General features: G+C 45.5%; 2 protein-coding genes across 3 annotated transcripts; one reads left to right on the top strand and one right to left on the bottom strand.

Moving 5' to 3' along the window:
* Positions 1 to 1,007: 1,007 nt before the first annotated feature.
* On the top strand, positions 1,008 to 60,687 carry LOC8034009 (extended synaptotagmin-2). The gene is made up of 22 exons (XM_029990673.4): positions 1,008 to 1,689; positions 2,681 to 2,722; positions 2,799 to 2,936; positions 3,757 to 3,833; positions 3,930 to 3,996; positions 4,674 to 4,763; positions 5,180 to 5,235; positions 11,400 to 11,520; positions 13,284 to 13,383; positions 14,464 to 14,534; positions 16,337 to 16,422; positions 19,813 to 19,861; positions 19,936 to 20,025; positions 23,257 to 23,346; positions 28,825 to 28,986; positions 36,434 to 36,606; positions 38,447 to 38,591; positions 45,659 to 45,771; positions 51,035 to 51,130; positions 51,985 to 52,119; positions 54,470 to 54,628; positions 59,386 to 60,687. Exons 1-22 carry the CDS (start codon positions 1,333 to 1,335, stop codon positions 59,408 to 59,410), a joined length of 2,442 nt encoding a protein of 813 aa, XP_029846533.2. The 5' UTR covers positions 1,008 to 1,332; the 3' UTR covers positions 59,411 to 60,687.
* A 5,583-nt stretch (positions 60,688 to 66,270) lies between these two features.
* On the bottom strand, positions 66,271 to 88,823 carry LOC8034011 (mitochondrial import receptor subunit TOM70). Of its 2 annotated transcripts, none has more exons than XM_029990675.4 (11): positions 88,369 to 88,823; positions 87,951 to 88,124; positions 87,752 to 87,878; positions 87,300 to 87,409; positions 85,154 to 85,293; positions 82,489 to 82,693; positions 81,493 to 81,627; positions 79,184 to 79,408; positions 77,612 to 77,709; positions 74,744 to 74,866; positions 66,271 to 67,280 (listed from the first exon to the last, which is right to left on the bottom strand). In XM_029990675.4, exons 1-11 carry the CDS (start codon positions 88,600 to 88,602, stop codon positions 67,121 to 67,123), a joined length of 1,731 nt encoding a protein of 576 aa, XP_029846535.2. In that variant the 5' UTR covers positions 88,603 to 88,823; the 3' UTR covers positions 66,271 to 67,120. The 2 variants fall into 2 exon arrangements, with proteins under 2 accessions (XP_029846535.2, XP_029846534.2); XM_029990674.4 differs by having other exon boundaries at positions 87,951 to 88,127; positions 88,369 to 88,615.
* Between the last annotated feature and the right edge of the window lie 33,073 nt (positions 88,824 to 121,896).

The raw sequence follows: 121,896 nt of genomic DNA, 5'->3' as shown, positions 1-121,896 counted from the left end.
GCCAGCCGGCGACATATTCTCACAAACGAGAATAAACAAGACGCCGAAGTGCCTGATTCTTCTAATGGACGCACTCTTCACCAGCGAAGGCTATGTTTACCTCTCCAGAAAAAAATAAAATAAAAAAGTGTGTTCCTTTTTATGGTATTTGTATGTTGTTTTCGACTCCTTTCTCTCTCCCCCTCACCCTCTAATATACCCCCCCCCCCCCCCCCCCCCCCTCTTCCGCGCCACGCCGCCGCCGATCCGTTGATTCCCGCGCCGTCAACACGCCGCCGCCGGAGGTACAAACACCGGCGCGCCGCCGCCGGCGATTTTTGACCGGCGCACAGGTCTAATGGAGCCTTATCTCCTCCCGACTTGGCTACGTCCCCGCGCGTGGATGTAGCCTCGGCCTTATTTTAGGTGGGTTTACTCGGACCCATTCTCTCGACGGCAAGGCAATCTTGCAGTTATCCGGCAAAACCGATCTCGCCCGCGCTTGAACGTTGCTCAAGCTGTACAAATGTGCGCTCTTCATTTCAGAAATGCTCCGCGCTTCGACACGCTCGGTCACGTTGCACGCGAACAATAAAAGTGAAATAAAAATAAGAATTTCAAAACAGCCGAAAGGGAGTTTTTATAGTCTTAATAAATAGTAATGCACTGTGTTTTTTTTTTTGTTTTTTTTTTTAATGAAGTTAAAGGTATGGGAACTCTCTGGGTACATGCAGCCGTGCGCTCACGCAGGCTAGAGGCAGAGCGCTAAAGCTAGAGATCCTTGATTTACGTTAGCAGCTGAAACTGCGCTGCATGGTAGAATAGAACTATTGGGATCTAGAGATTAGGTCAACTTCGTTCAAGTTTTAAATACTCGGGATATCCTCGATTTTCTTTTGTTTAAAATTAACTTTTAAAAAATCAAAACCAGACCAGAGTTAGGTGTCGCAAGCTGCCACCCAATTCAGAAGGCCTATTCACGATGGATTTCTGTTTTATCCACCCATTGTGTGTGATTCTTTAAATCTATCCGATTATGAATCGGCTTGCCGATATGTCGTCTGCGGTGTTGGTGTTGTTACTCATGATCGCGCACTGAGCGAGGTCTCGACGGGTATACACCTTCATTAACCGTGCCAAAGATTGTGAAATCCGATCCGCCCGAACGGAGAAAGCGGGCTGCGTACCATCTCCTATTTGCGCGCCGGCAGTTGCGCGTCCATTCGCTCTTCCGGGTAAAGCACGATTTTCGACTGTTTGCAGCTGGCCGCCCTAGGCGTGGCTTGGTGATTCTAGGCGATTCCGTGTTGTATTCTGCTTGACCGTCGAACCAACCATCGGCAACCCGTCACGATGGATGCAAACCGGCCGTCGACGACGGAGACGCCAGCGGACGCAGAGCCTTTGCTGCCTGCCGAGAAACTTCCGGCGGAGAAGCCAGCGTCCACGGAACCCGTGAAGCAGGCCCGTGCCATCCTGCGCACGACGCTGGGGTCTCTCGTGTACAAGTTCGCGAAGGGCATGCTGATCGCTGGCAGTCTCTACATCATGGGCTGGCTCAACTTGAGCCCGGCCTGGCTGCTTATGGGAGTCGCCTCGTACGTGGCCCAAAAGAACTACATCGAGCAGAAACGAATTCGCACCGGCATCACGAGTACGGAGCACGAGAAGGCGAGCGTGCTGGCTACTCTGGAAGACCTTCCCGCCTGGGTAGGTGGCCAATTCCGCATTCTTCAACTATGAGTTGGTCTCGTGGTAGTCAATGTGACGGACGTGTTTTCAATCGTGCATGTGAAGTGCACGCTTGGACCGTGCACCGAGTTGTTACAATCCCATTAGAGGGATTGTTTACACGGCTGGTTACTTCTTCATCAATCTATAGTATGCTAGTATGCTTGCTGTTTCGGTTGGAACCCTTCTTTTAAAAAAGTTGTAGCGGAGGGTCGGTTATAAAATTTATTGATTGAATGTCAACGTTACGTCACAATGTCTGTATCTGTAATAGACTCAGTGAGCCTAGTCGCATTAAAGATATAAATACTTTTGCACGCAACGGTATGTGCGACTAATGAAGGACGAATTTGGTAGGGAATCAAACAAAATACTGCGCAGATTGCACAAAAAAAGCCTCATGAGAAAATACATAGCATAATGCACTTTAAAACTAGAGCTTAGTGATGGCTTGTACTGACAGTTGACGTCTTTCTCAGAGGTAGAGCTCCTCGACACCTTTGTTGGAAGGGCTATGAAGGAACGTTGACATACCCATCTTGGCTATAGGAATTGTCTCGGTGTTTTTCAAACCCTCTATTTTCAACGAACCTTCGACACCAAGCATCTACTATGGCAAACTAAAAAGTGTTTTCGATGGCTTCCAAAGAAATTTAATCAGCAATCATGCCTGTTGTTACTGCAGCCAACAGCACGGGGTCAACCACGTTTGAACTAGTGGCCGGCTCCTTTGGCTTTTCGCTGTCACTGGCCGCTGATAATTGTATGATTCGACCACTAAAGATGACAAGCTCCCGTCTCCTCCACCATTCCAGAATGTTCAATTCTCTTGTCAGAATTCTTCCATTCATTATGAGCCTCTCCTGCGGCCCCTTCTCGGGCTTCTTCGTTGGTTGCCCCATCTCCGTACCTTATTTAGGAGTTGCGTCATTTTTAATATATCCCATTTGTTTCGTTTTTTGGTGGACAGGTGTTCTTCCCAGACACAGAGAGAGCAGAGTGGGTGAACAAGGTGGGTTAGCTGTGGCTCCTGTGCATTCCGCAAAGACCTGTATATTGACGACAGCATTGGATGCCCTCCTCCCCAGATCCTGGGTCAGTTCTGGCCCTTTGTGGGCAACTATGTCAAGGACCTGATCCTTGAGTCCATCGAGCCGAGCGTCCGTTCCTCCCTGCCCGCCTACCTGCACAGCTTCAAGTTCGAGAAGATCGACCTGGGAGATGTGGTATGTGCCCTGACAGCACGGTCAAGACTTCAATCTTTTTTGGGTTGCACCTGCACATGCAAGTGTCAGATGTCGTAGGAAATTAAGGCTGAAACTATAATTATCTTTTTATTTAAACGTACCACAGGTCAAATGGTCCAAGCAGGGCAAACAGATATGTGAAAGCCTATCCAGTAGAAAAATGCAAAAAACTATAAATGAACAAAACAAAGAGGCACTAACACCAATGTTTGTGACATGTAATCAACAATCCTATAGTGCTGGCAATATGAACTTGACACTTTGCAAAATAAACCCACAAAGTTCTTAAGTTGAGACTGAAGTTTTTATTTCTCATATAATAATAAAACTGGCATTAACAGAGAAGTATATTGAAAACACCCACATTATGTTTCTAGGCGGACTGAACATGCTTTCAAAATCCGAGAGTACCACGCCAGGACGAACATGTATGCAAATTCTTTTTTTGTTAAAACCATTGCAAAGTGGAATAGGCTGTCTGAAGACCAGGTGTGCTCTACAAATGAAGATATATTTTTTTCAAAACTGTAACCCCCCTGTAATAACGCCTCCGGGCAATGCGGGGTAATCTTTGAGTAAAGAATAAAGAAAGTTGCCGCAGAAAAGAGAGATTGATCCAAGCCGTTTTTTGTCTTGTTTAGTTTTACAATGTATAATTATTGTTGAAGACCCTCATGGTACCGCAGAGCATATATGAAATAAGTGCCACGCTCACTCTGCACCTGAGTAGGTTTGTGTATTTGTCTGCTTATATGCGGGAATATGTTTACTAGAATCTCATTAAACCACTCTCTTCCAGCCTCCTCGCATTGGAGGGGTCAAGGTGTACAAGGAGAATGTTTCCAGAAATGAGGTCATTATGGACCTGGAGTTGTTGTAAGTTCACTTTTACATACACCTCTAACCTTCTCTGTTTGTGCTTGTGGTCACCGAGATTTGATGTTATTTCTTTCGTCTTTCTTCCTTCTGCAGTTATTCAGGAGACTGCAAGTTTAGCATCAAGGTCAAGGGCTTCAAGGCCGGCATCAGGGACTTACAGGTGACACAGCAGGCTCTGTGAGATACCGAGGGAGTCAAATTGATCATTGGCCCTTTGATTGGACCGCATTAATTGGTTTCTTAATGTTTCAGCTGCTAAAATTTTGTACAGAGGTGACCAAAGAATGTGCATTAGGTGTATAAAAATTTCAAAGAATGAGCTTACCCAAGAAAAAAATAAAGAGTGTAAATTTGCTACGTACGGCGGCCGCCTACAAATGAAAGAGCCAATAAATTGCCGCATATGTTGGCGTATAGCGAAATAGCCCAACAAAAAATCCTTTTGGTTTTGTGTCCATTGGGTATGTTTTATTGCTAAAAATGAGAAAATCGTACACCACACCGAAAAAGCCTGCGCCACATTTACCTCGAAAACATTGTCTGCTATCGGAGATCGCTGTCTGCGACCTTGCTCTTACCTGCCTCCATCTGTCGGCTCTTGCACCAATCAAACGTCTTTTGCTACGAGACAGATGTCATGGATAGTGAAATCGGGCTCTTCCTGTTTTACCTATTCTTCACTTGGGTAAGATCACCCTTCAAAATCTTGATGGTTGTCTCTTGGACAGTGCGAGCCTTGACCCATAGTTTGTCCCGTTCACGCCATTAAAATCTTAATCTAACTGTCCCGTTCGCCTACCTTTCACACAAACCCTTTGTTTCGGGGGTGCGTCGCAGGTGCACGGTCACCTGCGTGTGGTGATGCGGCCGCTCACCAAGGAGATGCCTATCGTCGGGGGAGTCACTGTTTTCTTCCTCCGTCCTCCGGTGAGCTTTCCAAGTTTGATTTGCACTTGGGAGCCAACAAGAAGGTCGTAGTTGTACTTAAAGTAACGCTCTAGTTGCCAGTTTGACCAAGACAGGAGGGAGGTCTTTTCGTTGTCCGTCCCGCCTCCAGTGTGAGAAAACACATTTGTAACGTTTAATGATCGTACAACTGCTTGTACAGTCAAGCTATGCTTACTTAGCTCTTGCAGGTTTCTTTGAAAACTAGGGCTTTCGGTTAGGCTAGAAATGTAACTTTATCCAGTTACATTTTTGTGTTGGGAATGCTCACATTCTAGACGTGCAAGTTTAGCAAAGGTACTGTATGGTTTTTTTTTTTTTTACGAGCGCAGTCTAATAAAATTATTTGAATGTCCTCGCGAGTGGCGTCTCAATTACGACGACGTCCCATTGCGCAGGCCATTGACTTTCAACTGACCAATTTGGGACAAGTCCTGGAGGTTCCGGGCCTTAAGTGAGTTTGTTAGTTTGATTCGTATAGTTTTGATTTTATGTCGCATAGCGGGAGCTCGTTTAGAGACGGCCCGCATCGCCTACCCACCGGGTGCCACCTGCGAGGCTTACGGTTCTGGATAACCTCGATGGCGACTCATACAACAAGAGTGGGAAGCAGCTTTATTATAAGAAACACTTTTTATTGGTTCTGGAACTTACTTCGGAATTATAGCTTCAGACATTTCGTAAACGAAAACCAAACTTGTCGCACAAATGTTTGTAAAGTAAGAAGACAGGGCTGCCTCGAAATGCCACCTTATGTCTCCACCATGGCTTCTCAATTCAGGTTCCTAGGAACCCAGAGACTGCTTCTCAGAGGAGCCTCAGGGGTTCCCTAAGCTCTCAGATTTCCTCAACCGTCCCTAATTTAGCAGATCTTAGCCACCTGCAGATGCGTAACTACAAGTCAAATTCTTCCTACCATGTACATTATTATATTTACAAGGTCTGTAGGCGTCCACACTGCTCTATTTCAATGATATGACATCTGGGAGGGGTCTCTTGGGTGTCAGTCAAAGCGGATAAAAGTTCCTCGAGATCAAAAGGTTTGGGAACATCTGGTTTACAATGTTAAAGGATAATTTGGGTGGCGCACTACGGCTGATAACTTTGGGTTTTCAATGTTTGTCTCTCAAATAAACTTATACTCGGCTTTTTTCTCTTTTGTTTTTATTGCTTCTGAAATGTGCGATGTTGGAATTTTTGTGATCTCTTCGAAGACGGGTGCTTCGCCGCAAAATTGACGTCCGGTTGTAAACCTCCGAGAACAGAGTTCAAGTGCACAATGGTACGCCAGCTTTCTGTCCCAAACCGAGGTCAAGCAAAGTGTGCCGGGAAATGGGCAGAGAGGGGTCCATGAGGCTGTGCTCTTTGAGGCAAAACAAAAAAAGCCAGATTTTATAAAATTGACGGGCGTTTATCATCGTGTCCTCAAGTAAGTTTGTGAGATAACCCTCTTTTGTCTTGAAGTATTGACTTAAAAACATAGTACAACGGGTCTGTGCATGTTTTTTGCTATTATATATCAGACTGAACTATTTACACACTTTGCTATTTTATGGAAGCGAAATCTCTGCTTGCACACATCCAATTTTTTTTATTTTAAGCTTTTTATTCTTTTTTTTTTTCTGGTAGGCGCATGTGCAAAATATCCAATAAGAGGTATAAAATATATTGTAGTGAGTGCGCAGGCGAGCTGGTGGAAATTAACCATTCTGAAGTGTATATAAGAGGGTGACCGAATAAACTTGTCTTTAGCTGTGTTAGAGACATATCCTCGACTGTCCCTTTTTCTTCTACTTTGAAACTTCCTCTTTTCCTGCCTCAGTCTCAGGCTAACATCAGAATGGTATAAAATATGTTAAATATGACATCAGGTGTTTTAGATGCCTTCTATACTTCCTGCTAAAATAATTTTAAGACAAAAAATTCAAAACTGTAAAAGAAAAACTTGCAAATCATTCTAGACATAACCCCGAGGCAGTAAGGGGGGGGGGGGGGGGGAAGGGAAGGGAGGGGGAGGGGAGGGGAGGGGAAGGAAGGGCAACACAACACAAAGACTGTGTTGTGTTGTCCTTCCTTTTCCCCCTGTCTCGGGGTTTTGTCTAAAATGTTAAACCTTCACCAGCTTGTTTGTGCCCCAACTTTTTATTTATAAAACATCCTACTAAGGCTTTCATTTGTACCTTATTGGATTCCACAGACCTTTCAGTTTACTAAGATATATTTATTTTATGATTTCAGTATTTCAGTTTGTCTTAATCCTTCTCATAATCCTGACAAATTAAACATTCTGCATCAACAAACGTAATTAGGCTACATCAATACGAAGTAAATATGTGTAGCCATATTGTAAAGGCAGGTAAGCTATGTAAATTTCATTTTAATTGAATCGTAGGCTATATAAAAAAGCTCTAGAATAGTGTTGCCCCTTAAAGGGGCTGTGCAACAATTTCAGTGCTTTGCTTAAATAAATTGCGGGTTGGTGTCTCAACCTTTCTCAAGTAAAGAACAAAAACCCGCTTTTGACTGTGTGTCCTAGTTTTTATTTTAAAAATTGACAAAGATTGAGGTTTTCGGCACCTCTTAACTCCTTCACCATCTTCCGAGTCACGTGTGCTGTGACGTGAATGGGGGATGTGCGGTGTTTTGGTGAAGCTCTCCCTAGAGCCATCAGTGAGCATCAAGAACTCACCCGCTCACTACCATGTGACCACGTGCTTGCACAGCACGATCAACAAGGCGAGAGGAGGAAACTCTCGTCCGGGTCCGGCCCCCCCTGTCCGGCTCTGCCCCTGTCCTCCTCTGGCTTCTAGCGGCTGTTCGCGGTAGCAGATAGAGCTGACAGTTTTGTGGACCTCTGATAAACGCCGCCACTAAACTGCGTATAATAAAAGTTATCAATGATACCAGGCTTTTGACGCATTTATATTTATGTTGGAACGACAAGATTTATAGAAAAATTACCTTTTATCGAGGTGGTATTTGCACAACTTTCTATCCTTTTACAAGTCCCCGATTGATGTCACGCCGCATGGTTCTCATGGCCGCTGCTCGCGGCTGCAGGTCGAGAAATATTGTTGTTTTTGCCTCGCGATTAAGCGTCGGAATTGCAACATTTCGATAAAAGGAGGTGTGCTTTCTGTTGTTTGTGACAAGGTGAACAATGCCAAAAGTAAGAGATGCAAATTCTTTCAACATTAAAATCGTTGCACAGCTCCTTTAAGCTCCCCCCTCCCCCTAATCTGGCTCTGGTCGAGGGTTTCCGGCTTTGCATTCTCTTTCATTCAGGTCGCAATGCACTAGTAGGCACGTACTGTCAGGTGGTGCAGGTAGAGAGAAACAGTTTTTCTTTTTTTAGTTCTCAGTTAGAAATTGAGTAATTGAGTAGGCACGTTAACCTTTTAATTGTGAAAGATTTGAAAATTAAAAAAAATATTATAAATCATTTTTTAAATTTATTTTTTAACTTGTGGGAATACAGAATCCACCTTTTTCCGCACAAGTGGCACCCCGTGTGGGAGGATTATTTTGGCATGTAACGAAAAGACTAGGAAGGAGAGGAGACAAGCTTCTTTGTGCTACCTTGGGGGTGACTGACAAGCCACCATGGACACAAAAGCAATGTCTCCGGAGCTGAGTCTAGGTCACCATCGCTTAGTGGACCTAACAGGACCTAGAGTCTTTATTCGAAGGATTATTCGCTCGCGCTCCTGCCATGCCCACACATCTTCCACGCGTCAAGCAAAATGGCAACCTTGTTTTCCACCTAGCCTCTAATCCGGCCTAGCAACACGTGCATTTTGTACTCTCGAACCGGAAAGCTGGAAAGGGGTCTGTTGCCTCAAAGTTCAGACAAAAGGCAACGCTAGATGTCGCCTGCTTATGCTTCTAGTGCCGGACTGCACTTGCGACACAGGCAACTGATCGACGGAAAAAGTAAAATAAGGGCGTGCACATAAATGACATCACAAAAACTGCAATACAGTTGTATGCGTGCACCAAAAACTATAAAACAACAATTTAAAACACAACAATGATTGCAACGGACATATTCAATACATTTTTATTGCCTCCTAAAGGTGAGCAGGGAAGAAGCATGTCCTATGGTAAATATTCAGGAGGTTTGGAATTTGTCAATTCAATAGTTGTGTGCCATAGTTATTGTTCTAGTTTTATAAAAAAAAAAAAAATTGCGGTGGCTTAGCTCGCCTGTGTTGGTATATACGTAGCGTGAGCTTATGCGCACAAAATGAGAGGCGCTATCAAGCGGCCCCGGTGCAGCGTCAGACTTGGCTACTGTGCAATGGAGGCGCACAGCTGGGCACGCGGCGGTGCCAGTGCATCTGCCGTGGCTATGACGTCACTCCTCTGGAATGCGCAGACTGGCAAGGCGGACAGTGGCGGAGGGCGCGGCAACGGCAGCAGAGCGCGCAGTGGCGGCAGCAGAGCGCGCGGCAGCGGCTTCCCGTGGCTCTCATAATGAGCCGTGCTTATTATGCGAGTCATGCTGATTATGCGGAGCACGCGGCACCGTGCTCATTATGCAGAGCTCCGCCGCCACCTCCTCGCGCTCCACATAATGAGCATTACTCATTATGAGGGCCACACGAAACTGCTTAACCTCGGCCAGTGTAGCTAACGCTACAAAACTAAAACCAGGACAGAGTTGAAGACCCTGATTGAATATTACTACTACTTCAATTTTAATACTTTTCAGTAGTCACGTGCAAATACAGTAGTGGATTTTAAGTTCAGAGTGATAGTGGTTTTGACCAAATATTTTCTAACCAAATGTCTAATAGTTTTTCCAAGCCTTTCACTATTGCGCACCATGCTTAAACAAAAATTCAGCTGAACTCGTTGTTCCTAACCTTCCACTTGGCCACTTCTAAGCTCAGATAATTTTAGTATATTTACGAGCTTTGACATGTAAACAACAAAATTGTTGCAGCTGCCCTAATCGAGGGGGTTTATAAAGATGCTTGCTATGTGCAAATATTACTTCATCAATTTCACAATTTGACAAACAAAACAAAAACAACATTCAAATGATTAGCGCGAGTTGTCAAGACATCGCTACATACCTAGCTGATACTCTTGCATAACTGCGGCGGGATAGCCCCATTGAGTGCGCTTCTCACCATGCACCTGTGCACTGCGGGGAAGCAATACCCGCGAGCTGCGCAGGTATTGCTTCCCCGCATGCACAGGTGCTCGGTATGAAGCACACAGAACGGGGCGGGCTAACTCGCTGCAATCAACACTTCAAAGAGTGGGAATATCCCAGTTCACCACGAAGCGAATATCAAATAGTGTATTATTCGAAACTACTATCTGAAAATTATAATATTTTCGCAACACTATATTTTTGTATCCCATTGAACCTTTTCTGCCTAGTATTTGAACTGCTTTGTGCACATGTTGTACACAGTTTTTAGCAGTTTGGGGATCCTGGGAATGCAGTCACTGGCCTGCCACTGTTGCAGCACTTCTTGTTTACTTCTTTGACCAAAAAAAAACAAACTAATTTGACGTTCATGTTTAGGCAGCATAAGGTCGGTCTCCCTTTGACTGCCAGCCCAAGGTCTTTAACATGCACCACGCAATAGTGATACACAACTGCATGCCAGTACGATGCTTATCCAAATCAAAATCGAACCCAGGATCCCTCTGCTCTGCAGTGCGAGCTTTTGCTGCGCGCATTCCGAGCTGCGGTGCGCTAACGTGCTTGTCACTGTGTGTCTTAGTGGTTTTCGCACTATTTATTAATGCGAGAGCATGAACTAGTCTCATGGAGCAAGCTGACATCATGAGCTTGAAGCGCGAAAACGGCACCTAGTTTCCCTGATCCTTCGGTTTCATTGGCTGGCGCGCATCGACGGGGCTCCCATTGGCTGCTGTGCTCGTCAGTTTCCACGACCGCTCACCCCATGGCGCTGCGTGTCCATCAGCACGCCGTTGCTCCCCCGGGCACCGAGCGTCCAAGGTCACTGTGCCCAGGGATAGCACACGCACTGACCGGCGACGAAAAGTATGCAGCAGACGAAAAAAGGAGCGGACGAGCAGCTTGCATGCTTTCGCATTCACAACTCATAAGAAATGCTTAGCTGTACCTCTGTCTTTTAATTTTGTTCATTTAACTGTAGCACTATCTCATCGTCTGTAAGTGTTGCGCCTTTGTTGTCTGCGCAGTATGTTTTTCTACAGAGTGCAGTGTGATATAATGAGGACACTGCCAAAAATCAAATTTGAGGTAAAATTGCTTTGGATAGCAGGTTTGAGAATTTAAGGAATAAAAGCCACGAAATATAAAACTTTTAAAACCAATTTTTGTAATAGTCCTTGCTCTATAAAAACATATTAGCTGTCTGAGTGAAGGCAACAGTTTGTAAACTTTAACGCATTGGACCATGTGGTACTTCTGATTTTTTTCTATCAAACTGCTTCTAACTTTTTTTAAAGGGCAGTTTCGTTTATTGCAGGACTACCCATATGTTGAGTGTTTAGGCCCGATCAAGTCAGGTCAAGTTTATAAATTCCACATGTCGGAAGTTTCCCTGTAGATTTCTGCCATTGTCGTGGGTTGCATACCTCATCCCAGGTTTTACCGATTCCTCACAGTGACCTGCTCAAGAAGGCGGTGTCAGACCAAGTGGCAGCCATGATGGTGCTTCCTAACAAGTTCTCTATGAAGTTGCAGGAGCATGTGTCGACCCAGTCGCTGCGCTTCTCTCTGCCCTGTGTAAGTTTACAGGCTCGTTTTTAAAGGGGCACTCCGGCGTTTTCTTCATGGTCCGTGGTTTGTCTGAAAACTTGCTTAACACACCAGAAAACATACCTGGAACAGTATCCCAATGATTAAGCCAAAATATTGATTTTTGGCAAAGTTATTGAATTTACAATTTTCGTCTTCGTTGTGTTTTTCAAACTGAAAGTCTGTACTGGCAACAATGAAAAAGTGATGCCAACAGCAGGCAGGGGTTCACTCCATGGACTGTAGGCTTTGTTCTGAACTGATTACAAGCAGTTTTGTGGTGCCAAATGAATGCTTAGGAAACTCACTCCAGCACCCTGTGCAGGAGCACGAAACAAATGCTCAGCATATTTCATTTTTTTGCTTGTCTGCTCGACTGTCAAGCCTGCCTGCCACTGATGTCATTGCACTGAAAAGCGCGGGTATATTTGAATGTTGGTCTTGTAATCATTTTCATTTGCCGATTTTACAACTATTCTGAATCTCGCGATACTAGCTAGCACACCGGAAATGGTAAGAGCCGGGGATTCAGAAAATATAGTTAGTTGGGCTAGCTCACAGGAATTGCCAGAGTACCCCTTTAAGCGCTAGATTCGCCTCACAAAGATTAGGAACTCTCGTCACATACGGGCTGCAGTTACTGTAATTATCCAAGTATAGATTAATCTTTTGTTTTCCCTCCAATGTTTTTTTTTTTTAAATTGGGGATTGGGCTTCTGATCATAACGAAAGAATTTGGGAAACAATATTTTCGACCCCATAAAGCTAACTGAGATGCTCCCTTGCCTGAGTCGCTCCTCTGAGCATGCAAGTGCAAAGCGGGGAAACTGGAGGCATGCACCTCGATGCAAAGTGGCAAAGCTGTATGCGAAAATGCTTCGTCGTAGCCGTGAAGCTTCACGCAAGCTGCACAGCACAAGTGCTACTGCTTGAAGGCACGTAATTCTGGAAGTCGTGTCGACGATGTCACTCCCAAGTGAGCTGTAGCTAAGGTGACTAAGCGCACTGTGAAACAAATGTTTTTATGTGCTTTGTTCCCTTCCACTCCTTTAAAATATGAAAGTTTGCCTACATGCAAATATTTTTCTAATTTTCTCGCCGAGTTCTCAATTGCGGGGGTCAACCTATATTCGTAACCTACCTATGTTCGAGTAGGTATGGCACCCTCCTTTTTATTCAAAGGGAGCACCAGCCCTCGATCTTGCCTTGAGCACGTCTTTGCTATTACCTTCTACAAAGAGGCTTTGGGCGATGGAGTTTTCCGAGCGAAACAAGGACCCATAGCTCGGCAGCACGTGGAGCAGAAGCTTGTACGCTAGACTTGGAGGTTACGAGTTCAGTTCATTTATGTGCGGACGGTACTGGTGCACGTTAACTTCTGTACGACACATGTCGAAGTCCTCTAGTTCTCGGCACCCTGTACTGCACTGGCCAGATTCTGCCTTCATCGTCGAGACTTTTGCCTGGATGGTGAAGAGTGGGTCGTTTCGAGGAATAATACAGCAATTATTAATATTACTATCTTCACCACATGCACATTCCAACATTTTATCTGAAACATGTCTTCACTGTTGTCGCCGACAGCTTCAGAAGCATGTGGTTAGTTCGGAGCATTATATTCTTGGTCTGCAGCCAACATGATAGCGGCGTTAGTTGATAAGAACGCCCAAGAATGAGGTGTGCTCATGATGAGTCACTCCCTGCTTTGCTTAAAGCAGCCGGAGATTGTGACTACCTTCCTGCGTCTGCAGGGAGTCCTACGGCTTGAGGTGGTTGCAGCAAAGGATCTGGTCAAGGCAGACATCGGCATGCTCGGTCTGGGCAAGTCTGACCCCTACGCCATCATCACAGGTGAGGCAGCGATATCTAGACGGATGCATGCCCTGGAATGCGATCCAAGGGGTGTGCACAAACGGTTCCCGTCGGTCAACCGGCCCAGTGCCTGCAAGGCACCTGTGCATTCAGAGGCAGTAGGAGTTTGCTTAAGCTTTGTGAAGGTATTTTTTGAAAGATAAAGAGACGCCGAAGACGTTTGAGGTTTGTATGGACTGACGCACGCCTCCGATGTCGTGCCGCCGCAGTAGTGCTGCCATTGCAAAAGTGCACGCAGATGCTTTGCTTTTTCTGCAGCTGGTTTTTGAGCGTGTGCAATGTTGACACTTAGTGTGAGCAATTGCACGCTTGTATGTGTGAACAGACAGGTTATTTATTAAACTCCAGTTCATAGGACTAGTCCTCGTTCCAGCGAAAGTGCCTTCAAAGTAGATGATATATATTAGCAAGCGCAACAAGAGGAAGGTCAAAGGAGGAAAATAAAGGACAAGTACCTCTTCAGTTCTTGTGTGCCGAAAATCCACAAACCCAAGAGACAGATGCGGAAAACGTAAAAACTTGAAGGTATTTACGATTTAATGTGAGAAACACTTCCCTAGAAGATTATTAGTCATTGCCTGATTGTCATATGAATCAGAGACTCAGAATATAGGCAGGCACAAGCCTATATATACTATGATTATGTGGACAAGCACAGCCGGTACTCGCATTGCCATTCTTAGTCTTAAACGAGAATCATGCACTCACTACTCGTGCACCTCACTGTAGAATTCCATAATTTTGTTGTAATTTTGGGTCTCACTGTTATTTGGCATCACTGTTTTTGACATAACGGCGCAAGGACTCTTTTGCCATTAATTCTCTGGCTGGTTTTTTTGCTCTCTCTGTTTGGTACTACATAGTAAGACAGTTCCAATTGAACATGTCGGCTGTTTCGTACATTACCGGTGGTGGGTCCACTGTACCTTCCTCGTTGAAGTACATGCGCACTCTTCACCTCGTATCACCTCGTGCCCTACAGTGGTAGCACCAGAAGCAGCCGACGCAGTAAAACTCAAACACTACATTTTCTCAATACACTTTTCTCTGCCCTCCTAGTGGGAGCCCAAGAGTTCCGCACGCAGGTTATTCCCAGCACGGTCAACCCAAAATGGAACTTTTACTGTGAGGTAAGCCAGTTCAGCCACATTTGCCCAATCCTAAAATGCTTTCTTAAATTATTTATCTATTTATTTGTTTAGAACCTTAACATAAAGTTAGGCTAGTTGTTGCATAGTTTTAGAATGAAATGGCGCAAGAAAGCATTGTTTTTCTGTATACTCTCATGGTGATACACTTGATATAGCAAACAAAGCACTGCAGGCCACCCGGGCTCAGATTGCGCCGGCGGCGAGCACATAGCTTCCGTTGATTGCAGGGCAGATAGACCGCCACGCCAGCATATGCGCACAGGAATAAACAGCAAAAAAGCAGTTGTAAAAAAAAAAAAAAAAGCAACAGTAAAAAAAAAAGAAAAAAAAAAGTGGAGGATGGCAAAAGCAAGGGGTAGGGCATGTACGCGCGTAGGGAGGGCAGGTGCTTGGCTGTTGGAACTGAAGCTTGCGCTATTTCACCGAACACCGCTGTCTCTGTGCGACTTCTTAACTCCAAAATAAGATAGGCAACAAAAAAAAAAAGTCTTTGTCAAGTCGAGTGTGTTGACAACAACGGTTGAGCAATCACACTTTAAACGCAGGACCGTGTCCTCCAGCAAAAAAATTATGACACCGAATACTGGTGTCATAATTTGACACCAGTCAACCGGCTGGTTGCCGCCGTCGCTCATAGATGGCGGTAGCTGTCTAGAGTTTGGTGTCATCACCTATGAGCGATGGCGACGTGCACAACAGCGCGAATAATTCCGCCACCGCCGCTAAGCCACTTTCGCCTCAAGTTCCCCTTCGTCAAGCACTCCAGATTCCCTTGCGAAAGAAGAGCAGATCGCTCGCCTGGAAAACCACCGCCGAGAACAGAAGCTACAGCTCCGCTGCTCTTTCTTCTTCACCAGAGTGGAAAGGCTAAAAGTTTTTTTCTTTCTTGCCTTTCTTTTTTTGTTGCCTGAATTTAGTGAGGTTTCTTTTTATTTGCTTGCTTAACTTTATTCTACGGATTAAATTTTTTTTCTTATGCAACTCGCATTTTTATTTTTTTTTATTTTTTAAAATTATTTTCGTGTTTTGTTGCTGGCACCGTGTGGAGGTCGTGGCCCGGTGTAAATGTTCGCAAACACCGTCCCGTAAATGTGGCGGTGTTCGTGATCTTCATTAACTAAGCTCTACTGCATTTAGCGGCTCTTAGAGGCTCTATTTGGTAAGGTCCCGTTGGTGGCGGCCTTGGTATTAGCAGAGACGCGCGGAAATTTCAACTGGAGCTTAAGTTAGCATATTTTTGTATATCAAATTATTGATATATTGAACATTTTTACGATCCCCTTTGAATTCAATATATTTGGGTTCAACTGTATATCTATAATATTGAATACTTTGAAGTACTGTTGCGGCTTTTAAGACTCCATCTTAGTAAGCACTGTCCTCAAATGTTAAAATGAAATGTAAAAAAACTTTCTTTTTACAAATTGGGTTTGACAGTAATTTAGGCTTTTTTTTTTGGTAAATCTTAGTTAAGTATAACAAATAGCTAGAAGATATTTTACAGTGCTGAACTTAGTTTGTGTTCAAACCCTACTTAGAGGTTAGCCAGTGTGTTCAAATTAACCTTAACCTCCATGGAAAGATACTTTTTTTATCCTTTTTGGGTGCTGTTTTAGTTACACAAGGAATGATGGAAGATGAACCTCTGTAGGCTTCCAAGCAGTTGTACCTTCTGTCCAAGTTGTTGCAGTGGAGCCCAACTCTGAGCAGCTGCTCGTATGGAGCACCTGGCACTGGAGCAGTGGTGCTGACACTCTTTTGCACTGTTGATTTCCTGTTAGGCAGTGATCTACCAGATTCCTGGGTGCACTGTGGACATCGACGTGATGGACGAAGACCAAAGCAGCAAAGACGACTTCCTTGGAAGGTGAGCCAACCTTCTAATGTTTTGGGCGTTCCTGCAGCTTACATAACTTGCATATATGTTTCTTCTTCAGGAGGATATGTCAGATGCAAACCCCCATTTGCTGCAGTAGTTATTTAAGCTTATACAGGTGATTTCCATCTAAGAACATCCGCTGCACTTTTTTTGAGTGTCATGATCGAAAATGGATAGCCATTGAGTAACTAGGATTGAAATTTGCAGATGGCTCTATACGAGCTTGTCTCAATTTTGGGTTAACTAGAAGGCAGGCTTTACGGGGTTGTGCAGTCTGTCTCATAATGAGCACGCAATCAATCCCTTCGACTTTAAGTCGTCAAGAATGGAAACGAGTTTGACTTCAGTGGAGTTTTGAGATGAGCAGGGTAGAGACGTTTTCTACATACTAGCTTTGACTGCTGAAAGACTAAAATATGATTTATTCTCAGAGCCCAGCATGAGAGTAAATTACTGTCTTAGAGAAAAGGTGCCTATCGGGGGGGAAAATTATTCTTCATGCCAAGAAAGACTTTATTCTCACCAAAGATTGCTTCTGAACATACTAACTCGCCAAAAATGCAAAAATGCTGCCCTAGAAAAAGTAAAAAATCCAGGAGCATCAATCGTCCTGGGAAAGCATGTTATTGTTTGGTAGGGAAAGAGTGGAAAATGTTCTTTGGCAAAGAAAACACAAAACATACAGTTCACAAGAAAGTAAAAGAAGCCTCCTCGACAAGCGGAGCGTGGTGTGCGTGTGTGTGCGTTTTTGTTTTTTTCTTGACACTTGGTTAGTTGCTGATAAGTATGTAGTTTGGAGCACGCAGTTGGGGTCGTGTTTAAAACTGAAACCGATAGGAGGTGTTGCCATAAATATTACAATACAGTCTAAGCTCATTATAACAGACCTTGATTTTGACCAAGATTTCAGTCTGTTGGAAGAGGAGTATGTTGTTTGCAGATATGAAGTTGAGTCAATCCAACCAAATGTTACAAATCAGTATGGTATATCCAAATGTCTGTTGTAACCAGGTCTGTTGTAATGAGCTTAGACTGTATTTTTCCAGTGATGTACTCGCATCTTGCCATGTGAGTACTTCGCTGTGGTGAGGGACGACCTTTTCTCTCCCACATTTTTTATTGTTTGACCTAAATAAAATTAGACAATGTTATTTGCCTGTTTGTTCATTTTCATGTTTGTAAAATATGCATCTGCTTGAAACAAAACAAAAGAAAAAAAGAAATGTTTGAAAATGTTATTCCATTCGTGTGCATCTTCCGAGCAGAATGTCGCAGACTCCCTGGGCTGATCTCATAACTGCGATCATCTTTTCAGCGATGCTAAGTGTCTCTGGAAGGATGACCGCTTATAATACAAATATGATCAAACAAAATTTTTCTTGTACAAATACTAGCAGATGGCGTATAGGGTACCATCCAGACACCTTTTTCTTTTTTTTAATTTAGTCTTGATTTTATGATGTAACATCAGTGCGTGGATTGTGGGTTGGATGCGGTTCGGATACAAAGCCTGCTAATGCGGATCGGATGCGGACGATCAAACTGTTCTCTGCGCAGGGCTCTATTTATTCTGGAGTCATACTGCTGATTATGCAAAGGACAATCATCTGAGTTGTACGAAAAAGCTTCCTTTACTGGAACAGAATTTCCTAGGTCGAAGTCGAGGTCGATGTTCACGTTTGACCAAGTATTGAGACTAAGCAGTTGTGAAAACCTATTTGTGACCATACCGCTTAGAGTTTATAGTACCTGGATGCTGATATGGGGTGCTATAACACCCAAAGGTATCATTTGATTATCCTTAAACTTTTCATCTGCGGGTCTTAATAGGTTTCTTTACTCTACACTTCATTATCTCGTATGAAGAGACAATGATTCACGGATGTATCTATGTTCTCAAACTTTTGGCATCTGCAATTATGCCAGTCAAGAGTTGCATGCACAAAATATTGGAGAAAGAATTTCGTCAAATTAATTTTGCCACGAGAAAATAATGATTTTTAAAACCCCAACTCAAGCAGTTGTGAATGCTCAAGTAATCATGGACATTTTAACTGCGCTATTTGCTGTATCGGCGCACCCGACAGGCAAGTTCATAGTAAGTTCCCACAATTTTGTTTGTGATCTGTGCACGCGATATCAGCTCCCATAACACGCGAGTTGTTCCCTCGTGTTTGTTGTACTGTGAAATGCGAATTTGCTGCGTCCGCAATCTGCAGTATCCGTTCCCGTGATATAAAGTTTCTAGTGGATTTCTGCGTTTTTCTCCACGATCTGCATGCGTGCGATATCGTTTCCTGTGACAGGCAAATTTGTAGCAGGTTAGTTCGACGTGAGCGCGTTGGTGAAGTTAAATAAAACTGAAAGAATAAACTTTGGGACGGACAGAACAGCAGACTGTGCATGTTTGTTGCACCACAAAACTTGAATCTGCTGCGTCCTCGATATCTGTTTCCATAAGATGCGTGTTCTCAGTGGGTTGCCGCGGGTCCTTCGAATGGTGAAACGCAAATCTGCTGCATTCACAACCTGCACTATCCTTTCCCACGACATAAGAGTTCGTAGCGAATTCCTGCGTATTTATCGCATCGTGAAACGCGAATTCGCCGTGTTTTTGATCTGCGGTGTCAGTTTCCGCGTCATGAGGTTTGTAGCAGTTATCACAGTGTTTATGATTAATTTTTGATCAATTTTTCCTGTGGCATCCCCAAAGATTGCCTACCCTACGTCTTTCACCGTTTATCTCTTCATTTTGGGTGGGCGCTCTTACGGAACTTTACGGTATGCCTTTTTGTGAAATCGCAGTGTGGATCATACTGAATAATAGACCATTTTTCGAATTCCCAGTTTGATAGTTTTGCAGTACAGAGCTGAATGGGTGTGGCACGAGCGAGCACGAATATTTGTTTGAGCGATAATGCTAGATTTTGTTGCCTACTTTGAGCTACGGTTACCTAGATTGAGCTCCCAAAATGTTGTTTTTGTTCCCATTGTGGCGTATCGTTTGCCCCCAAGTTTTTACAGCTTCTCTCTCCTTCCCTTCGGCACCTTTTCTTTCTGAGAATTTCCCCCCAGAAGTCCTTGAACCAAGTGTCGACAGCGGGCACCGGTTCTTCCAAATGAAGTGGAATGATTCCCAAAGTTTCCAGGCATGTCTCTCCTTCACTGGTTCAGGACATGCAACGTAACTGAGGTTTTATATAAACCTTTCCCACGAAGCACCGATGTGATCCCCGCATAATAAATGTCATTTACCAACACGAGAACATTGAACTTAACAAACTGCAAGATGTTGCGAGTGCAGTGGCAGAAAGAGGGAGAAAATCTACTGAGAGGATGTTGTGACTCTTTTTGTGCCTCTGCCCCCCCCCCCTCCAGGGTCTCTGTGTCAGTGAGTGACCTCCAGGACCAGGGGCAAGGCGACATGGTGAGCAGTGGTGGCTCTTTGGGTGAGTGGGAACAAGAACAGCGTGTGAGTGGTCCCTGTGACGTTCCCAACAGTGGCTGACCTTGGACGACACCAAGTCGGGCAAGATCCGCCTGCGCACCTTCTGGCTCAGCCTGACCACCGACACCGACGATCTACCCCTGGTAACGAGCTCATTACAGAGACAACCATGAGAACTTGGTCACCTCTCGCAGCTTTTGGAAAATACCATATTTTCCGGTCTATAAGTTGTGCCATTCTTTAAGTTGCACAACTCTTCCTCCCACAAAGCCACAGACCTCTGCCACCTTTCTTTGGACCGTCTTCAGACCGCTGGAAGACTAGGCCACCCGCGGGTGCCCTGCCACCCCTCCTTTGTCGTAAATGTGGATATGGCTTGCATCTTGCACATTTAAGGTCCATACTTTTATAAAAATGCATGCATAAAAGCCGCAGCGTTGTATAACATGCATTGATGGAAACAGGAGAAAAGAAAGCCGCAACTTTTGTATACTCCGGAAAATATGGTAATTCCTCTTGAATGACAGTTACAGCATTTTAAATGTAACTGTTAAAGGAGAAACAGTATAGTCCCTCGTTACAACAAAATCGCTTTTTTCGGGTTGTCGCTTTTTTCTAATTATAGCTTTTATCAAAGTTCAACGTAGTCCTGACCAAAGAGCACGCATTGTGAACCCGATTATTTTAAGTGTATTGGCAGCCGAATGCATTTATTACGAAGGCCAAAGTGCTGAAAGCATGCAGGAATACACGAAAGCGCACGGATACCCTTGCATTCTCTCCCTCTTCTTCATTGAGGCAAATGGCAAACAAGAAAACAGTGCAAATGGGTGATGCAGGGCAAAATGCTACGACTTTGTGCAGCGTTGCCCACAGATAGTGCATTTTTTTTGTAAAATTTGCGAGGAGCGAACTTACCTGAGGAAAAAGTAAAGAAAGAAAAAGGCTTAGCTCCTATGGAAACGCAGCGACGCCACCGGTCTGCAAACAACACGGCGCCGTTTCGCACGGGAGACAAGAGATGGCGCAACAAACGCCGCCAACGAACGAGCATACGGCACCGAGAGCAGGCCTTTTTAGCAGACAATCTTTTCGACTCAAAAGCGGCGCGCGTTCCGCAGGCGGCCACAGTCACAAAAACAAAAAAGACAGGCGTGGTAACAGCAAGGAACTGCAGCTCCTTGTCTGCAAAAGGGCCGGCTCTCGGCGTCGTCTGCTCGTTCGTTGGCGGCAGTAGGCGTCGCGACATCTTGCGCCATCTCGTCTCCCGTGCGAAACGGCGCCGTGTTGTTTGCAGACCGGTGGCGTCGCTGCGTTTCCACAGGAGCTAAGCCTTTTTCTTTCTTTACTTTTTCCTCAGGTAAGTTCGCTCTTTGCAAATTTTACAAAAAAAAATGCAGCATCTGTAGGCAATGCTGCACAAAGCCGTAACGCGATAGGTTAAGAAACCGAATTTTCCAATCGATTTAAAGAGCCTGGCGTCTTCTTGTTTCACCCTGTATTTCTATATTTATCAATGGCCTCATCTGAATAAAAATACATAAAAGATGTGTGTTAGTTTCTTGAAACTGGAACTCGGAGTCACTTCTCGTATGTGGCACCGCTAAGTGTTGCTTTGAAAAAAGATCCTACTTTGGGGAGTTGTGTCTTCTTTCTCAATCAAATAATGCAACATGTTTTTAATAGAAATGAATGCCGAAATAGAGTATGACAGGGTACCCAAATTTAAAAAAAATCGAAGGTGATGTTGGTTTTTTTTTATTTGCATCCGAATTTTTTGTTGTTTGAAGTTTTTCCCATGTTTGCCTAAATATATACCGACTATCGTATCACTCGGATACCTTATTTATTTTTAAATGATATCCATATATAAGTAGAATACTATCTGAAAAGTATATGATAATGATTAAATTATTTCATGAGATACAGGTCCCAAATTTTGCCATTTTTCGTTCGAGCAGGCATGTTTGGCAATTTTTAGAAAACGAAATATAATATATATAAATATAATTACTATATATTACAAGCTAGCTATTTGTTTCTTAAAACTATTAAAATTCTCCTAATTTTATTGTTTTAGTTATTCACTTTCAAACATGCCCCCTCCATCAGTGCGCGTAAATACAACTGTCCACCTCTTCATGCCTTACGATTTTTCTCATCCCCAAATTTTTTTTTGGTCAAAACTAAGTTTGGATTTGTTCATGCCAGACACTAGAAAATATATAAAAACATCAGTTGATTTAAAAATGTCGACCAGCCACCGTTTGGTCGATCTTATCTGAAATCACACAGATGCATTTTATGGGAGTGTGGGAGGGTTTACCGAAAGTCGCTTCGATCTGCGAGGTTGTGAAAAGTGGGCGGCCCAAGTCCGAAATTGCCAAGAAATTTGACATCCTGTCATCGACTGTTTGACGCTGTCCGCCATTTCGCAGAATAAGCAAGACATACTGGATGGGTTTGAGAAGAGTTTTCTATGCAAAAGAAAGCACACCCGCGACTCGAATTGACAAAAGATCGCCAACTGCTTTGTGCACATCAGAATTTCTCTCGTGTGCATTCTTGCCGAGCCAGTGCATGATTCTTAGATCTGTAGCGATCTCTACAGGAGTGTGTGCAAATACAGTAGTGAAGCCACCGAGAATAACTTTGATTTTTCCATGCTTGTCGATGCGGATATTCCCGTTGTTGCTCTTGCCACGTATGCTGCGATCGTAGACCTTTTGTGCAGCCAAGGTAAACATGAAGCGACGTCAGAGAGGCACCTCGGAAAACACCAACCACTGCAGAGATGCCAAACATCGTACAGCTGCTTTGGAACAAATTGGAGTGCAGTGGCAGTGACAGTGCTCTTGCGATGCCTGAAGCAGTTTGAGAACTGAGCTGGATAAAATTATCGGCAAACTCCACCTAATTATTTCTTTACTCCTCAGTAAAGCTACTGCGAGTAGTTAAAAACCAAGGTTTGTTTGATTAAACATACAGTAGGAGTGTTCTGCAGTGTTCCTGGCCACTTACATGTACCCAGTCACTTCACAACTGCACCTGGCTCAAGCAGTCATGTTTCCTCAAAATTGTAACTGTCATTTTCATAAATTTGGTTGGGCATTTGTTGGTGTATCAAAGGCTGACGATGCAACTGGTGGACTAATGCATCCAGATAAAAAATTCCATATGTGCAGCAATTATTTGAGTCTTGTCACTGTACCAGGGATCACTGAAGGGCAAGCCTAGCCTTCCGGAAACTCATTGTGAAGTTTATTTAAGTTACTTTCTATCAGAGTATTGATTGTGTGCTCATCAAGGCACACAGTGCTCCTCATGTTTTGGCTGTTTTATATTTTATGGAGTCTTTCCGCTCTTCCCTCAAGCAACTGGAGCGTGTCAAATCCATCTCAACCAAGACGCCACTGTCAACGGCTGTGCTGATTGTGTTCCTGGATTCGGCAAAGCACCTTCCAGTGAGTGGCTTTTGGCAAGTTTTGCTGCACATTTTGCTACAGCATGTTTCTGTTACGTAGTGCTAATAAAATCAGTTCTACAAATTAGTATAGTTAGGTACCGAGTCATGTCCACTGGTGGCAATCAGTTTATCGTACAACATTTGATTGACAAATTGTTTCATAGACAACTCAGATTAGCTTTTTTTGTAAAAAGCTGCATCAGACTGTTACCGCGAAGCGGCTTTTATGGCTGCGTCAGGTGAGTTAACATTTTTGTAATAAGCCACTGCAGACTGTCACCGCAAAGCGGCGTAAACGGGGTGGCCGGATGGGTTAACACGCACCCAGTGATACACGTGCGACAAAATGTCTCTACAGCTTGCAGTTCGCATAACGAGTGTCGATAAAATGTTCATGTCGACGAAATTTGTGCCCATAAAACGTGTGTCCATGAAAAGTTGTCCACGAAACGAGTTTCAACGAAACGATAGGGACCCATGTCCACTTGTTGATTTGTAATTTCAAAATTTTCTAGAGTGATTAGTATATTATACTGAACTGAAATGTTAGAGTAAATAACCTTTTTGCCTCTGGAGGCGGAAGAGCTTCAGTTGAACCCGTTTTTAACAAACTCCTTCAGATGCGCGCATTGGTTAGATGTATCAAATAGTTTGTTATATCGTAACTTGCATCTAGCGAATTTCAATGCCGGGAGTTTGAAACACAACGTATTGACATTAAATGTGCAGTAAACACTTGTATGTGCTTCAGTGGATCGCGAAAGAAACATTCAATTCAAGAAACCGTAACTGAGAATGCACTAGGAGGGCTAATAGATAAAACAGGAAGCAATCCCAGTTCAGCTGTCTCTTCTGCTGGGAAGTTTGTTGGACGGGAGCGCTGTGCCTGTGTCTTCTTCTGTGTCCGTCTTCTTGTTGCGCTTTTTAATCATTTTGAGCATCTAGACTTCGTGAAGTTTCTAGTAGGAATCACCCTTTTCTCTGAGAAGCTGTGTGAAGTGCACTGATTACGGGTGAGCCACAAGCGCCTGTGCTTTAGATTTAGGGCTGGCAGTATGACAGGCATGTTCTTGAAGGAGATTTTCCTCCCTTGATTCCAAAATCTAAACGAAACCAGCAGACTGGAAACAACGCTGCTCTTTCATCTTGCACCCATGCACTTGCTTGCATAGCAGTAATCTCCAACACGAACAAGATTCATGCTGAAGCTGGTCGAGACTGCTGGTCTTAAAGAGGTCGGGTCGGCCATCCGCGCGTCGTAATCTCAAGCCAGGGCCTTGGGCTCTGGCAGAGAAGTAATTCCATTGGCTCGAAAATTGTCGCGCATCGGTGCAGCGGGCTGCGTTAGAGCCTTTTTCTTTTTCTTAAATGGGACAGTCGTTTTTGTATTTCCGATAGCCGTTTTCTGTTTCAAAGTTTGATATAGCCATTATGTTGTTCGTTAGAAAAGTGCATTTCACCTCCATTTTCATTTGAAATATTTGGGCGTTCAATATAGACAGTAATTCGCTGTATCCAGGCTCGTTATAAGTGGGTGCAACTGTAGATGCATGCCTTTCGAAGCCAAAAGATGAATCTCTGAAACCAGTGATTTAATGGGAGGGCTGTAGGCCCTTGTGAAGCTGAATTCAGGTCATCATACTGAAGTTTGAAAGGTGCATGTTGCCAAACCTGTAAGTTAAAAACATTTTTTTTTTAAATTTATTTTTGTTCAAAAAAATTGAAGAGCTAATTTGTCTCTTTAACTTTTATTTTTAGCAATAAAAGTTGGCAAAATTTAATTAAAAACCATGCCACCAAAGTATGAATTTGTGAGATCGAGCAAAACACAAAGGTAGTGGAAGCTCGTAGAAGCAGCCTGAGAAGAAACCACCTGGAAGCCTCAGGGTGATAGCAGACATTTCACTAAGACACTTAAAGGGGTACTCCGCCGATTTTTGAGCTACCTCAACTAACTATATTTTCTGACTCCCCGGCCTTTACCCTTTCTGGTATGCTATTTAGTATCGTGAAATTCATAATAGTTATTGCGAAGTCGGCAAATGAAAATGATGCAAAAACAAACATTCAAATATACCCGCCCTTTTCAGGGCCGTGACGTCAGTGGAAGGCAAGCTTGCCAGTCGGGCGAGCAGTCTAAAAGATAGAATATGCCAATCATTTGTTCCGTGCTGGAGCGCGGGGACTGGAGCGAGCTTCCAAAGCATTCATTTGACACCATGAAACTGCTTCGATTCAGTTGGGAACAAATTGTACTGTCCAAAGGGTGAACCCCCGCACTTCCACTGACGTCACTTTTTCATTGTTGCCAGTAGAGACTTTCAGTTTGAAAAACACGGTGAGGTCCACAGTTGTAAATTCAATAACTTCGTGAAAAAAAATTATTTTGACCTAATATTTGGGATACTATTTTGGCGATGTTGTTTGGTGAGTCTAGCAAAATTTCAAGCAAATCGGGGACCATGAAGAAATCGGCGGAGTACCCTTTTAACTTCTTCAGGTGTGATGTTATGTGCCCCTGCTGTCAGCTGCTAGTTCATGGCTCACTTGAGGCACCTGTCTGAGCATCTTTGATTGTTATGATACTTTTGCCCGAGCTGTGAAAAATTTGTCGAAAGCCTGAGTGTACTTCTTTGTGTTGTAGAGTCATGTTTTATACAATCATGTAAGGTATTTGTTCATTTTTTTTTTCTTTTTCTTTCTTTTCCTCTTTGCTTTTTTACCTATTTTCACATACTTTCTTTGCTTCGTTTCCTTTTGTGCACTACGCTAAAGGTGTCATGCTGTTTGTGGGCACGTATCAAATAAATAAAAATTAAAAAAAAAATTTTAAAAAATGAGGTTCATTTTACGCTTGCCTCCCCCCACGGACATCCTGCTGTACAACTAGGCCAGGGTTTACTGCACTTGGACTCAAAAGTAGATTTGAGAGCTTAATCTGTTAACATGCCTAAACATATATGAATGTATGGTTGAGTAGGGTATGATATTAGGTATTTCACTTAGTATAGAATCATGCACTATCTTGTAGGCCTCTCAGAAAGATGTGTGTAAAACTTCGAGGAATGTTCCAACAAAGCATGTTTACGGTTGTTTTGAGTCATCTTTACCTGAGATTATTACCTCAGAGCCATTGGCCTAAATTATGCCTGACAAAAATGGCCCCAGTTTATGCAGTTTGTCACTTTCTAATCGGCCCCTTTCAGAATGAAAGGGGCTGATTTCTGATACGATAGAAGCTGTGAAAGTGCTGGCTATGGCATTGCTTTTTGTCGATGGTATGTGAGCTGTGATCACATTGTTTTTCACCGTTATATTTTTGCCATCACTCCAGAAGGTGGGTCTGGTATCGTCAGCAGTCATAAAGTGCAGGGGCTCTAAGTTGTACACTTGGTGAGAAAGTCTTTGAGATCGCCGACCGCCACGATTGGCCAATGCCATTCTGTGATTGGTTAGTGCCAAGGTCAAGTGCAGCCCTGGCCAACCACGGCGGTCAAAGATCTCGCCGACTTTCTCACCACATGTCAAACTTAGAGACCCTGATTTGAGTGTCACACACCATGCGTGACACTTTGTTGATTCCGGATAGTGGCACAAATGAGGAAAGCAAGTTCAAATGTACACATTGATTCATTGTCATTGGTTGTAATGGCCTTTCAAGCTAACATTTTTATATGATTTTTCACATGACACACAAGCAGCACAGTACAGTAAACTGGCTCTTGAAACGATTACATGGCACTCATGTTGTAAAGTCGGGTCCTTCCTGCCTAAAGTCATTGCTGAACTTTGTTTTTGACTCACCCATCTTCCGGTCCTGCTGCTCTTACTGGGCAGCGACATGCACTCAACGGCGACAAGGAGTGTGATTGTAGTTTGAGGTTCTTCCCTTACGCTGTGCTGTCGATCCTCTGTGGCTGACACCTTCTTGACCAGCACACATTATAGCCAACTGTATGTGGAAAATACTATAGTGCTGAATGTAGAAATCCAAGCATGTCGGCCTGTGACTGCTTCAACCTCAGCTTTGCTCTTGTTCTTCAGAATGTGATTTCAAAGACTAACTGTCGTGCATGGTTTTCAAGGACTCGAGTGAGTGTTGCATTTCAGGAAGTAAGTAAGAAACACCAAAGTGTGCTGTGAGATCTGGGAATCAAACATGTCTTGTTTACCTTTTGGGTATCCTCTCTGAAACACTGTTATGAAGAACTGTTTGACTAGGGAAGTGCATAGAAACAGCATGCGTCTTGCATTAGCACAAAGTTTGTTGTGCCTTAGTTTTGTATTCGCGACTCTAGTGAACTTTAGGGGGTGCGCTGGTCAGGCAAAATGGTGGACGAAAGGAGGTTGTTTTCGTCGTTCAGCACGTGGACCATCATAAATTTCTTTAACTGCAGCGTAAAATCAGTGTTACACATGAAAGCAAAGTGATTTTTCGATGGTAGAAACCTTCTAGTCATTGCGTAGGAATGACACTGCGGAAGCATAGAAACAAGTACTGGAAACAATGTTTGTTTCTATGCTGCCTACGGGAACCAAGCACCAATAGCAGACAACAGAGTCGAAACGACCTCCTCTCCTGAGCTACGCGGCATCAATTTCGCTGGAGTAGCCAATAGTGGCCCTGGCCAAGCCACAGCTAGTGAAAAAAAGGCCAATGTGTTGCATTTAACGTAACAGTAATTAGGGGGATGTGAATATTATGAAAATAATGAAGTAATAAAATTCCAAGTCTTTCATCATATTAGTTTGTTTAAAATTAATAAACTTCCTTTTTTATTATTTAATAACATTAGTGGCGTGCCGATGCGCGAGTAGTAGCAGTAATAGTGGACAAATCATTTGTTTCACATCAATACTTTCCGTTCCTCTTTCATCAGATTGCTCTTCGTTTGCTGGCAGATGGGGTAGACTTACTGGGATTGGGACGATCGCAGCGCTTTTTGCCAGCGCATGGAGGGGATCCGTGTTCCCAACTTCTGGGTCTCGCTTTAAAAAATCAGCGCCGAGTAGGCCCCCACACGTTTTGTATGGTGCTCTGCTCAGGTAAGCTGTCATTAATTATAAACTAAAGTTGGCGCTACACTGGATGTCTATGCCAGTCCGGCCGTGGTCTATGCAAAATGCTTCGTCTAGGAACCGCAACGTGGCGCTGCTGTCCCATTGCATGCTTCTAATAGCTCCTGCTACTCTCGTACCTAATGTGAATTGGAGTAGAATCAAGAGTCCAGCCCTTGTGAAAAGTCGTTTCAGCTGGAGTTTGATTTTGCAACTAGTCCTAGTTGGATACATTTGGGACTATTTACAATGATCCAGCCCCAACTTAACGCGTTTTCACCTGGGAGTCCATGACAAAGCATTTTATTAGTTGCTCGCTTGCAGCTTTGCGTCTTCACAGCTTAGTTCCTCGCGTGTTCTTCGCGAGGGCCTCTGTCATTTGGTCGATGGTGATGCGGCCGTTCCTCGATGATTTCAGAATGCGAGCCGCGCTGCGGGCGAGCCAAGCCCCCAGGTGCAGCTAGTGCTGGGTCACGTGGAGCGCTGGAGCTCTATCAAGCATAGCACAAATGATCCTGTCTGGGAGGAGATCTTCTACCTACTGCTTGCTAACCCGGAGGTCCAGGAGATGGAGATCAAGGTACGGAGCTTCTGGGACGAGTGTGGGCGGAGCCTCGCTCTGCTTGGGCACTCGACGAGGGGGTCCGATGCACGTCAGTGTTGGGGTTGGGGGGACTGAATGGCAATCTGAGCAAAGTCTCGTTTGCTAATTTTGCTCGCGGAACACTCTGGAGTTTCACGAGGGGTGGAGAAGATTGCAGGCAGTCCTTAGTGTCCAAACCATATTAGGTGCGTTTGCTTATCCAAGCTTCCTGCCCTTGATTGAGAGACACGCGCTGCCTAAATTAGTGGATAGTCTGACCAAGCAACCCTGGGGCGTAGCACAATAACCGAGGGTGGTACGCTTAAGATACTACTACTGTGGGATGGTCACGGGTGGTGGTAACTGAAGGGTTCAGCGGCGGTCTCTAATCGGGAGACGCCAAGCTTACTCCCACACCCTGCAGCTTTTCACTCGAGAACACCGCTACGGACGGGTCCGAACGTCAGCCGCACAGCTGATCGCTTCTCTATAAAGGAGGAGCACGTACCACAATAGGACTGGGTCCAACGGTGTTTATTGGAACACCAAAAGTCACGCTGTCCAAAAATCCCCGCGCCGACAAGGTCAGATAAAAAGCTCACCCTGTCGACTCCGCCCGCGGAAGCGATAAAGATCGAATGTGTCACGAAGGTCTTTCATTGCTCCATTTTATGTGGGATTTGCTAGCTACCAACACAGGTACCGATAGAGTAACCAAAGGGTTATCTCAACAGAGGCAACGATCTCAAAGGAGACGTCACACCTAGTAGCGCAGTCCCCACATCTCCGCGGCAACGTAGGCGACGTTTAGGGCTACATTCCTGCGGGCCGGTTCGACAAATTACCTCCGTCGGTGCCAATGATCGTCGACCTTGTTTCACTCTCTCGAATATAGCGGAAGAGAAGACACACGTGCCAGAGTAAGGACAGGGTCCAAGAGTATTTATTAGAACACTCTTTTAAAAGGACTACAATGTCCCCATCCAAAATGGCCCCCGCGCCGGCAAGGTAAGAAAAGGTCCTTACCTGCCAGACGCGGGGTTCCGGAGTGCCAAGATGTCAAAGTCCCCATCTGTCAAAGATGGGGACTTTGACAGGCAGTGCAATTTATTGTCACGAATGATTTCTTAGAGAGGAATTAGTATAACGTACATGTACACAAATACACAGCACTGCGCTCAATAATATGTGCAATTATATGCCGTCTTTAGTGAAAAATAAAGACATTTCTGACTAACTTGCCGCGCACAGCAGATGGAGAACCAACTAGTCTGCTGTTTGGCATAAAAATATCTGTGAATGGAATAACATACGTACTAAAAGTGACTGAGGTTTTTTGTTGCTACTCTCAGAAAGCATTATGCTCGTGTAGACGGAGCGCAATTCCATATTTTTCTAAAGTCGCCAGCTCGGGGTTTTGGACGAGTAGATCACGTCTCTTCAAATCAAATCAACTTTATTTATGGCTTTGAGCCAACGGTGCCCCCAAACAAAAGCGACCGCATCTCCACGTGGTGAATGATGTTGATTGGGGCGAAGCTCTGGTGGTGCTTGTCTGCGTAGACGCTGAGCCGCAGCATGCCGAGCCTTTCGTTCGTTTTCATCCATGTCACGCTGCGGTCAAATGCTCAGATGCGTATATAACCATGTTCCATACCACACATTCTCTTTCTGACATGGATGAAAACGAACGAAAGGCTTGGCATGCTGCGGCTCAGCGTCTACACAGACAAGCACCACCAAAGCTTTGCCCCAATCAACATCATTTACCACGTGGAGATGTGGTTGCTTTTTTTGCCCTACTCGAGCACGTAAGCATGTGAGCGCGTGAGCTCACGAGCAGGAGCACGTGCACCCGACGGCGGACAGACATACGGACATGGCTAGCCCCTAAGGAGCTTTGCCCCTAAAAAGCTGCCAGAGGCAGCTTCACAAAGTCTGGTGCCCGTCTCCAGTTTGGCAGCACGACAGAAAACCACATGCACAGATTAGCTATGTACAAAGGGGAGAATACTTTATGTAATCAAATAATCGAAAGCACCTCTTTGAGATAAAACATTTCTTAATCTATGTTAAAGAAAATACAAAATTCACGTAACGTCTTGTGACAGAAAGAACATACTACAGATACAAAAATATAAAATTCACATAACCGCTTATGACAGCCATAAAAACAACATACTAGTACCAACACAAAAAAAAAAAAAAAGATAACATGCTGCCTCGCCACTCGCAGACCCCTTTCAAGAAATTGCAATTACTGGCTCCCCATGTGCAGCACTGAAAAATAACCGCACATACTTCATACATAAAATGCTCTTCGCAACTAAATCCACCAAACCAGTGGCATATTACGTCCGTTAAAAAGTATACAGTGCATATGTCACAATGTATTGAATATTATCCATATATACATACACGCGGAATAATATGCAATACACAAAACAATGCAGAAAAACAAAAAAAGGTAACATTTTATATGCTCACCTTTTTCTATTTGCGGAACTTGAACGTATATTTCGAATTCGACTTAGCTGCTCGGATGAGCTGCTTGTTTTCTCTCGCCATCTTTAGAAAGTCTTCACAGCTGTACACCAAATTATACCGCACACAGAGCTCCGCTTTATCCTTTGGGACGCTTAGCTGATTTCTCTCATCCGTGCACAAGTTCCCCATCACGCTAAAGACGCGTTCCACAAACGCATTGCTGCAGGGAATGGAGAAAACATGCTCCATTAGGTTCTGCAAATGGGGGCACCTGACCTCTTTCAAAAATTTGAGCCAGATCGAGCTCAATTTCTCGTCATGTCCTAGAAGTCCAGGAAGAGTATCCATCAAAAGACAAAGCTCTGAGTACAATTCATCGCCATGCTCTTCAAAGTTAAGGCCGAAAAGCTCCCCCGCATTTATTACGAGTGACATGCTGGGTGCACCTTTGCACAGATCCAATTCGGTGAGCCTCTTAAATGAGGAATTCTTGAAGTCAAACCACTTTCCAAAGTATGCAAGGGCCCTGTCATAAACATTAACGAAGTGCAGCATTGCAGCCTGTCTGCCCGGAAGGGTTTCAAGTCCCTCATTAGCCTTGACACCGAAGAACATATCGTGCTTCTGGTTAATCAGCTGCTTCCTGAGCTTAGTCATTACAGCGTAGAGTTCTGTCGGCTCAAGATGACTCTTTTCGAGGTTGAGGATCGTTGAATGAAACATTCAAGGAACGAGTGCATGAAGTGCAGATAGCACTCCGGAAGCGTGATACACTCTGAAGGTCCATCGGCTTGGTTGCCAATAAATATCCAGATTATTTTTTCGCACTCCTTCTCGCCCTGACTCAGAAAGTAGGACTTGATGGGAGGCCAGTTCTTAATCAGAAGGCCGTAAACAAGCTTAACCAACAGACAGAAATATGACCCAGCACTTTTGCTATATTCCTGATCACAGAAGTCGAAAAACGTTTTCAATTCCTCTACACATTTTGAACTACAGTGAAACCCATTTAGAACAAACCCACTTACAGCGAATTATTGTCGATATCGAACTCGCAGAAAATTCAAATAAAAGTGCATGTAAAAAGCAGTTTTTATAACGAAAAACATATTGGCCATATCGAACTTTTTCCCGTCGGGAAGGTTTCCAAAAAACGTGCAAACAATCGTCTTCTAGCCTGTCTCTTTCCACCCAAAAAAGTAGGAAAGAAAATTCCAAAAGCTCAAGTTGCAAGCATAATTGAGCGAAGAGAAGCGATTCGAAAGGGGGGAAGGCTAAAAATACACAATGCGTGCAAGCACAGAAAAAAACTTTTCATCCCAAAACGGTTGCCCACGAAGAGAAGCAGCTCAGAAAGATATAAGCTAAAAAAGAAAAAAAAAACAAAAAAACTCTGCACGCATGCAAAAAAAAAATTTTTTTCCAGCACATTGTTACAAGGCAGGAGCGAAGAGATGAGAAAGAGAAGCTCTTGCCTTACAACGAACGCATCGTGGAAGTTCGTTGTAAATGTTTTTTGCTATATCGAATTACTGGCTATATTGAACTGATCGTAGCGTTTCCTGCTGTTCGTTATAAACGGATTTGACTGTAGAAGAAAACTCTTTGAAGGCATTTAGTACAAGGGTTTCCACATCAAACTTTAAAGACTTCACTGCGTGCTTGGCAGTGTTGTGCACTACATGGCAATAACAATTGGCCTTCAAATATTGCGGCTCATCTTTCTGCATCTTCTAGAAAATGGAGTTGTGTTTCCCATGATTCACAGAAGCGTTATCTGCACTATACGCTACAGCTCGCTCTAGAGGAAGACCCACCTTCTCCAAACTTGTTGCCAAGAGTTCACAGATGCCGCCGGAAGTCTCGTCCGCCTGCTCACAGAAGTGATGAGAGCGTCCGTTATTCCGGTACCATTCACGTCGTAGAAGCGCACGGCGATGGGGAAAAGTTTTCTATTTCCCTTGTTGGAGGCGTCCGTGGAGAGAGCAAGCGGGAGGTTGCGGTTTGCTGGGCGAAGTTTCTCGACTATGCACTCCACTGTATAAGGTGCCAGCACATCTTTCACGAGGTGTTCTATCTTCATTCTTCTAAGCCACATTCTGCAAGCGACACTTGAATCCGGGAAGACTTTTGACTCTAACTTGCTGCCGCAATCCATTGACAGGTAACTGTAGTTGTGCTTGATGCCATGGAATATGTTGCCCAGTTCTGCAGCAGTCACCTTATCCTCCGCGCTAGAAGTCGCTGGAGCGAAGAACTTCGTGTGCGCAGCTTATTGTTTCGAGGCGAGGCTGTTCTGCTTATGTTTCTGCGTTGACGCGTGATGCTTGACAGCGCTCACGCCATCAAATTTCACCGTAAACGTGCTTGCGCATAAAGTACATCTTGCAGCGGTGGCATCGTCGTCCGCGGGCAGGAGCCAACTCTCGTACTCTGGTTGAGATCTCCAGTCTTTCTGGAACACGCACTGACGTAATTTTCGCTGTTTCGAAGGCGGAGAATTCGCATTCATGATGCAAGCAAAGGAAGCGCGTAATCACTGATGCAGATTTTCGCTCTCCCAATGATTAGTATACTTGAAGGGACCTTGTTTCCAGTATTTATTGGCACAACATAAAAAGTGGTTGACAAATAGCGTGGAAGTTTTGGTGATTGACGTCGGAAACGCCTCTGTACAAACCAGTCGCATCGCTGCGTACGGTACTGCCCTTTAATAAGACCCAATTTCCAATAGGATATAGTAGCAGAAAACGGATAGCTTTGCCCTCGTTTCCACCTCAAACCTCCTCTGTGTTTAGCATCCCTTTGGAAAAAACACAGACACGTCTCTCGGCACGTAATTAATTTATGGCAACCATTTGGAAATAGTTAGAAAGCAAGCCTGAACATAGCAGCACATATCGATGCTCTGAAAGAGTGCCGAAAAAACGGCAATGTCGGCGTCGTTTTCTGATCCTCTGAGATGGCTCCACTGGCAATGCACGCTAGCACAGGCAATGAATCAGCACCCCCTGTCACTTTGGAACGCACGCAGGCCACCAATTAACCCCAGCTGCGAGAGCCGCGCATCCCTTCCCAGACATCGTCGGCGCGTGTCTGTCTTGGCACTCAAGCCATTAAGTTTGAGTAACTCCTTATGCTCGCGCAAAGCTTTCCGAAGGGGAACGAATAGCGAGAACAAAAGAAAAACAACTATGGAGGTCTGAAGGGAAGGGAAAGTTACTTTTGGGATACAGGCAGCCAACAAAGTGACAACAGCTGTGAGAGACGCTCAGCTGTTCTTAGACATTGTCGGCGCGTTTCTCTGGTCTTGGCACTTAAACAATTAAATGGAGAACGAAGAGGGAGGGGAAAAAACGGCGAGGATCTAAAGTGACAACAACAATATTACGCCATGTGTAGTGGAAGGGGAAAGCTTGGGGAAAGCGCATACGCCGCCCGTCACAGTGTACGGATGAAGCGCCGTGCGTGTCCTTGTCAACCAGAAGGCTCGGCTATCGGGAGGGCCTGTCACCGAGTTGCCCTCCGGCGTCTTCTCGCTTTCCCTCGTTTTCCTGCTTTCCAGCTTTCCATCGCGCTCCCGGTAATCGTTTCGTTTTGTGTTGTGACTGTACCCCGCCCCCCCATCTCAGCGAGTTCTCCTGCTGCGCTCGCCCACATACATTCTCTAATCGCGTGTCCTCACGATGTTTGTGTAATTTAAAAAATTTTCTTTTTTCGTTGACAAATATTTTTTGTTATAGTAGTTGTTAAATTGTCGCTTAGAAAACGCCAAAAAAATAAGCTAAAAGCAATCGCGCTTCGATGGCTGTCAAAAAACCGGCCAATGATGGCCGGTCTTACCCACTGACCGGCAACCGGCCTGCTGTCTAAAAAACCGGCCGGGCTGGTCAAAAACCGGGCAAGTGGCAACCCTAGTGGCAAGTCACCCTGCTTGCAAATTGCTGGAAAGTGTACTCTAGCGAGCTTTGAAAAATCTTGAGGTTATAAATTTCTGCTAATTAAATCCAGTATACATAATTATCTGAGCGAATACATACACTGAGAATGTGAAATGTTTGTGTGTCTACTTCTCTAAGTCCTGAAAACTTTCCTCCGGTGTCCATTTGAGGTTGCTAAAAAAGCCAGACCTCTTTTTGATCACTCGACTTCATTCGGGACCAGGCTACTTCCTGACCTCGATTCAACTGGCCTAAGAGCAATCGATTATCCGAACACCTCGGGCAGGAGACGGAAAAGATTGATCAGATGAGCCACCACCGCATGCTGTGCACTTGACTGAAACTTGTGTGGCTCTGCTATTCGGGAGACTTTCATAATTTGCCAAGACCCAGCAGTTTTGTGCAAGTGTACAGTTGTTAGAGTGACTTCTTCTATGTGGTGCACAAGTGAAAGAGAAAAGGAGACGAGGCATGGTGAGAGGGAGTGATCACATGTGTGGCAAAGCTTCACCCCTACGGCTGCTGCTCTGTTTAGAGCAGACGACATTTCGGCTGTGATTTTTTGGTTCGTTGGAACGCGAAAATCACCATAGTTGCTTGTCGACAAAAACAAAATACCTACCATCCGAGTTGTTTCCTCTCCCTTTTATCCAAGGCCGATTCCTCATTCGTAAAGAACCAGTAGGTTTGAAAAAGCCAAGGAAAAGTTAAGACAGCCGTTGCTACGAGCAGCAGACGACACCGTCGTTCGGCACCCAAACGCCAGACCCTTACACGACCGCTCCCTCTGCGCAAGGAGTGCACGACGATCTTGCTCGCTTCGATTTAAGGGAGAGGGTGGTAGAAACAAAGGCAGGTAGCCTTTGCGTCTATTCCCTATTTTTCTGACAAGAGCTCGGTACTCCGACGTCTCCGCACCCTCTTCGTAAGAGGTGGGCCAAATTGCGTGCCGTGTTTCATCGCATCTGGATCTGTCTGTGAGCAGTCGAGAGATATGCCTTCCCCGACGGCCACAGGTGGTGGACAACAAGACCGGGCAGGTGCTGGGGCACTTGCCACTGCGTCTGTCGCGGCTGCTCAAGGAGGAGGGCCTGAAGATAGACGAGCCACTCATCCTCTTGGGAACGGGCCACCAGGCCAAGCTGAAGCTCACCCTGCAGCTGCGCCTCCTCCACAGCGCAGAGCGCAGGTACCGCATTTGCTCGGATGTAACACGAATATTTTCCGAAAATTGTGTGCTGTAACACACATTATGTTTTTCACGAAATTAATCTTTCAGTTGATTTCGCGGTCATTCTGAAGTAACTATGACCCTTTGGTTTCCCACGGTTTTGTAGCCTTATGCTGGCAACATATACCTCTTAATACTTGAAACTAGAAAAAATTAAATCCAGATCCAAATTCACAGAAACCGAGAATTTGTCCGATTTTCTCGGTATTAACCTCAATAGTGTTGTTAATTAACAAACAGCCATTTCTTATAGGTAGTATACGCACATTCGACCTTGCAAATACCGCCAAACCCTTGCGCTAGTGAAATGCAGTTTCAGGGTCACCGCACAGATGGCTCCAGCGTACCAGTGTGTTCTAAGAGATTGTAAAAGATTTTAAGGTACTGGGTCCCAAGGAGTTGCAAGGGCGTGAACAGACCTTGAGGCCACGTGCCCCATTCCCTTTGGTTTTAATTATGTTTGGAGGCAAACTTTGTGGCTGAGCTTTTTCAAAAAGCACTCTTTTTTTTTTTTTTTTTTTTGTAGAACTAATTATGCCACACAAGGGTAGCTAGGGCAGATATTGAGGCTAACCTCTCTGCCTTTCGTTCCCTAACTCTGACTGCATACCCTAAATAGTTAGGAATGCATTATAATGTTTCTTTTAATTAAGTTAGGTTTCTCATTAAGCTAAACGTGGAAGTTTTGCTAGCTATCTCAAAATGTGCCGCCGTTTGCATGACAACTATACCTGTTTTCACCTCAAGAAAAAAGCAAGTTTTGCACATTGATCATACAAGGCGCGAAGTAGTTCTTAAGAGATTGGGTTATCGAAGTAAAAAGTGATGCTTTTGGCATTTGGAACTTGTATGTCTTGATAAGATAACATGTATATAATCTAAAATTCACCTGCATACCTATCCTCATAAAGGGGGAAACTAGTAACGCTACGCGAGGAGCCAGACTTGTTTTACTACGGTTCTTGACGTGAAAACGGGTATAGAAGCAGTACCACATTATATATACATTTTATCTTATCACGAACGAAGTTCCTCCATACTAGTAATCACCTAGCATTTGCTTGCTGCACTTGCAAAACCAGAATGCCAGACAGAGTGCGTCACTTGCAGATGACCGGAGGGCACCCTGGGACATTGACATTCCCGTGCAGACATTCCCAGGAACGTTTACGATCCGTGGGATAGCAATCGAAACAATTGCAGTCTTGAACGTGGAATGTAGCCGAGATGAGTGTATAAACTTTGTGTTCTCAATATTGTCTCCTGATTTTTGGGTAGGAATTTGATTGGTATATTAGCAGCAGTGCAGATAATAATTTTCTGGATGTAATCGTTTTTCCGATTTTAGTTACTTCTAGCCTAGTAACTGTGACAGGAAAGTGCCACCATTGTCAGCATAAATTCTCCTGGAAACAATCCAAAAAGCTGGAGAAACACGAAGAACAGACTGGCTTTTTCGAAAATAGGGCCCCTTTGGTCAGCAGCTTGCCACCTTTGTTTTCATATTGAAAAATAGCTTCGCAACCTTTACCTCGTTCACTCCCAAGCCGGCGTGCGGTGGGAGCAACGCGTTCGCCAGACCCATCAACCACTTCCTTCTCATCACTTGACCCCCCGTCTCTGCACGTGGGTATGGACGGTGACGTAACCACGAGATGAAAGATAGACGCATGACTGGTTTGGCGAGCATGTAACTTCCACTGCGCCGTCAGCTTAGGGGTGAACGGAGTACAGCTGTGATGCAGTGTGCCAGCTGCGTTGGCCGCCTGCAATTCCAGTCTGCACCGTCTGACCACAGGTCCTCCACTTCGGGCACCCCGGTGCAGCGGCATCGTGCCAGCGTGCGCTCGGTGGACGAGACCGGCCCCACGGCCTCACCCTCTCATCAGCAGCCCTCTCCACCCCCTCCTCCTCCACGTGGGAGCCCTCCTCCCAGCCCCAGGGTAGGCCCTTTCTTTTTGGGACACGTTCGAGTATTTCTTTAATGAAGTCAGTTTTTACAGGAAAAACCTTCACTCCTCTGGTGTCTGTACTCTGTAGCAGTGTTAGGAGCATACAGTTCTGTTCAGTTTAATAATCCTCAAGGCCGCTTTAGTGAAATGCATTACATGAGGGGGTGACCAATTACAAGAAATTAACAGTGAAAGTTGCCGAATAACAGTTTGGTTACTTACGGATGAGGGACATATTTAGGGGTGCAGTCGAGCTTGGTTATGTCACACTTGGGTATTTCGAATTATTGTTTATATCAGACAATCCAAACATCCCCTTGAAAATCACATGTAATACCATAGGAGCATTGTCTTTTTGTATCACTCCCATGGCAGGGACACTCGATATAGCGAAAGAAGCCTGGCAGCTCGTTGCTTTCCTCGCAATACGATTGCGCCGGTGGCGAGCTCATCGCTTGCGTTGTGGGGCTGGCAGGCCACCATGCCAGCATACACACTGTAAGATATAAAACAAAAAAGCAGTTGTAAAAAAAAAAAAAAAAATGAACTGAAAAAAAAAAAAAAAAAGTGGAGGATGGCAAAAGCAAGCATAGGGAGAGTAGGGAGCCTTCGCCCTTTCCCCGAACTGCTGATGCTGCACGACTCCCTAGCCCCAAAATAGAATAAGCATGAAAAAAAAGTCTTCAGCAAGTTGAGTGTGTTGCCAACAACGGTTGTGCAATCACACTTTGAACGCCTTATCTTTGTTTACCTTTTTCCTTTGCTGTTAATGGTTTGCCCATTTTTCTTCTTTTTTTTTTCCTTTCTTTTTAGCTTCCTGAATTTAGTGAGCGTTCTGTTTTGTTGCTTGCTTAATTTTTTTATGGATTGAGAGTTATATTTTTATGCGTCTCGCTTTTCCTTTTTTTCTTTTTTTTATTATTTTCGTGTTTTGTCACTTATGCTGTGTGAAGGTCCCGGCCAGGTGCGCGTGTAAGCGCGGGGGTGTTTGCCGTCTTCGCCAACTATGCTCTACTGTAATTAGCGGCTCTTGGATGCTCTATTCGGTAAGCTCTCGTTTGTCGCGACCTTCGGTATTAGCAGATAATATGCCAGGAAATTTTAAATCGAGCTAATTTAACATATTTTTGTATATCAAATTATTCATATATTTAACTATTTTACAATCCCCTTTGAATTCGATATATCCGGGTTCGACTGTAGTGTAAAAGGCACAAGTAAAAAAAAAGTCGGCGATATTAAGTAAACATTTTTGACTGACAGAAAACACTTTTGAGGTGTGTCTTGCAAAGATCACTGAATTTAGCCTGATTTGTTTTGGGTGTGATTATTTCAGGAAGAGAATTTCAGTCAAGAATAGCTAGGGAAAGCAGAGAATTTTAAATTAATGCGGAGCACAAGTTCATTTGCTTCTTGCACAGGGGTTGTGATGATGTCAGAACGCCGAGCTCTTATTGGCAGGTTGAATAAAATAGTGGGTGAACCTCAAGACATCTAGCACTCAGGGTCTGCCCACTATCCTTTGAATCAAAGCCAACCAGGGCTCGGCGTCGTTCTGACGTCACCGCAACCCCTAGGCAAGAAGCAGACGACTTGCTCTCCGCATTAGTTCTCACAAATAGATTTACTCTCAAGTTGTGGTCACAATGCGAATTGATGCGAGATGGCAGTTGACAGTAATTGTTGCTAAAAGAAGAGGAATGGTCACGTTTGTGAAACATGTCAAGACGGGCAAGTTCATCTTTGCTTCACTATATCAGTCTCTGCTATGGAGAAGTTTTTGTGTACCTGTTCTTTGGGCTTCACGACACTCGGGACAAACAAGGAAGGGTAGTGTGGGCATGTGAAATGGACAGAAATTTTCATATTAAATTTTCAGGGTTTACTTTCCAAGACAAAGAAGGGCATCTGGTGTACCTCAACAAATGACCGTGCATTAATTTAGGCTACCTGGGAATCTGGACATGCAAGATATAGATTACGAGCATTCGACCGACCTGCTGGGGTTCTGTAGACAGTCATCATGGGTGCAGTTATCTGATGTTGAGTACATCTTTTGTTTTCTGCACAAGTTTCAGAAAATGAAAAGTATGCATCCTGCAACATACTGTACTTTCGTTTTTGCTAAATCTTCTTTGAATGGCCTGTTTTTACATCATGCTCAAGTAGTGTATGCAATGTGGTAAAACAGTAATTTACCAGAAGTTGCTGCTAAATAAGGCATGCATGTCTTGTTTTTCTTTGAAGTTTATGCTAAACTTTAACAGTGGTGGGGGAAAGGATAAAATTACTCCGTAAAAGTAGTATTTCTTAGAAAATTGAAAAAAATTTCACCAGAAACAGAGTCACTTACTTTGTCCTATGACAGTAGCTTGATTCTTTCCCTTGAAAGATGCATAAAATAATATCCTATAAAAATAACTGTTGTCATTAAAATTTTGTTATATTATTGATCCAAATATGACTTTGATACTGTTCACATTTGATTCCATTCACTTCACTATTAGAAAAATAGTCTTTTTCAATTTGCATTGAATTTCCAGCATTCAAACTCGATTCACAGTGCAAATTTGATGGTTTGCACGCCCCTAGAATCGAAACTTCTGGAAATTTCTAGGCTTGTTGCAATTGAAAATGGAAGTAGATTAATGGTAGACGTTCGTTACAAGGTGTCTGTTTTACATGCAGGCTGCAAAATTAGTCTGCCATGTTTGTGCTATTATGGTGGTGCCTCAAGTGGTTCAGAGCAGAAGATAGCCTTGGTACTCAGAGGATATACTGAGTGCTTCAAAGTATGACACGTGGAGTTCGTGCTCTAGGCAGAGCCCAACTTTAGAAACAGGCATAGCTTAGGCACTTCAGCATGCTTGTAGATAATTTTGGTACTATCTGGTCCGCACAAAAAATGCAGGTGTCATCCTCGGATGTTTAGAGGAACTGTCCGGAAGAGTTCTTCTTACTACGAATATGCCATAAAACATGGAGCATGTGCCCACGTCACAATAAGCGCCCTCCCGCTACTTGTGAAACATAAAAAAAAATAAGCAAAGGACATACCAAGCGCTCAACCCAGACTTTTGAGCACACCTCGCTAACCGAGATGCTGCTATGCGTCAACTGCTCCTTCGAGCACTTCGGTGCAAAGTGGTGAAGCCCACCCTATCCCATGCCCCTTTGCATTTTTGCTCTTGAACCTAGCAGGTGTCCATCCCCCAGTTTTGTTTAAAGATTATGTCCAATTTTAACGCAGAATCTGGTGTATGGCTGGCACCTAACTATTGTCAGTTTGCACGTCTGAAACGAAAAGGGAAACAGCGACTGCCTAATTAGACATGAGTGCCAGCTGAACGTCTTGCTCGAGTACATTTGAGTTACTCCCCGTGGGTCTCATTACATGATCAAAAAGAGTGACATTCTACTCCTAGCACAGGCCAAAGCAACAGGTAGTCCGTGTATATACTGCGACACGGTTGCAAGTTTTTGGTGGGTTGTCTACTTGCCGAGTCTAGTGAAAGGAAACGCATGTATCAAATATAACAGATCTATTTTGATGTAACAGAATTAGTGAAATGAAACACAAGTATGAAATGGAATACATTTATTCCTTGGCCACAAAATCAATTGAATGAGACAAATTTTTGAACACGAGGTAAACTTGTACTACTGAAAGTTAAACAATAACTAAGATCATATGACTTGCTAGTTGGTTATACATTACACAAATGAAAGTAGTGCAGAAGACGAGGACAAGTAGAAGACAGACACGGACGAGCGCTGAGTGATGACTGATATTTAGTGAAGAATCAAAAGAAGATAAAGCAGAAGTGCAAGGACATATACGAAATGAGAAAAAAAAGCAAAGATATTTTTTTACTTCAAAATTAAGAAAGAAGAAATGAAGTGCGGATTAATATGAATCAGTTACACTAATATAGACATGAAAAAGAAAAAAAAAGGAAAGAAAAGGCCTAAAAAAACAAAACATACAAATTAATCGTTAGTTGTTTATGCAGCAGGAGTCCACTCTGCCAGAGCATGGCAACATTGTTACCTATTGTAGCTGAATAATATAGCCAGTGCAGTACGACTGCTAGCCTGGGGCCTTTAAAGTGCACCGTGTTGTAGTGATACACGACTGCATGCCGGGATGATGCTCATCTAAATTTAAACGGGCAGGGGTGGGGATTGAACCCAGGATTCCTGGGTTCTGCAGCTCAAGCTTTCACTTCATGTGCTCCGAGCTGGTGCGCGCTCGCCCACTCAGCCACCGATCCCCCTTGGCAAAAAAACTTTCAGCCTTTCCACTCTGGTGGAGAAAAACGACCAGTGAAGCTGTTCACTCGTCCAGTGTGTTTCTTCTTCGCCCTCGTCTGTTTTGCACGCTGTTTCCTACGATGAATTCCCACCAACTCGCCCAACTATCTGTTCTTCTATGATAGCTGGAAAGGTTGCCGCCATCTATGAGCGACAGCGGCAACCAGGCTGGTTGTCCGGTTGTTGCTGTTGCTCATAGATGGTGGCAGCTGTCCAGAGTTTTGTGTAGTTTTGTGTCGACATTTGTTTGGTACCGGGCACGAAACTAGGGAAACTAGCCTTTAATCATACTCTGCTGTAAAAACCTAATTGGAATGAAAACCTACTCCAATAAAATGAAAGTAAGGAAAAGAAAGAGGAGGCTTCTGAAATTTATGCTAGTGAAACAAAGTTCTCAGACAAAACATTGTTAGTAGTGCACTTCCCTCGCCAAAAAGGCTACTGACAGTGCACTGATGCATGTATCCCCTTTAGCTGCTAAGATTTGCACCTCATATATTTCTTTTGCTCTTCGATCGCTGAATTGCCTTAGGATTTTTGTTAGACAAAATAAGAGGGTACACTTGCAATCTCGTACATGTAGAGCGGGATGCCCTGCCGGTGATGACTTCAGAGACGGTGCATGTTCTCTCGATCCCATGTTCACACACCGGCCAGTCTGGCCCACGTATATGACTTTTTTTCTCTTTTTTTCTCATTTTGGATATGTCCTTGCACTTCTGCTTTATCTTCCTTTGATTCTTCACTAAATGTTAGTTCTGAGTCAGCGCTTGTCTGTGTCTTCTACTTGTCTTCGTCTTTCGCGCTACCTTTATTTGTGTAAGATACTCAAGAAACTGAACAAAACAATTGCCAAGACACAACACAAGCATGTTCATTCAGAAGTCACACAGGTCATCGAAACAAGTGCAGATCGAAACTCGAGGTATATTCAATCTTCGGAGACGAAACACACGGATGGGAACACGCGATTGATCATAGGACAATGGTAGGAAAAATACTAAATATATTGTAGCGTTTCAGCAGTGATGTGTTCCTGGGCCTCACCACTTTCACAATGTCACTGTCCAAAAATGAACCCCAGACTATGGCATGCTCAATGACACGAATTTGTCCGACGGGACGAGACACCTCCGAGAGATCGATCCCAGTTTTGTCGACCATGTGTGCCGCTCGGTTACACTGTTGTTCGTTTCTGCGATTTTCCCATTTGCAGCCATAACTTGAATGCATGTGCTGCCATGCTAGACTTGGCTTGGCTTGACCTTGCTGCTCGGCGGCTTAACCAACTTGGCGGCTGCGTGGGAAAAAAAAAAATCAATGCGGATATAAATTTAGGGAGAGGAGGACGTGAAAGTGCATAGGGACTTTGGAACACCGAGTTCTGATTGATATGATTAGTGCAAAGCTAGATGCCTCTTTGTCTTTACTCACTGCTCAAAGTGTTAAAACCCGCTGGAAGATTGAGTAGAAACAAAGGCTACTAGCTTTGCGTTTATCCACCAATCGTTCCAACTCGGTGTTCCGACGTCCCCATGTCCTCTCGTCTCCTTCTCTCCCTCAGTGTCTACCCGTATACTAACAACCGTTGTGGGGGACGCATTCATTTTGCGAGTAAATGCGGTAAGCAAGTTTATTGAGGAAAAGAAAAATGTGGTCGATCATGCATCATCTGGTCTTCGTTACAAAGGTTTTTGAATGACCCTTTTGAGTTAGAACAAAAGAGCAACTCGTCTATCGTCGTCAGTTTCTACCTTCTTTCAACTCTGCACTCCTCGTCCACCCTCTCCTGCTTCGGCGCTTTACCCGTGCTAGTGTTGTGCAGTCCGCTTGTCACCTAGATAACGGCCACCCACGGCGACTGGACTCTTTGCGTGTGTTTCACACATTTTCAAACTTGCTTTAAGTGGGGGGACGGGCATTTGATATGTCCTTTGGTGATTTTTGAAATGTTTCGAAAGTAGGTGGTGGGCGCTTATTGAGACTTGGGCTCATGCTTGGTATTTTACGGTAGGTGCAGACCTTGCAGGTGATGCTTTGCTAAATTTTTATGAACAGTCTGAGAAAATATGAAAAAGGCCAAGTGAGCACGTGGTTCCAAAAGCACCCAGCGCTATCTAATGCTGTTCAATTTCCGCTTACTAATTCCACTGACGGCTACATCCCCTATCACTCGCACATGGAGGGCTCACAGGGTGACCCTATTTGATGAGCCACAATCGCTTCCGCTATTTGGCTGTTATTGAACGTGGTAATCTTAATCTAAAGTCAGCGCCGAGATAAGCACTGAGTCAGAAACAGCTGGCCGTCTGAGCCGGGAGTGGCAACAAAAAACGAACAGCCGCTCAAATGTCACACATACGCATCGTGCCTGCTGATAAGTCGGCTTTCCTTTGTTATAGATAGCGCTGGGTGCTTTCAAAATTGCGTGCTGTCTTGGCCTTTTTCATATTTTCCCTGAGCATATATTAAAGCGTCTAACAATATGGTGCGGTGCCGAGCATCTGTCTCGGCGCTGCACCACATTCTGTGCCACCAATGATTTCACCACAATTTTGGGGGAAAGGGGCAGCTTTTGGGTGAGTGCTGCTTGCTCAGTATACAACGATATGCATGTGCAGAGCACTGCGAGTTTGAGATAACGTTCGAGTCTCTCTCAATCCTTTGGATTCGGACATAGTTTTACGGTGCTTGAGCGTTGCCTTACCAAAATTTTGACGGCGTGTTCTTTGCGGCCCCTGCAGGTGGCGGCGGCCCCTTCCCTGGACGAGGTGGTTCAGTCGACGGTCTCGCCCATCCTGGACAGCATGGCCATGGGAGAGAGGGCACTGGACGCCAGCCACAGGGACCCCCAGAGGTACTGCTGGGAGATGGGGCTAAAGCTAGGACTCTTGTTCCTCATACCCCGTTAAAGGGCCCAGTTCTAAGGACGGGGCGCGTGAATTCCCAAAATCCAGATGGCAAGCAAAGTATGGGTATCTCGGAGTCGACGTAAATCTAATATAGAGAGTGAAAATATCTAAAACTGAATGTAAATAATCTATGGATGTATGAATGTAGTCAAACTAAATGTGAACCAAATAAGGACACAGTCAAAGAACACCTTTGTAAAATGAATGCCACTATTACAAAAATACAAATTTAATGGAGTAAAACTAAGTCTTGGCCAATCTCGCATGTGCTCAATATGTTATTATGACCACTACAATTGAATCACATTTTTCAAACGTTCTTGTTTAATAAATTGTTGCCAAAATCGCTGCACAGATTGTCATTGACATGCGACAGCATTTTGCACCATCTTGTACCGTGTAAATGTTTCTTTATTAAACTGCCTAGGAACTGCTATGGAAATTCTAAGAATATTTTTGTCGACAGGTCTTTTGTCACATTGAAAACCAGCTCACAAAAGTTTTTTACCTAACTACCAACCAACGACTTTTCTTGTAGCATTACTGCAATTTAAATGTCTTTCTTTTACTATATACAGTCGCCGACTGATTTTTCGGACTTCGCAGAGCCCGAAAAAAACGTCCAAATAACAGAGCAGTTTGATAAATCTTAAAAAAGCCGTCAATAATGTCTTGCTTCAGGCTACGCCTCCACTTGCATTCGGCCACTTTCTATTAGCTTTAGAATTCCTGCCTTCTTTTCTAGCATTATGGTCGAGCCGTTTCCGCACTTCTTAGCAACACTTCGATGCGGCGGAAGAACAGATGGGGCCATGACGTCCAAGCCAGCGTAGTCCAAAAACACGATTCATTGAAATGAGAGGCGCAAGTCCATGACCGCAGAATGGCGAATGAACAAAGCAAAATGGTAACAATGGTGACGATAATGATGCACAGCTGGAGAAAAAAAAAGGCATTGCATAGCGTCACCTAGCGGTAGGACTTAGCGGTAGTTGAATAGCGCTGCTATACCAAGCCAATTCATGCGCTGTCAATATAGAACCTAAAATGGTGGCTTCTCTGTGGTCTTTCCCGCTAATCACTCGCAATGATTTTGGCCAAAAAATTTTACATTCAGACTTTACTGCTGTTCGAAACATGGGTCGTGAATGCGCACTATTTCTATCGGGTAGGTGACGGTTCCTCCTTTAGGTCCGAAATCTCAAACAAGTCCGAATTATTGGCATTTGAAAAATCGTTTGGAAATCCTATACAGAGTAACTGATTTTAATTCAAAGAGATTTAAAAAAAAAATAGGGGGTGAGAGCTAGATGTGTTCTGTCTTTACCTCGTGTTTTATCCGGCTCGGTGGACATTAGATGAGGGGAGAATCGTCGTGGTAAGTTGTCTGACTAAATAAAATTTCTTCATTAACTTTTTAATTATTGGCTTTAGGGGTCATGTTGAAATTGCAGTATCGATGGCAATTACTAATAAATGAAGCACTAGAAAGTTATTTGTATGCGGTAGCGTGATGTGGTCCTTTGCTTGCCATGATGTCTGGATTGCGGAGTTGGCGAAGTGGTCGTGGCGCAAACGCTGTGATAGATTTGATGAAAGACTACGATTTACAACGGCACGTGCATTGTTGCAAGCACAAACGCGACAGACCACACTGATTACATTCCTTCCTACAGTCACTGCAGTAGCCAAGGTGCTATGGATTCGGATATGGATTTATGGCTGACTTCAGCTATTGGCGATATTTGGCTTGTGTTATTTTCCATTTGATATTTTTGTTCATCAGTTTGCCAGTATTCCTTTTGTTATTTATTTCTACCTGTTTCCACTGATAAAAGTGAGACTTGCTCCCTCCTCCAAAAAATAAAAAGGTATTCTTAATTTATTGCTTCTTTGTGGCATCCTCTATCGACAGAACTAGTGCACACGAAAAGAGATGGCGCAAAGTCAGTGCGACTGCGCGATCCCCAACTCTGCTGTAGCCTGCCGACCTGCGTCTGCATGTGTACTTTCGTTTGCGCTCACATGGTTGCGTTCGTCCGCAACGTGACCTCCAACTGCGTTGTGACTTGCCGACCCGCCTTCACTTGTGTACTTTCATTTACATTCTGTAACTTCACTCCTTGATTGGTGTTTTACTGACTGATATCTTATTTCATGTTTTTTTATCAGTCACATGTGTGACATTTTTCTTATTGGAATAAAAATAACCTTCTCATAAATGTTTCTTGAAAAAAAAAAAAAAATTACAGTTGTGCTTTGATTCAGCATTCTTGTTTGATTCACATCTCATAGAAAATATTTGTTTTCAAAAATGTTCTTATCCGAAACTACTATTCGTATTGAAAAATATTCAATTTGATTCGCTTTGAAAGATCTTGATATTCACACACCTCTACTAGTTATTTATTTAGTTAGCTTAGCTTGAGGAGGATTTTGACCATCTAGGTAATGTCCGCCGAAGCTGATAAACACATCGTAAAGATGGTTCATTCATCTGCATGTTTTCAATTAGTATTCCCTCTTTGGAGGCCATATACCAGGAGTGGCCAAGCTGCGGCTCGCGAGCCACATGCGGCTCTTCGCTTGCTAAAGTGCAGCTCGCGGCTTCCCCCCCCCCACAAAAAAAAATAAAATAAACATGCTTTAAATTGAAAGACAGGTTGTGGTTTGGTAGTCTTGGGCTACTGCTACCTTACGTCTAATTGGACTGCTTTTGACTCAGATAGACTGTACAAAAGTTGGCCCCCCCCCCTTGCGGCTCTTGGAAGTTTCGTGGTTTTGTTTACAGCTCTTAGGTCGGGTCAGCCTGGCCACCCCTGCCATATACGATGATAAAAGTGCCCATGATGTTATGATATATTCAAAACATGGCTCTTGATTTTTGTAGATGATGATACAGTCTAAGCCCATTATAGCATACCTTGATTTTGACCAAGATTTCAGTCTGTTGTGAAAGGAGTATGTTGTATGCAGATATGAACTTGAGTCAATGGTATGTAAGGGAAAATCATTAGAACTTCCCAAATTGGTATGTTATATCCAAATGTCTGTTGTAACCAGGTCTCTTCTAATGAGCTTAAACTGCACCATGTCTCAAAAATCTCGTAAGCAAGAAATAATATGTGTACATGTGATGAGACAAACAGTGAGAGGAATTCTGGAGCACAACGAGCACATACCACGTGTCACCAAAGCATCGTACTGTGTTCCACATGGCAGTGTGTGCTTCCGGAATAGTTCTGATTGGATATGTTTTGTTTCGGTGTATTAACAAGGTAGATAGGAAATGCCAGAAAGACAAGGCGGAGTGGTGTAGTGGTTAGCATACCCGATCGGATATTGGGAGACCCGGAGTTCAAATCTCAGCTCCGCCAAAGTTTTTGCCTTTTGGTGGCTTTGTAGCTTTTGTTCCATTCGATCAAGTATGATTCATTTATATGCATATTTTCTATATAAACACAATATATATCGACATAATAAGATCTTTGGTTATTGCATTTGCCATTCGGATGCTAATATATTACATCACATTCGTCGGGCGCATCACGCCCTGTATGCATAATTGAAGTACTGTAATATTCTGAGAGATAGCCCGCCTAAAATTAAGACCAAATCGGGTGAAAATGAGGAGTAACTTTTGGCATGCAATCAAGAAAAGTAAAAAAATGCTATTTTTATGGGTTCCTGCCAAACTTGTTATCACAGTGAGGGGCAGTAAAGCAAAGATGACTGTACTTCCCAGTCAGCAATGTTCGCTTATATCCTGGCGTAGCTAACTAGCCGCATTTACGCCGAGGTCATCATTGATCCAAACGCTGCGACTACTAAGAGTGAGCTATCTTTCGGTGTTTAAGTTAAAATAGTAAATCAGTGCAAAAATAAGGGTCGGGTTATCTTTCGGGGGTGGGGCATCTTTCGGGATGTTACGGTGAATATATGACTATATGACAGATGTGTGCTGTCTGCTTCGTTGGCTACAAACCTAGCCACGAGGGGAAAACTGTATAAGGTTCTCTCGGAAATACTGTCGCATTTAATAAACAACCCTTAAAGTTTCAAAGAATGCCCACCCAAAAGGAAGAGATAAATGGTGAAAAACATGTGGTGGGCTATCTTTGGGGATGCCACAGCAAAACATTATAAAAAATAACGATAAACACCTGGCACCCGCTATAAACCACGTGACGCGGGAACTTATACTCCAGATTGTGGACGTGGCAAATTCATGTTTCACAATCGGATAAACACACGGGAATTCGCTACAAACTCCTTTGTCGCAGGAAAGGATACCGCAGGTTGCGGATGCAGCAGATTCGGCTTTCACGGTGCAAAGGATCCGTGGGAACCCGCCAAGAACTCGCATTTCACAGGAACAAACATCACGGACTCAGCAAATTCAAGCTTTATGGTGCAATAAACACGTGGGAACCTGCTACAAACTTGCCTGTCACGGGAACCAATATCGCGCGTGCAGATCACAGAAAAAAAAAACGGGAATTCACTACAAACTGGCGTGTCAAGGGAACAAATACCGCAAATCACGGATGCAGCAGAATCATATTTCACGATGCAATACCGTATACATGCGGGACCAACTCGTGTGTTACAGGAATCAATGATGCGTACGCAGGTCGCGGATTAAAACGCTGGAATCCGCTACAAACTTCCATGTCAAAAGAATGGATACCGCAGATCGTGGATGTAGCAGATCCTATTTCACGATGCAATGTACACGCGGGAACAACCCTAGTGTTACGGGAGCCGATATCGTGCGTGCAGATCACGGACAAGAATGTGGGAAGCCGCCATGAACTTGCTTATCAGACGTACCGGTACAGCAGATCGCTCCTTGGCTGCGATTCTCGTCGGGCATTGCTTGAGGTTTGACGGGAATCGGGGGGTGGGCGATGTTTCGGAATCTTTATGGTACAGCTATTTACCCAGAAGAACGGGATGGGCGATCTCTCGGGGGCGGGCATTCTCTCGGAACTTTATGGTACATGGCCCCGCGAGGCATAAATAACCGCTGTTATGAATTTTCGCCAAAGTACCCAGACTACCTTTCACAAGCTAGAAGATGTAGTCTCATTTTCTGCGTTCATCTTGTTGCTGCAAGCATACCTAAGTTTTGCGGTAGGGCAGTGCATCCCAAGACGCGCATTGTTTCCCGACTGCCTCACACCGGATCTGTTTCCTTACCCCCAGGGAAGTGCTGGGGGATCCCGGTGCAGGAAAGCTCCAGCTGACGCTGCGCTACAGTGCGCAGAGGAGCCGCCTCGTGGTCGTGATTCACAGGGCAGTGTGAGTGCGTCGTTTCCTGTCTGGCTCGAAGGAATTAATTATTGTGTTGCGTGCACGTTTAGAGGGCGGGAAGTATGGTATCCCTCCATAGGCAGCTGGCAACTCCGCTTTGGACAAGAAGTTTTGCAAGTGCAGTACCTCTGCTAGTCGGAAATATTTAATGTGGATCCTGCAGTAATGATACATGACTGCACGCCGGTACAATGCTCGTCCAGATTGGAACGGGCAGGGGTGAGGATTGAGCCCTGGATACCTGGGTTCTGTGGTGTGAGCTTTCACTCCACATGGTTTGAGCTGTGGTGCATTACCACGCTAGGTCACCGTTCCCTCTTGAGGGTTTGGAATTATAGGGAATCTTTAGCCAGTCTTGAAATACTGGCAGATTTTACATGGAATTCAGGCCAAACCTGGCTGGTGTAGTGGAAACCTTTTTAGGTGCGGTAAACTGGCACATGGCCTTATCAAAGAATGCTTTGACCCGAAGGTCAAGCCCTCAGGTGGTCACCTGGCTGTTGCCAAGATGTGTTAGTCTAGGGATTCTCAAACTTGTAGACACCGAGGAACCCCTCCTGGTCCGTCATTGATGCAGCTCGGTGCGGAAGCCTTTGGGCCAAATAAACAATAATGTATGCATTAGGAAGCGTTTGGCTCATAGTTACACATCCTCGTGTGATTCGGATCCGCTAAAATGGTGTTTAAACGGGACAAACACTCTACTTCAAGTTGGGGATGGTTGAGGAGATTTGGGAGTGCGGAAAACCCCGAGGGGTACTCTGGGGAAGCGCCAGGTTCCTGAGAGCCCAGTTTGAGAACCTGTCCGGTGGTCGAAGCAACTGGTTCCATGTTCTTCGCAGGAACCTGGCCCACAAAGAGGGGGACGATCTCCCAGACCCCTACGTGAAGCTGCACCTGCTGCCTGACAAGCTCAAAGAGAACAAGCGCAAGACTCAGACCTGCAGGAACTCCTGCAACCCTGTGTTCGACGAAACGTCAGTGGCGCCCTCGTGTATTTTTCGTTTTGTTTAACAGCTGTAGGTGACTTAATTTATGCAAAGACGTAATTTTTGTGACTTGAAATAGATTGCCCAAGTATACACGAACTCAACTTTGTGACGTCACGGCGCGGTGGTGGCGCGTCGGTCGCACTTCCGGTCTGGGGTTGTGGGCGGAAGTCCCCATGCCAGACGTGTATTCCTGCGTTGTTTTGAAAGGAACCAGACGAAAACCTGCCTTGTCGTCGAAACACTGCGGCTGGGGCCATACCAAAAGAGTCGAGAAAGGTTTGAAAGCCAGTCTTCACGTGCTCGGTTCGTCCGAGAATCTGAATATTTGCCGTGAAAAGGAAAAAACAGACGCCGTCGGACAACGATTGCTTGGGCGGGAAGCACTTTGGGTTGAATTTACGGATACTTGTGGTCATCAGATTTATTTGTTTTGTTCCAACATGAACGCCAGAAAATCGTCGAGTTGTGTGGACCACCTGTTGACTACGTTCAGTGCGTCTTCAAGTTCAAACGGCCGCCTGATCGTTCGAACTGTCGTCTGCTCTTTCAAACTTTTCTGCTTGTCGTCTGCTCTCTTAGACGACGCCGGCCCGTAGACCAAATGTTGGCCAGGTACTTGCGATAAGAAGTAAGTGCAGGCCTCAAAATACTTAAATTTGAAGGTTGGTAAGCAGGTTCGATGTAAACAGTAGATACAAGGAAATGTTGATCATTGTTATCAGTGGCCGTCATTGACTTGTTATCCCTAATTCACTTGGTCCGATTCTGCTTGCGATTTTCAGTATCGACGTAGACCATCTTGCCTACGGTTCACGCTTTTGCAGCCCGAGCGGCGTCGCGACTGAAAATTGCGAGCGAAATCGCATCATGCGAATCAGGCTTTAGCGTACATACTGCGGCATCCACGTGGAATGAATCGCCACATGTCACATTGTTCACGCGAAGTTTTGTGTTGTAACGAGCCTCGGTAATTTCGCTGATGCCGCTCAAGCAGTCAGACATCGCCAGGGAGACGTAGAATCAACAATTCGAACGTGAAAAAGGGCAGGGGGACTCACACCGATGCTGACAACATCGCATTCCAATGGTTTGCTTATGGGCGACGGCGAGCTTCTTGTCCACACCCCCATCGCACATGCGCGGCGCCGGTGGCGTCCGCTAGGGGAGCTCAGGTTTATTTGTAAACATAAGTTGGTGTATATTACCATGTGGTAATGAATTCATACTATACCTGAATTTCTGAAAATTTCAATGCAAAAATGGCAGCCATTGAAACTCACAGATATATGGAGCTGAATGGCATTAGCTACCAAGAATGGGCCCCATTTTTCTATCGTAATTTTCAGAAAATCGCCTATAACTTTTGAATACGAAAATGGTTGCCGAGTTCTGAAACTCTCCCATCTGGTCCGGACCTCTAGAGTTACATTTTGGCAGAGGGTAAGTGTTTGACGAGGCATAGTTTATTTTTGCAGTGAAAGAAAATGCCCTAAATATATTTTTAAGGGACACAGTCTACGTACTTTGCGACCTGCTAAATTTAGCGGAAAACTTTCTGGGTATCATTTAGCAGGTAATGACAGTGTTGTGGCATGGTGAGGTCACGATTCTCCTGCAAGTTTAGCGGAGAAATTTTTCCACTAAATTTAGCATCACGTGACGCCACTGGGTCACGTGATGCCATGCCGTTTGCTAGATTTAGTGGAACTCAAGTCTGCCAATTTAAATGCTACAGTGCAAAGGCTGGTTCACAGAACTGCGTCTGGTTGCAATTGGGTGTGCCATGCAGTTTTGTGCTCCCTTGCGATCTCTAGCAACGGGAGAACACCAGAGAGCCTAGATCAAAGAGATGGTCCCTCTCAAACAATGAGTAGCCTTTGCAATTTAATGACAGACGCCTTCCGCGGATATTGGTCGGTGGTGCGCCTGCGTTGTGTTCTCGCGCGTGGCGAGGAGGAAGGCGGGCGGAAAGGCGGAGACGTTTGCAGACGATTGACGCTTTCGGCACTTCCTTGCGGCTCGTATCAGAAATGCGGCCCATAAACTGCATGATCCCAGTCAAGGAAACTCTCTGTAACACAGGCTCTCTAGAGAACACTCTGGCACGCCGGTGCTGTCTACGAGAAATGGTTGTTCATAACACTGTCAGAATTCCTTCGAGCCCAATACAAAATAATGATGCGCAAAGAAAAAAGAAAAAGGAAATGCACATGGAAATTTAAAGTGTTCCAGCGAACCAGCTTTAACTGCGTGCGGTAGTGCGCGGCATCCCGGCTGTCGCCGCGACTCGTATGCCGGACGTGACGAGGAACCGGAAACTTCTTCTCTCTTCCAGCATGGAGATTGAGGGGTCCCTCTCTGAACTGGAGGGCAGCACCCTGCAGGTGTCGGTCAACTCCAAGAGCGGCTCCTCCATGTTCTCCCGGGGCAAGGTGCTTGGGTCCACCCAAGTCAGCCTGGCCAACCTGGACCTCACCAAGGCACACACCGACTGGTCAGTGGCCCTTCGTTCCGTTCTCTCCCTCGGAGCCTCGTCGGGCGGTACCTAGAATGCATTTCTGATGGGTGCATTTACCCAACACCTCCTAGAAGACAAGGCCGTAGTGCCCCTCCGGTGATGTCGCAAAGGAAGGCCGTCGGGAGCGCACACCGAAGCGCCCAAGCGAAGGCAGTGTGCATGGATCGACTGTCGCGACAACTCGCTTTTAGTCACATAAGCGTATCTTATTAGCTGAAATGAAAGTTTCACATAGCAACGGGGCTACAAAACATTTTATTACACTGGCAAATTATTTTGCCGCTAAATATTCGCCATGAAATAGTATGAGGTATGCGTATGAGACGTCTTCGGAGATGTGATTGTTTTAAGTCTAAAACATTGAGCCACATTTGCTGTAAGAATGCATATTTTATTCAGAATTACTTCCACATAAGGGCGAGACACACCGTGATATTGGATACAGCAAAATGGATCACAGTAAAGATCAGGGAGACGTATTCAACGCGAACACGGCTAGACAAGTGTCACTTAAAATCATTTTAAAGGTTTTTGATGCATGCAGTCACTGAACTCTTGCATTATACCCCGGCCTCGTGGCAAAATTAATGTAAATTTGATTGAATGATGGTTTGGGGTTGGCAAATCAGCTCGCGACGCTTGTATAGTCCCTCACAATCACGAGCTGATTTAGTCCCATATAATTTAATGAGAAGTTATTAACTTTTCTATGTGGCAGGGGTACTAAACTTACTATTTACATTCACCTAATTTACTTGTCCCTATGGGCTCGAGCTGCCTTAGAACAAAATATTACCTTAATACAGCTAGGATTCTAGTATAAATGCAGTAAAGGCAATAAAGTGATATTACTAGTATAAATAAACACATACAAGCACAAAGAATGCACTTTCAATAATCACACATAAACTTTGCATTAATTTAACCTTCCAGTAAAAACTTGAATGTTACCATGCATACTTACAAATGTCGACGCAATTGCACACTTATACCGTGGAAGAACGAGATTCCATTCTATCACAAAATTAAAGTAACCGACTGCAGCACTCTACTCGTGTCCTACATGACCAACAAACTTTCAGCCTTTCCACTCTGGTAAAGAAGGAAGAGCAGCAGAGCTGTAGCTTCTGTTCTCGGTGGTGGCTTTCCAGGCGGGCAATCTGCTCTTCTTTTGCAAGAAAATCTGAAGCGCTCGACGCAGTGGAATTTTAGGCGATAGGGGCCTCGCGGCACCATTTGTGCTGCTGCACACATTGCCGCTTGTTCCGTTCTCGCTCTTCTTCTTCCAAAGAAATGTTGCCGCCATCTATGAGCGCGACGGCAGCTACCAGTTGTCTGGTTGCCGAGGCTTGAAAGGTTGCCGCGATCTATGAGCGACGGCAACAGGCAGTCAACTGGCACACACAACACTGTGGACAGCTACCGCCATCTATGAGCAGCGGCGGCAACCAGAGTGTTCTGTTGACATTTGTTGGGTGCCGGACACGATCCTGGGGACACTAGCCCTAAACAGCTCCGCTGTAAAAGCCTGTAAATAAGTTGTTTCTCACCTGTCGATCGTATCCATACGTCCCGCAATATCTTTCACGAAAAAATTTAAACACAAACTTCAAGAAGTTTTTCTCTCTGTCGAGGGAGAGAGGTCTATCGATATTTGACCAGTGTCATTGTTGACTAGTTGCCAGACGTTACTCACACCATAGCAAGACTTGTTCTGTGAATATACACGTAAATGCCATAGTATCAAGAGAACGCAAAAGAACCACGCACGAGAGCACAAGCAGAAGCATACTGGGACGAAATACTTAACGTCGTCGACCCATCTCTTGCTTCTGTGCGCTCCCTGAGGCAATGGCTGGATTGTTTTCAGTTTCCTCCTTTTCTGTAATGTCTCGTCATTCCTTTTCAGAATGTCAGCAGCTCATACACGACGTAACTTTACCAGAATCGGAGCCTGTATGAGGAAAGAAAATGTCGCACCAGAGCCGGTTCTAGTGTGGGGAGCTGCGGGACTGCACAGCGGTTCCACGGTTATGGGGATAATCATACATATATATTTTGGTATTTTCACCCTTGGTAACACATTGTATATTACATTTGTATTATACATATAATAAATAATTTGAGGCTGCACATTTAAAACATATATTAATGTTGGATAAATGCCCACGAATAAGCCATGTGACCTGAGTGAGCAGACAGTATGGCCGGGGTAAAGAGAACCAGAGAGGGTGCATTTTTCGGCGCAGCCTCCGTTGTCCGGCCATTGGGCCGTCACAACTTATGAGCGCCAGAGCTTAGGTTCTAGGAGGTGTTGGTTTATCGCACTCTAAAAAGTGGTCCCTCCATTTCTGCCCAGTGACGTAGGAGTGTCGCGCACCCTTCATGTGGCATTTCAGTTATTCCGAAATAATATCGCCTCTAAAGAAAAAAAAAAAACATCACAATTTTTTCTTTTGAAAGATAAAGTAAATTGGTTGTATTTCATTTAAATCATTATTATATTATTTAAATCGGATTAATTTGATTTAAATAACTGTAGCTAAAAAATGGTGATTCTTAACTGCTAAATATATATTTCTCAACATGGCCGATAGATTTATCGATTCGTTCGATCAGTGGTAACAATGCGAAACAAAGTTATTACTGTAAATCTAAAGTACATTTTAATTAACTTTTTGCTTGCATAATCCCCTGCCATACTAGAACAAAGATAGCTTGATTTTTTTTGTTAGTTGAAAGTCTTTATTTGATTTTTCTTTTGCATTCTGACTGTTGCAATAGGACATTGCTTTTCTGGTTTTCGTTTTTTTGTGTCCTGATTTCGTTGCAGAAGGATGTTACGCAGCTGACGAAGGGGAATGTAGAAATGAAGCTCAGTGCTCCGATTCCCTCAAAAAAGCACTTTTTTTTTCTGTTCAGCCTTAAATAAATCTTTGCTCGATGGTCCTTTGATTCAAATACAAAACGAAGCATATAGAAAGCACCAAATGATAGAAATATGGTAAATAGAAATTATTTTCTGGCTCCTTTGTGCGGGGAAGATCCAATATAAATCATCATAGTAAAACTGGTCCGATTTAAGTCCCGATTTACATCACGATATGAATTGCATGGATTTTTGTTCTCCATCCTGGCCCCTGGGTCTCAAGTATAGAAGGCATTTCCGATTGTTTCATCTTTTCTACGGGCTTGTGGCGTTTCACGAAAGAATAGACACATCTGGCGACCTTCTCCACGGTGGCTTCCTTGAACCCGCGTCCATCCGTTAGGTTCTCCGAGCGATCCGATCCGTTGACTCCTTATGTTGGCCTTTGGTACCTTAATCAGACCCTAGAGAAAGCTTTGCGTTAGCTTGACGAAAAGATTCCAGACCAGGTAAGCTAAGGACCGTGGTAGTATGTACTTAGGTAGACGCACGCGAAAAGGTGAAGCACACGAGGCGGCCTTGCGTAGAGAGCTGGTACGTTGCTTCCCATTTGGGAGGGAGAAACAAAATAATGTGAAAAGGTGAGCCAGATTCGAAGCTTACGAAGCAAAATGTCTACATTATCGTGAAACTTGGTTATTTTACTTCTACCTGGACCTTCCAGCTTTTCTTCTTTTTTTGTGGATATTCAAGAGCCTCCTGGGGATCACCCAGAGGTCTTATTTATAACTGAAGCAGATTTATCAGGCTCTCTCAAATGTATTAAATTTTGTGCACCAATCATGGAAGGCGACAATGGGATTTTGCATAGGGCCTATAGTCCCTGACAGAATGAGACTGGAAGGGCGTGTCTTTCGAACGTCCAACCTCCTGCATGCACTCCGTGCCTTCCACCACGCTCTGGCTGCACAAGCGTACTCCTGAGATGCACGAGACGCCGAAGCGTTGTCGAAGGCCGGAGGCGGGACACCTGAAGCTCCTCCCTTTTGTTCTCATCCTGTGAGTGCACTATTAGTTTGAAATACTATAGTATACAACAAACAGTGAAGTGATTTATGTTTATCATCATTCTGTGTTCTGTTTGCGCAGTATGGCATCGAAGCCTTTGATGGAACTTGAACCGTTTATATTTTCTGGACCATACATGTTTAAAATTCGAAATTTTTTTGTGGTAAAGATTATCTACAGGTGCGGACTAGCATATATATATGGATGTTATTTTCAAGATTGTTCTTATGACGAGATATGACGAATTTTGTGAATGAAAGGCTATGTTAACAATGAATTTTATGTATTACCAGCTTGCTTGTCCTCTAATAAAACAGGCATTCGCCGAGGTGCGATGTCTAATCAAATTTTTTTACGTGCGCAATATGTACCAGGTGTGGACTTTGCGCTTTCGGTGCGATCTGTCTAAGCAGAAACGTTTTTTTCTCAGTTGAAATTTGCCTATGTGGACAATACGCAGGGTGCAAACTATAGACCGACACGCTGTTTACAAACAAGCCCGCGTTTGCCCACACCAGGTGTGGGCACTGCGCATGCGCAGAAATCGAATTCGAGTGAACTGAAGCTTCTGCGCATGCGCAGTGCCGTCGACAGCGCCACCGCAGCTGCGTGACGTCAGGGACGCGTGTTGGTCTATAGTCCGGAAAATATGGTAATATTTGTACGTCGATGTCGAGACATAGGTACATAGCCACCTTTTTAGTCTGTCCTTTTATTCTGTGTGAAATATTGTATGTTTTTCATCCGGAGGCATATCTTTCTGAAGGCATTCGTCCGATTTCTGTTGTTTACGCAGGTATGACCTGGAAGTGGATGCCTGAACTGATCAGCTCCGTCACCCCATCGGGGTAGCACACCGTCCGTAACCGGGTTCAACCTCCTGTCGTGGCTGTTCTGGCCTCTGCATGCGACACTTCTTTGGGGGTAATGCTTGCGAGGTTTTTTAAAGTTCTTGGTTGTTTCAGTGGGACTGAAAAAAGAAATGGGAGCCTTGTTGATTTTGTTTTTTACTTTGTTCTTTTTTTACACGTTTTATTCTTTTGCAAACATGTTTTATTTTGTTTGGTTGTAACATCGATGGCGCTTTATTTTTATCTCTTGGTCTTGTCGTGCCTTTTGCCGTTATACCTGCAAGGAACAAATCTTTTTATTTTGTTGAAGTTCGTGAATTCCGTTCCTTTTACCTTTTGTGTTTTATCCACCCATTTGAAGATTTTGGGTGTCCCTATATTACCCGAAAGACAATGTGGAAGTGAGGTTATGTGCACTTATATAATTATGGTTAACTGCACACTGTGTCTTTAACTAAGAAGCATCCTTGGTCTTTGTGTCCCAGGCTGTTGCTCACATCTTACACTTTATTCTAGTCCAACAACTTTTATGAGTTGCAACTGACCATAAACTACCAAGCATGAGCCTCTGCTAAAATGGGTACCCATGTTTTTATTTTTGTGAATTTCAGAACCGAAAATCTGCATGTGTAAGGGTCACGCAAGTGCTGAAATTACATATATCATGATTTTGGTCTGTTTGCTTTGTATCTTACAGCAACCTATAACTTCAGTTGCCTGTGCAATGACCTCTAACCTTACCAACACTGAAAACAAAAATAATTCACTGCCATTCTGAGTTGCAAAAGTCGTGTTCTACTTCTACCTGCTGAAGTATCTTTCTTTTTTTTATATAATGGAACTTATGTGGAGCGGTAGAATGATGTATAAGTGTCATTGTAATGGGACTGGTCCACGCACTTCCTGGTCCTTTTAATTCCTTACACCTTCATCTGTTGCACTGACAATGTTTTTGACTGTTTGTGCCTTTCCAATTAGGGAGCATGTTAACGACACCGGCTGGGACATGCACAAACATTGCTTGTTCTGTTTTCAAGATCTTGTAAGGAAAGTCTGTTGATCCAGTCTGTTATTTTAATTTGCATAAATATATTCTTTTTTATTGCACTCCATTGCCGAGATTTTAAAGGGCAAATCTGTACTTCACGGTGAAACTGGGTACCACAAAGTTTCCTTTGCCCGACATCCTTCGTGCTTTGGTAAAAAGGTGCCACGGAGACACTGTTAGGTTTTCACAGTGAATTGTTAGAGCACCCAGTTGAAAATTCCCATTAAGTTCCAACTGGAATTTTCTTATTGGTACCAATTGGTGACTTATTGGTACCAATTGGGTTTTTGGACAACCAATTGGTCACTGCCAATGGGAACCAACGGGAACCAATGGGAACCATTGGGAACCCATTCAGGTTCCAACTGGAAAAATAATTCCAATTGGTGAGACCCATTGGCCAGTGCGGTTCCAGCTGGAACCCACTAAAACCAATTGGTTCCAGTTAAAACCAGTTGGAATTCCAATTGGATTTAATGGGAATTTTCAGCTGGGCAGTGATTCACTATTTTCTCGAGTTCTGTTTGTTGTGATTGCATGCTAAATGCTACTTTTAGGAGCAATGGTGTTAGGATTAACTGGAGTACAAGCTGTCATTACATTTATGGTAGCTGTTTTCCAAAATGCGCACAGTACAGCTAACACAGTTTTGTCATCCACGGCGTAGATTTCAAATAGCAAAAGCTTTTTGCTTTCTACCTCGCTCGTAAATGTTGATGTACTTCTGCTGGTATGTCTGCCAGCTTGTCGAGAATCGGCTGGTTCTGTTTTATGCTAACCAAAGTTTATTGATGCTTTTATTAATTGTTTTGTTTGTAAATCCTTTATTGATGTTGTCCAAGTCTCCAGTACGCAAGACTAAATGTTTTCAGGCTCCAGTGCCATATTCTTATCCTCTAATGAAATGCAGGGATGGAAACCTAAGCTGGCTCCATAATGGGCGTACCTATTTACCGCCTTTTCGAATACTTGCTGCTCCGATAATTAGGCAACATTGGAGGTAATACTCTTGGTCACCAAACGAGCTGCAGTGGCGATAGAAATTGCAGGCATGCTAATGTTGTTGCCTTCATAGCTATTGGCACAATCAGTAGAAGCTTACACTAGCCATGCTGCAGATGCTTTTGAGCACACTGTAGGCACTGGTGCTGGTGTACAAGTAGTAAACGTGACAAAGTGCATTAAAGCCAGCACGTGAAACCCGTCGCTGCGATTTTCACGCTTGCTAGGAGCTCTGCTGGCGTAGTACAAAGTTGTACGGTATTTCTAACGCAGCCAGCCCTTGTTATTATTCTCCTTGTGAAGTTTTCAATAAAGTTACTTGAAAAGAGCCAGACATGTTTTTCAGATTCTCAATTTAACTTACTTTGTGTCATTAATCTGCCACCATTCTTTTCACGTTTTTGCTAGTTCTTCCAGGACCAACATTGGATTCTTGCAATATGGACATATCCGTTCTCCCGAAAAGTCGTCTATAATGTGAATTTTCCATGATAATAAGATAAAAATGCATGTGCTTACCCAGTTTTTCCCTAAAAATGTTGTCTATATAGCGAGGTATATCCATAATAATAGGGTCCATGTTTAGTCATAAAAAAAAATATTTCATACAAACAAATTGAGCCTTAATTGCTGTTATGAATTGAAGCTAAGTGTCGATGTGCTATAAAGGAAGACTGAAGTAAATTTTTGTTTTATTTTATGGTTGAAACTATGAGTATGTGAACCATAAAAGTTAATCTCTATTGAAAGGATTCTCCAGCTCCTCAAAACAGGAAGTTTGAGACCTTGTGCTGAAGCATGCATGTGCGCCAAGGAAACATTGCTCGTTGCCGCGGTACAAGCAAAGGAATTTTTATCTCCTGAGCAATATAGGTACATCTGCAGAGATGTAGCAGTGTTTGTGCAATGATATCTGGCGGTATTAACATTTGTCATATATTTGCAGAGTTTCTTGTTCGATGGTCATTGCACGCATCGTTTTCAAACACACAAATTTGTACATAACTTTTAAGTTTAAAGGGATTTTCTTTTTTTTTTTTCTTTTTGCGCTTTCAGTCTTAGCTACTTCCCATAGAATACCGTGCATCTGCCCATTCTGCACTAAACACCCACCCCCAAAAATTTGAAACATTGAAAAAATATGCACAATACATATACGGGGTGTTTTTTTTTTAGCTGCACCAAATTTTCAAAAAAAAAAGGGAACGTGTTATAGAATAATTTGAGCCCTGGGGAAGCATTATTGGCCATGGCGGCCTCAAAAAAAAAGCTGAAATTAGGTAATTACGTTTGGTGACAAGTCGAGAACCAAGTGGAAGCTCCTCCCACCTCTTTCCACATTAGCAGAGCGAACGGTGGAGAGGAGCTCGCCTCCTCTTCGGCAATCGCTCTGCTAAAGTGGAAAGGGGTGGGAAGAGCTTCAACTTCGTTCTCGACCTGTCACCGACTATAGTTAGCTAATTAACTAAAAAATTTTAACTAACTTTTTAATTTTTCACTTGAGGGCACATAATTAGGGTTCCGCGTTTTCGGTTTTTACTTTTTCAAAATTCGGCATACTTTTTTTGGTGCTTATATTAAAATTCAGTTTTCGGTGTATATTTATTTCCAAGAAAGTTTACTGTTTTGTTTCGGTGAATATGGAAGAAACGCTTTCGGACACCAGATCAGATGATCCTTGTAGCTGCGATATTTTTGATCACTCGAAAAATAACAGCACATATACATACGTGGTCTTCGCTACAACTTCCGTCGGGACACACCTCAAAAATCGCGGAATTCGCGGGCATAATCTTTAGCGCACTTTTTTTTCCTTCCCATACTGAGGACGTGACCGTCTGAGGTGATGACCATACAGGAACCAGCGGAATGGCACAAAAAATCCATTGTATTTATGTTCTCAACTCGGCTAAGCAAGTGGAGCCGGCCGCGATAATGACGAATCGCATGTCCGGAAGGGCGGAGCAATACCTTTACCGGCGCTCTTTCCTGTTCAGTTTCAGTTTGACGCCATTTACCAAAGTGGCATTTATCTACCCCATAGCGCCTACTTGGAATTTTTTAACCAAATTTGATGACACGGCTAGACCATACTATGGTCGATCTTCAATCCTCTAAATACATTATGTGCCCTCAAGTGAAAAATTAAAAAGTTAGTTAAAACATTTTAGTTAATTAGCTAACTAATTACCTGATTTCACCTTTTTTTCTAGAGGCCGCTGTGGCCACTAACACCTCCCCAGGGCTCAAATTACACTATCTCTTGTTCCTTTTTTTTTAATTTGGTGCAGCTAAAAAACATTCTTTCACGAGAGGGGGACAAATTCCAGATTGCGAAAATTATGCATCGCACCAAAAAAAGGCTTGTGTCGTTTTGGTCGTAGGCTAGGGGCCTATTTAAGAAAATTATTAAAGTTTGGGATAATTAAGTAGTTAATTATTTTTTTAAATATTGAGTTTAAAGACATTGTTCCATATGGAAACTCGCTGAACATCATCGAAAAATACTAAATAAAAAAGTTGGAGTGCGATAGAAGGTACGCTCTGCATTTTACAGCTCTCTGAAAAACTGTGCAACTTCGATGGGTTTTTCAGTTTCGGTTTGCAATCGAAGCGCTTCTTGGCATCGACGGTACCGCGCCCCGTAAAGAAATAGTGCAACCGACATCTGCTTCGCTGTCCTTGCGCAATGCAGCAGAGGCAGGTTGCACTATTTGTCCACGGGGTGCGGTGCCGTCGGTGCGGAGAAGCTCCGATTGCTAACCGAAACTTTAAAAAAAACGTCAAAGTTGTGCAGTTCTTCAGAAAGCTCCAAAGTGAAGCGCGTACCTTCTATCGCACTCCAATTTTTTTATTTAGTGCTTTTCGCAGAGAAATGGTTTTTTTTTTTAGCTTTTTGTAAACTTTTTCTGCTTACCCGAGACATGGCCCATCCCACCTTCCTTTATTAATTTCAGGCGGCAGGGGGGTGGGTGAGGAGTAGAGAATGTGACATAGTCACATTCTCTACTCGGAAAACATTTTCTTGTACACAAAAACTGCTTCGGGATCTGCTCTGTAACCTTCCTCCTCCTATCTTATGTTCCAATTGCATGCAAAGAGCTATACATGTTTGCAAGTACGGCCTCAGAGTGCCACCATCTTGCTCATTGGGGTGCACTTGCATGCATCATAATCAGATTACTACGCCTTGCCAAAGTGTCATAACTTGATTATGGCCGTGCCCAAGCGCACCCCAATGAGCAAGATGGCGGCGCTCTGAGGTAGTACTTGCAAACATGTATGGCAGGCTCTGTTATTACGGCAAGATTTTCAAGCTTTGGGTGGAATTGGTGGCCGTGAGCGTAGGGAGCGAAACATTGTGCAGCAGATTTGGAGATCACGAGTTCAAAATTCGGTCCCGCCGGTATAAATGTGGGCAGGTGTTGCGCTTGAGTGCACTTGGTACACACTGAAGACAAGTTAGCGACTGCAGTGCTCCGACCAAATTGCAACGTTACAGTGTGGCGAGAAACCACCCATACAATGAGCTTCCCAGTGCCCGAGCTTCCTCCCATTCAAGCTAGCCACTTGGCCTTCTTGAACCCACAAATGTTCACTCGTACGAATAATTAATGTATAGAGTGATCTTACGACTGGTGTGCCGTAACTTAAGTGCCAGGCTGTGCCTAAGTGCTTACCCCACTAATGTGTAACACCGAGCAAGTACCTGCACAAAAGTTTGAGATAATCGCGAAAAAACGAGGATGGGCACTTATTAGTTCGAAAGCAGAAGAGCACATGGTAGGGAAGCCCCTTGTTAGAACCGACGGAACGGCATAGGAAAAGTATGGGAGTCTGGTGGAACCCTTTATTTTTAAAGCAGCCGCGCCACGCTTGTCAAGCCTGCCTTGTGCCGGAGCTATCGCGTCAAGCTTTACCGCTTCGCACCGATGCATGCTCATAAAGCTTCACTGCTTTGCACCGGTTTCTCCAAGAAGCAGCTGGTGCAGAGGAGCACGTTGGTTAGCTCAGCAAGTTCGGAAGTTTGCTGAGGTAGGTGCTTGATGTCTTTTACCCAAAGCTGAAATGTTTCAAAAGTGGGTGGTGGGCGCTCATTGAGACATGGACGCACACTCGGTATTTTGCAGTACATTTCACCAGTGATGGAAGCGGCATTTTACCTTTTGTAACAGGTTCTCTAGCAGGCAAAATATTGGTTTGGAGCAGCCACTGACGCTTTTGGAGCAGATGCCAACATTTGTTAATACTACACCGTGGATAGCACAACCTGAAAATTAGAAAGTGATTGCATCTACTTCCCTTATGATAATAATTGAGGGTTCCTCTCTGGTACATGGAGCATAGGTATTACTTATCTTTTGTGATACAAATAAACGAGGCACAAAAGGAACAGTCTTATTCCTTGGAAATAAGGTTCTGGTCAGAGTAGATTTCATTTACAATGGACATTTAAAAAATGGTTGAAAAGTGAATCTGAGTGCACCACTTCAGTTGGGATAAATCCTCTTTCCCTCTTCATTTCATGTTCGGTAGTTTATTATTACGAAATCATTAACCATGCCATGGAGTGGAGCCAGCGGCGTCTGTAACCACAAGAAAACGCGTAAGAAATGCCCATTCCCCCATTGGCTGACATTGGCGGCAGGCACATCATGAGAGCGAGCCCACAGCCTCGAACCAGCGGGGTACAAAAACAGTAACGTGCAATAATGTTGCGTCCACACTTGCAGCGAACACGTTGGCTCTATGCTCACAGAAGACTCTGGGCAACCAAACGATCAGAAAAAACCGGGAAAACCCTTCATTTTATTTTGTTATACAGACTAGAAACAAAGGTTACATGGCTTTCCTGAAAAGCAAAGCTGGAATTCTACAGCTGGAGGCACCCTGGAAGAAAAACAAACCGACAACGACTTCCCCCTTGCTCGTCTCCCACATCATGTTTGTTCGCTTTGGGACCGTCCATTCTCCCCTCACTGTGTCGACGAGCAGACCCTGGCAGTGTGCGATCGAGCGCAGAGCCGCCAATTACGAGTTGCGTCGCGAGTGCGGCAAAGGACGCAGTCGCGAGCTCGCGTCGTCGAGAACTGCCGTCACCGCAGTGCAGCAAAGGCGCACCTCGCAGCTTTACTCCGCTTCACCTCACAACGAACCGCAGACGCCGCTGCGAGCCAACAAAGCAAATCCCACACTGCGCAGGTGTCGCGCGACCTTCGTGAGACACGCTGCAATGCACGGGACGCCTAGTCGCGCGACACAATCGCGGCGTGGAATTGTCTGGAATGGCTCGTTTCATCTGCCCCGGTCCATTGCAAGCTAAACCGGAGTATAGGAGCCCGTTGCTGGCAGCCTTTGCCAACAGTAAAAACAGAGCCTAGGCGTTTTCAGCCGGTGACTCCTCCGTCCAAAGGACATCTGGGGAACGGAGGGTACCCTGCCGGGAAAGCGCACGAGTCTCATTGGTCCCCGATGAGTCCCGTCTAACCAGAAGCCACCACAGGCACGAAACGGTGCGGCGTGCGGGGCCCGCCGAGCTTTATCTCGCCAACTGCGGAGGGGAGGACAAAACGAGCGGAGAACCGTGGCAGGTGGCAGACGGCGGCGTGGGGTTGCTAGCCCGGGGACCCCTAGCTGAGGCCCGGTCCCACAACGATGCCCAGGCGCTGCGCCACGAGGCCCTGCGCCTCGGCCGCGTCCCGCAGAGAGAGCAGGTGGGCCAGCTCCGTCTCCGTCTGGGCGAGGGCGATGGCCTTCTCAAACAGCTCCAGTCCCTCCTTGAGGAAGCCCCTGCGGGAGTCCCCAAGCGACGCACGGGGGTCAGTACAAGAGCGACAAAGCCTCCTAGACACGTTCCATTCCAGGCCTGTTTACACGTTTATGGTGCTACTAGTCAGCGCAGCAAATAGCGCTGACCCTGCTGATGCAGCGCTGACTTTGCACTATATTAGTGATGCAGTGCTAAGTTGTCTAGAGGTACACTCCTGTATGTCAAGATCTCCATGACATTGGTTTGGCAGCAGGATTAGGAACAGTAAAGAAATAAAGATTTACTCTCTAGGTGGGCAAGAGTGTCATACTTTCCAATATTAGTTTGAAAATAAAATAGTTCACATCAAAGTGAAAAAGAAAGTTGTTTTTAATCAAATAAATTTATTTGATTCAAATCATAATTTTTTTCTATTTCTATCAGATTATTCTGATTTAAATCACTGTAGCTGGAAAAAACTGACTCTTTATTACTACTGCATGTATTTTTAAACACGGGACGATGTATTAAATATCAGTCGGATTGGTCGATCAATCCGTACGATCACTGATAATCACGTGGAATAATGACTAAATTTAAAGTACAGTTTAATTAACAAGTTTTATTAATGCCACACTAGAACAAAAAACAGCTTCATTTTTTTAGCTAGCAGTAATGAGAGTGGCATTATTCCTTTGTAGCAGGCAAAATATTGGTGTGGAGCAGTGACTGACGTTTTTGGAGCAGGTGCCAGCATCTGTTAGCCCGCCACTTGAACATAAAAATGTGATTGCATCGCTAAATGAGTTCATATCTGATAATAAATGAGAGTTACTTTTTGATGCTGAAGCATATTAGATATTACATTTTGTAGGAAGAACTGATAGGAATGCAAAAAAACACACAGCCTTCAGAAATGAAGTCGAGGTCAGAGCAAATTCCATTTCAGATTAATATATTAAAAAAAAAAAAAACTGAAAAATAAAGCCTAGTGCAACACTTCAGTTGAGCTAGGCTTTTCTCCTTCTTTTACGGTCAGTAGTTAATTTAGCCTGTAAATATAACTCCTGTAAAATGCCGGAAAAAATCAGCTAATGCGCTAAAACGTCTATCAATAAAAATGCACCCCCTTTCCCCCCTTCACAAGGTTTATAAACGCCAAACTCAAGACTCTGATTTCATAAACTCAAAAACATAAAATTGTAGGTTTTCATAATATTCAGCGAATATTATGAAAACCTACAATTGAGCTTTAAGTTACATTGCACTTTAGAGGCGGTTGAACCAGAGTCCAGTCAAAGTTTTCTTGCTTTTACATTTGACAGCTGCACGGGAACTACCTTCACTGAAGTAGTTGTTCAAGCATAGGCCACATTTTTTTTTTCAGCACAGTTTCTTTTTTTTAGATTAGAGGTTAACCTACAGTCAATACCAAAGACGGTCGATCTGTAATAGTACTGAGCAGGATTTTCAAGCCAATGGTGCTAACCCATGCCTCCCCCACAACAGCCACTGCTCCTAGCACTCCGGTGCAAAGCGGTGAAGCTCGACGGATGCACACTGGTGTTAGACCATGAAGGTTGATGCGAGCGGCAAAAGTGCCACGGTACTCTGCAGCCACGGCAAGGGGAAGGCATGTGGCAAACGGGATAAACAAGTGATATCATTAGGAGTAAAGGACCTTGGTTCTGTCTTGTTACAGTGCAGTCTAAGCTCATCATAACAGACCTGTTTACAACAGACATTTGGATATAACATACCGATTTGTGAAGTTCGGTTGGTCTTCCACTATGCACCATTGACTCAACTTCATATCTGCATAGTACAACATACTTCTTTTACAACGGACCAAAATCTTGGTCAAAATCAAGGTCTGTTATAACGAGCTTAGACTGTAGTCGTTATCCCATTTTTTGCACTTTTTTTGTTGTGACATTCAACTCCTGACATCGAAGACATCGAATGGAAGTTCAGACGACGACGGGGCCAGCGCGGTTGACGAGCAACCTTTGCACTTCGTTTCCTACTAAGTCAAAACACAGGCAACGCTCCCGACCAATGGGACAATTCAAGCAGCTTCAAAGACGCAACATCATGGCATTCATTATCTATCTGTGCGTGCTCTTTCATCGGCTAAACCAACCAAGAGCAGCGAATGCCCCTAGACTTGCACATTCATGTCTTTTTCATAGTATGTGTTTGAGCTTTCCACTGCGCTTACCTAGGATGAAACAAACTAAACGGCCGGTAGGATATTCACTGTGAAATATATATTTTTACCATTTTCGTTTCCTTCAACTTCTCTAAATAAAATCAACCAAAAATATTTTAAATTTTTTTATTTTGTGCTTTGCTTGAAGGCCGACCAACAAGCAGAAAGAAGGAAACACTCCCTCAATTCCTCCGTTCCATTTGAGAAAGAGGAAGACCCTCCTCCTCTCCACCGGGAGTAGTTCAGAGATCCACTCCTGTGTGGAGAGGAGGGGAAAAGTGGGTGAGTGGGAATGGAGAGAAGGAAACTGGGAACCCTTTTTTTCCCCGGTAAAGACGATTCTGTAGGTTGGACTTTAAGGCTGCTTTGGCACAGGTGTGGTGCAATATTTAGCAAAAATGGCGCTTCGGCGCAACATGTAGCAGACTTTCGTTCATGGCATAATTTGGCACAAATGGCGCAGCACTTCCATCACTGAGCCAGCTAAAGAGCTTTATTTTGTTTTATTTCTTTTGCATCTTGATTGACTCGCAATAAGACATTATTTTTCTAACTTTTGTTCCTTCCTTTCGCCTTCTCATTTGCTTGAAATAGGATGTTACGTAACCGGCGAACAAAGTGGACGGAGACAAAGAACTCAATGCTCCGATTTGCTCAGAACACAGCTTTTCGCTTGTGTTCAGCCCGATATAAATCTTCATTGCTTGATAATTCTTTGATTTCAGAACAAAACAAATTCACACAGGAAGCTTAAAATGATGAACCAACAGTAAATAAAAACAATTTTTTCGAGATTCTTTTTGCAGGTAAGGTTTGATTTAAATCATAATTTAAATCATAGGGATTTTTATTGTCCACTCTTGTTCACAATAAAAATAGAGGTGTGTGAATATTCAGAATTTCGAATACAAATTAAATACTTTCCTCATTCATATTCAATTTGCGAATTGCATATTCAAAATTCCCCAAATATTCGGCCACATCCGGATATTCGAAAAGACTACGAATGTTCGGGTAAATAAAGGATAATTTCGCATCCACTGAACATTCTGAGGTATCTCAGAATGTTTATTTAATGTAATCTACACACAATGCATTCATTATCTTTTCTATATCGGCTCTGTTGCCGTTTTGCACATAACTCTTATCTGCCCTGTGAGACGGCAGTAGTTTCGGTTTCTTATTTTTAGCGATATAGTCTACATATACATTAGTATGCTTTCTTTGCATAATAAAAATAGGCAAAACAATCGCTTATCTCGATGATTTTTCTCAAAATATTTATAAATGTTTGGAAATTAACGAGAAGAAAAAACTATAGGAACATTCCATTGCCATAGACAACTCAACTACCGGACAAGATGGCTAACACTGCGTTGTGTGCTTTACTTGGCAATTTGTCAGCCACACTAGCTGCTCTAGTTAATGGCGGTCCTTGCTCGAGCATGCTCTCAAAGTACGGCCTCAGCCGCAGTTGATGAGCCACTGAGCGAGCAAGGAGTGAAAGCTGGAAAAGTCTTCTCTGGCAGTATCACACAAAACCCTCACCGTAGAAAGCTCAGTGCAAGTCGTGCCAAAGTGTCCTACAAACACTGACGGGAACAACCACGACGTTCCAAAACCACCTGACACAACACCCCTTGTACTCAATTTATATTAAAACAAACTTCAATATTTCCACACCCCTAAATAAAAGACATCGTTCAACGTCTGTTGGAGCCGAAGCGACCATTTATGTGGTCCCATTGAATGCGCCTTTTCACGTATCAAGCATCAGAAAGTTGGACAAAAACTAATCACGACACTAAACTGTGAATGTGTAAGTTTGTAGCAAGGCAAAAGGGAAAACCATGAACAAGAACTTGGGAGCAAATGCTGCAAAATTTAAAGCGGTGCTGCACAATCGTTGATAGCGAGTTGTCCTGTAGAGTAGACCCCTATCTCTCCTTGCATCCCCTTCTCTGGACCTCGACACAAGTACTAGCTGCACTATCGCTTCTACAACAGACGTTTGTGTGCAAGACCAGCAAGTCCCCTCTATCGCTTTATTCACACTTGCGGGTCCACGCAAACATTGACAGCGGGTGGCAAAGTTCACTCACCGCCGGCGAGAGCAATCTGTCCAGGACCTATTTTTTTGCGCGGAAGAAGTTTCTATGTTTCCGCAGTCAAAAGCATGGAGGACATGGCAATTGTTGATCTCGCATCCCGGCCAAGTTGTATGGATTGCCAGAGTCCACCGACCACTCGCTCTGCCAGCAGAAATACTCAGAGACTAAAGAATTATCCAACCCTTTTCAACAACTTTACAACAAAGACAGTGCCCACAAGAAAGATCTCTGGAATAAAATTGGCACGGAAATGGGCATGAGCGGTACATAAACATGTTGCCTCCCCTTTGCCCATCTTATTACTGCATTCTCGTTTTGCTGAGAGAACATTGGATACTTTCTCTGCACTGTGGGCTGTTAGCTATTTTATATCGCGTAGCAGCAAAGTGTTGACTGCAAAAGGGAGCCTGCGAGAGCAGTTTTCTAACACTGCACGGGCCCGAGGCTGTCTTCTCTGGTGCAGTGCAATCCACTTATAACGATACCACATATAGCGATGTACCACTTATAACGATCAGTTTCTAGAGCTTCTAGACTAGAAACGATCAGTTTCTAGCCCAGATAACGATACTAGGTTATAACGATTGAATTTTCGGGTTTCCTCATTATTGTTATAAGTGGGTTGCACCGTATCTGTGCGAGAAACCAGAGCTGCACGGATGCAGTGGGTGGCAACAAATGTTAACAGTGGAGCGAATTCGGTCGGGGGCCAAAGAGTTTTTCCCAAGTGTGAACTAGCGCCACTGTATATGTTCTCATAGGGGGCAGAGTTACGCCAACTGTAGCACCCCCCCTCGGCAACTAGCAGCAAATGCCAAAAAAAGATCCAACTCTTGCGCGGTAGATGTATCGGGTATAGAAGAAAGCTGGGGTTTCGTTATATCTAGGCTATTTATTGTGTGAAAACTGTTTTTAATATAATAGCTAAGCACTCTAAAAGCATTTGTATCACTTGTTATGTTCTGAGCGAGCGAAGAAGTCTTGTTTTCAGCCCAAATCACCTTACGGTAGCAGACAACAGAGCGGGCTCGGTGGTGAATAAGCGGCGGTTGTGCGGTGCTGCCGCCAACTTTTCGCGGTGTTTCTTCAATTAATTAGCCAGTGCTGTACAACTGCTAGCCTGGGGCCTGTAATGTGCATCACGCAGTAGTGATACATGAAAGCGTGCCGGTACAATGCTTGTCCAAATCGAAACAGGTATACGGGTGATGATTGAGCCTAGGATCCCTGGCTTCTGCAGCGCAAACTTTCGTTCCATGTGCTCCAAGCTAAGACGAGCTAATCAATTCACATGCGCAGAATAAAACCAGCGTATATAGTCAATACGTGAGAAGCAATGCAATATTGTACGTTCAGATAGGAAACGTGATACAGCAACAATGTGATGAGAGAAATTCATGGCGAGCTAGCGGCAAGTCTTTACAGTAGCAGTCAATTAATGCGCAGATTTTTAGCTTAGAGATTTAACCTCTGAACTACTCAAGTGACCGGAATGAAATTCGCAGGGGAGATTTAAGATCAGATGTATGTGTATTGTGCAAACTGTCAGCTCTCTAGGATAATGTTACATAGTACCTGCATAAGAATATGCGTCACTTTTCGTTCAGAAATCTATGATATGCAAATGAAGCTATTAAGCACCATTCTTGACTGCCTGAATTAAGTCAATTAACATCGGAATAAAGTTGGATTAACACGTTGCCAAACAAACACTTTTTTTTATTCATTTATCCCGCATACATCAAACGACTGGAACCACCTTCCAGCAGATATCGCAACTATACCTGATTATTCTCTTTTTCGCCAATCTTTGTCTACATTTCTGTTTGGTGAGCCAACATGAGTCATTTTATTTTGTTTATTTTTTTCCGTAAAATATATTGCTTGCCGCTTTTGCCAATGGCTGTGTGTTTTTGATATTTCAATTTCTTGTTGTTTGTTTTTTATTGTTTTGTCAGTTTGTTTTATTTTTGTTTGCTTTGCCCCTCCCCTCTACAATGCTTCGGCGCTTGAGGGTATGTACAATAAATAAATAAATAAATATAAAGTGGGAGATATGGGACTTCGGGCTTATCTAGTTTTTATAATGTAAAATCCAGGAAGAGTTATTACCTCAAAATATGAGAAGCATATCTGCCCTATGTCAATTTTAGAAAACAGTTTTTTTCTCAATGAGAGATTCAACTTAAAACAAAATAAAGTAGATAGCCCAATTCTCCAGTAAATTTCAGTTCAGAAACATCTTGATTTGTGGTATCAGAATACTTTTACCTTCGAAAAAAAATTCCTTCATACAAAATTTGCAGCAAAAAGTGGAACTGAGAAAAATGCATTTACACATTGAAATTTTATACTCTGTTACTGCCTCAAAACTGCGATGAAAATATTTTATATCAACGCAACTATTTGGTGTATGGTTATCAAATTTAGTGTAAGGTCATATAATTAGTTTCTAAAACCAAAAACCTCAAATATAAAAAAAATACATATTTTTTTGTTTTTTTCAAAAAAATTTTAAATTTAGGTTAATGTCCTTCCTTAAATGCTATGCATTTGTTCTCGGCTCCTCGAAAAAAAAGAGCCCTTCGTAACTTTTGGGTGAAGATCAAAGGCACTGCATTTTGCACTAGCTTGCATTTGCCGTCGTCCCAACATCCAGAAAACAAATCTTCGTCAGAATGAACATTGCAGTTTGTGTTCGTTCAGTTCTTCAAACTGCTACACTAATTATCGCAATGATATAGCCCACCTTGCACAGCCGAGTACAAGAGGTGCAAGTGAAGTCCGTTCTACTCATCCACGACAGCCACAAAAGTAGCCGTGTGCGGTGCTTCTCGTCCACCGCGATACAAAAAAGCTGTTTTCCCCACATGCCGAATATTACACCCGAAAGCGCAGCACCCTGGCATCAAACACTCAAAATGTTGCAAAAAAAAACGACTGCCGATACCATACCAGTGCTCCTGTAGCAAAGACAGGAACCTTTTGCGAAAGCGCACGAAAAGCTTGCCCAAGTGATTGCCGTGAGCCAATAGGAAGCGTGGGTTGTCGACGAACTCTAACATTAATCAATGGCTCTGCTCTGCTCCCAACGGGAGCATATACAGTGGTGCTAGTTCACACATGCATCACCGGGAGTTTCTCCGGCATCCTCGACCCACTCCGGCCCCAAGCGACCCACCTCTGCACTTGGATGGAGCCGAAGGTCTCGTAGGCGAACTGGCACTTCTCGTCCATGTCGATCGCCTTCTGCAGGTACTGGACGGCCTTGTCAAAGTCCTGCTTCCACTGCAGCTGCAGGATCCTGCGAGGAACAGAGCACGTTGTCAGGCGGGCACACTGCATGAGTCTGCACCTCATTTAGACCCACCTCCTGCAATAGCGCCTAGCAACAATGACGTGGGTTTCTTTATAGACAATTTTGTAGCAAAGGCAGCGGTAGCACAGAGCGTGGTGCGGCGTCGAGCTAGATGTGGCTGCAGGGCCACCATTTCTGGAACCACTGCAACTCCCGCTTTATAACTCTGGGAATGAGAGATGCCGGAACGGAGAAGACGAAAGATTCGTGCTGTGATGCAGCTTCCTCGTGAATGGCCCTCCAAAAAGCATACCAAGATGAAAAAAGAAAAGTGTGCGCGTTAGGCAAGAACGTTGAAAGCCCAGAGCTCACTCATTTAGTGCGTGCTAGGAGTAGAGTGTGCATCAACCTGCTCCTAGCATGGCATCACTCTATGTTTGATCACGTGATGTGACATGCGGGAGAAACGCGAATCTACTCGAGCAAGACGTTCGGCTGGCACTTGTGCTCAATTGGTGAGGAGATGAGTGCTGCGTCGGCATCCTGCTGGCACTCGTGTGTTCTAGTTCCGTCACTGGAGTGAGAACTGGAAACGGTTAGGTTTACTTAAAACAGCCACAGCCCGTTCTCTGTCAAAAAAGAAACAGCAGGAGCTTATGAGATGATGCATTGCAGTATCTCGACATACCGAAGTTATCGTAAACCTCCGGACGGTGAAAGGTGCCAAGGGGCGGTCAGGGTGCCATGTTTCTTTGGCGAGGAAACATGGCGGTCACGGCAGGCACGTAGCCAGGATTTTGTTTCGGGGGGGGCCGCCCATAACAAAATGCTGTATGAGGGGGAGGGGGAGAGGAGGTCCCAGCAAAATGGAAGATTTTGGGGGGGGGGGGGGGCCCAGGCCCCATAGGCCTCCCCCCTCTGGCTACGTGCCTTGGTCACGGTGACATGCTTCCTTGGCGAAGAAACATTGCCAAGTGTTCAGTTCGTAATGCTATCCAGCCGTTCTGAATTGAATGCTGAGGCATGAATCGCCCTTCAGGATGTTATGTTGGAATGAACACAAGCTGATAGCAAAGATTAATACAGAGGTCCCGTCGCATCGCACTGTGTATAACCAGTGCCACATAAATAACAGATTCAAAAACTCTTAATTAACAAAACCACAAATCACACTGATAAGAGCATGCCTATCAATCTATCCGAGAACTCCAACAAGTTTTTTTTTAAGGGGCGAAGCTCCTTAGGAGCTAACCATGTTCGTCCGATGTCCGGAGTCGGGTGCTCGTGCTCACGAGCACGTGAGCGAGTGCTCCCGTGCTCGTGTAGGGGAAAAAAAAAAAAAAAAACGCATCTCCAAGTGGTGAATGATGTTGATTGGGGCGAAGTTCTGGTGGTGCTTGTCTGCGTAGACGGTGAGCCGCAGCATGCCGAGCCTTTCTTTCGTTTTCATCCATGTCAGAAAGAGAATGTGTGGTATGGAACGTGGTTATATACGCATCTGAGCATTTGACCGCAGCGTGACATGGATAAAAACGAACGAAAGGCTCGGCATGCCGCGGCTCAGCGTCTACACAGACAAGCACCACCAGAGCTTCGCCCCAATCAACATCATTCACCAAGTGGAGATGCGGTTTTTTGTTTTTTTTTCTGTGCAAAAGATATTCTAGTAGTTTAGGGTTTACGTTCAATAGTTCCACTAAGGACACCAGAAAAACTGAAACATGTTTCATTGACTAGATATCCCAGAAGAGAAAATAATGGTTTTCAGTATTCACATGGCTTTCGGGGTTGCGGTCTGAAAAGCTTACACGCTTATAACTAGGGCTCAGTGTTTTCGGATAAATCCGAAAAACACCCACCGGTAAAATTTTGGTCAATTCGGATTTATCCGATAAACTCCAGATATTTGTGTGTCAATGCCACACCCCCCCCCCCGGGCAAAAAAAAAAAAAAAAAGTAAGAAACTGTTTTTTTTTTTTTTTTTTTTTATCTTTTACAGTTTGATTAGCCCAGAGCCAATGGTCCTGGAAAAATTCCACCATCTTATCTTTCAAATCTCGGACACTTCTCAGAACGGGTCTTGCCGCTTGTCTCTTCAAGGTTGATTCAGTGCAGCAGGTCGCTCGTTGTACATTCGGGTCACGATAAAAGCCACTCTTTAAGTTTCCAGTTTGGATCATGCGATTTGTGATTTAGAGAAAGGAAAGGGTGTGTTTTTGTAACAGTGAAAGCTATGGACCATAGGGATTGTATAAAATTGGGAAGAGGGGCAGTTCAAACTCTCTATTACCTCCTTAACCACTCCACCTCGCGCGGCCGCGGGCTAGATTGATAAAATAGGATGGGACGACCACGAGCTTCCTAGCGACTACCGTCGGGAGTTTATTGATTTGGTGCGTGACTTTTCTCATGGATAAATTAGTATTGCCAATGACAATGGCACCAACGCCAAATTCAACTGAAGATATTTCAATTGATACAAGCGCGTTTTTTTTTTATCTGACATACGTTTACATTCGGTTATTATGTATTTTTAATAGGAAACAGAGCGAAATTAAACTCTGAATTTCGGAGAATCGGGAATAAAAAATATATAAACTCCGATAAACTCCGAATCTTCGGCAAAAAATAAACTCCGAAAAACACCCTTTGAATTTGACGAAAAATAAACTCCGAAAACACGGAGCCCTACTTATAACCTAGTCCATGCAGTTGAATGAACTGCAGATACCAGTCTAACGTGGCACTCACCCCAGGTGTACGTAGACATTGGGGTCTGTAGGGTCTGCCTTCTCTGCCTTGCGGAAGTACTCTTCCGCCTTGTCAAACTCCTGAGTCTCGGTTAGCAGCTGTGAGCATGAGGACATGGGAGGCAACTCAGACTATTAAATCAAGCACTGCAATCGGTTATATTGTTACGCACGTGCGTTCCTGCGCTTACAATTTGATTAAATCATGCACATATTCCATAGTAAAACACCTGTGTCCGTACCCTGATAACATCGCTAGCTGAAATGCTAATCACCAATAACCAACAACCAATGCCTTAGAGCGTGATCCTGGACTGACCTCCTTGCCTGCTGTGGGTGCTCATAAGTTGTGGTCACATTGCACCTTCTTGTCCCTTCTAATTCATCTTCAAGTTTCCTTCCCAATCTCAGGGTTTAAAAGTCATGACAAAAGAGAGTTTGCCGACACTGCCTAAGGCGTGCCTCTTGTATGATGCTCCTGTCGCACTGGTCGTACAAAAACCGTCTCCAGATACGTTCAAAGCATGCATATCGGGTGTTTCTTTTAGACTTTACAGATTTATTTTAAAATAAGCATGAAAGGTCAGGTTAGTTTTACGGCCAGACAAACATTATACAGGGGGCTAATGATCACGATAAACTGGACATTTAACTAAAATTTGTTAATCAATGTCTTAATTCGTGACAACAAAACATACAGTTTCAATTAGAAACTTATTCAGTGTCATTGAAAGCCACTACTACCATAATATCCCAAGATACCCCACCCCCAAAGGATAACCCGCCTATTTTCTTTTAAACACGGAAAGACGGCCCACTCCTAGTAATCATAGTTTTCGAATCAATGATGACTCCGGCATAAATGCGGCTAGTTACCTGTGGCGGAATATAAGCGAACATTGTTGACCGGAAAGTAGTCATCAGTTTCATTGATCTTATAACTCGTATCAAGTGTGTACGACATTCAAGCAGTTCCCGAATGGTTACCTTTATTTAGTAGTCTCATAGATATCAAAGCATTTTGCTTAACAAATGACACTGAACTAAGCTCGTGAACTTTGAATAAGCAGTTTATCTTTATTGTTTATCCTTCCATGCAATAAAGACAAGGAAAAAAAAGTCTGCGTGGCCTAGTGGGTAGCGTGTCTGGCTCGCAACTAAAGGGTTGCAAGTTCAAACCGACACCGTACAAAATTCTTCAAATTTTTTTCTTTGAGGCAAATGGATTATTTATGGACCAATCAGAATTTCCCCGTCCCATTAAAGCCAGCTTTTCTGCACAACGAGCTCCTTAAAGCTATCGCTTAATAGATATTAAAATTAATGAAAAAAACTAGCACAAATGACACACAAAGTGTGGTTTGTACCGGACACCTTCTGTGCTCCCTGGTTTTTGTCAGCACGATCAAGCCTACATAATTTTGGAGGAAAGTATATTTTGAGACATTTTAAACAAAAGAAAAATTTTGAGGGGAGTTCAGCGTTTCACTCAGTAATGCAGAAAATCTTCATATAAAACATTAAGTTGGGCATGAAATGGTCCCATCGGCTAGGCAGACCTGGTGCAAGTCACCTGTGCGTGCAGGAAGTAGCTCTCGGGGCAGTTGGGGAAGCGCTGCTGCACCTCGGCAAAGCCGTCCAGGGCCTTCTGCCGCTGCTCGGGGTCTGTGGCCCGCATGCCGCACCGGTACTGCACGTAGCAGCGCTGGGCGGCAGCCGACGGGAAGTCCGGTCGCAGGGTGCACGTGCGCTCCATGTCCTGCAGCGTGTCTTCCAGCCGGTCCAGCAGCATCAGTACCTGCGGCGGCAAAGGCAGACGCTCCTCAGTTGCACCTCGCACAAATTTCTTCGGGCAATGCTTTCTTGACGCGAGTCCGCCTCTAGGTACGCCAACTGCCATAGTGGGCAACCGGAGCCACTAAATGGGCTATGCTTATAGCAAGGGTTCTACAACTTCTTAATCTTAAAGAACCCCTCTCGATCGACAGCCGAGGGATGCCTCCCGGTCTTGGCACTAGAGCACCAAAGCGGTGCAAAAGCCCGCAGACATTCTAAACAGGAGTGTAAAAACTGAAGAAAACGTGGCTCATTGTTATGCTTCAATGATTAGCTCAAATTAACTAAAATTAATTATGCCGAAACCGTGGCTGTCATCACGCCGATTCTCGACGAAATGCGACAGCATTTGCGCGAAGGTTCCCTCTTACATAAGAAGGAAAGTGGACGTAACAAGCAAACGAACAGAGCAGAAGAGCACAGCGGGAACCATGCCACAGCCTCACGAAGCCAGTTTGATCCGGTCCAGTCCAAACCAAAGATGACAACGTGCACTGGGGCAATAAATGCTAACACGTTTAATAATACTTAAACTGCAGGAACTCTGAATTTTGGGGAGGGCACAATCGATTTGGGGGCTCGGGGAGCCCGCGTCAATAGTTTGGGGAACATTCCTAGGAAGCCGGTTTTGAGGACGAATGGCTAAGAGCAGTGGTTCTCAAATAGGGGTCCGTGGACCAAGCCCTGCCTACTCAGTCAAGCCCGGCAATGAAAGTTGCCTTTTTTCGGAGTGAGAAAAAGTGTTCCAATTTTCGGGCAAGTTTTCTCGTGTGTATGTCAATAAGAAGTCTACCGTAAAATACCGGGCAAGCGCCCACTCAAAATTTAAAGATGATCGCGAAAAAACAGGGGATGGGCGCTTGGCTGGTCATCAATTTTACATATAAATGTACTGCGCATATTTCCTCAGATTTTACAAATTTGGGTGCGGGCGCTTAATGTAAAATGGGCGGATGCGCAGTATCCTACGATACTTCACCCTAGCCCTCAAATCGATATCATATTTAACCTATACCTTTCTCTTCCCCTCACCACAAAGGGGATCCTTCATCACCTCCGCCGATCAACAAGGGGTCCGCAAAACATCAATCGTTGAGAACCACTGGCTCAGAGTATTGGCATTCCATTCCCCGACGTTCAGGCGGACGCCACCATTCTTGGAGCTTGTCACAGAGTGGGTGCAATTGGCGACTGTTAGGATTCGAAAATGTGATATTGTTACACTCTGCTGCGAACTGTTTTGACAATTCTGGAGGCCAGTCACCTCCTTTCTGCGACTTCACATGAAGCTTCGGATGACAGGCAACAATGACTTTGAGCACCAAGACGGCTCGAGTGTCGCACAATTTTGAAAAACATCTTATTTACTGACTCTAGGGCCAACTTGGCCGAAGCACTACAACTGCTAACTCCGGGTGTGCATTGCACAGAGCAGATTACGCAAATTCAGGATGACTGGTCTGTTTGTAACTGGCACGAGTGAGATTGAGACTCACGACATCCGACGCTACTGAAGCAACGACGTGTGGTTTTAAGGTGCAAGAGACTTAGTCTTGCCCTCCCCAAAGGGGTAACATGCATAGTGGGAGCAATCCGATCTGCTACAACAAAAAAAAAAAAATATTTAAAGGCCGAGGACCAGTTCGCGCTTTCCACTTTTCCATCGCTTCCTCCTCTCCCACTTGTACCCTGTCCACCGTAGCGTGTTTCCTCCTCCCCGTGGTGAGGAGGATCCTCTGCCTTGCAGAATCTCGAGTCTGGTCGTCGGCCTTTAAGGAGTTGCAGACAGGAAAGAAATAAACTACTCGTGGATAATGCAAAATAAAAGTAAAAAATAAGACAACACTAAAGTGAAGATTCCAGGGAAGTAAAAAAAAGAAATAATTACAGGCAAATAAACTAGAGGGGCATTAAAAGTTGAATACTGAAAGGAGGTGCAGGCTATCACTCGTTTGAGAGTAATGGGAGATACCGACTCTCCCTCCGTGCGTCCACTGAACAGGCTTCAACGACCGAAAGGTATGGCATAAAGGTGGTATCACTGACCTGGCCTCGGTGCAGGAAGATGTCTGCGTTGGCTGGATCCAGTTCTGCCGCCCTCTCAAAGTCCTGCAGAGCCTCGTCCAGGTGCTCGGAGTGCACCTTGAGCGTGCCCAGCTTGATGAGGGCGTTCACCCGCACCTGCACGACACCCAGGAGCAGAAGGGCGGCCGAAGACGGCCATCAGAACCACTACAATGACAGCCGCAGCAGTGCAATGCTGGGTGTGTTGTTACGGTAAAATGCTCCAGTTCAGTAAGAAAGCCATCACACTTTGCCAAGTTTATTAAATTGAGCACAGATGTCAGGTTACTCGTTCGTAGCAAACTGCCAATAGATAAGGACAAACACACAGCTGCATATTTCTACCGTCGAACTAGGAGGAAACATCCCCCAGGAAAGTAAAAAATAATGCATTTCTAGTATTTCAGGTTAGGTGGTGCAAGCTACAGTTTGTTAAAAAGGGTACAGCCGTTAACATCTATCCTCCCATGTTTCCAACTTTGAAAACTGCATGTGACATGGCACCTGTGCTTAAAGTGGCCGTTTGGAGGCATTGCAAGCCCTGATATCGAACGGAAAGATAATTTAATATTTCTGTAATTTAGAAATTAAGTGATTGAATTTTTTTTTTTTTTTTAATGTTTGTTGAAGCGAAGTGGAGTATGAAAAATTGTTAGCTACAGAGAGGCTTTTTATATGCTATTTTCTACGGAAAACAAGTGTGGAATTTAAGATACCTCATCGTTGCGGAAATTTCGTCGAAGTGGCGTTTGCTCGAGCAAGATTCGAATGTGCAGCACGTGACGTTCATTGGGCACATAACCCCATGTAGCTGCATGCACGATTACAGTAGGCACTTAAGAGATGCACGTCGCCAGCTTCCTCAGTTATTGCGCGCAGACGGGTACACAAGGCGCAGAAAGTTTAGCTCAGAAACGCCACTGTACTCGAAGGGCACGCATGCTGTTCTTTGTGACGGGTGCACATCCATTCCCCCACCTTGCTGCTGATGTTGTCCATGGACAGCAGCTGGTTGAGGTCGTCAAGGGTGGCCTGGGAGCGACCCTGGAGCAGGTGGAAGGTGCCCCGCAGCAGCAGGGCCTCGGCCGCGCATTTGCCTCCCCCGTCCACTTCCGCGTTGCAGTGGGCCACCACCTTCTCATACTCCTCCCGGGCCAGGCACTCCACCGCCAGCGCAAAGCCACTGTATCGCACACAACGCGGCACCCAGACTCGAGACACTTACGCAAAATGCAGTCGCAGATAATACATTGAAAAAGAATGTGTGGAATACTGCACTAACTGTGATTTGGCGGAACTCGCAAGCAAGAAAGGCAGGCTGCCTATAGACATGCCGAATTCCCTAGATAAAACGACAGCTCCAAAGTTCCAGTACTTATATTTTTTGCACTTTTTTACTTCGTTTCTTTGTGAAAAGAAATAAAAGATCAATTTTGTGAAGGCACATTTTCAGATTGTATAAAGACAAGTTTTAAAGAACTTCGGGGATGCTTAAGCTTCGCCTTTCAGAGTGGAACGTGATAGCGTTATCGGGCCCCATTCGCAAGGCCTTCTCATTAAACCAGTGCTCATTCCCAAGCTGTGCAAGTGTGTGTGTGGTCTAGTCGGAAGCATCACACGTCACGTGATGTCACATCTTTTCATTTAAATTTTCCTGCCAAATCTTGCAGGAAAATTTACTGCTAAATCAGTTGAGAAAATATTCCACTAAATAGGGTGGGAAAGTGTTCCGCTAAATCTGGCGGGAAAATTTCCCGCAAAATTTTTACACCAAACTTAGCCGGTCGATAGGGTCATGACATTACAGCCACATGTGACGTTACACGTGGCTGCGCGCATTGTTCTATGGAACTTTTTGGTCCCACTGACACCGACGCCGGATTTTTTGCGACACAAGCTCCTAAACGCGTTAAAAATCTCCCAATTTTTAAAGCGTTTATCTACTGTCAAAATTAAATTTCTTTTGGTAGAACCATCACTAGGAAATAGCAAAAGCACCTCCCAGATGCTCCAGTATCTATGAGGTGCCAAAGCACTTAGGTGAAACCACTGCTGCCCATTACACGAGAGGTTGTTTTCCAAGACCAAAATGCATACTACCAGTAATAACAATTGTTGGCTACATTTATAAGATGAATTTTAGTGTACAACCTTTAATTTAATGGGTTTAGCAATGTGTGTTTATATTCTCCAATGCTACATATCTGGTTATTATAACCAATAAGGCTAGAAAAAAATGTTCATAAGAGCAGTGCATCACTTTCAGTTGAGCCAAGCTCTCATACATCAGTACCCTGACCGAAAGCAACCACATGAAAAAGGTCACCGGGCGAAGTAAGCCAAGGCACCAGGATTCAGGCTTGCATCACACAACAATCAAAAGTCCAAAGCACAATGCATTTGCTTGCATGCAGAAGGTGCTAGCAACACTTAAGACTGGCTGATGACTGCACACAAGCGGGTCCTGCCAATGACGCTTAGCAGACAGGCCACTGATTATATAATGTAGCATGCAACACAGTTGGCACGAATATGGGTTTGCAGGTTTTTTTGTTTTTTCTCTTAGAATTGAAAGACTGAAATAAAAATTTATAGTACTGTAAAGTGTGCTCACAAAAAACACCAATTGAATTGAGAAAAAAATATATTGGTGCTTGTCAATACCCTCTTTTAGTAAAATGCAAAAAAGTGCCGAAGTCATGTTAGCACTAAAAGTGTCATGTAGTGATCACCGCCCGACACAGTCCAAACATGTCACTTAAGTTTTTTTGCGTAGTTCTCATTCAGAGTAGTTGTGGGCACAATATATTATCTTCCAAGTTTTACCCCCGAAAAAGCGCATTCCACAACACTAGGAGATGCAGGCAATGTATCGTGCGGGCCAACCAACGTTACTAGATCAACTTAATTGTGGAAAAGCAAACCCCCTTTCTCCTCTCCTGAGGCCACTACCTATAAAATGCATTGATGCATTGGTGTTTGTTTTTATGAGCAGCATCAAACGTGCAAGTGCGGGAGGTCCATGCCCTGTGCAGCTCTCTAGGAAGACAATTACGGCGCAGCACTGAAATGAGCGGCCTTAGAAAAGAAACTGAGGTGCAGCACCCGCTCATGGCACATGTCCTGTGCATTCGCACAACAACGGTTGTCGGTACTTGGAAAACATGAGAAGCATAAATTTTTTCAAGGGGCTTCAACTATTTATTGTTCAATGCGCCATCTACCTAGTGGCTATGATTCAAAACTGCAGTCACTAGAAAGGCTGTGGTGAAGAGCCATCTACACGCTGTGCTTCAAAAACCTGTGTGTTCTACGAATATTCAGTAGTTGCTATAATAGCGGTCTCCAAAATCGTGGTGCTTTGAACGACGGGAGGCAAACCTCCGAGTGATAAGGGTGGTATGACACATAGAAGCAGCATCTATAGACAGTTCCAGAACTGAGTTGATCTAGTAATGTTTGTTTCAACCGTGTAGAGCTCTCTGCTCTTTCTAGAACAAAAGTCATATGCTGAAAATTAAAAGAAATCTTGTTCCCTCACTGCGCAACCAATCTGCATTTCCCCTAAGGTGGAACAGCTCTCATGAGCAATACGATGCCACCTCCGGCTTTGAGGCAGTGACTGTCACGACCATAGACTCACCTCTTCTGCTCCTCTGAGTCTTCCGGCTGGGGTGCCTTTCCTTGGCGGAAGGCCTGCGTTGCCTCAATGATGGGGTCCTCGCAAAAGGACACAAAGTAGTTGCGGATAAAGTGCTTCGAGGGCATGGTCGGCTTCCTCGTCTGCAAAGGGACCCGCAGACGCTGTCAGAGCTGGTTCGCTCCTCTCAAAATCGACTCCACAAAGTACATGCCTAACCCAATTAGCAAAGTATGGTTAGAACCTATAATCCACTTACCTTCAACCCTTCAAGTGCCAAGTATTTTTTCCGCCGAAGTGCACCCCATGCCACATCTTTTTTTCCCTCGCATGCCGAACGCAACTTTTAATCTTAATAACACCGTAGCACGCTTAGTGAATTACATTTATTTATCAAAAACAAATTGATCTATGGCTCAAAGTTGATTGATGTCAGCATGCCTCCAACTTAGGACATCTTCCTCATGTTGTGCTTTAAGAGACACGGTACCGTGCAAGGTGGCACCTTGACCTCGCACCCCAAGGTCACTTTCTAAATGGCTTTACTCGTTATTTTTTTTATTCAGGTCTGTAACTCCATCCTTTGCGCAGTCATTAGTTGCAGTTCATATGTAGTAGAGACTACATATGAACTGCAACTAATGACTGTGCAAAAGATGGAGTTTGCCATTAAGCGCAAGGTTGAAAAATGTAGACTTGCCCTTCTGGAGGAAGGAGCAAGCCGAAACGAAAGTCGCTTAAACAAAATTTTTCACATGCCGCCAACAAAAAACACAAGAAAAAATGTGGTTTTTATCGCTTGCTCATCAATGGCGCTACACGTAAAAGAAAAATTTCTAGACCGGTTAGAAGTGGCAGGGAGCAAATGAACTAAAACCACACGAGCATAATTGGGTGCAGCAGGGGGTGTGCACAGGAGTGCAACCGAGTATACACGGGTGTGGTACTTAAAAGGGTAGAGGTGTACTGCAGCAGTTTATGGCGTATGCAGCAGTCTTCTTATGGCTTTAACATAATCTACCAGCTTCACAAAGTTAGTCAAAATTATTTGTACATGCATCCTACTTCTATACAAACTGGGTGATAAAAGTTATACCCATTTTCTTTTGCACTCCAAGAAAAGGAAGGCAAGAGTTTGTTGCCTCCCATTTCTCGGCACAATGAAGACTATTTGAGACTATTACAGCATATTTTATATAGAAAAGTGACGTGCGTACAAACAATTTGTTACTTCTTAGACTTTGTGAAGTACCGTAAAATCCCGAAAGGGCACCCTCCCCGCCGAGAGATTACCCATACTGTTTTTCTGGCTCAATACCCATAACATAGAAATTCCGAGACATTGCTCACCCCTTGATTTCCGTTGGAAATTGTGCGATGTTGGACGGGAATCACATTAACTGCGCGATTTGCGGCACCGGTACGCGTGACAAACGAGTTCGCGGTGGGTTCCCGCATATATGTCCGCGATCTGCGGATGCAATATTGCTTCCCGTTGCATGCAAGTTCGTAGAGTTCACGCATTTTTTTACCGCGATCCGCACACGCGATATTGGTTCCCGTGGTTTGCAACTTTGTAGCCAGTTTCTGAGAGTTTTTTGCACTGTGAGACACAAAACTGCTGCATCCACGGTGTTTGCGGTATCATGGCACAGGAGATCGTGGCAAATTTTCTCATATTTATCGCATTGTGAAACGCGAATTTGGCGTGTCCACGATCTGCGGTATCAGTTCCCAAGTAGCATGGTTTGTAGCGGATGCCCCAGTGTTTATCATTAATTTTTGATGAAGTTTTTCTTTTTCATCCCTATATGTTTTAGCATTTATCTCTTCAGTTTGGGTGGGCGCTGGTACAGGATTTGACAGGTAGATTGTGACCAAACTTAAAAAGGCAAGGTAAAGAACATTGTCTATGCACCATTAAGCTTAGAGGACAGTGAGGGCCGCAGGCTCGAGATTGCAGCTTTAAAAACATGCTTTCGGAGAAGGGGTGCATGCTGAGATGTGAATTTGTAAATATTAAAGCAGTGGATGGATACAACTCCAAAATAAAGGACAAATGATGGAAAGGGACATGAAATAGTCCAGACTCTGAATGGTTTTGTGCCTCGTCACTTTTTATGTGAGTGACCCTGTTGCTTGCGCTCACCTTCACAATCTCCTTGGCACTTGCTTTTCCCAGCTTTTTCAGCACCCGGTCAGTGACCATTAGTGAATTTTGGTTCTGAAAGCCTTCCAAGATACAGACAGCTGTAATGTCTACAGGAAGAAAAAAAAAGTGTGTTTTGCATGATGAACATTGCCTTTCCAATGCCTCAAAAACTATCAGGGTCTCTTCGTTGGAATCACTGCTGTTATTAATATAGTTTTGGGTCTTGCTATCGCTATCCCAACCCCATCTATCTTCCCCCCCCCCCCCCCCCCCCCCCACACACACACACACACTTAAAAAAAAAAAAAGAAACCATCACAATAATTATTATGTGCATAGCTGTATGAAAAGTGAACAGGTGATCTTGAGCAAAACCCACGTCTACACTCATGCTCGCCCTCTCGCACAGATTATAAACATAAATGCCCCCAATATCAGGCTGCTCTCACCTTCCAGGCATTTCTTCAGTTCGTCGACCAGCTCGTAGGCTTTAGCCCTTCGATGAAGTGCTTTGATGTAAGTGCCGTTCAGTTCTATGGCTCTGCTGCAGTCAGAGATAACTTCTTTGTAATTTTTCTGCAAGAAAACTCGTGTTGCAGATTTTGACAGAAAGAGGCCCCACTTCCCCAAGCTCCCTCTCAGGCTCACCAGGTTGTCAAAGGCAGCGGCGCGATTTTGGAAGAAGGTGGCGCGCTCGCTCACGTGCTCCTTCGGGCAGATGTTGATTGCTTCCGTGTAACATTCGATAGCCTTATCGAACTTGCCTCCCTTGAAATATTTGTTGCCCTGGTTCTTGAACGCCTTCGCCTTCTCGTAGGGGTTCTGCTGTGATAAGGGATGGTATGCTTTAACACAGGTTAGCTTATCTGCGGAAGTTTTTTCTTCGTTTTCCAGGATTTGCACAACGTGCGGACCGGTACGAAGCACACGGCGTGGTGCATGATCGCTGACCGAAGAAAAGATAAAATCCACAAAACCCGGTAATGCACCTCTAATTTAAAAGGCAATGCTCCTCTAAAGCTCCCCTAATTTAGTAATCTCCTAGCCGATATTCTCAAGGACTCACCTCGACATCGGTAGCACTGCGAGAGTTGTGCGAGAGGGTCCGGTCTTCCGACTTGGCACTCTTCCCGCTGCCAGAGTCTGACGGCTTCTTTTTTCTGTCTCGTGTCCTCTTGTAGTACCAGATGGCCAGGCCAGCGGCAACCGGCGTTCCAAAAAGCAACGCATACTGCCACTTGCTGAGGCCCGAGCTGTTTGAGCTGCTACCGGCATTCCGCACCATTTCGCTGGAAGCCATCTTGCTGGAGAACAGTGTTGCCAGACGGAGAAGAAAAAAGTCAGCAGATTCATCCCCAAAAAGTCAGTGGTTTTGCTCAAAAATCAGTAGATTCTACGAAATCGGTGTTTTGCCATGTGTTCCTATTTCCATTAAACCACACTTCGAAGAAATAGTATCGAGTAACAAATAAAATGGTAAAAAACACAAAAAAAAAAAAAAAAAAAAAGACCAGTATGGATAATGGAAGTCCTCTGCAAGCTGCCACCTTACCTTACTGGGCTGTGGAAGGTTTCTGACGCAACTCTGTCGGCGCGGAGCACTGTTGAGGCTACGCGTCGTCTGCTACGGGCTTATTTCTTTTTCGCCTGACTCAAAGTTTGCGTTCAAACGCGGAGGAACTTAATTCGTTAGCTTCTTAAGCCACCGAGGATTAACATTAATTATACCATTTTCTTGCCAGAGCCTGCCAAATAAAAGTAAAGAACCAAGATTTGGATGTCGATCCCATGCATTCCGCCGGGCGAATTAATGAAAATGGCGGCCCTCTCCGCTCAGCTGGGAGGGCTGGGAGCATATGGCTGGGAAACAGCCGAGAGTTCACGCGCATGCGCTCACGCCTCTCGCTCTGCGCCGCGGGCTGATTGGCTCACTTGGGAGGAGGGCGTTACAGCGGCGAGATCATAGACTGGCCAAACTCTCACCATATATGGCTCTGGCCCGGATGTCGCCGTCGAACCGTCTAGAGCACTATATAGCTCCTGCGGAGCAGAGTAACGCAATCCTTTGAACCCCGTGTTTCGCCGACAACATGGCCGACAGAGCGGCTCGGCGCGAGTCACGTGGTACTCAGGGTTCCAAGAGGCGGCCCGCCCTATGGGAGAATACATGGAGATCGACTCAACACGGCTGATTAAAAAATGAACGGCGAGTTCACACTTTTCAAAACTAGTCTGTCGTGAAGTTAGTAAAACACTAAACACTTTATCAAAGTTTTAACAATATCGGATGCGTGTGCAAATTTTGAGAAGGCAATTTCCAAGGCAATGGCGTTTGAAGCAGACGATTTTTGCTCGCAGCGGAGATGGGCTTTTCGGGTTGGCCGGAGCGGGTCACGTGAATGGTGTGACGTCGCCGTGTCGTCTGCTGCATGATGCCGCTCAGGCAATTTTTTAAAAAAAGTCAGGTCCTTGCGGGGCACAAAACTTAGCGCAAAGTATTCTAAAGTGTTCCATTATTATGTCAAAAATGATTGCGATCCCGTACATTCCCACAATACTGGAGAAACAACGATTTTCTCACGTTCTCCATGCATTTCTGACCGCAGTTGGAACCTCCGGGCGTTCGCCGCTAGTCGCCGAGAGGCGGCGTTCTAGATTGCGCTACTCTGCTCCGAAGGAGCTATATAGGAGCTATATAGTGCTCTAGAACCGTCCAACGGGTCCAACGTAAAGTTGAACCGTCGAACCTGCTTAGGGTGAATGAATAGATGAATATACGGCTGTCACTCGAATAGGACGGGCTTCTGGGCCATCTAGCCAGTGCTTCGTTTTTAATTCTGGGAGAATATGAGTTTCCTTTGATGGCCGGGCGACCCTAGGAACTGAAGGGGCGAAACAATAAATTTCAATATGTTTACAAAAAAAGTCAGTAGATTTTCTTTTTTTTTTCAGTGAATCAGTAGACCTGGAACAGGGGGGTAAAGGTGGGTGAGGAGGAGTGGCAAATCCCGTGCGCCGACATCCTGGGTCCCGAGTGAACGATCGCAAAAGAGAGCGACAGAACACGAGAGAAAGAAAGCAACGTTGCCATGGTAAACACGGAGAGTGAAAACTCTCAGCAATATAAACAGTGATAATTTAACGTTGTAAACTAAATTCTGAGCTATTCTAACGCTTATAAAAAGCAATAAAGTCATTACGCTGCATTAACTCCCCTTCTGTCGAAATCTCGGAAATCTGGTGGTTGCGCAGTTTCGTATTCCTCAACCGCGCCCAGCCGCGCCCCACCAGCGAAGCCGGGTATATGGTTTAGTTTAGCGTTAACGCGAGGCCGTACATCTGCGCGCTATGCAAAAAGAAACCTTCGAAAAGAACGCGAGTATCTTTCCACCGGTAAATTCGTGGATTGTTGAAGTTCACGAAACTGCTCTGATGATGTAACCGTGTTTGGGACCCAGAGGGTCTGCCTGCATGGTGCGCCGCTTGCGGCAGCCAGAATGTATGGGAAAATGGCGGACCTTTTCCTCTAGATTTAGTATATGATCTCTATGACCTGGAACGAAATCAGTAGGGGTGTCGCGAACCGGCCGAGGTTCGAGTTCGACCTGGTTCGACTTTTTCGAACTTTTCGTGGAAATTTCGACGAACCTTGTATTGAGGTTCGACTCGTGTGCGCATGCGCGACAGGCTGGCCAGTTGGCTTCGGATTGGATGGTAATGGCTAATGGATGAATTAAGGGCACCACTGGTTGGTTATTTCAGTTAATACAGTACAAAAAAAATTAAGTTATTAACGTCTTTAGTGAATAGAAGTGGTTTCTTTTAATTCCAACTGTTCATAAAATAAAATAACCATTTGCATAAAAATAAATTCTCCAAACCTAGACATGCATCTATCAAGGTCTGGCCACACTGTCCGCAAAGTCGAACCGGTCGAATCTGGTGAAAAGTTCGAAGGTTCGTCGAACCGGTTCGACCCAGTCGAACCCCGAAAGTTCGACCTAAAAATCCGGTTCGACAAAAGTTCGCGACACCCCTAGAAATCAGTAGATCTACTGATAAATCAGTAGACCTGGCAACACTGCTGGAGAATGCAAGTCAACGTTACTAATGTGAGCATATGTTAACCATAGCCATCTGTTATTCTTCCATCCCCTCTACCGCCCCCGCTCCGTTCTTTCCTTCCAAATTGCTCCCCGCAACCCGAGTTCTCTAGAGCCAACGAGCCCTCGCCGTTCAAACCACCGTCCATTCTTCTCGCCCTCAGTTCTACCCATCGCCCAAATGTAAACGCCAGCCAAGTCGACTCTGCTCGCAATTAAAATGCACCTAGGTCGGGACGCGCTACCTGAAAGGCCCGCTGAGGCATGGTTTTATAAAAACAATATTAATTGTTCCGTAAAACCTTGCGAACTAAAGATGATAAAAACATCACGCGCCCATCATTTGGTACTAAACTCCAATAAATTTCATACAAAAAGAGTCTTTTCCGTTTGTTTTTACGCAAAAAACAGGCTTTCAAAAAGCTCGAGGTGACCATAGTACAGACAAACGAAAAAGAGTGGCGCTGTTGTCGCATTTAGCTCGGTCTCGGTCAGGGGGGGGGAAGGTGCCGCCGCTTCCAATGCACCCTCCTCAGAATTTACGGCGCTCCGTGGGGGCCGCCATGTTAAAACTTGATACCAGTGTTGCTGCATCTCTAGGTCATCTTTAAAGGGCAACTCCACTCCATTTTTACAATTTTCGGGTTATGATCTGTTTAGTCGAAGCCGGCGACCCTGAATCACGAGATATAATTTGTTTTTCGGTAGTGTGTATAGTTTTGTAGATATCGCGAATGCAAGAATCGGTCCGGCGGCACGGCGAAACCGAAACTACCGGTTGAAGCAGCTTGGCAACACTGATACTAGTGGCGCGTCGTCGGCATGACATAGTTCTAGTCCCGCGCTTCTGAGCCGACGCGCCGACAAGGTCGGCTCAGTCGCAGGTGGAGTTTCAAAACAAAAGGTTAGATGCACATTTTCTTGTTTTACCGCTTCACTTTGTTAACATGCACCAAATGTAGTAATTTTTAGTGTGTATTTATAAATTTGCCGGCCGAAAAGCGAATTCGACTGCTATAAATATGACGCGGTCGGTGCCGGTGCAGCGTGACTGTATTTGTTTCTTGCGCGCGGACTGAGAAAACGAAATAATGGGAGTATATGGACAGATCTATCCACAAGTGGTCTAAGTTGTTAAAGCCAAGGTGCCTTTCTGTGCACGCTATACTTTGTCTCATCCTACGATGGACTAAAGGCCAAAGCCACGGGCCGCCAGGTCCAATCACGTTCCACGCTAATCTATAACATGCCTAACATTGATTAGGGGTAGACGAATAATGCTCTGAATCAAAGAGCGCTGCATCATTTCTATAGCTTCGGCACTGTAAAGAGCCTGTATATCGTGGCTTTCTCCGCAATGTAAAACTGATGAGTCACTCAGTGCTATTTGATAATAACCACAGTACGCCCATATCTCTCAGTGATGCACCGATACGTGCATCGAAGCGAAATACCGGGCGATTAAGTGACTCATGATTGGATCGGGCGGTTCGTAGCTTCTGCCTTTAGTCCAACGTAGGGTGAGACGAAGTATAGTTAGATCATCCGCGACATGCTGCGTCCGGCCGATCGTGCTGGAGCATCCGGCGGACGGTACGCGAACAGCGACGGCACCGCATCGTTCTTCAAAGACGCCTGTTTCGTGGTGAAACCCGCAACAGTCAGCAGCCGCAGATCCCGTGTGTAGGTGTCTGACGTAAAGTGCTGGGAGCAGAGCTTCGCATTGGAGCTCGGAGTCGACGGTCTTCCGAAGTCTATCCGGCGAACGGCACCGACCCACACCTTGTGCCTCTTCCGGTCTCTTGGGAACTGGTAGAACCGCAGCTCCGGGTTGCGCACCGGGTTGTTGGTGCAACCCACAGCACTATAAATCCTGCTCGTCATTGCCCAACGCGAGACCGGCAAATCTCTCCGGCTCCACGACGCGCGCGTGAGCGAGCAGCACCGCTTCGCTCTCTTCCGCGCTGTCGCGGAAGCAATGCGGGAATTAAAGGAACTGCCTGGACGCTAATAAAAATAGGAGAACACAGGATAATCTGGTAAACACCTCGTGCCGTCAGCAGAATCGCAGGATGCCACGGGAAACGAAGCGTTCGCGGCGTCCGTACGAGAGCGTAGGACTAGACCTACGTCATTGCCCAGTGTTGCTTCACTAGCTCACCCGGTGCCAGCGTTGCTCACCCGCTTTCGGGCCGCTAACCGAGCCGGGAGAACATTTTTAATATTGGTTTTAATCGGTAACGCGGCGCCGGTTTGACGTGATATTTTGGGTATGACCGCATTTTGACCTCCTAAAGCGATATCAGTCATTTCGATAGGGTCGACTTTTTGAGTGGAGTTTCCCTTTAAGTTAGAGCTGACGGAGAATATCTGGCCACGGCGCAATGCCGATGTACGCTGGAAGCTAGAGCCAGTTTGCTTTCGTTGTTTTTGTTTGGTGGGAGAAAATCTGGCAACAACGCACGTTCAACATGGCGCCGGGATTGCTTCGGCAGCTTCGGTTCGACCCCGTTTGACGCGGTTTACGAGCACATGTAGCGAAGACTTGACCGGAGAAGTGCTCCTGTGATGGTCCCGGAAGACGGAAAGTATCTTTCGTAATCGTCGGGTGAGCTTTGAAAGCGAAGGGAGTCACAGGGTCCACGAGTGCGCAACCACAAGCCAAGGTTCACGACAGCGCTCCGTTGACTTCGGCGATCTCGTTCTGTTTGGTGCATAGAGATAGGTTTGGTGCAACACGGCGATTCGACAAAGACTTGAAACGTTCGTGGTGTGTGGTGCGGTGCTTGGAGGTGGAAGCCCAGACTAACACGAAGCGCAAATTGGTTATTGTGGGGTTGAAATTCAACGGGTTCAGTCTCGTCGTCGTCAGCTGATCCGGTCCAGCTGGTCCGGGTGGACGCAGCGAGCGCTTTTAAAAGTAAATCTTCCTTCGTTCCGTTTCAAAATGTGCAAGATTCTCGACGCATACCGTGAGTAAAAAGCTGCGGGCGTTTTCAACAAAATTACGTCGTTTTAATTGAACAATGGACTCCGGATTGTTGTTTTAGACCTGCCGTTTTTATGCTTCGTGTTGCTGGCGTTTGCACAGCCACGCACACCGCCCGAGTAGATGATTCGGTCCTGCATACGACCGGTCATACAAAATTTCAGGGAAACATAAGTCACTACCGATATTTTCTTGTAAATCTCGTGTGAGTTTGTTGCGATTGTCATGCGATGTGAATAAATTACGGCAACGTTTCCTGCGGATGCATGAACCGAGACCATTTTTTACGTGGTGAACATAGCGTTTTTTCTTTATTTTGGAAAGAGGTGTTGGGGAATTTATCATGGTACAATCACTTGAGAGTTCAGAAATTGGAGAGAGCGAGCATGCTTTCCCAACTTTGTCTCTTTTCTCTCTGGCATTGCCCCTAGTTTCAAGTTGCAGTTTCAGACTAGTAGACATACCTAATGGCAGGTACAAACAGCTCTAAAGCAGGTAAAAGACTGGTAAGTCAGGGCGGTGTGGACTCCGTGTTTCGCGCTTTTCGCAAGGTGACTGGGTAAGTGCTTTTGCGGGGTATGCGGAATACGCAAACGATTTTGTTATGCCCGTCGGTTGCGTCTCTCCAGCAAAACGAATAAGATGATCTACAAAGGCGCAATCACAAGCCAATATTTACGATAACAGTGCATTTGATTCGGTGGTCCGTGTAGTTGCATTTTACCCTGCTTTCTGCAACGCCGTGTCATGGCGAAATGCTGGAGCATTCACGGATTGTGCTGGGCTACCGGTTGACCCAGGGGCGGATCCAAAACTCCGTTTTTTTTTTTTGGGGGGGGGGGGGAGGGAAAATCTAAAGCAAGATAAACAGGACTCGGGTTGCGCCTTTTGTTTTAACCGCCGCAGAACCACACTGCGCCGACGGCCCCTAGATGTGCGCCGCTGCGCCGACTTTTGGTTCTAAGCCGTGCTTTGAAACCGCCGCCGCGGACTTCAGTCTCGGTTGAAGCGACGGAGTGGTTCTCCAAGTTCAGAGTACAAGTGTGCCTGCTAGAGTGCGGCCTACCCTATTTCGAACCCTCGTCCTTGAGTACCGAGCCTCCTACCGGTAGTTGGTTTTATTTCGGGGGATCCACCCATGTCAAATCGGCATTCGAGAAGGGGGCAAGGGGGGGAGATAGGGTGTTGACTGTTCGGAGGGGGGGGGGGGGGGGGGGGGCCGTCCCCGTTGCCCCCCCTTGGGTCCGCCCCTGGGTTGACAGAAGCCCGCGTCGCCAGCATCGGCACTGAGTGCACTTGGGCAGTTGAAGTGGCTCTAGGCTGTTGATGCTCAAGCCTTTCATCCGCGGCTGGCCGCCAGCTGATCCGGCTGCTCGACGGTGAGGAAGTGGCAAAAGTTACCTCTGAAGTAAATGTAAATCCTTGTTCATCCAGTTATCCGGTGTCAAAGTGTGGAGGGTGTCCAACGTGTATTGAGGGCGGGAACTACGAGCGGTTTGCCTTGCTTTCGTAACCGAAACCAGAACAGCGAATTAACTGCCTTGCGTACTCCAAAATGATGGAAGCAATAAGTCGTCAAAAACCCGTTTTTAGGGTTTCAAACCAAGTAAACAAGACAAATATAATTAAACTTCGTTGTCTATATGCAGGAGGACTTATGTAACTCAACAATACATTCTCGTTCCAAAACGAAAACGAGAGTAAAACTCAGTCCGCCGTATATGGCAGCAACTTCTCCACTGCAAAACCTATGCTGGCAACGTAAGCGGTTTTAATATGGCAGCCTCCGCTTTGCGCCGCGTTCCCTTTCCCTCCTTCCCCCCCCCTTCTCGGTGGACGCCAGCGGCCCAGGTTTCGACGGCGAGTTTCCCAACTGAGTGTTTTAGTAACGTTGATGCAAGTCGACTAGGTTGCCCGCCGTTTGGCAAGTTTCGCCCAGCTTTCGCCTTGTGCGCCTAACATAAGAGCACACGTGCGTGAGCAAGCTTCAAAAAGTCTCAAAGGTAAATTAAAACGTATATTTTATTCAACATTGCATGTCGTCTTGAGCAAGTTAGACGTGTAATGATAAAAGACCCTACATAGTTTGTTTTACTAGAAGTAGGTTATTTTCTCCAAATCGGGCTTGAGAGCTAGAGATCGTGCGAAAAATAACCATTTTTAGTAAACACAAATTATGTACGGTCTTCCAAAACGTTATATTTGCTTCCATTGTTTAAGAAAATAGGCTTGAGACGAGGATGGACAGGACGGAAGAACACGCAACACTGAGCATAATAAAAACTGAAACCGAAACTTGGCCCTGCATCGTCACCAACGTTACTAAATCACTCAGTTGGGAAACTGTCATAGAGACTGCTCTGAAAAAGTGTCCCCGATCTGTCCTAGAGCACAGAGCTAATGGCGAATACAATGCCGCCATTTGTCCCGCAGCAGCCACTCGGGGAACTGCACGTGACGTTTATTTTGGCTTCAATCGGCCATTTTGGCGCCGAAACAAACACAGTGAAAGAGGTTACAGGGGTACCACCCCTGTCTCCCCAGCGGACGCTTCGCGTTTTACTACCGAAGTTAAAATGAACCTAGGTCGGGATGCGCTACCTGAAAGCACCGCTGAGGCATGGTTGTATAAAAACAATATTAATAGACTTCTTCCAAAACCGACGCGCCCCATCGCGGCGAAATACCACACAGTGCACTCTGGGAACTAGTTGGCCGCTCAGTTTCGGTTTCGATTGAGCAACTTCATCTCATGCTATCACGCCGCGACCGAACGCGCTGCTTGCGTTTTCGATTATCTGACTTTTCACGAACGTACAATACACTCACTCTCGAGCGATACAAAACGAAGACCGGGGCACTTTTCTTGGTTCCCGAAACACCGGATATTATGAGTGCGTATGCAAACATAGTAAGACGTGGCTTAGTAACCTCACCCAACGAGTGCATCTTTGAGTTCAATTTCAATAATCCCGTCTAGTACCAGTGAACTAGAACTGAAATTCGTTCACCTGGACCTTTCACCTATTTTGTTTGCCAAACGTCCGCTTCTTGTTACTTCTATGATGTCTTCCTCGTGTCATCATATATCTCCCACCCAAATTTTATGCTGATAGAAGATTAAGTTTTTGCAAACGCTGAGATCGGCTAGCTACGACGGAGGCCCTAACAAGCGTCCCCTACTCCTCGCTAAGCCTTTTTGGACGAGCTTTTGCTGACGCCCAAGATCTGTGCCTGAACGGTGTGTCTGAAATTACCTCGACATACTCAGGCAGGAAGAAAGCAAACACATAACAAATATTATGGCCATTAGCAACTGTCAAACGCGCTTTGAATAATTTCGTTCGTTTGGCGCACCGCATAGGGGTTCTTGCCCGTCCGGCGCACTCCCGGCGAACGGTGCGACATTCTTCACACAAGTGCTCGACCTTTGCTTTCTAAAAATGGTCTGTATGTGCGAATGTGCCTATTTGATTGCAGGATAACTTTATGCGCATACGCCATGTTGAACATTAGTGGAATGCAAGCGGGTGGGGACTTCACTTCGTGCAGTGCTGGGGGTCAGTACAGATAAGAGATTAGAAGTGTGTTAAAATTGAGCTTTTCAATGGCGCCTTCGAGTTTTACCTCGCGTACTTAGGCGTATTAAGAAAAACAGTAATTGCAAAAAGTGATTTTTCGTCTATGGACGCACGAAACAAACAAACTTGCTGATCAACAACACTAATGTAAAGGCGCGAGCTCGATGTATGCATACTTATTGGTTGCTACAGCTTGTTGGTTCGTACATAGGCAAGATCCCCGAGCTTCGCAGCGTCGAGATTCCCAGCACTGGCTCGTCCACATACCTCGATTGGAGCGCTAACAGAAAGGGTCAAGTACAAAAATACAACAGGCATGAGTTAAGACAAACTATGCATCACGGGCTTGTCTAAAGCTTCAAGGTCTGGCCATTTAGGTTAGTATAGAGACCACAAATGACGCTCTCGGGACTAGAAAACATGAGATAACGGCCGTTAATAGTCTACGCTCTGTGTATAATCTTTTGTCGACGTGTCAATCGAAACCGAAACCATGCCACCCTCCTCCATGGCTGGCCAACTAGTTCCCAGAGTGCAACGGGCGCCGTGTTGCATGTAGGTCTTTATGGAAGTAGTCTATTGTGCCGCAAAACCTTGCAAACTAAAGGTTTTAAAAACATCACGTGCCCTTTATTTTGTACTAAACTCCAATAAATTTCATACAGAAAGAGTCTTTTCCGTTTGTTTTTACGCAAAAACATGCTTTCTAAAAGCTCAAGGTGACCACAGTACAGACAAATGATAAAGAGTGGCGCTGTTGTCGTATTTAGCTCGGTCTCGGTGGACGCCAGCGGCCCAAGTTTTGACGGCGAGTTTCCCAACTGAGTGTTTTAGTAACGTTGATCCTTGCCCACTCCTGCTCTTCGTCGAAAGAAGTCTATGCTTGTTCCATAGGATTTATCACTCTAACCATACTCTCCGCCAAGAGCTATCTTCTGAACCATTTTATATATCATCACCCACCGATCATCAACTGAACCTCAAACACTGGAACCGCCTTCCCGCAGCCATCGTCACAATCATTGCCTCAGATAAATTTAAGATTGCCATTACTAACCTGTTACATGATGTTTAGTAGTGATTTTGTGTATTTTTTGCCTTTTCATTGATATTTGTTTTATTCCACGTAATGTACCATTCACTAACCTGTTAAATGATGTTTAGTAGTAATTTTGAGTATTTTTTGCCTTTTCATTGATATTTGTTTTATTTCACGTACTGTGCCGTTACTAACCTGTTAAATGATGTTTAGTAGTTATTTTGGGTATTTTTTGCCTTTTCATTGTTATTTGCTTTGTTCCATTTACTGTGCCCCACTCCTCTCTGTAATGCCTTCGGGCACTGAGAGACGTAATAAATGAAATGAAATTAAATACACACGCAAAACTATTTGTGCGATAGCAAATTTTTACGGTCGTAACGTCTTCTTTAATTGTGCGCTTCTTTTTTTTTTTTTTTGGCAGTTTGCTGAAAATTGTTTAACGCCGAGATTCTTTGTGTTTCAACAGCATGCTGTCCAGTCGCGTCCGCAGTGGTCAGATGTTAAGGAAAAGCGCACCTCCCGACTTGGAAATCGTACGTGCCCGAGCGTCGGTTTTTGTAATAAACAGAAATGCGGCTTTATTGCAGCCGCTTTGCAATCAAAATTTTTTTAAAAAAGAGAAAGAACCGGGGATATTACTTAAAGGGGCCCTGCGATCATATTTAAGCGTCTACCTTTTCTTGCTGTTTCCACGTCTCTTGGGGTTTGGGCAAGCCAGCGGGCACGGAGAGAGTGACTAAATGTCAGTGCGCCATATTTTAACCGGACGACGCGGAAATCTCCTCCACCTACGGGGGCGACCCGCGGTGCCGAGAACGCGCGATATGTGAAGTCTTTGGGCCTGGGGTTACTACTGGTCGAGCCGATAAAAGCATCTTTTTAGTCGAAATACAAAACATAATGGCGGGAACCGTTTCAATTATTTATAAAAGTAGTTTTTGTTCACTATTTTAGATCAGAAAAGAAACAGATGCAGTTTATAAAGTACGAAAACAAGTAATGACCCGTCGACATACCCGCCACCAAGCGGCGGAAAAGGCGGCGCATACTAGATAGTTGTAGTGGGGTTGGGCATCGACGAGCGGAGAGTGTAGAAAAGCCCGGATGTACGCGGCAGCGCTGCGGTCGTATACAAGCTCGAGGATCCGACCTGTTCCGAGCGTTCGGAAGGCCTTGTCGTTTGTGGCCAATCACTGATCTCTATGTCTATTTGCTGGATCGCGTTTGACCAGCTCCTCCTATGGACCGGAATGCGGTCACTGGCGGCCATCTTTAGGTAGAGTTATATCACTGATCTCTATGACAATTGCTGGATCGCGCTTGCCGCTCCCGCAAGTGAAGCCACCGCGGACTTCACTCGCTGGGATATATACGATTTGCCGTTTTTGCTTGCCTTTGCTGCGGTTTTCCAGCGTGCTGTGGACACGTTTTCTACTCGTTCGTCGTCATTCGCCGAAGAAGTTTTTTGAAGACTCTGTGTATTGTTGAGACTTGCCGTCGTGAACACGTGGAAAATTTTACGAAAGTGCAGTGTCGCAGGAAAAAGGCACAACGCGTCGAAAGGAAGGGCTGGCGGCGTGTTCAAAGCTTCCTTGGCACGCCGAAGTGCCGTGTCTCTGTGCCTTCGCACGCTTGGATACCGCCCCCGATGCTTCGACGCGCGCCCCCGATGGCTTTCCTTTGCAATGTCACGAGAAGAGCGCTACGAGGAGGTGTTGGTTGGGGAGACGGATTTTGTAGAAGGCGAGAAGGTTTCGGCGCAAGAATTTTCGAACAATGAATGGCGTTACCTTGTAGACCCAGAGATGAGTAAACCCAACCGTCGCGCCCCTAGTGGCGAAGTTGAGAGCTAAACCCATGGGTACAACATGAATTATTTGGCCGCGTTTATGAAGCAGCGTTCGGATTTGTCGATGTCACAAAATTCAATGTTTTTTTTTGTTTTTTTTTCTAGTTTGTTATTTATGACTTACATATGGGTTTAGTAACTTCAGTTCTCGCTTCCTTGAAACTTCTTAATTCCTTCAGGCTTCCTCCACACTACCAGATGTTTTTCTCAGTTCCTGGGCCTGCGTTGGGGAAAGGCCTGAGGTTCGCGACCGTGATCCGCCAGTTTGGGAAGGTCGTGAAAGGACCGTGGCGGTGGTTTATTCTTTCGGAGAAAGAGGAAAGGGGAAGGGGGGGGGGGGGGGGGGCTTCGTTTTGTGGGGAAATATTCGCGGGTTACATAAACAACTGTTTTTGCGCTAGAAGAGAGGTGCGCTGGGAACCTCCTGGGTTCGATCCCCACCGCCCCCCGCCCGTTTCGATGAGTTTCGTACCGGCACGAGTTCGTGTAATCACTACTGTGTGATGCACGTAAAAACCAGTTTAGCGGTTGTACTGCCCTGTCTAAATTTCTCACCTACAGCTAAGATACCGATCACCTGTTGAGGCGTACCAACATCAAGGCTGTACAAACAATACAAGCAAGCCAATTTCTTTCTTTTTTTTTTTTTGAGGAGAGGGAGTTTTTGGGCGGGCCGGGGCATCGCTTGTCGCCTTCTTCGTCATCGCTCTCCCTAAGTTTTTGGAAATCTTTTAATCTCTTTAGGGCATGTACTATGTGAGCCTGTTGGTGGTCTTTAAATAATTAGAAAGAGGAGACACATACGGGGCGACACAACGAGGAGAACCTTTCAACTTCAGCTACATTTATTTACGAATTCAAGCACGGTGCCCGACCGCTCCGTGGGAGGAAGGGAAGGGGAAACGCTTGGGGGAAGGACGGGGCGGGGGAGGCGGGAAGTTTGCAAGGTGGATTACAAATTATAAGGAGGTTTCTAAGAGGAGGGGGAAAGGGGGGGGGGGGGGGGGCAGTCGGGAATTACAGGTTTACGAAATAAAGCAGCCGCCTCTGGAGTTGACCTCGTCGTCCCGCCGTGTTCGTCAGCGCTCGGCGTCCATCGTCGGCCTCAGAAAAGCGAACTCCTTTTGTGACAGCGAGATGGACGGAGTACTTATGGTTCTCCGGGCTCGTCGCCATCCGAAAGACCTCGATTAATTACGAAAATAATCCCTGGAGAAGCGGAACAAGAAGGACAAAGGACAAACACAAATCTCCAGTCTCTTCGTTATTCTTGTCCAGCTCGCTTGTACCTTTGCATTTTGATTAATTACTCAACTGACCCGCTCGCAGTGCGCCCCCCCCCCCCCCCCCCCCCCCCCCCCCCCCAGGGTCCTCGTGAAGGCGGAATCAGGTGCGTAGCCAGTGCATTTTCTCCCGTGAATGGCAGTCGAGTGTTGGGAATCTTAAGCAGCATTTTTCGCGTCCATATGATGCTCTTGGAGCCGGTCGTTTAGGCACCGGCTCGTTTACCCGATGTACTTGGCCCCGCAGGACAGGGGGATCGCGTACACTTCCTCTCTTGCAGGCGTCTTCATCTTGCCTTCAGCGGCGTTTGCCTACGGGCGTTTCGTGTCCTTTTACCGGAGTGTGTGTGGTGTCGGTCGGCCGCCGAGCATCCTGTCTACTTTTCCGACGGGGCCAAGTCTCCATCGCCTCGTCGGACCCATGAAATACTTTTGAAACTTCGGACTTTCTTTTGGACTCTTCTCAGGACAGTAAAGTGCTTTGCTTCATTTTTTAGTTTGTGCGCCAGCGAACTCTGGTTATAGGCTGCATGATTCAAGATCTTTTTATTTTTTTATTTTTTTATGCTGTTTGTTTGTTAGTAGTCCTGATGAAACTTTACTTTTATCGTTCTAATTGTTTTTTCGTGCCGCCGTTTTATTTATTTTTTATTTATTATTTTATTTATTTATTTTTTTGTTGACATTACTCCGGGCGTGGACATATTGCTTGTCACCGCTCCGAACCTGACATTTTTATTATCTTCATTCATTTGGGGATTTATATCAAAACTTGAATTTTATTTTTATTAATTTTAATACCACTACGTGACAGTCAACCGAGCGCTGTGGCAGCATTTGGGTGCCTGTGCATGTTATTAGTTTAAAGAGAAGCTGCTTGCACCATGCCGACAACGTCGACGATCACCACCTACGCCATGTTTTTTAGCGGAGCAGGAACCGCGACCGGCGCAGGCGCAGTCCCACCTTTCTCTTGCTTCGTTTACCACACGATAGATGGCGCATGGCTCCGAGCATTATCAAATTCGGCGATTTCCGTCACATCGCTAATTATGCTACAATATGTGGATCAGAATATTCTTTAACAATACTTTTAAGGAACATTCGCCTGCTATTTATTGTTTATGATCGCGGTGCTGGTGAGGTAGGCTCTTATCGGCGACGTGGGTTTGGCTGACGTTCATCGGCACCGCGTATGCATCGCAGTGAAAAGGCAGAGAGCTTTCGAAGGAAAGAAGGTATAAAAGAGTCCGCTTTTCTTTTAAAAGTTCTATAGCGAATCTTTTTACTTTTCTTGGCTATTTTTGTTTTGGTTTTCGTTTCACACCTTTCACGACGTGCGGTGGATGAAATTCGATTTCAAAATCGTTTCACGGTCCCTTTGAGACATCACGGCTAAAAAAGGTTAGTTTGTACTCCTTTTAGGGTGTAACTTGCTTCTCCTCGGAGTTCATCTCAAAAGGTTGGTAAAGTTACCCCTTCAGCTTGGGAGCAACTTTTTACACCCTATGTCAGGGTGCACCTGCGCTCCCCTGGGGAGACAACCTTATCTTCAATGGGGAGCAATAGCCTTTATGTCAAGGGCACACCTTTGGGTTGAAGGTTCAATCCTTTAACCCAAACGTACCCACTGGTGCACCCGGGAGCAAAGTAGTGTTTGCAGTTTCGCCATCGCGGTAGTTGGACGCATGGGGCAATCTTCCCGGGATATACTAGCGCGCCGCCGCACACGGAGCAAGCTGCTCGATTTTCTCACCTCCCCCATAGATGCCTCCCCTTCTCGCCACCGTAGCACTATCATAGCCGTAGGCGTAGACTTCGGGGAGGGGGGGGGGGGGGGGGGGGCTTCGCGGCTCGTGGCCCTCCCCCCCCCCCGGGCCATGATCTTTACGGAGACGCTGTTTACGTACCATGTAACGGGCATGTAAACAAAATAATGCCCACGATGCTTTTATGGACAAAATACATGGGAAATGGAATCCCAGCGTGCGTTTGTTAGCTTCAATCTCCAATTCTGGCGAAAAGGTACCGCGCAGCGCCGCCCCCCCCCCCCCCCCCCCCCCCGGAAAACTTCTCAGCCTACTCCCCCCCCTCCCCCCCTCCCCCCCCTGGGAAAATGAAAAGTCTACGCTGCTGATCATAGCATGCACTATATGCTGTTGATCATTGCGATTTGTTCTTGCTAAGAAAATAGAATTCGATGATGCCAAATGCGCGCTGCAGAAGATTCACGCCCAGTGCAAGCCAGGTAATGGATAAAAAGGTATTGCTTTGTGCAGCGTTGTTAGGAACGCCGCGAGCGCCTGGCACCACAAAAACACGCTTTCTGGCAAGAGTGTTTTTGCAAACAAACTAGTTTGCGGGGCCACACTTTCTGGTCTGTGCCGAAGGTGCGGGGTAGAGGAACCTTTACAACAGAGTATGTTTTCTAAAACTACCCCCCTTCACCCCCACCCCTCCCAGCAAGCAAGCAAGCAAGCAAACACGCACACACACACACGCAAACACACACACATGCGCTAAAGAGTGTAACTTCACCTCTTCTAGGGGGAAAGAACAGATTACATCCTTTTTGGTGCTAACTTGACTTCTTTTGGGAGCATTAAAGCAGCTGTGCAACGATTTTAACGTTGAAAGAATTGGCATCTTCTACTTTTGACATTGTTCACCTTGTCACAAATGACAGAAAAGACACCTCCTTTCATCTAAATGTACCTATTCCGCCGCGTAATAGCGAGGCAAAAATTATAATATTTCCCTACCTGCAGTCGCGAGCGGCGGCCATGAAAAACACGCAGCATGACGTCAATGGAGGCCTTGTAGAAAGATCTGCGACAATAAAAGGTAACTTTTCTATATATCTTGTCGTTCCAACATAAATATAAATGCATCAAAAACCTGGGATCACCCACAAAAACTTTTATTATAAGGAGATTTAGTGGCGCCATCTATCCTAGCTCCACAAAACCGTCAGCTCTATCTGCCACCGCGAACAGCCGCCAGAAGCCGGAGGGAAGGGGGACAGGGCCGGACGGGTATGGCCGGACCCGGATGAGTCTTGCCTCCTTTCACCATATTGTTCGCGCTGCGCCCGCCAGCACGTGGTCACGCGGTCACGAGCGGATGAGTTGTCGCTGCTCACTGATGGCTGTAGACAGAGAACTTTACCGGAACCCCGCGCCTATCCCATCGACGTCACTGCGCACGTGACCCGGAAGACGATGTACAAGTTGAGAGGTGGCAAATTCCTGGATCTTTTTCATTTTTTTTTTTAAATAAAAACTAGGGTATCCAGGCAAAATCTGGTTTCTGTAGTTTACTTCAGAAGTGTCAGGCATCAACTTCCACAAATATTTAAGCAAAGCCCTGAAATTGTTGCACAGCTCCTTTAATTGACCAGCTTACACCCCTTTGAGGTCAACTGCACTCCTGCTCGGGTGTAATGGAGCTTACCTTTCGGATGCAATTTGTGTTCCTTACGGTACGGTGCTTGCACGCGTCTCGACTAATGTGTTTACCGAGGCCTTATTTGGGGTCCCTTGTTTTCGCACTGGAAGTGTCACGCTGTCGGATGCCACGCCTCTGACGATGGCACAGCAGTAAAGGTGGACGTGGCAGACGTCTGATCTGTTGTAGCTAGCTCAGTCACTTCAGTCACAAGTTGAGGCGCGCTGGGACGTGCAGGACGACAGCGACACTCGCGTCCGCTCGTCTTTTTTTGTCTTCTTCGCCGGCACTCCGATGACCAACCGCCAGGATCGGAACATCCGTCAGCATGACACTTCCGGCTTTGAGTTGCCGCTTCGGGAACACTTTTGACTCTTGCCATGTGTAGGACGGTAAAAACACCAGTCGAAGACGTGTTCTAGGCACCTTCCTTCAGGGAACAATAATACACTTTTGCGGGTTACCCTTAAATAGTAAACTTTGTGCCTCCAAAAGATAATAAAAAATGCCCATGCATCTTCTTTCCCATGCACCCTTCGGGGATCCAATGACTGCAACCAATCAAGCGAACAAGGCAAATGACAAAGCTAAAAACATATTCAGACATAAAAATGAAGTCTGCAATGAACAAAAAATTAGTCTTAGAGATTGCTCGACGTCCCATCCAGTCTTAATCTTTAAGTCCAAACATATTTCCAGCGTTGCCATTTAACAAGCTTTATCTGTAGATCTTAGTGACTGGTTCTCCATGTGCTCTGTCGGGAACCAAACTCACAGGCATTTTTGGGAACACCTAAAGATTAATACAAAAGTGGGACGAGGGACGACGAACAATCCCTTTCAGTGAAAGAAATCGCACGTTGTTCCTGCTCCCACCTGTGTCTTATTCTTTCGGTGTTCCTCAACTCAACCAACACGTTCGTCAGTGCACAGTGGGCGTTTTCAGCGTGCCTCCCCAGTGGGAAATCTGTTGCTTCCTAGGACAACTGTACCATTGCTGCACAGTTGACTGCAGTGACTAAAATATTACTGAGAGGAGACTGATATTTAAGAATCTGCCCACACAAGGAACAAATAGTGCCAGGATGAAGACAACTGCATCAGAATGATAGAAAAATCATGGTTTCTAAAATTTAAGACGTCAAAGTTTATTTTCAGTCTTCGTTCATACGCTTTGGCAATAAAAAGGTATGTAATGGGAATACTAAACACCTTTGCAACTGTGTAGGCTATAGATGTGGAGTTTGTCACAATATTTGGTAAAAGAAAATCACAAAATCTGGCACATATGAGAATATAAAAAAGTATGGCAGGAAAATGTACATAAAGCCAAAAGGAAAAAAAAACGCATGTTATTTATCACACGGGACAGCAGAAGGAATGCTCTACTCTGAAACTGGCTAGATTCACTCGCTCTATGCAGAAAACGCAGCAGAAACTGGCATTCGCAATTAGTGCAAAAGATGCAAGAAATGTCACTTGAGTGTGACACACCCTGCCTTAGGTGAAGATGGCTAGACTGTTGCGTAAATGAATACACACAGATCACAAAATATCACAACCCACAGTTCTAACATAAACCATAAAATTCTATTATCTTGGATTAGTCTTACAAACTATGGAAACTTGAGTTGTACCCGTACAGGAGAAACAGATAAATGTATATAAAATAAAAAGGATAAACGTGTATTGCACAATCTCGCAACAAGCGGCCAACGGACTAGACGTGCAAATAATATGGATGAATATAAATTTGACTTAAAAGAATTGTGCAATGTTGACACCTATGTGCAAAATGGATTAATCGAGGTTATTTTGGGTTTCAAAAAACTTTTGCAATGTAAATATCGCACAATTTGTTTTATGAAAATTCATCTTGAGACACGCCTGTTCCATCAAGGCAGTAAAAAGTTTTGCTGTCAGTGTTCCTTTAAGGGAAAGGGAATCTTGGGAGCGGCCTGCCTTATGCTCACTCCGCCGGTGAGAGCGATAGTTCTACTTTACCCCGCAGCGCCAGCCGTGGCGCTCGTTATCGGTGAGAGATAAAGCCCCTCGATGTGTTTGCACTTGTCTTGCAAGTAGCGTCAAATGCACGAGTGCACGAGGCCCATGTCTCGAGCGGCCCTTGGAAGCAAATGGCGGCGCAGCACTGAAATGAGCGGCCCTTGGAAGCGAATGGCGGCGGAGCACCCGCTCATGGCACGTGTCTCGCGCGCTTCCACAACAATGGTTGGCGGTACTTGTAAAAAACGCTTTTATCAAGGGGCTTTAGTGAGAGACAGAGTTCCTTTCGGGGGAGCATGTTTTGGGGTTGTTAGCCGTTAGCTAACACGCTTGTTAGCCGCGCGTGCTAAAAGCGCGAGATAGTTACTCCGAAGGAAGCCTCGGCGGCTGCATGAGCGCTCGTGCAGCGAGTGCTCCAGTCAGGGCAGTAAAGGTACAGTGTTGTAAAGGCTAGCCGTTCGCGCTAGCACAGCAGTAAAAAAAAAGGTAGCACAGCGTTCGCAGAGCGTTCGCTGTTAAGCGGGTTTCACATGCAGCGATTTTGGCCCTAAAGGGCCGCCCACACTAGCGAGAAAACGCGCGTGGCACGCCGATCGCGGCAAGTAACAAAATGTCGCCGAAGCACAGTCAGCGCCACGAGCGCGTGCAGAGACACGCCCTTTATCTTGCCGCTTAACCGATTTATCGGCGCGCCGGGCGCGTTTTCTCGCTAGTGTGGGTGGCCCTTAAAGCGGCGCGATTTCTGCCGTCGCGGCGCTCGTGCCGCAGAATTGCTGGTGCTGGTCAGAGCGCCGCGACGGCAGAAATCGCGCCGCTCTAGGGCCAAAACCGCTGAATGTGAACTAGGCTTTAGTCCATGCTAAGGTAAGACGAAATATAGTGAGAGAGGAGCAGTACGCCCGGCCCGGCGTGGCTACTTAAATTTTTTTTTCGTGAAGCCGCAAGTCTCAATTGAAACGAGTGCCAGATTGCATGAATGATGTGACAAATCTGTGTAGAATAAAAGCACAAGATTCTTTCTGCGAAAAGCTCACTCAGCTGCAGACTACGCGTTAAAGCTGCATTCTGCTGGCAGTATGAGCAAATTGTCGTTTTCTTGTTCCCGTAATTGTTGCCCCGTTTCTATTACCACTGTAATATAGGAGTTATAGGTGGATATAGCTAGGCCGTATGATTTCCGGTTTTAACCGACGCTCGAGCACGCGCGAGCTGTGTTATTTATTCATCTGTGAAGGACAATATAAAATCGGATTCCGCGTGCATAACTTTAGCAATATAAACTTCATTGTTCACAAAAAACAGACCAAGGGAGTCATATAGTTCACAAGCGGAGTACCTTTCAAGAAAGAGGCTTCCGCGAAAGCCTCAATATATTCTCTAGTGGGCTGTTTAGGTCACCAGCCCAGTTTGCCAAAAAAGGTCTGAGGAGTTTTCTGAAAAAGAGCTCGCAGAGCTCTTCGCTGTGGTAGGGGTCTCGGCAGTTAACACACCACATCAGCGGGCAGTCCATGAGGTGTGGAAGCACAGCGCTCGAGAGGACCTTGCAAATCCTTCCACAACCACTAATCTCTGCCGACTGTAGAGTCCTCTCGACAAAGGTGCAGACGAGCTTGCACAGCCAGACAGCTTCGGGTCGTGGATAGCTGAGTCCTCCTTGGTCAAGGCTAAACGTTGACTGATATGCTCCTTCATGTGATGCATTTCCCTTACGTTGCGCTTGCATTCAGGACACGTCACCTGCAAAGTTTAGCGGGTTCTACACATTAGCCTTCCTTGCTTTCACTGAAAAATTCTTATTGCATTGCTAGGTTGAATGTTTCAGCTAATTGCTTTGAAATTACGACAATTTCTACAAATAAAAATGGTCAAACGAAGGCCAAGTAGCCAGCCATGTAAGTCAGCGGTGCGAACTCAAGTTCGGAAGAGACTTCATTGTACTTCATCAACTGCAGGATTTTCTGTTTCACGAGTGGAGTTGGCACATTTCATCGCCGTCTGGCACTCAGAACTAGAACGCGCATTTACATTTCCGGCAGCTTCCAAAATGCCAACACGAACCACACACGCGAGCGCAGAGTGACTCTACGATATTTCGCCGAGCACAGCGGTGCATAGGTGGGGGAAAGCGAGTTTTGCTGCCTTCTGCAACCGCGGCAGCGCCTCGGTATCGGCGAAGCCAATGACAGGCAGATATTTTATCTGGGTAGCGGAGCAAGAGCGCGTTGGGCGCCTTCTCAATACTCCGTTTCACCTTATGTTGTACCGCAGAGAAGGCTGGAAGCGCGAGCTCATAGCGTTGACAGCTGCCCTTACTGCACGAGAGCTTGTGCCGCCGAGATCTGCCCCAGACTACCCCAGACAAGGGCCCTAAAATCACTGGATCCTGGGAAAGTAGCGCCATTGCCTTCCCTACCTGCTAGCCGGACACGAACGGATACTAACATACAGACGACACAAACCTCGCAAGGCGATTGGCTAATCGGCCTACGTTGCCATGGAAATCGCCATCTTGGTCCATTTAAATCTTCGAAGCTTCCAGGGGGTCGTTCTAAACCAGTCGCGCCAAGATCACCATGGAGCATCATCGTACTGGAAGCGTTCCTCTTCAATATAAGAGTCTTTGGCACTTCGTATGCGATCAACTTATTAATCAGGCCCATCTCCATGGATCTCTTACAGTTATATTGTTCTTCTTGCGCATTTCAAGACAGTAAACTTATTTTTCAGTGCCTCCAAGCACCGACACAGCATCTGGTGGTGGTACGAACGTGTACGCCTGTTTCGCCGGTGTGTGGTTAGCCAAATCTCGGTATACAAAAAACGACTCAATAAAGCTACCCGTCACCAGCGAATCTAGATAGGCTCACCAAGAACGGAGGAGTCAAGGAGAAATTGCTCATTTCATGGACCAAGATGGCGACCACACGCAGAGCTTGGCGTTACTTTCCCAGGATCCAGTGACCCAGTGACTTTAAAGGGCCCCAGAGCAAGTACAACATAAGGTGAAACAGAGTATGGCTTTCAGCTCACAAGACAGCTCACCGATGTGCAGCACCCGCACGGAAAATGGGAGAAGTTCTCCTCTCACGTGTGCTCTTTTGTTTTCGGAAAAACATCGGCAGGCCGCATCAACAGGGGGGATCGAGTGGCCGTGGCTTTGCCAACCCCAGCGCGTGGCTATGATCAACTTTGGCGGCTTATAATCGGTTCCAGATCGCGTGGCCGCTTGTTCTGGCTGCGAGTTGAGGGGGTGAACGGTGCTTGTTTTTCTTTAATTTCTTTCCGGAACTTTTATTGCGTGGAATGAAAAACGAACGCGTGTTTCATAGGTCATTAACGTCAGGGATCCGTTTTAAGCGGTATTTGCGCAAAGTACAAAAAATGTTGCATCGCCCCTTTAAGTTTAACACATTTATTTAAAAAAGGCCGTGAAAGCCACACTTGTGCGGTTTTTGCAGGAGAATTATACGGCCAGGGGGGCAGTCGGCCAGGGGGGCCGACTGATCGTGCCGATCAGTCGGCTAATCAAGTCAAACTTGTTAATGAACTTTTAGGTTAGTTAAAATAGACCTATGTTTCCGGTTAAAAATTTGCTGAGCGTCCTCAGAACCACTATATATATAAAAAAAAAAAATTAGAAATACTTCGAGTGCGTGGGAAGCGTAGTAGTGCGCTAAAGGTACCACTCGTGCAGGTACAAGGCTGGGGCACAAAAGACAAAAAATCGCACGGTCGCATTATCGTCACCTGCAGAAACCGCACAAGTGCGTAGCTTTCACGACTTTTAAAAAAAATACGTTAAGCTTAAAAAAAAAACAAAAAAACACCTGTATATAACTTTGATAGTAAAAGTCGTATCGAGCTCGGCGAATCTACACCGCAGGTTGCGATATTTTTATACGGCCATACACCTGTTCTGCCCTTCGTAACGAACTTCCTATAAAATGTATTCGTATGCACACGGGAAATTCGGCCGCGCTTGGCGATCAAGGTTTTGTCGGCCGAAGCGAGCGTCAGCCAACGTGCACCCCGATTTAGCTACGCAAACAAAACAGCAATCGGGATCATGCTCTGCGTGAGTGTCTAACCGGCTACCGAATTCGCGTTCATACCCTGCCTTGCTCTGTTCAGCGCGGACAGGACTATCGTCGATATTCACCGAGTTTGCGTGCAACGGCGATCAAGACACGGCGTCAAACGTTTACGTTGTTTATTAGCATATTCAAACCAAACAAAATACGGTCCAATGCATTTTCCGAAAAGAGCCTTACCTGGAAAAGAAATTCGAACGCGTTATACGTCTTACATTGAGCCAGGGTGTCGAACCGGAACCGAACCGAAAACCGGAACCGAACCATAATTTTTAGCCGAATCGGAACTGAACCGAAATCTTCGCCACCATCTTGGAACTGAACCGGAACAAAGCCGAAAAAAAAAATGTAACGGTAACCGGTTCAAAACGGCTCATGCTAATTTTTTTTTTTTTTTTTTATTATTACAAGATGAGTGTTTGAGAAGTAAAAATTGGCATCTGTATTTCTAAATAGTGATGAAACAGTCATATACCGGTTTGCAATTTGTTAAAAATTCTAGGTTTTCGTGGCGCTTTGGTATTGGTACTATGATTAATCATCTGTCACGTGGTCAAATGACGTCATGGTGTGAAGACATGCTGTCAGAAAATATCACGTCACGTGGCCCCGTGACGTAGTCGCGTGGCTCACCGCGTTAAGTCGAATCAAATTGAGAACGTCGCTAGATGTATTAGCGTTGTTGAAACCGCGACGTCACATGCCATCACGACTTCTCCCCGCGAGTCACGAGACACCGTGACGTAACTCGACTATCTTGATCCCGAGTTGAGTGCTCAAGTTCTTGACAATCAGCATCGCCAAACATTCGTGTTGGCTCGTGTTCAAACTTCAATCTAATATGAGAATAGCCGAACTCTAACAACGTCTAAAGCTCAACCTACGCTTTAATACCTGCCAACCCCAGTGCATGACTACGATGAACACTGGCGCTACGAGGGGTATTCACACGAGGGAGAAATCCCCGGGATTTCTCCCTCGTGTGAATACCCCTAACCTCAGATCAAATCGCCGCTTGTTCTAATAGCGAGTTAAGGTGGAAAAGCTGTTTCTTTTCTTTATTTTTTTTTCCGGCGTCTGCCGGAGATGACAACCAATGGGTATTTTTGCAAGTTATGAACGTCAGGGATTAGCTCTTAGCGATATTTACTGCAAGAAAAAAAAATTGTTTCACGACCAGTTTTTACATGCACATATCATTGGGAGGCGCCCTAACATGTGGGAAGACGAAGACAAAGCTACGCATCGGACGTGTGTTCTAGTCTTCTCTATTTTCATTGAATATTTTGCCTATAGTCCTCTCCAGGGCCTTCTGACCCTTCGATCCGGTTTTTAAACCGGCAAGGTATGGACACCACGACCGCCCCTCCCACTGCCGTGGATGAAACACCCGACCCGACCGCGCAGGATGACGCCGTAAGCCTGTCCGACTCGCTCATTGAAGACACTGAAGGTCCCCTCCAGGAAGTAACATGCAGAAAGAAGAGACGCTGCAGCAGCCACAACTCTGGCTCCAGCGACGCGACCATCGTCACCCTCACAGAGCCGACAGTTGGTCTGGTGGTCCTGTTCACGCCACTGAATCCAGACGTGAGCATCGACTCCATTGGACCTTTTCCAAATACCGACGGCACCAGGCGGTGGCTGCACGAACTAAAAATCGAGGAAGTGACCTACCTGCACTTCCAATCGATAATGGGAGCTACGCTACCAGTTTCTTCGCTCTCTGAGCTGCGTCGCGTGCCCAACGCGACTTTAAAAAGGGGAATCCGTGGCGTCCACCCAAACGTCGTGATTTTCTTTCAGTTTATTTTCTTTTTTGTGTAACACAATTATATATATGCTGCAATTACGTGTTCTACTCGCTCATCCACAGCCTCATTCCGAATTTCCTCGATTTTTCGTGCCGACTTCCACCGCTTGGCATCGGGCGCTCGCGCGTGCGCAGAACGCTTCTCGGAAAAGGTCCATTGATTCGGTCCGCGTCTCTAATACCCTGGAGACGCTGGTGCCCTCATGCGTCATTGAGGCTCGATTCAACAGGCGAAAAAATCTTCTCGCGGTTGACACCCGGAATGGCCAGACAACGCGGGTGCTTCTATAACTTGACCACGCTTTGCGGCATGAAAGTTCGAGCCTTTGAGCCCCGTGGAAAAGTTTCCAGTGTAGGCATCGTGCGCAACGTTGACATCGCTCTCTCAGACACCGATATCGTCGGAGCGCTGCGGTCAAATGTAAGCATCCGTTGTGTTCGTCGGCTTGGAAAATCAAGCACAGTTCGCATTGAGTTTGCATCTGCCACACTTCCCCAACACATCTACGTTGGCTTGGTCCGGCATGAAGTCGACCTGTACGTCAACAACCCTCTGCAATGCCACCGATGCGGGCTCTTCGGTCACGTTTCGGCTGGCTGCAAGAGGAAGTTGGCTTGCCTCCGCTGTGCGCAGCCCCACGCAACTGCGCAGTGTGACGCCTCTGACCTCCACTGCGTAAACTGCAACAAGTCGCATGAAGCAACGTCTCACATATGCCCGTTCTGGCAAGCCGAGCGCACCGTGTGCCGCTATCGCTGCGAGCACAACGTACCGTTTGCTCAAGCACGAGCAGCATTTGACAAGCCTACTGATGCGCAGGCTGTGCCGGAAGCACAAGCTGCACCAGAAGTCGTCGGCTCTTCTCCGGAACACCCAGAAAGGCGAAGACATTCGCGACGACGCCAGGTGCAACAAAATTGCGCTGATAAATTGACCTCTTCACCTTTCCCCGAGACATCAAGTGCAGTAAACATCGATCCAGGTACCACGTCGGTCCCCATGTCCTCCGTCAACAAAAACGAAAAACGAAGCTTCAAAGACGTACTGTGCAGCAGCTCTAGATCGTCGGCTCCTCAAGTACAAATGCGGCCTACACCAAAGCCTGCACAGGAACTCCCAGACACCGCACCGAAAATCGCAGATTCACGTCCGCCTCAAATTTTCTCCGGCTCCTCTTCGTTCTCTAGCATCGTTCGCCAGATATTCATTGCAGTACGAGAATTTTTACCATTCATAAAGTACTCATGGGCAGGCAAGTTACTGCATTTCATTGGACTGATAGAACCTTTAATCGAAAGCTTCCTGCGATGAAGGTCCTTATCATGCTTAGCATTATCATTATGGCAGTCTGCCCTTCTATTTTACAAGGGAACGACCGCGGCATCGCCTCTAAACTACCTGAGTTGCAATATTATCTTGCCTATACGCCAGTGCCTATACTTGCAATCTCGGAAGGCCGGCTCCCACCTGGATCTCGAATTCAGCTATGTTCATTACGTAAGTGCCGTATCTGACCCAAGCAGCTTGTCTCGAGCATCGGCTTTTGTTCACTCCACCATTCAACAAGTTGCAGAAGATGTGTCACATCTGTGTACCGAAACAGCAGAGTTCGCAGCTTGCACTGTCATATTTGGTTCTTTTAGGATGATGATTGTATCCGTTGTGGGATGTTGCTACCAACACAGGTACCGATAGAGTAACCAAAGGATTGTCTCAACAGCGGCGATATCTCAAAGGAGACGTCAAACCTAGTAGCCCGCGGTCCCCACATCTCCGCGGCAATACAGACGAACGTTTAGGGCTACATTACCGCGGGTCGGTTCGATAAATTACCTCCGTCGGTGCCAATGATCGTCTACCTTGTCTCACTCTCTCGAATATAGCGGAAAAGAAGACACACGTACCAGAGTAAGGACAGAGTCCAAGAGCATTTATTAGAACACTCTTAAAACGAACTGCAATGCCCCCATCCAAAATGCTCCCCGCGCCGGCAAGGTAAGAAAAGGTCCTTATCTGGCCAGACGCGGGGTTCCGGAGAGCCGAGACCGGGGAAGCATCGGAGATGTCGCCGACTCACGTCCTATCTCTTTCGCGGTCACCCGGACGAGCCCCTTTACCGAAAGCGGGAAAACAAGAGGCGAAACCTCCTCGCCTGTCGGCAGTGATTCGCATCCGAGCGGGGGCACGGAAAGAGGTCCTCCCGGGAGAGAGTGAGAGGAGAGCCCCCCAAGCCAGGCGGCCCTCTGCCTCACGAACAGGTCGGAGCTCACGGCGAAAAAGGCCAAGCGTTCCGACCCGCGGCCGTTATCACAGCCGTCGGGGAAGGGAGACCAGAGGAATCCCCACACCGTGTATATATCTCCTGCGGGTCGCTTCGATGCGACGAGCATTCAAATTTTACGTCGACAGTTTCCCGGTTCTCTGCTTTTATGTGGAGACTTTAACGCGCATCACCCTTTGTGGGATAGTGAACGCACGACGCCGCGGGGCACATCCCTTGCAGACGCCATTGAATCTACCCGACTTGGTGCTCTTAAATGATGGCTGTCCAACATTTTTTGGCCATCGCGGGAAGCCTAGCGTCCTCGACCTTAGTTTCGCCTCGCCCGATCCTGACGTATATTGGTCGCTGGCCGTGGACACGCGCGGAAGCGATCATCTCCCAGTTTTGATGAGTATACCCAGTGTGGGCCGCTTGCCGCGTCGTCTGTACTATGTAACCAATTGGGACCTGTTCCGAAAAAGTCTTCTGTCTCTCGATCCGTCAGAGGATATCCTAAAAGCCATTCCAAGCTGCCTCGTCCAATCTACAACAAGAATCACACTCAGAGTATCGCAACCTAGCCCCAACTTGAAATTTCTTCGTCTTCGGGCAGCTCGCCGTCGTGCCCAGCGCCGCGCGCTCCGCTCTGGCAAGATCGCCGATTGGGTGGAGTGTGCCGTATAACGTCAGCCTTACGCCGGCACACCCGAGTACTTCGTCGCAGACAATTTCGCTAGTTCTGCCCGTCGCTGACCCCATGCACACCGAAGCCGAAGATCTATAAAGTGCTCAGAGGTATGAGTGGATCTCCGACACCTCGAGGCGTGTTTGTTGCTCTTAGTTTAAAAACTGGCTTGGCATTATGTCAACTTGCCGACGAATTTGCGATACGCTTTGTCGTTGGTCCACACTCTGTAAGGTCATCGTGGCCCCTATCGCTGACTGGCCCATCGCGAAGTCCGCAAAATCTGGACCACCCCCTCACCATGTCAGAACTGGAAGCTGCTCTTCGAAGATGCATGCGTCACAGCGCTCCCGGGCCTGATCACATAACATATCAAGCATTACGAAATCTCAGCTATCAGTCACGCAGCTCCTTAGTCGAACTTCTAAATTCAGTTTGGTCTTCGGGTGTGATCCCCCAAGAATGGAAACACGCATTAATAACACCCCTTTTAAAGCGCGGCAAGCCCTCCTCGGAGTTGTCATCCTATCGCCCGATGTCTTTGACATCATGCGTTGGCAAGCTTTTAGAGCGCCTGGTCCTTACACGCCTTCAGTGGTTCCTCGACAATACTGAAGCTCTTCCCCCTGAGCTCGCAGGATTCAGAAGCGAACATTGCTCGCAGGATTCAGAAGCGAACATGCAGGCTTGGCAGTATTTTTAGACGTGGAACGCGCATTTGACTCTGTTCATCATGATGTTGTTCTTGCGTGCTTGAGACATCTTGGCGTAACGGGAAGGATGTTAAGATATTTCGAAGACTTCCTGAACGGCAGGACTATCAGTGTCCGCCTGGGAACGTTTCAAGGTGCTGTTCGCCCACTGCTGCGGGGACTACCTCAAGGTAGCTGTCTAAGCCCGACACTCTTCAACGTCGTAATGGCAACGCTACCACTGTGCATGGACTCATCACCTCATCATAGTGGTATGATAATTTATGCTGACGACATTTGTTTGTGGGCTTCCCATTCCGATCGCCGTATACTTCGCCCTTTTATGCAAACCTGCCTTAAGCGAGTTGCAAACATGCTGGAAGACCTTGGCCTCTCCATCTCGGCAGAAAAGACGGCTGTGCTCGCATGTTCCCGCCGTCCTCTTCGCCACGGGTTTCCACGTTTAACTTTATCTGGGATCCGATTGCCACGTGTGCGAAACTACCGTTATCTGGGCGTTGATCTCGACTCGCGGCTCTGCTGGCGTTGTCACGTAACTACTCTTGTACGGCAGAGCACGATGACAACCTCTCTTTTTCGTAGGCTTCGTGGCTTTGACTGGGGACCAACTCCTCGAGCCCTAACTAACGTGCATCGAGCGCTGAACCTGTCTCGGATTCTTTATGTTGCGCCGTACTTGCCCCTATACTCGCTCTCTGTGGGATCAGCTGGAACGACGCCATCGCACTGGACTAAGGATGGCCCTAGGACTCCCCTCTTACTCTCGAATAGAGGCAACGTGGATTGAAGCCCAGGAAATTCCAGTATCTTTGCACGCTAAGGAACGGGCTCTTTGCCATCTGGTTCGACTCGCCCAGTCGAGCAGCGGTGGTTCTCTTTACGAGGATATCCAACGGCGGCATTGTTCTCATTATGGCAGACACTGCAACACTTTGATAGGGGCGCTCGGATATACACCAGCTGTTCAGCGTTCTCCAGCCGATTCACCGTGGAGTGAGCATCCATTCACCGTACATGATGACATCCCTGGCTTTCATGGAAAATCACGGCATTCCTCGCTGGTCAGCCGCGCCTTGACAGAAGACGTCCTGGCGTCCCGCCACGCTTCATTTAAGATCATATTCACTGATGCTCTGTTAATCTCCTTAACGATTCCGTGTCTGCGGCGTACCATATCCCATCGGAACACCATTATTGGTCAGGTCGGCTTAATCACGCTGTTTCATCGACTACGGCCGAGCTTTGTGGAATTCACGCAGCTCTTCTTTATACTTTGAAAAGGTCACCAGAAAACTGGCTGCTCGCAACGGACTCCCAGTGTGTAGTGCAAAGCGTTCGAAGTGGCAGAGGCGTTAATGCCAACATGACTCGTGAGATATTTAACTTGGGACGTCTACTTGTTTTCCGAGGCTGTAACATTCGAGAGATGGCCCCTCTCAAGTTTTGAGCAGCGCTCCAAGCGAGCAAAATAGAATATTTGGCTCGCGTTTCGAACGTGCCATCATCACGTTTCCCCACTACAGTTTTTTATACTCCGTTCCATTCGAAGTGCCAGCGTAGCAGAGGCTACAAAACCGAGCTCCGAGCTTGCAGTGTCCCTTCCAAGCACGCGCGCTCGTGCAATGTGAGCATCGTTCGGGGGAACATATTTTTGCAAGTAGCGTCAGCTTCGCTATCACGTAAAACGAAACATACGGGCTCACAGAAGCTATGAAAGAACGCAATAAATTAATAAAGCTAAATGGGACGCTTAGGTCACGAGCTTCATAGTTCTTTTCTTTTTTCTTTGTTTTTTTTTTCTTTTTTCAGACGTTGTGTTATCGAGCGTCTACAGATGCTGACAGATGCTTGCATTCGAACGTGGCACGTGCAAAATCGAACGTTACAGCGCGGCCTCGATGGTGCTGCCAGCATAACATGGTAGCGTCTTGCGGACGCGCTCGCGCCCCCTGCCCGAGAGCAACGGGTCGGCGGACGCGGACCAACTGGCTTCCAACGCTCTGCTCCTACCTAAAGCCCCTTGATAAAAGCGTTTTTTTACAAGTACCGCCAACCATTGTTGTAGAAGCGCACGAGACACGTGCCATGAGCGGGTGCTCCGCCGCCATTCGCTTCCAAGGCCCGCTCATTTCAGTGCTGTGCCGCCATTTGCTTCCAAGGGCCGCTCGAGACATGGGCCTCCCTCGTGCACTCGCGCATTTGACGCTACTTGCAAGACAAACGCAAACACATCGAGGGGCTTTACTCCTACCTACTGCTACTTTACAGCTTCCGACCCAGACTGACCGCCGAATTCAGAAACCTCACTCAAACTACACTCAAACTGAAGGTCCAGTTTCTCGAGGAAGGCGCGAGGGCCGGCGCTGGCCAATAGCGAGGACGGATCCGCCGTCGCGATTGGCCAGCGCCGGCCCTCGCGCCTTCCTCGAGGAAGTGGAGGGGCCCTTCAGTTTCAGTGTAGTTTGAGTGAGGTTTCTGAATTCGGCGGTGACTCAAAAATAGCAATCCAAACCTGGATACAGCATAGACATCCGGTTTCAAGAATTGCAGTGCATGACCCGCCTCCCCTGGCATGTAGGCGGGGCTTAAGGCTGCGGTCCCACGGCAGCCATCTTGAACAAGGCGTTAGTTCAACCAATAGATGGCGACACGCACCCGTGGGGTGGCCGAAACATTGGTCCACAGTGGGATGGCTCGAGCACCATCACGTTCCCCTCGTGGCCTTGCTCGCGCCACTGCCAGCCGTGCTCAGCTAGAGCCACTAAATAAGCTGCGCTTAGAGTATCGGCACTCCGTTCCCCGACATTGTTGTGGGCGCCGCCATTTTGGCTCGTATGCAGAACAGACGCAACAACCGATCGTCGGGATTCAAAAGTGCGACTTCCTCAGCATTAGATTCGGTGTTAGGAAGGTCATGTAATACTGCTTTGCTTTGTCGCGAACGGTTTAAACATTTGTGGAGGGCGGAGAGCATTTCCTGTGATTTCAGATAAAGCTTCAGATAACTGGCAACCATGATTTTAAGCCACAATATGGCCAAGTGTCGTTACTCTGAAGCGTAGCTTATTTAGTGGCACTATGCTCAGCTATAGTCGGTTGCAAGCTAAGAAAAAACCGGAAATGCCTCTCAGAGGAAAATGTAATCCTACGCCGAGAAACGCCAGCCAATTGTTTTCATGACGTCACGATTCAGTGGACCAATCGCGATCCTTTTGAAAAAAAAAAAGCTCAACATGGCTGCTGGCCTTAGCAACGCAGCAACGCGATGCTATAGTTTCTCGTGACAATTATTCTGCTTTTTTGCACCGTGTTTTAGGTGCCCGAGGTTACGCCACGAAATCTTGATGGTATCGGCTTGCGTTTGCAGCAGTTTTTGCGCGACAACGTGAGAATCCAGCGACGCTATCGCCAACGAAAATTTCGAAGCGGGCGCGAGGCTTAGCACTGCTGAGAGGTATGTTAGACGGTATGTTAGACAGTATCTTGGACAGAAAATGAATTGGGAAGACGGTACATTGGACATGAATTTCTTTCTTTCTTTACTAAACAGCTATTTCGTTGACAAAAACGTATTCTAACTTATTTAAATGTCCTGAATGAATTAAATAAATATTGTAGTAGTTTAAGACAGGTTTCCTGGAGGAAGAAAAAGCAACGTTGCTAGCGAACTACTTTCTCGACGGCGGAGGCACTTCAGATGGGCGCAATGCGCTTGTGGGTGGAGCTAAAAGATTGTTCTTAGGTTGCATCCGACTATAGCTCAAGTAGCGTGGCCCAGCAAACGGATGTATGCGAGAATATCAGGCTGGGTATAAATTGTTCTCTGATATAGGGAGATGCGGTTCGGCGGTTGTAACGGGCTTTCGCAATAAATCTCACCAAGAAGGAATCAAATGTTGATTGAAGTGTCAATATTCTATCAATGAAAATTTCTTCTGCAGGAATGCACGCTCAGTAGACTCAATCTTCCAAGATACCAGTGGAAGCGGACGTCAAGCAAACTGCTTCGCGATTTTCGGTACTTACCTCACCATTTTAATGATGACTAAAATAACGTCACGAAATATTGTGTTTCACGGGGTCCGGAAGATGTTGTAAAGGTTGTTACATTATAGGTTCCCAGAAAACAAACGCCGTTGCAATATTTTCGGAAGTACCGACACACATAATGTTGTAAGTACAGCTTAGAGGAATATGATGAAAACCATCAGAAGAAATAGGAAGACGTTTATTTGCAATGATGACGCTATGAAATGAACGGCGTTTAGCGACGGCAAGTTATGAGCGTTCGGGAATTTATAAGTTCACATGATTGCTAACTATGGACATGCGTTTTTGTCGGGAGATGGTGTTGCGGTGATGACCTGATATCGGACGACTTGTGGCAGACGAAAAAGCAAGTTTCTTCTCAGCGAATGGTAAGTGTCCAGTGTCAAGCACAACACGTGGCTACCGACGTTGTCGACGTTTCGAACACTTACCGCTTTCGACAAAAGTCCTGGCACCTGGGCTAACTTTCTGGAAAGACTCGAAGTCTTCTTTGAGTCCAACGCCATCATGAACAGTAACTGAAAACGATCCACTATTCAATCGGTGGGTGGCGAAAAGCATCAGGGATCACATTAGTGCACCATACCATCCTGCAAATAACGGGCATGCAGAACAGACAGTGTGCGAAACAAAACAAAAAAAAAAAAAGCCCTTTTGAAGCTTACTGAAGAAGCAGTTCA

The sequence above is a fragment of the Ixodes scapularis genome, unplaced genomic scaffold, assembly GCF_016920785.2.
Source record: "Ixodes scapularis isolate PalLabHiFi unplaced genomic scaffold, ASM1692078v2 PGA_scaffold0__279_contigs__length_252992795, whole genome shotgun sequence".
Lineage (NCBI taxonomy): Eukaryota > Metazoa > Arthropoda > Arachnida > Ixodida > Ixodidae > Ixodes > Ixodes scapularis.
Note: the sequence above shows the minus strand (reverse complement) of the source record. Positions and strands in the feature narration are given on the sequence as shown.

Coding starts and splice junctions, on each gene's coding strand:
- LOC8034009 (XM_029990673.4), top strand. CDS start 1,333: ATGGATGCAAACCGGCCGTCGACGACGGAGACGCCAGCGGACGCAGAG. Junction 11,521..13,283: donor TGCGCTTCTCTCTGCCCTGT/GTAAGTTTACAG, acceptor CTGCGTCTGCAG/GGAGTCCTACGGCTTGAGGT. Junction 20,026..23,256: donor ACACCGACGATCTACCCCTG/GTAACGAGCTCA, acceptor TCTTCCCTCAAG/CAACTGGAGCGTGTCAAATC.
- LOC8034011 (XM_029990674.4), bottom strand. CDS start 88,602: ATGGCTTCCAGCGAAATGGTGCGGAATGCCGGTAGCAGCTCAAACAGC. Junction 87,879..87,950: donor CCGCTGCCTTTGACAACCTG/GTGAGCCTGAGA, acceptor GTTTTCTTGCAG/AAAAATTACAAAGAAGTTAT. Junction 77,710..79,183: donor GCTACTTCCTGCACGCACAG/GTGACTTGCACC, acceptor TCATGCTCACAG/CTGCTAACCGAGACTCAGGA.